At 49.8% G+C, this 143,076-nt stretch overlaps 3 protein-coding genes across 4 annotated transcripts in view; 2 read left to right on the plus strand and 1 right to left on the minus strand.

The window, feature by feature from the left end:
* Nucleotides 1-484: 484 nt before the first annotated feature.
* On the plus strand, nt 485-6,781 carry PBDC1 (polysaccharide biosynthesis domain containing 1). Of its 2 annotated transcripts, XM_075910828.1 has the most exons (7): nt 493-572; nt 1,746-1,811; nt 2,964-2,987; nt 3,062-3,121; nt 4,796-4,936; nt 5,311-5,422; nt 6,383-6,781. In XM_075910828.1, exons 1-7 carry the CDS (start codon nt 540-542, stop codon nt 6,502-6,504), a joined length of 558 nt encoding a protein of 185 aa, XP_075766943.1. In that variant the 5' UTR covers nt 493-539; the 3' UTR covers nt 6,505-6,781. The 2 variants fall into 2 exon arrangements, with proteins under 2 accessions (XP_075766944.1, XP_075766943.1); XM_075910829.1 differs by lacking the exon at nt 2,964-2,987 and having other exon boundaries at nt 485-572.
* A 643-nt stretch (nt 6,782-7,424) lies between these two features.
* XPO7 (exportin 7) lies at nt 7,425-93,884 on the minus strand. Its single transcript, XM_014579740.3, has 28 exons — nt 93,685-93,884; nt 52,436-52,582; nt 49,087-49,180; nt 46,129-46,295; nt 43,478-43,570; nt 41,228-41,332; nt 38,624-38,789; nt 37,642-37,715; nt 33,685-33,804; nt 32,142-32,288; nt 30,541-30,713; nt 29,524-29,717; nt 27,935-28,040; nt 26,504-26,639; nt 25,090-25,163; nt 23,958-24,038; nt 22,731-22,794; nt 21,436-21,544; nt 20,875-20,981; nt 20,310-20,398; nt 18,932-19,039; nt 17,418-17,500; nt 16,419-16,633; nt 14,374-14,512; nt 12,823-12,983; nt 10,875-10,973; nt 10,449-10,576; nt 7,425-8,954 (listed from the first exon to the last, which is right to left on the minus strand). The coding sequence occupies exons 1-28, from the start codon at nt 93,808-93,810 to the stop codon at nt 8,861-8,863; spliced, it is 3,399 nt and encodes a 1,132-aa protein (XP_014435226.1). The 5' UTR covers nt 93,811-93,884; the 3' UTR covers nt 7,425-8,860.
* Nucleotides 93,885-124,535: 30,651 nt separating this feature from the next.
* DOK2 (docking protein 2) overlaps nt 124,536-143,076 on the plus strand; it is a 21,693-nt gene continuing 3,152 nt past the window's right edge. The window contains exons 1-4 of the mRNA XM_075910677.1: nt 124,536-124,779; nt 134,085-134,381; nt 135,259-135,355; nt 141,648-141,829. Coding sequence (XP_075766792.1) covers nt 124,717-124,779; nt 134,085-134,381; nt 135,259-135,355; nt 141,648-141,829 — 639 coding nt within the window. The 5' untranslated portion in view covers nt 124,536-124,716. The remainder of the gene's footprint in view (nt 124,780-134,084; nt 134,382-135,258; nt 135,356-141,647; nt 141,830-143,076) is intronic.

A 143,076-nucleotide genomic window follows, 5' to 3' on the forward strand; every position in this document is an offset into this window, starting at 1 on the left:
CAAAGCTGTAGGCTCGGAAGTGTTGGAATAGGTTGCAGGGCAGGTCTGAAGAGGTGCTGTGGCTAGTGCACTGGCTTGGGGCCTGAGAATCTCTGCTGCTGGGTAACTTTGGGCAAGTCAAGTCTCGGTCCTTTGCCTCAGTTTCCCCACCTGTAAAATGGGGTTCACGGGACAGGCCTCCTGTGGCAAGTGCTCTGAGTGCTGCCCAATGCTCCCTGCCAGCTGGGCGTGAGTGCCAGGGAGCTGGGACTTTGGGGGGGAGGGGGAGGCTCCCTGGGATGGGGGAGGGGGGACTGGCAGCTTGGTGTCCCGGGGCAGAGAGAGAGCAGCTCCCAGGCTGTGATGCGCTGGAGCTGCCGCCAGAGGGCGCCTCCGTACGGCGCAGGTGCCTGCCCGGAGGGGCGCACAGCCGGGACCGCCCCTGCTGCGCATGCGTCACCCCTCGGAGGGAGGCTCTGCGCATGCTCAGTGACCACAGCGGCAGCTTCCGGTGTGGGCGGAAGGGAAAGGATGGAGGGGGGTCAGAGGTCACAGGCAGCATGGCCGCTGCAGGAGGCGGTTTGGGGGCCCTGGTAAGGAAAAGGGGGAAGGTTCGAGATCGGAGGAGGGGCCATGGGGGGGGGTTCGAGCTCCGGGGGGAGGGTTCGAACTCGGGGGTGGGAGGGGCCGAGGGGGGGGTTCGAACTCGGGAGGGGCCGGGGGGGTTCGAGCTCGGGGGGGGAGGGGCCGGGGGGGTTCGAGCTCGGGAGGGGAGGGGCCGGGGGGGGTTCGAGCTCGGGGGGGGGGAGGGGCCGGGGGGGTTCGAACTCGGGGGAGAGGGGCCGGGGGGGGGAGGGGCCGGGAGGGGTTCGAGCTCGGGGGGGGGAGGGGCCGGGAGGGGGGAGGGGGGAGGTCCCGGGGGTGGCTGAGCCCCAGGTGGGGCTGGAGGAAGTTTAACGTATGCGGCAGGGTAGCTGATGTGCAGGGGGGTGATTAGGGGCCCTGGAGAGGGGGGGGGGCTCAGCCCCCCCTTGGGGGGTACGTGGGGCCGACCTGCAGAGCCCTTGGAAGTTAGGATCCTGGGGGAACAAACCCCTTGGGGGGGGCTAGAACTGTGGAAGCGCAGAACGGGGGGGGCTTTGATGCCTCACGGGAGCACCCTCTGGGGACTCCTCTCCTAGGACGCCGTCCGTCCGTATGGCCCATCCCTGTTCTCTGCCCCCCAAAGGCACGTGCTCTGCGTGTGACTTTTTACTGGGTTGAGCTCCATTGTCTTGTAACCCCTCTGGCACTATAAAGGGGAGAATAGTGAGTATCCTCACCTGCTCCCCCCAACCCATGATATCACCCAGGCACGTGTGTGTGGGTCTAGGGGGCTGCTCTTGGCAGTGAGGAGTAAAAAGGGTCTCTGCACTCCTAGGGGTGCATGCCCTGTACAACTGCGCTCTGATTTTACATTGCGACCTTTGACCCCTCCTTTGTGAATGAAAAACACTTCAGAGCAAAAAACAAAAGACAGGACTATGCAGCACTTTAAAGACTAACAAGATGGATTATTAGGTGATGAGCTTTTGTGGGCCAGACTTCAGAGCAAGGATTTGGTACGGGGCACGCACCCTGCTGGTGCTCGTTTGACTCCTTTGGGATTTGCCATTTGGTTGTGCTGATTGGTTTCAATACAACTTAAACCCGTTCCAGGTTCTCTCTCTCTCTGTGGTTCCATTTGTGGTGCTAATAGCAGCCACCTCTCTCTGTTTCATGTGCAGGGAGCCAGTGAAGCTGTGGCAGCAGCCCAGGCATTGTCCCTGCCGGCTGAAGCTTACGGCAATGATGTGAGTATTCCCACAAAGGGACTGTCTGCCAGGCCCAAGAAGGGTATTGAACAGCGGCAGCACTTAGTTTTACATTCCCTGATGAGGAGTCGTTACTCCATGAAACAGGCCTCAGGGATATTGGATCTCAGAGTTGTTCTAAGCTGTGTTTTCCAGCTTTTTTAAAACTTTCCAGCCCTTAAGTTTGATGCCATCTTAAATGAAACCAAAGATTCACCTGTGGCAGTAGGATTGGTGGATGGACATGGGAATGCTTGCCTTGTTGATGCCCGTATACATACACAATAGGGATGTTAATGGGTAATTGGTTAACCATAGGGCCCTGCTGGCAGGATCCCTGGCGGCCCGACTGACAGGATCCCGGCAGCTGCGGGCAGCAGACCTTAAACAACCCCTTCCTCTGTGGCCAGGCCACGCAGGGCCAGGTCAGATCAGCCCCCTGGGCGGGGTGGGGCCAGAGCAGTTCATGGCCAGCAGATAACCAGTTAAACATTTTGTTAACTTTTTTGGGCAGTTTTTAAATCTCTAGTACCCAGAGTATTTCAGCCTCTGTTGCTGGCAAATGGGCACTGCTCATCAGTGCTGCATTCACATCAGACCTCATCCTGTTGATTAATTTACTGTCTGGTTTAAATTCTAACTACAGTCTGCTTCCACTATGAATTTAACCAGGTTGGATCTGGTTACAAAACATGGAAGTGGCTAAAACCTGGTATCAAGTAGCTTATTCTTGCCTGGGTGGATAAGAAAAAAATACTACCCATGTTAGGGAGGAACAACACATTTAGACACGATTTGGACAGAAACCTATAAACATTCCATTTTTGTAATATAGTCGGGGCTTAGGTTTCTCCTTTGGTTTCATTTGTCTTTGTTCTTTTCCACTTCCTGTCTGTCAGTATGTATCACAGCGTCCATGTTCCACCCCAAGGTGACTGAATTTTATTGGTCGTGAAAGTGTCATTTATGCATAGTTTGAAATGCACCTTAAATTGATAAAGCACATTACATGAAGGCAGCCCTAGAATGATGAAATTGTATCTCCTCCAGCTGATACTACTCTTGCAGCCTTCCCCCCTTTGAGACAGGATGTGGGAAAGAACATGAACAGATGAAATCGTAGGGGAAACCTAAGCTCTGTCTGTGTTACAGAAACTGTCATCTGCCAACGCTAAGGTAACGGAAGGCGATGGACACAGAATGAGGTCAGCCTGTCTGTTGATGTCACGGCTTTTTCTCTTTGTCTGCAGCCCAACATTGAAATGATCTGGGCCATGAAAGCGTACCAGCACGCTGAAGTCTATTTTAACGTAAGTCCATGGGAATAGCAGAAACAGATGTAGCAGTATCAGAGGGGTAGCCATGTTCGTCTGAATCGGCGAGAACAACGAGAAGTCCTATGGCACCTTATAGACTAACAGATTTATTGGAGCATAAGCTTTCGTGGGCAAAGACACATATGACGAAGTGGGTCTTTGTCCACGAAAGCTTATGCTCCAATAAAGATGTAGCAATGGGGCTGAGATGCAGGCATTTCAGGCTTTTTATTTTAATAGTGGGTTATTTTCTGATATTCTCCTTGGAATAAGCCACTACCTGACGGGCATATTTCACAGAGCCTCGGACTGAAATAGCAGAAGGGGGCTGAAAATCAGGATTGAGGGGAACCCGGAGCTGGAGTAAGGAGTGCTGTAGACACTGAAAGCCAGTTTTTCTAGTCCTCGAGTTGTTCTTTCCGTGGGCACTGGCAGCGAAGACTGAGATGTGGTAACTTCAGGAAAGTGACTGTCAGTGAGGGAAAGGGATTGTATATTGGGTTGTAAGATTTTCCTTTAGCAATGGCTTGATCTAATGGGGTTTGTGTGTGGAGAAAGCAACACAACATGTAGAGATAAGCAACCTCCTACCAAATGTGGAGTTGGGGAATGACAGGATAGCGGCTCGTTTCAGACTCCTGTCTGAACCTGCCAGACTGCCTGGGTAGCGCTGAGCCCTGAGGAAGGCAGGGCTCTTGCTGGTCTAATGATGGGACAAGATTAAAGCCCAAAGCAGGGGCAGGGATCAGTGAGCTCTGCCATGGACAGGTCCAGGTCTCGTGAAGGTTGGGCTTTCCCCAGCTCCTAGGAACGGCAGCCCTCAGGCATAGGCCAAACGTGCACAGAGATGGCTGACTCTTTAAAAGTCACGTCAGCCATTTGCAGCCCTATTTGCTTTAAACTCCCAGGACTACCCTAGTGTGGCTTGAAGCAGGCGGCGTGACTACTGGGCATTGCTGCTATTGCTCCTGGAAGGAACAGAATGGCAGGGCCTGGACCTCAGACAGGCCTGCTGGGGTCATCATGGTTGACTGCCGGGGGACTGCAGCCCAATCTGAGAACGTGGACCCTCGAGAGAAGGGACAACATGGGGCAGAGCCTGGAGGAGGTGCAGTCAGTGGTAACTGAACGACACTTGGGAAAAGTGCTCAGTACAAAGAACATTGCAGAAGAGCTCCAGGTGTTGGGTGAAGGGCCTCTCTGAAAATCTGACTAAGACTAGAGATGATCTGCATTGAAGTGGGTGTCACTGGGGGCATGTCTAGACTACTTGCCTCTGCTGACAGCGGCATGTAAATTAGAGATACTGACAGTCAATGAAGCGGGAATTTAAATATCTCCGCTTCATTAGAATAAAAATGGCCTCCATGTTGTGCTGGCTCAACAGCTGAGCTGGCACAATGCGGTGGCCATTTTTATTCTAATGAAGTGGGGATATTTAAATTCCTGCTTCATTGACTATGTCGGTATGTCTAATTTACATGCCTGTCAGCAGAGGCATGTAGTCTAGACATACCCTGGCTGTGGTTCACTGAGATTTGGGGGGGAGGGGAGAAGAGAGTGAGTTACCACCATATTTGAAAGCCTTCCCATTCAGCCAAAATGCTCTGGTGATCCATCCCTCTGCTGCTTGCCTTGTTCAGTCTGATTCTCAGGTTTCCCTTCCAGCTTATTTCCTCTGTTGACCCCAAGTTCCTGAAACTTACAAAAGTCGATGACCAGATCTATGCTGAGTTCAGGAAAAGCTTTGGGGACCTCAAGATCGACGTGCTTGACCCAGAGGAGCTCAAATCGGAGCCCGCCAAAGCGGTCAGTGCACTATGTACAAGTAGCATGGTCCTTTGATTCTAGCGGGCCCAGGAGATAGCAGTGAGCTTCTGGAGCTGAGGGGAGGAGAAGTCCCCCTCTGTGGAGAGCATTTGTCTGGCCAGAGGGGGACTGGATGGTGGTATCCCCTTCTTTAGCTCAGGAGTAAAACACGAGCAATGGTGCTTTCACATCCAGTCTCTTGTCAGGCATTGGATGCTGTGAAAGGGAGAACGGAGATCAGAGAAATAAACTCTGGCTGCTGTGTAGTGCAAGCAGCCTACCTGCTAGCCTCTTGCACCCGTGCTTCCTGCTAGAGGCCACAGGTAAACGGGGCCCCCAGAAAGAAGGCTGAAAGCGATCTGTGCTTGCTCTAGAAATGGCGCCCCTTCTGTATGCAGTTTGATGGGGTAGTTGAAGACTTCAACTATGGCACCCTGCTTCGCCTGGACTGCAGTAAGGACTACACAGAGGAGAACACGATATTTGGTGAGTAGGCGCCTGTGGACCCCTCCTCTTCCGAAACTGCTCTAGGAGTGGCAGGCTCCCTGGCACAAAGCACTGGGCTGGATCAGGGTCTCTGGACGCTGGAGAGCTGGGAAATCCTAGCTCCAGGATTGATTATGCAGCCCCAGGCTGGATATAACAGGGCTCCCAAACTCTGGGTGTAGAAATCCCGTCCCAGGCTCCCAGCTCTGCAGCAGGAACCAGGGAAACAGAGCCCCAGAAAGGCAGGAATGTCACTTTCACATTGTGTGGCTAGGACCCTTTATTTGGGCGTTTCCCGAATGACATTTTTAGGCATCTCTGGATTGGAGAGAAATGCTGACTGAAGAGAAACACACAGAGCTTTCAAACATGGTGGTAATGAAGTTACCAGTCCCTCCACATCTCACACTGGTTTGGTTCCAAACTGGTCCTGAACCAAGCCCCCTGAGATTAGATCCAATAATGTACTTTATTGTGGCGATAGGGATGTGAATCTAACCAGTAAGCCTCACTCTTAATAGGTGAGGCTTACTAGTTACAGTTAACAGGTGGGGGCTGCTCCAGTGGGGAGAGCTCCCCCCCACCTTGCCCTGTTTAATGGGTTAACTGGTTAACTAATTAAATGAGATTTTACATCCCTAATGGGAAACAGTTGTTTGAGAATCAGCTCTTGCACATTGCTGCTACAGGCCTGTGTAATAGCTGAATTGATCCTACTTCCTCTCAGGGGAGCGTTGTTCTCTGCTGTGACTGTCCTATCAGGGGCTGAGCTGTAGTTGGGAAACCTACTACTGGCTCTGCCAGAGTGCTCACTGCCCAGTCTTGCCGTAGTGGCTTGAATAGAGTTATGTTCAATTACATCTCTGCTCCTTTGTGGCTGCTGGGGTGTGTCGGGGCAGCCTAGCATCAGACAGTGCAGAGAAGGGGGAATCTGCTCTAAACATGCTTTTTTCCCGTCAGTCACCAGGATCCAGTTCTTTGCTATTGAAACTGCTCGCAACCGAGAGGGCTATAACAACGCTGTTTACAGCCGTGCCATGGACACACAGTCTGCTGCTGCAGAGACAGGAGGATCTGCATGAGGCTGGGATAGAATTTGTCACTCTACTAGCCAGCCAGCCACGGGCAGGAAGATTCCTTGCTGCCCTGAGGATTCATAGAAACTGCCATAATTAAATGGACTCTTGCATAGGGGAGGGAGAGGCACATGCATTCATGGTGGAGGGATAAAGAGAACAAAGCAAGACTCAGAACACTTTGGGCTTGGACAACTTGGTTTCACTGCATTACAGTGCTCTTATGGCAGCATTTCTGCCATGTTAATGACCAAACAGCCTGTAAATAAATGTCAGTATGCTGCCCTAGCTTAATTCCTGCAACAAGGGGAGTGGGAAGGGGTTTGCGGAGCTACATCGCTGTCAGAGGGCAGAGTTCTACATGAGTTCATGACAGCAGCAGCGTTACTGTAGGAAAAACTCAGCCCTGAATGATCCTGGTTCCTCTGGGGAGAGGCTATAAGGCCTAGATGGACCTGCTAACTACTCTATAGGATTACATCTGACAGGTTTTGGACTGCGATTCTGCATCAAATGAATGAGCTCTTGCCTTAATCTTGGTGCTGTTAACAGCCAGGAGCCAGCATGAGTTCAGGGCATGTTTCATACTTTGAGTAGGTACTGGCCAGCGGGTGACTTGGTGTGGAACATGCGTTTCCTGGGAGATAGGGGCAGCAGGAAGTACAACAGAAGGTCATGTATTGTACAGCTACTGGTCCTACCTTGGCTACAGCAGCTCTGGGGTTAAATCCTTCAATCTAACATACAGGTCCAGGCAGCAGTACGAAGTGAAACTAACAGTTGCTGCATCTGACCTGCAAGACTTCAAACAAAACTAAGCTAGTGGAGGACGAGCTGTTAAGACTTCCAGCCCTGCTGGAGGGTCCTTCCTAATAGGAACCCTAATAGGGGGGAGTGGAGGTGATCAAGATGGAAAAAGGCACAGCTCAGTAGAAACCATTGAAGTTTATTTGCAGTCACAATGCTTACACTGTATGCAGCAAACACCCTTACAAGTCAACCAGCAATCTGCTCACACAAAAAAAGGACCCAACACACAATCGCCAGAGGAAAGGAAAAAAAAATGGAGTTGGTGATGTTGGGGATATCGAAATAAAACCTAAGGACAGTGTCTGTGAGTTAGAACTGAGCTAGAGATGCACACAACTAGCAGCAACAATAGTGGAAAAGTACAAGGCCAACGGGTTTTCCCCTCCCCCCATAACTTTCTTCAGTAAGTAAATTTTATATCCAAAACATTTAATATGGTGATTTAGAAAAATGGATTTGGTTTAAGGGGGGGGTCCTGGGTACTTCATGCTATGCAGACCTTGTTATTAAGAACCCTCCATGGTGGTAGCGTCAACAGAAATCCTATGGTCTTGGCTGTGTCATACATTCAGGAGTGCACAGTGTATCGACACCGGCACTACCAAGGGAAGACGATGCAGTTCTTCTGCTCACTGGGAGCACCAGTGCTAGGACAAGCCCTGCTGTTAGACAGCTGCTGATCCACCTGCACTTCCAGCTTTCCAGAATGGGCAAGAAAGGGACATTTTACAGTGAAAAGGAAAAAAGGGGGGGAGGGGCTGTGGAGGGGAGAACGTGCGGCATGCACCAGTCCAGCGATTCCCCACATGGTGAGAGGCAAAGGCCTGAAGGCGACTGACAACAGGACAGCATTTACTGTTACACAGGGCGGAGGGGAGACACCCATGAGCTAGCACAGCTGGATGGCTTAGAGTTCCTAATAACAAGGGGCAAACGGTAACAGGAAGTTGTCATTTAAAGGGGCTTATAAGAAAAAATATACATTTGGAATTTTACATTTTTTTTTGCTTCTCTCTACACTTGTCACTAAATATATCTCTGCACTTTCACACCCCCTTGCCTAGGAAAGCTTCAGGCCAGCATGAGACACACCTTCCTCACTCACATACACAACCCTCACTTCAGCATTGGTGCACTAGACTCTGTAAAAATTTCAATCATACTTTTTTTTTTTTTTTTAACTGAGTCAATATAAACCTTGTTCAAAATGTTATGAAAAAATGTACATGTTTATACAAGGCAGGCTGCAGCAGAGTGCTAGGGTTCCACCCAGACATTCGGGTCGTAGGGAGCTGCTGGATTCTCACCCCCGGCCTATGCCCTTCCACCCCCTCCCAAGGAAACACAAGCACCCTGCCCTGGTGAGCTTTAACATCCCTCCTGTTCCCTCCTCCCTTGGACGTGGAGTACAGCCCCCAACTGAGCACCGCAGCCCAACGCTAGGGAAGAGCAGGGATCAGAAACGCCCTCTTATCTTTCCATCGGAAACGTTAACCCCTCTGGTCCAGGCCAAAGAGATGCTGCTCTGTACAGGTGGAGTCGGGGGAAGGTGTCAGCTCATCATGTCGTTGCTGTTCACGCCGTAGGTGGAGTTTTTCATAGAGTCGTTCACTTCTCGCCGGAACGCAGACAGGTTCTGAGTGAACCTACAGAGCACAGGGGTGTGAGAGCAGGGCGCTGGGGGCCGCTTGCCAGCACTTCGAGGGTTAGACCACACTTCTCCCCTTTATAACTTAGCTGTAGCCAGGAGGTTCCCACACCCAGCCCATCACACTAATTCTGGGACAGCTGGAGCTGTGGTTGCTGCTCTAGCATTAAGCGAACAGGCTACTGCCGAAGGCCTGGGGCTCCCTGACTGCATTTGGCCGCTCAGCCGTGTCAGGCTCAGCATTGCCACTGACAGGTGGGAGGGACCTCGTGCCAGGGACTGCTGGCCCTGCAGGATCCAGGGAGCAGAGAGAAGGTAGCGGAGGAGCAGGGAACACGTCTGCCAGTGTGACAATGGAGCTGGCAAGCGCCCAGCCATTCCCTCTACACCAGGGTACAACACGTGCGTGTCTGCTGCGCACACACAGGGGCCTGGGTTTTGCCACCGGTGGGGACCAGGGACAGCAGAAGCCGTAGAGGGCACTTAGCCCTGCTCCCACCCCACAGAGCAGATGGCACGGTAGGACCCTGCAGCCCTGCTTTCTGCGTGGGAGATGCAGGGGGAACTCAGACTGTCATGCCTGAGTGCAAGGGGGGAGCCAGGGATCTGGGCTGTGTCTGCACCTCAGCACTGGGAAGCCTGTTTGCCTTTGAGCTGCTGCTTTTAAAAGAATTGTAACAGAGGCAGGGGTTCGGCCCTTAGCTCCATAGGGCTCCTGGGTAGGTGCTCAGGCTTCTAAACCCCGGGAGCTGGCGTTACACCAAGGAATTGAAGAGTTTACTCGGGGGACGGGGAACATGCCCCTCACTGACCTGACTCCTGATTCGGGATGTGCACGGGTAACTGATTACCCAGCAAGAATCACCCGTGGCAGGTGACAGGTCACTGTGGGCAGAGGGCTGCTCGGCCCCAACGGGTCTCTGTGTAGAGCTGCTGGCTCTCAGCGCACATGGGGCTGCTAGTGTGATTTGCCACTTCTGGCCCCATGCAAGGCCAGCAGGTCCCTCCTCCCCCGAGCAGGATGGCCGCCAGCCCTTCCTTTGATCAGTTAACTGGTTAAACACTATGTTTAACCAGGGAACCAATTAAACATCCCTGCTCCCAACAAGTAAAGGAACTCCAAATACCTTCGCTGGCCTGGCACAGGCTCCAGCCCCGAGGGAGGCTGGGGGATGCCGAGACTAACTGCAGGCTGGATCCAAGTAAGCCGGGGGCCAGATCTAGCTTGTGGGCCGGAGGTTCCCCACTTCACTCCCATGTTGGCCATGTAGCACTTGGCCCCCAAATGGCAAGAAATGCTCAAGGCATGGCCACCCACCACACTGTGCACCAACGTGCCCAGGCCAAAGGGGCCCTCTTCCATGGTGGGTGGGGGGCCCTGCCACGTGGCGCAGGTTCACTGCCCATATAGTGGCCCCCTTGCTGGGGAGCGGTCGGCCGTGCTGCTGGGTTGCAAATATGGTTCTTTGGCCAAGGGATTTTCCATACTGACCTGTCTCTGTTCTTGGTTAGCAGGTTGCGTTCAATGCCTTCCATGAGGTTCTCGAAGCAGAGGTGCATCGCCTGCTGCTTTTCGGGGGGCTGGCTGTTCACTATGCTGTTCCGCAAGTCGGAGAAATACTGGCAGGAGACAAGCGAAGGGAGAGGAGAGGGCTGAACATGTGCTGAGTGTTCCGGATGGGTTCTTAGACTTGGCACGGCTCTTCCCCCGCCAGACATCATCTTAAGCATGATGCCGGCAAGTGCCATGCAAGCTTCCCTGTTCAATGCACTGCCCTCAGCCACTCCAGGCCTGGCGTCCACCCCCCAGCTCAGCTCCGGTACCCCTTGTTCATTGCTAGGCTGCCAGGCTGGGCTCCAGTCCTTGGGTCATGCCTGATTAAAGCCAGCTTAACCCAGCAAGAGGGGCTGGGCCTACCTTTTCATTGAGTAATATCAAGCCCAGCAGAGGTCGAGACATGGACCACTGATTCCTGCAGTCCTCAAAAATGATGATATTCAGCACCGTTGACAGCATCTGGAGAGAGAGGGGGAGATCAAGAGGCTGTTTCCTCCAACCCACCTTTTGCCCTGGCAGAATGGGCCAGTATTTATCATCCCATCCCGCTCCCACTCCATCAGAATGGACTGTGTGAGCACAGCATGCTCTTCTCAGGGGGTTCTGTCCTCACCAGCCCTGGGTGGGCACTCTCCTTACTGTACCCGGAGGTCAGATCTCGAGGCTAGAGAGATTACTCCCGGTCCGCGCAACACTTCCTGGGCCTGCCTCCTATCTGTGCTCTCACATGGGGGCGGGGAGCAGTAGCAGCTCCCAGGAGATCACAGCTAAGTCGGATGCAGGAATGTGTACAGCAGCTAAATGCCATGCGGGGCTCCATGGCAGGAAGCCCCTCTTGTCCCCAAGCAGAAGGGATCCCTGGCTAGGAACCCCCTGAAACTAGATGCCTACAAGAGCTGAAACGGGGAGAGCAGGCCCTTCAATCCATTGAAAGCCTCGTCTCTGCCGCACGCCCCGTCTTCCCCTCCGTAGTCTGCGAGGCCACGTCAGAACCAGACTCCAAAGTAAGCCCAAGATCTTAACCCCCGGGAGTCACACAAGCAGTTTCCAGTCTCTGCTTGCAGCAGACCAAGGCTCTGGTTTGTGCCACAGCAACTCCCTCGAACCAAACACAAAGCCCGATTCTTTTTCTGGCCAGCTCTGCTAAGAGGGGGCAGCCTGAGCAGTCCTTGAAGTCGAGCTCTTGTCTCACTTGAGGGGCTGGGTGGCCACATGGGATCGCAGCGTGCTGCTGGCAGGGTGGCAATTTGGAAGCAAGCATGTGTTGGCGGGGGAAGGGACGCACTGGGGACAAGCGTTTCACCAAAAGGGGTGGGCGAACAGATCCCCAGCAGACGCACAGCACGGCACCTGGCAGATGAACAGACACAGAATGGGAGAAGCCTGACAGCAAGTGGCGAAGTCCGTCTACACGTGAGCGGAGCTGTGATTGAAAAGCACTAGCAGACTAGTGTTACAGCTCGCACTACAGATCTTACACGTCATAGTCACGGCCAGCAAAGAGGGAACTGGCCCGTTTGGTGTTCACCTTGGGCAATGGGAAGAGCGGTGAGAGGCAGATGACAGAGGTGCTAACAGGAACAAAACCAGATTATTAAATCCATCCTGCAGAGGTGATTATGAACTCCAGGCCTACGGGCACTCAGGCAACATTTGCTAAGGTAACAGACACAGCTGGAGTAGAAAAAGCAAAAGGCTCAAGGCAGGGGGAAATCCTGGCCATTGCCTCATTAAGCAGCAGGGCTGTGTTGTTTCTGGTCTCTTGCAAACACTTATCCAGCCTCCTGAAGCTTTCTAGCCTCTTTTGAATTGGCTGGTGTGTTAAAATAGCGCAAGCTCGCGGCAGGCAGATATAGCTGAAGCCAGAAAAGTACTTGGTACCAGTACGTCGCACAACACAGGTTCTACCTGTTGGGGTATTTTAAAATTATGCTTAAAAGGTTTTGGCTCTCTCTTTCAAACTGAAGTTTAAAACCAGTGCATACTGTACACGCCACCCTCTGGCCTAGAGTCGCCCGCCCCGAAGCACAGTTCTCAGTTCTGGGAGATCAGCTATGCAGCATGCGAGAGGTGTTGTCTGAACGCAGGGTGGGAAGGCCCAATCTACTGATGGCTAAGACTGCACCAATCCCGCCGGCTTCAGGCATGTCCCTAGCCCCTCTGGGCTTCAGCTATGAGGCAGGGGTAGCGGGGCTGAGGATGGAAAAGAGACCCACAGAATAGTTCGGGCGACCCCTTGTTTGGCCACCAGATGGAGCCAGCGCCCTGCAACCAGCCCACCTCCCTCTCGCCGGTCCCTCCCCTCTACCTGTTGAATCATCTCGGGGTGCTGCTGCATGATGTGCAGGAACCGGTCGCTCTCCTGGCTCAGGGGAGTGGTCCTCTTCTTGGTGCTGCGAGACAGCTGCTTGAAGAGATACGTCACAATGTGGTCCAAGCAGGAGCAGCAGCCTGTGCAAACCATAGTGTCTGAGGAGGACAACAAGGGAACACAGTGGGACACGAGCATTTCCCTCCATGCCGCCCTTCCCTGACGGGCCCCCTCTCCGCCTGGCCAGCCCTTCTCCCTCCGAGACCTACCCAGAGAGCACTAATCCTCAACCCGCCAGCTGACGCACTAACTATTCTCCTACGGCCAAGCCCACTGTGACTGAGGAGGCGAAGCAAAACGGTGCCCTTGTGAGCTCTCCGTGCCCTAGTCACGTGGGCAGGACACAGGAAGGCACGTGTTCACCTGTGTTTGCACCTGGCGAGGGGCTCCCAACATGGCTCCCTTGTTTCTCATGTAACAGGCCGGGGTTGAGCACTTGATGCTCTCAGCCGCCTGCTCTTACAATCTGGGTTGTGGAAGATTAAGCTGCACATTCAACCCCCACACCCTGTTGTACACAAGCAGCTCTTCCTCTTTAACAGACTCATCTGGAAGGAGCAGACACCATGCTGAGGGCCCTCAACGTTTAAGAGGATGCTACAAAGATTAATTCTGGTGCCAAGGGATCCGTGTGGGTATGGGCACCATTAGCAGCGGCTTTACAAACATAAAACCAGACATTCCAAGACATGCAGATAACTTCCCAAAGTAACAGTGACCTTACTGACACCCTCCCTACCCCTTCTGTCCACCATGTGTCACGTTAAGGCTGAGCACAGAATCAAGTAATGGGAGATTCGCTGCAGTCAACAGTGCTCCCGTCCGGATGTGTAGGCCGGGTAGGAGCCTGAGGTTCTAAGTTGTTTGGGACTATCTTGTGTGCAGAGCACCATGAATACTCACTGAGCTAAACTAACGCTCAGCCTGCCCATCTACAGATCTCTACTTTTCAGAGCTAGATTTTCTATTACCTGTTACCCACTGCTCTGTGCACATTTAAAGGATTCAACAGAATTCCCCTTCCATCCTGGGTATGAATTAGGGAGGACTGCCAGCACAGGAAGGTTCATAGATGTCCTCATGTTCTCCTCCGTGGACTCATTTCAATCATCTTTACAGACCACGTGCCTCTATTTTCATCCTGGGTTAAGGCACTGCTCTGGGTTCTCCCATCCCAGCTCTACCTCCTTGGATAAGTCACTTAAACCTCTCTGTGCCTCAGTTCTCCAGCTCTAAAATGGGACAAAAACTCTCATCTCTTGTCTATTTAAATCGAGAGTTCCTCGGGGCAGTGTGAGCAATGCCATGCTGGGGACAGCCGTCTCTGGTGGCCTTATTCAATCATTCTGTGCCAAGGAAATTAAAGCCTCCTTAATCTGCATCATAAATAGTTCTTAAAATTAGTATAAACGTAAACTAGAGTTTACTAAAATCCTCCATTCCCCAGAGAGCCCATTTTATGTACCCCAAAAGCACATTGCTGGTTACCTAGTGCAGTGAGACCTTCTGAAATGGAAGAAAGAATATACATGATTACGTGGGGCTCTAGACTGGCTATAAAGTTCATGTGGTCCTGGGTGAGAACTTCCAGTAAGGAATAATAGGACTGGCTGAGTTTGGGGTAATCCTGCGGAGAGAAAGAGAGGGAAGAGATTTTAGGGTCTAACGGTTAATTCAGAATCAAGCACAAGACTTCCTCAGAGCAAAGCAAGTTGAATCACATCCCTTTCAACCCACTTTTCAACCAATTGGATGTTGCTCATGGAGAGAGTCTACTTCACTTAGTGTTTATGCAGACATTCCCCATGGACAGCGTATGTGCTCTACATTTACATTTTTAGGTCATCACCATTATGTGCTCTCAGCATCACACACGTGGATCCAGCCACGTTTCTTTCATTAGTGTAATGCTGGAATCTCTTTTTTCCATCCAGTTTTTGGCTTGGTGGATTAGTCGGCTGGACATTCGGCCTTCTGCTCTGGTGGGTCAGTGGCAACGTACCAGTCAGAAAACCCCATGTGAGCCCTTGGGGTCTGTTGTAGGAACTGGCTGTTGTAGGAAGTTTAGTGAGTGCCCGGGCCTGAGTAACAATGCAAACTCTCACCAACCCCGCAGACGCTGTGGTCAGACACATCAGCACAGGCAGGGGTCTTTTACAAGCCCTGCAGTAAGCAGGGAATACTGTACTCTAGAGTACTTGCACGGGGCTGGCCTTTAACAAGACTGTTCGGATTGCTGATGTGCTGAGTTCTGCCCACGGCCTCACTGGGAAGGGAAAGTCTCCGTCTGCATGAAGTGTTCTTCAGAGAAGGGATTATTTGGGTCACTGCTCTACAGAGACTTGCCAACGCCCAATGCCAGGAGGGAAGAGAAGCTGCAGGGTAACACAAGCCCCCTAGGGAAATGGGGCTGGTGAGGAGGAATGGGGCTGTTTCCATACAGGGCTCTGGGCATGCAGCAGATTGTGGTAAATATTCAGTAGTTCCAGCTCATTCAGAATCTTTGGTAAACACAAGCCTGGGGGAAAGGCAGGAGCTCGCTCATTTGTATGGTTCAGATAGTCCTTCAAAAGCCACCAGTTCAATTCCCCAGGCTGCACCCGTCACCCTTTTAATCCACCTTTCCCTCCAGGCAGATCTTACTGCAGTCTGGAGTCGGAGCCCCCCTGCTGAAGAACACAGGGATGCTATACAATGGATACCAGCAGCCCTGGCCCTTGTCCCAGCTTCAACAAGTCTGCACGGTCTGCTTTTCAAGAGCAGAGGGAGATCGTGGTGTGTAAGGGGACCTGGCAGGGGCTGGGGCAGCTGGGAGGGACCCTAGACACATTTGGAAAAGGGAAAGACAGCCTAGAAGGTTGTCGCTTCCCTGTTGTCAAATTAACTCCTTCAAGCTCAGCAGCTCAGCATTGGTGCTGATGGCACTTGTCATTAGGACATCCCTACGACAAACACCCAAACTCCAGCGTCTCCCTCGCTACAGTGCAGCTGGGTTTTCGCTTTGGCATCTGACTACATCATGGCAGCTTATGGGGAGAGGATAGAACAAGTAGAGCTCCTGTTTGTCAGAGTGAGGAGCAGCCGTCTCAGGAGCAAGACACCGAGGACAGGTCTACACTGGGCCTGGAAAGTCGGCTTGAGCTACGCAGCTCCAGCAAACGCTCCCGTCTGCTTTCCTTGCTCCTCACCAAAGGAGGAGGACTGGACGCTGGTGGGAGCTGCCCTCTGCGTTCCATTTATGGGTCTATACTAGACCCACTAAATCGAACGCTAGAAGAACAACCTCTGGAGTGTCGGTCTTCCAGCAAGCACAGACGTGCCCTGAACAATCATTTCATAGGGACGCACACTCATGGAATTGTCATTAGCCAATTGTGGGGGCCGTTGGGCAGAGACAGAAAAGCGGCTGTTCCAGCAGAAAACAGCGTCTCCACTGCGGAGCTAAGTCGGCACACAGGGAACGGGCTCTGCCATTGGCACATCGCTTGGGATTAGACGAGGTCTGGAGGTTAATCACAGGCGGGCTGGCTTACCAGAAGATCGCTGTGCGGGATGGAGAGCAGGAGCTTAATGAAGGTTTGCAAGGCGTTGTCGAGCGCATCGTCCCCGTACAGACGGAAGACACCAAAGTTGACGTAGCTGCCGCTTAGCGCGGCTTTCAGCATAGAGAAGCAGATGGAAATCCCCTTGAGCTTCAAGGCATAGACTTGATCCTTTGGGACCTCCCCTAGTGTTAGGATACGATTCCCTGCGCAAGCACAGAAGGAGACTTAGTATCCCAGCCCTGCTTCCAGCCCCCATCTCAGGGTGTTACTGCCCTGGGGAAGGCCGGGGGGGCAGCAAAGTTGTGAGTGACCATGGAGAAAGAAAATGGACACTTGGTGCTGAAACTCCGGGCCAGTTTTGTGAGCAAAGCTTAGAGGGGCCATGTGCCCTGTTCTATGATGCGGTGTGTCCCAACAGGAACTGGTTAGCAGCATGGCTCTTCACCCCCTTATGCTCACACCACGCCGTTGGGAACTGGACGGGATGACTGAGTTGGGGCTGGTCCTCCTTTGGGCAGGGGGCTGGACTCGATGACTCCTGCGGTCTCTGCCCGCCCTGGGATTCTATGACTTGGTCTGCCTGGCTGAATGCGAGTGGCTTTGCAGGGTGGAACAGGGCAGTGTTAATGGCTCCCCTTAGTGGTAGGATCCAGTCCCCAAGGAACCCCCAACTCCACACAGAAAGGCCTTTGCTCATGTGCAGCTCAGCCCAGCTACTGCTTGGGCCTCCACCCGAAGACCTGTGTGCTGTCCTCTCCCTTTCTCCATGCCAGGCAAGATCCCGGAGCCCTCACCCCTGCTTGTCTAGCATCACGCCTTAGAGAGAATCCTCCTGTATCTCAGTAAGAACCTTTCCAGTTACCTCACCCTGCATCCCACCCCAGTCTCCTCCTCAAGTCCCCAGGCAGCAGTGACAAGGGCACCAGCCTCCGCTCCCCGAGTGACCAGCGGCGAGGAGCTACGTCAGGGCAGAAGCCGGGGACTCACCATATGTAGTTATCATTTTACTCGTTTCCCGGAAGAGCAGGATGCCGTTTGGCGAGGACACATCGAACTGCAGCCTTTGGGACCTAGAAGGGGGAACAGAGCCAAGTCAACTCACCGCTGCTCACACAGAAGCGCAAAGGGACAAGGCGTGTCAGCCTGCTCTGCTGATCTATGCGGTGGCACCCTTGTGTTAAGGGCCACTTGCGGGAGCTCAGATGGTTGCCCCAGGCAGGGGTAACGGTGGCACTAGGCCATACAGGACAGAACATTGTCACAGAGCTGCTGACTCCAAAGAAAAGGCCTGTACGTCACAAATCTTAAGACTAGTACGATTCATACGTGCCAGAAAACCTGGCTCAGCAATAACTGCTGTGACTGTGCACACCATGTATGCCGACACACAAGGAGCATCTTGGAAGCCAGCCTTCTAGCAAGGTCTCGCAGTGCTGGGACCAATGCCTGTCCATCACATGATGTAGGCACTTGGCAATTCTATAGGCTGCTTCCCTCCATGTGAAGATGTTTTCAAATGGAAACACAGGAAGGGAATCTTTTCGTCTAGCTCTCACCTCATAAGGGGAGATTCAATAACTGCGGGGACTTTAAGTCTTGGCTCGACAAAGCCCTGGTTGGTCGATTTAGTTGGGATTGGTCCTGCCTTGGGCAGGGGGCTGGACTCGATGACTCCTGAGGTCTCTTCCAGCCCTAGGATTCTACTTCAGTAACTGAGCCAGAGGTTATGGGGCGAGGTGAGGTCTGCAGTCTATAGCGTGCAGGAGGTCACTGGACGATCATGGCGATCCCTTCTGATGTCAAAGTCTGAGGATTTGTCCTTTCACAAATCTCTTGTCTACGGTAAACAGCAGCACAATATGGATCCTTGAGAATATTAAAGCCACTGTGTGTCTGTTCAAGTCTAGTTTCCTTCTTGGATGGCTACAACACCGCTTAGCAGTGCTCTTGCATAGAGAGCTCTGATCACTTGGCAGTACCCCAGAGCCAAAGTCTGGCGATCTTTCACTCTCTCATTAGGCAGCTTCCAACCTTTCTGAACAGTGGCAGAGAGAAATCAATCTGCTTGCAAAAAGAACCATTGTCATCTGACCACCACATGGCGCAGAACTTATTTTCACTGCATGTTTTTAAATTAACGTAAATTTCTCGGATGTTATGGTGATGGGTTCCAGAAAGAGGTACTCCAATAAACAAACAAGCAGCTTCTGAGCTTGTCCCTTTACACATTCTCTTCCGCTCAGAGCTTACGGAGGACAGCTCTTTGATTCAACCACTCATAATGCATAAGTCACGTGTAAACGATTATATTTGCCTCCTTGCTAAAAGAGTTGCTGCTTTTTTTTTTAAGTTTTTTTTAAGGGCAACTTGCAAGGCATAAACAGAGGGAAATGGAAGAGACATAACAGGGCTGCAAAGAATATTTTCAAGCCCCAAACTAAAGGGTGAGACAGTGAAGAGACAGGAATTCCCATTTGCTTTTGGATGTTGGAGTCTCATACCTGTTATGCACCAACTCTGCCATCAGTTTGAGCACAGGTGTAGTGCAGGCTGGGTCATGGTACCACAATTCAATCGCCCGCTGTAGAATTGGCATGTAGGATGGATAGCTGCAATTCAGAAGCTAAGGAGCTTTCTTGTTTTAGTTGGGAAGAAAAGGTCAACAGTTTAAAAACTCTTGCCCTAGCTCCAGGCTTTGGAGAGAAGCTCTCTTGCTACTGACCTCTGTCTGGGCCTATGGTCTTACTTTCCAGGAGAACAGTCATTTGTTTCCATTTAACCGATTATTTGGCTGGCAACATTCATTTAGTTAGTACAAAAACATCGCTGAAAAAGTCTTGGGGGAAATAACAGGATTGCTTGCATCCGCTGTTGCCAAAGCTAGCTGTGATCACGTTGCATACACTTTTTCCAAGCCACCTGCCCCATGATAAAGGCATGTGGCCTCCACCAGGAAGAACACAACAGACACTTGGGCTATGTCTACACTGCACAGTTATTTTGGAATAAGCTATTCCGGACTAGTTATTCTGAAATAGCGTATTTCGAAATAGCACGTCTACACTGCAGGGGAGACTCAAAATGAGTCCGAGGCCGGCTTCCCTAATGTAGACGTGCTCTCTCCATTTAGAGCCCCAGGAGGAATAAATTAGCCCTGGGGAGGGGCTATTTCGAAATAGCAGCAGTGGAGCGTCTACACACGCCTTATTTCGAAATAGGCATTATTCTCCACAGAATGAGATTTACAGAAGATGGAGTAAGTCGTCCATTATTTCGAAATAACGGAAGTGCTGTGCAGACGCTCGCATAACTTTGCTGTGTAGACATACCCTTGGAGGCCATGTGTTACTCCATTTGGAGGTCCCCGAGGTGAACAGGTTACTTCCCAACTCCTGCCAGCTCTAGAGAGCAAGAGGTGTAGGGTGGCATTTTCACAGCCGCCTAAAGGAGCTAGGTGTCCAACTGCCATTATAAGCCAGGGGAATTTGGGTGCCTAGTGCCTTTAGGCCCATGTAGAATTCAACCCTAAGCCTTAGAACTGATTTCTAGTCTCCTTTGTGGAAGGATGCAACACACGAAGCCACAAACAGGGTTCCCAAAGGAGTTTCTCTCAAAGCTTGAGAGAAATGCAACAGGAGCTGCCAATTTTCTTGCCTATAAAGAGAACTACAAATCAAGAGTTAACTGAATGCAGAATGAACCAGGTGCTCCACAGGTTCAAACCCCGCATCTTGGCAGGCAGCTCGATTAGACAGCCCGGTGGTCCTAGGATTCTGGGAGCAGCAGCCCCGAACCACTTATCCCTCCGTTCTACTGTACGGGTGGCTAAAGCCTTTAGTCCTCTGTTGTGGCCAGGGGGATTGTTTAGGGTGAGGATACATCCACTCAAACAGCATCATAAAGCTGGTCTTGGCATTGAAGGCAAAGGCTATTCCCCTCAGGTCTCTCACAAGGCCGACCAAGGTCCTCTAAATTGTGAAGGGAGAGATACAGTACATGTTAAGTGACACTCTGACACTTCCCACCCCCTCCCCGCCTCCACTAGCCCATCACCCTTCCAACCAAGAGGCACGGAGCGTTTCTTTGGTGGCCTCTGGTCTCAAAAATTGGACATTCCTTTTCCCTACGCAACAGGAATGCACCCAAGTTAAGCCAAGGCAAGGAGGGTACTGAGAAGCGTCACTGGTTAAAGCCGCGCAGCTATTCTGGGTGCAGGAGACCCTTCCCCAAATGTCTGGATCTCTTCTAGTGATCATTTTCCCTCTCCAAGAGATCAGGGTCTCCCCAACCGTGGCTACCACCTCCCAAACACTGGGAATTATTCAAACTTCCTTTTTAGCGCTTTAAGGTCATGGGTGACAAGGCCCCTGTTGGAAAAGGAGTGCCGATAGAGTCCCAAGGCACTGATTAACCCAAGATTTTGTCTCACTCAATTCGGACTTACTTTTGCCTCTTGTTCATTGAAAGTGTTTGTGCTGAACATCTGTGCCACGGCCTCGAATGCAGCGGTGAGGGGCAGCATGAACTGTTCATACTGATCCTCATCTTCCCCTGAAAGAGAAGAGGGAAATTGGCAACTTCCACCCAGGTGCCACATGTCACAGCACAGTGCTGGGAAGTGAAAGAAAGGCACTAATTTGAGGGAGCCCCCGTTTCCCTGGCTAAAGATGGTACTTTTATCAACCCCTGCCAGGGACAAAAGACTGGGGGTGCAGAGAGAACTTTGCAGAATCAAGACTGCACGTGGATTTGTCTGTAAGAGTCAGCTCGTGAAGGAAAATTTGGCCCTATTAGTGGCCTGCCTCTCTCTCTTACGAGTACAGACTATCACTGCAATCCCTCCCCCTCAAGACTCCTCTCCCTTCCTGGCGGGGCGAGTGCCGTTTTACTGGCGAAGCCACCACCTTCCACAGGGAAAGTAAGCAGAACATTTAAGAGCCCTGTGAACAAGCTGGCAACCCAACTTCCCCGCTCCTCTCAGGTCTGTAAGAATGGGGTGCAGTACCTAAGTCCACCATGAGGAGGCGCCCAAGTGCAGTGTAGAAAGTAGTCCGACATCGCATGTCAGTCAGGTTGGACTGATTGTTAATACCCAGGAATGAAAAGTGCTCACTCTGTCAATGAAAAAGCAAAGTTAACAGTGAGTGGCTGGGTGACAAGGCTCATTGGTTAGAGGCCCACGGGCACTGAGGGGCCTGGATTGCTTGGACTCGTACTCTGTTCTTTCAAGAGCCTTGGCAGGACTGAGCCACTGTTTGCTTTGCTAAGCACTTTACTGCTGCAGCTAACCTAAAAAAATAAAGCCACGAGAGGGCCACTCTCCCTGGTATTACAGAGATACGGTTAACAGGCATCCTTTGCTTTTTGTCTGAGGATTCTGACGTGCTTTATAATCACTTAAGTCTTGCTTTGCCTCCAAAGAGAGATGAATTTCCCCATATGTAAAATGGGGATGGTAAAAGGCCACACAGAGAGTGTGTGTAAAAGGAGCCCCAATTTTCAGGCCATTGCTCTAACCATTAGATCTGCCTCTCACTCAGGGATTTCTAGGTGTCATCATATCCAGCCACCTTTCCTCCCAGTGGAAGCCAGGATTACACTTTAATGCAATATTATTGATTAATTTCCAGTAAAGGACCAGATCCAGGGCCCTCCAGAGAGAACCCTTGAGTGCTGTTATAACTAGTGTTGATTCTGAAAATTATCTTTGAGTTAATACCCCAGAACTGCATGAGAACACACTGCATTGCTGGAGGACCACCCGTATGGGCAGACCTGCAAGTCTGAGTCCTGGTCCCTGTGGCAGCTAAACACCCCTTGGACCTTTTCCCTAAAGGTAGTCTATTAGATAGGAATGTGACCAGGGTGTTAGAATGTTATTACATGCCATCTCCCTGAAATTCCCAAAGCAGGGCCTCACAGCTCCACACATTCTTAGCCAGAATTAGTTGTATTTTGGTGAGGGGTGTGACAGAGTGTCTTTGAGACACAGAAAAAAAAAAAAGAGAGAGACTGATTCCTGTATTATGTTTGTACAGAAGCAGGAATCATTTGGCTGAGAGGGACTATATAATTCTGACATCCTGGATTTAAAGTAGAGGCTTAAGAAAGAGGCAGAGAATGGAGATCATAATCGTAACAGTCTCTTGTGAAGCAAGTATTCAGGAAACCTGCAGTTACACTTCAGAAGAGCGCCTGCATGTGAGAACATAAAGGACTGGTTCTTGCTTTAGCCTGCCTACAGGCACCTTCATGTAAGAGTTTGTTACAAGAGAGGCTGGAAGGGAATGAAAGACTTACCGTGTGATTGTTCAGCATGAACTGTACTGCGCTCAGTTTCACCAGTTTCCTAACACTACTGTATGTAGAAAGGGTGTTAAGGAAACAGCAAGCAGAACCAGCCAGTCCCTGGATGGTTCCAAGTGCCTGCAAAGCGCATACAAGGGAATGCTTCCTGGAGTACGTACACGTTTTACAAAATGCTTTCAGGCCCTGTGAAGTTTCTCAGCCACCGTTTTTTCTCTAACCAGCTCCTATTACCAAGGACTCGTCTATACCAACAGTTGGTGCACAGCAAGCTGGAGTGTCTATCTATAATAGCCTTCCATGCTGTAAGTGTCTGTGTGGATCCTGCTATCATGCATTACGAGTTCTGGAGTGCACTGGATCTATTCTGCTTCGAAAGAGGAAGATGCACATTTCACCCCACTGCAGAATCCCACTTCATTTTCAACTTGTTTTGGAAGGAAGAGGTAACCCCAACCTGTACTATGGTCTTCAATGCCTCGGCAGCACACAAATGAAGGCTGTGGGCTATAAGATACGAAGCAGCCATAATCCTTAGTTATAAAGTTGACAATGTAACAGCCCTCTACTGGGATTCTTTGCAACCAGGTGAAAAGGTCTGTGCTCTCTTGGCTACTCAAAAGTACTTTTTCATGTAATGCACAATCAACCTGTGGAACTCCTTGCCAGAGGATGTTGTGATGGCCAGGACTTGAACAGTTTTCAAAAAAACATCTAAATTCATGGAAGTAGGTCCTTCATCAATGGCTATTAGCCGCGATGGGTAGAAATGGTGTCCCTAGCCTCTGTTCTGTTCATTCCCTCTGGGGCCATCTAGCCTTGGCCACTGTCAGCAGACAGGATACTGGGCTAGATGAACCTTTGGTCTGACCCAGTGCAGTCACTTATGTATGAAGGTGTTTCGGGGTTACGTGGAAAAATGGAAATCTGGGGGTTTGTTTTTTAAAATAAGCCAAGTTCACATGGAATCACAGCACAAACCTGGGAGAGTGGAAACGACAGTCACGCCCAGTATTATGTGGCTGGAATTTTTGTCTGGAGATGCCGCTCTCCAGCTCTAGGAAGTTGCCGGCGAATTGACAGACCTACTGGAAGATTAGCTCGGTGGACGGCAATAACTAATGAACTTATGCAAAATGATCCCATTTCATCTGAACACACTGGTGTGGCGTCCCCCAAATTCCACTGTGACACGCCCAGGCTCTTTACAGAAAAGGATATCCAATGGAGAGATCGTTGAGAAGCTGCAGTGTCTTGGAGGTGATTGGTTCGCATCGACCCCAATACTTCAAGTTGGTGATGCTACAGGAAAGGAGAAGAACAACAGGTCAGAGGGACGGTTTGACTCTCCTTTCTTGCAAGGTAGAACTGTCCATCAAACGTCACCCAATTCCATCTCCACCCTCCAAAAAAGTCACAGACATCACAAGCCACAAAATATTGGTATAAAATTACTGTACTTACATTTGGTTGACTAGAAAATTATCCTTCAGATAATCTTCACTACTTGGGTCCCAAGCTACACTGGCCCATACCCAGGCCCTTGGAATTCTGTGGCACTCCAGGGCTGATTTCTGCAGCAAGGGTAAGAGAATTCTGCGGCAGTGACAACATGCAGACTATGCAACTCTGCACCTGCACCATCCACTGTCAGCTGCAGAATTCTAGTAGCCCTTGCTTCTTCCAGGAGAGCCATGTAACCCCCTGTGGATGGGCAAGAGTGGACAGGCACCTCGTACACCAAGGCAAAAAAGGAATGCAGGAGGAGTGCAGGAAGCCGATGGCCATGTGCATCCAGGCGCACGGCACTGGGCTTCAGCCTTGGAGGTATGGAAGGGGTTCAGAGTCTAACGGGGACGGCCAGAAAGACAGGAGAAAACCCCGCTGACGTGTTCAATCCAGAGGAAGCTCCTAAGCAACAGGCCACGAGGGGGCAGTCTAGTGAAGTGGAAGAGGTTTAAGATCGGTACTGGCGCTATTTTGAACTGCCTACTGCTATTTGTAGTCCCCTCCCCACTGTGGTCTCTAGGCTCGTGATTAGCAATAACGACGTGGCGATGTACGATAACGGAGATTGCCCCTTGTAACGATGATGGCAGAAGCCCAATTAAGGGGGCACTGAAAAGAGGATCCATTATCCTGGTGTAGCTGCAGGGGATTCCATTTGTGTGTCTCCATGACGCAGTAAAATACATAAATCCTGGATGCTGTACAGGACCTAAACCTCTGGCCACGGCCTATAATGCCCTCCAATAGCCAGAGGCTCCCCTCTCAGTCTGAACAACACTCTCTTATAGTGAGGTTGTCCCAGTTACTCCTGGCATCCCTGATGCCTGCAAGCAGAACTACTTACATTTTCCCTATGAAGACGCTCAGGACCATGGTCTCGTCACTCAATCCCAGGACCTCGGAGAGACGGCGGTACAGCTGGAGGGGAAAGAGCAACACAAAAGTTAACAAGAAGTCAATGGAATTAGTGGCATTTTTGCTGGAAGAAGGTAGGACTCTACTGGGGACGCAGCCTGAATTTAAAAATAGCTAATTCGTTTCCCCGAACACTAGGGTCTCCAAGCAGTTAAGCAGGGAGAACGTTTGATCCCCAGCCTACTTTTATGAAATGGCCTGATAGCTCTTCATTTTCTTCCCTGCTGCACTTAGCCAGAGAAGGTTCCTGCCCTGAGGCACTCGCATTCTTACTCAGACCCCTACTCTACATGGGGTAACAGGTTAACAAAAGCAGAACATGTTGTTGACCTGTAAGATTTTCATCCTCTTTTTCATTCCAGACAAGTTCATCCCCAGCTGGGCTCTCAGCAGCTAGAGATGCTATATACAAAATCGGGGCATTCGTTTTCTCTCTGAAGACGCAGCCCCATAGCTCTGACACTAACACAGCTATGAGCAGAGTGCAACAAACGCCCCACCTCATATCCCTGGGATCTGACATGCTCCCAAGCCCCCTGCAGCTCCAGAAGCAAGAGTGTCTCACTGGGGCTTTAACCCACGTCCCTGGCCAATTGGGAATTATGGGTTATCAGAATGACAGAAAATTTTTAGAAAGAAGATGGGACAGTTTCTCTCAACTCTCTTTAAGAACCAAGTACCCCAATGTTAACATCCAGTGTACGCTGAGAGGGGGGACATAGCAGGAAAACTGAGAGGGGCCCTTTTTCATTAACCCTCCCTTGTCTTCAAAAACTGCCCTCTTTGGCAGCCAACACGTCACATTTCACCTCAGTGCCAAGTCTAGAGGATCTTCAGAATGTCTAGGAAACAATCCAGTAAGTTTTAACTAAACGTCAGAACCACACCCCAGCCCTAACACCTCTGAGGTACTGATATAGCTCCCATTCTCCTAAGCACTGTGAGGCACTCAGCTCCTAATGCATTTTTCCCCTTTGACACTCCTGTGAACTAGGGCAAGGCTATTATCTACCATTATTTAGATGGGAAACTGAGGCATGGCAAAGTTAAGTGACTTGCCCAAGGTCACACCGGAAGCCTGTGATGGAACAGAGATATGAACCCAGGTCCTCCAAGACCTAGAGTAGTGCCCTAATCAGACATCTTAATGAAAAGCAGTGCCAAAGTGTACTGCTGAAGCTGTAAGTGTAAAACGGGGTATGTGGAAAGCAGGAGGGATGGGAGCTTCTGATAAGCTCTTATAACACAAGAGCAAATTAAGATCTAGCAGCTCATATGCCAAAAGAAGTGAAGGCATTACCGGAGCCAGCAATGCCTCAAGGCTGCAGGGGAGAAGGAATTACCTTGGAGGATTTCTGCACCTGATCTCCAATATAGATCTTTCGGAACTGCTCAAAGAAGCTCAGCATGGCAAGCTCCAGTTTCTCGTTCCCAGCCTGTGCCAGGCGAGAGTCTGTCAGGTTCATCAACTGCAATACCCTGAAAGGAGGGAAAGAAGAAGAAGTGACAGATCTATCAACAGCTCCAGGAGGACAAGAAATACCAGCCTGGCTGAACACTGAGAAGGGAGCGCAGAAGAGTGGTATCAGGCAGGTGGTATAATTTCCAAGCTGCGTATGGCTGAGAATAGGGATGTAAGCGGCTAGTCAACTACCCAGTAAGCCTAGGCTTATCAGGTAGTTGAGTCACTGCTCCACTAGTCGCTCCGCCCCACCCCCCCCCGCTGCCTCTGTATCAGAGGAAGCGGGGGGGGGGGGGGGGGGCGGGAGGGAGAGCTGGCTTAAAAGTTGGTTCCCCCTAGAATCATCTCCCCAGGGGGGCAGGGGAGGTAGAGGCACAGTGGGGAACCTGGGGCGAGCGGGGACCCAACCGGTTCCTGCTTGCTCCCGTTCCAACTGCCATGCTTCTGCGTTTGACGTGTAGCAGCAGTCGGAACCGGGGCGAGCAGGGACTGCTTGAGTCCCTACTTGCCCCGGGTTCCCCACTACTCTTCTGCCTTTTTAAATGCAGTAAGAGCTGTGGGCGGCACTTGCTACATTTAAAAGGCAGAGGTGCAGCAAGGATGGCAAGTCCCCCACCTCACCCCTTATCGACTATTTGATTAGCTGATTAATCGAAATTTAACATCCCTAGTTTACATGACCAACTTTGATAAAGTCTCAGATTAATTAAGTCCTCTTTCTCCTGCTTGATCCCAGAGAAGCAGTATTAGGCTTATGTTCTACATGGCATTTTGCTTATCTTAGGATTGTTTAAGAGCCATGCACTGCATATTAATTACCCATACCACACAAATCAGCAATTATGATTACAGTTCTGGCTACAAAAAATGTACAAGTGCCTCCCTGTGTAAGAATTCCATCTGCTGTAGGAAACTGGGGTATTCACAAGATATGTACTATCAAAGCCATTTTGGTTCGTATAAAAAAACCTCTCATCCCCAAAAAGAACCAAGACACACCGGGTTCTACTCTGCAGCGGATGTTTAAACAAGTAGGAAAAATTCCACTCTCACATACTCTCCCCTTTGATTATTTAGATCCCTTGCCAAACAGATAGAGACATTCAGGTTTAAACAGATCCCAACAGACATTTGCTCAGTGAGTCTAGCCGGTGCTATCAATGTCTTTGTGCACGAGGGCCGATTCCATCCAGTTATTTATAGTGAGAGTAAGAAAAGAGGGATGGGAGAACATCCTCTAGAGAATTACTACCCCACAGCCACAAGAACGGGACAGTGCTTAGTGTAGCTAGAAAGCATCCAGCATGCCTACCGACAAACCAGCTCGCCGTCCATGGCATCCTGCTCATCTGTGCTGGCGAACGAAACCCTGCCACCGATCACTGACCCGATGATATAGACAAGCCACGTCAGACGCCCTGAAGCCAACAGATGACATCAGAAACAAACACTTGACAGGCAACATGGTAGTGAGAGAAAGGGATTCTTTGGGTTTTTCTCCAGCAAAGCCAAGGCTCATGAAGAAAGCTTAAAAGAGCTTATTTTATTCTACCGATCAAGAAGCTACAGTTACGTCAGTACCAGCTGAACCTCTCTAGTCCAGCACTCTCTGGTTTGGCAACATCCATGGTCTGGCATGATTTTAGTTAGCTGGGTGTCCACTTATCATGGGTGTGGCTGAGTTTCCTGTAGTCCCATAAAGTTTGTCTACAGCCACCAGGCCTGCTCTCAGTGTTCTGTGCTGTTATTTAGCTCTAATTTACCCCGAAATGTCTTCTAAGAGCCCAGTAAGTAGTAGAAGTGTTGGTGATGTTGCTAGACAACATCCATTTTCCGTGGTTCAGAAAATTCTTTGGCTCGGCACTGGTCAGGTGTTGGGAGGTGAAGAACTAGTCGACTATCCGATAAGCAAATGGACAGTCTTCTAGTCACTTCCCCTCCCTTGCTTCCTCTATTAAATAGAGGCAGCAAGGGTGGGGGAAGAACAGGAGGGTATGTCAAAGCAGCAGCGCCACATGGAGTCCTGGGTCAGCTGCTCCTTGCGGCGCTGCCACTTTGAATGCCACGGGGAGCCCGGTGTCAGGCTCCTCGAAGCATTTCAAAGCAGCAGCACCTCGTGGAGCCCGGAATCAGCTGAGTCCCTAGCTGACCCCAGGCGCCGCACAGGGATGCTGCTTTAAAATGCTGCGAGGAGCCGGATGCTGGGAGCACTACACTTGAAAGGCAGAGGCACTCTATTGACTAATCGAATAGTCAATACAAAAATGTATCGACTATTCGATTAGTCAATTACCCTCTATTTAACATCCTTAGTCAGGTGCCAAAGGTGCTGGACTAGAGAGGTTCAACCTGTATTACTTGATTCTCCATTTAGTGGAAGATAGGCCACAGTTCTGATCCTGGAAATTGTACCTATTTGCTTCAGAGCATCGTTTCTAGCTGCAGTGTGCTGTCCTCATAAGATCACCCTCACCCCATGACATTCCTTTAATACAAGACCATGTTCTGTAGGCTTCTGGAAACATTGCATATGTGCAAAGAGGAGTACTCATCCTCTGAAAGCACACAAGGCTGGTATGACAGACACACTCAAGTCCTCACCATCTGAAGTTTCACAGGTTGAACCTCCGTGGTCCAGGACTCTCTGGTCCAGCAACATCAGAGGTCCATCAGGGAAAAGGAGTTAAAGTAAAAACCTGGCCCTCTAACTGAAACCATAACACCCCTATAAAACAGGCTGAATATGTCCAAGCCCCTTGCTCATTTTCACAAGAGAATAACTGTAGGAGTGGGTCTCTCTGGACAGGATTCGATGGGGGAAGCAGGTTTCTGGAACTGTAGTTTTTTGAAAGGGGCAAATTGACCAGGGCTCCCTGGCCACTGCTCTTGGACTGCACTCACCTTCCTGCACGGCGATGTCCATGGGGCTGGCAGTGGCGCTCTGTAGCAGCTCCTGGTAAGTCTGGGCTGACTGGTCAAAGAGCTGCACCAGGAGAGCACAGGTCTTTTCGTACTCACACCGGCCAATGGTGGACAGCTGATCTAACTGCTGTTGCACAAGGCCGGTGTCGTCTAGTGGATCTTCCAAACCATCTCTGCGTGGGCAGAAAACAGCATTATAAATGAAGCTTAGTATTCGTGCTAGCCTGACCCTCAACAAGCTTATTTCCCCCATGGAAGACACTTCTCCTAGGCACACGGCTATTTTAAAACCTGATCATCTGAATCTTTGCCTCTGGTAGCTCTCATGATGGAGCACTGCACAGACTGATGGAATACAACCGAGTGTTCATCACTAGTGTCCTCTTGTTTTATGGGCACAGGACTAATAGAGCTGAAAGGGCCATCACAGGTTTATGACAATATTTGCCCAGGGTTTTAAACAAAGCACTTTACGTGTTTAAGAAATACCAAGTATTATGGCATCTGGTTGTCGTCGTGCTTTAGTGTTTCCCATCTTTCATATTTTGGTTTTCTTCCATCCAATAAATTAACTCTAATTAAAATACACTGCAAATATAAAAGGATGACACATCCCTCCTGAGACATTTCACTGACAAAGCAAAACATCCTAAGACTGGACTCAATACTACGCATCTAATTCCAAAAACTAGGGATGTGAAAGGTTACTGGTTCCAGTTAACCAGTGGGGACTGGAGCAGCTCCTCGCCATGCTGTGGGCAGGGGGTTGCTCCAGCCCCACAGGGCCAGCTGTGGACAGGGGCGTTTTAGCCCAGCCAGGCTGGAGCAGCCCCCTGCCTGCCTCCCCTTAATCAGTGAGCCGGTTAAACGCTACATTTAATTGCTTAATCAATTAAATAGGATTTGACATCCCGACCAAAGACCCTTGCAAGATTTTCCCTTATGTGCTGTAGGCACTGAAGTAGAAATGCTTGTGCCTTTTCAGGCTTCCCTTACCTCAGTATGATGTGCACAGACTCCAGCCTGGAAGTGATGTATGCTTTCGTGACTTCTGGAGTGTATGTTTCTAGCATATGCGGCTCTGTGGCTTTAACATATGGCACAGATGCTGCCAGCCGCTGCCACAGGCTTAGGAGATAATGTACGCTGTTTGGTGCAAACTCCCAGTGCTGCAGGTACCAAGACAGAGAAAGCAAAGGAAGCCAGTGAGTTTAGGATCTTGCAGAATGTTACGTTTGTCTTGAACCGTCTGCCAGTAGGAGAGCATCTTAGATTGTCAGGGGCTTATCCAGGATGCTTTAATGCTCCGTTTTCCTCGGCAGCGCTGAATTTAAATCAGCCCCTGAATTCCAAGAGTGCCTAAAGGAAGAAAATTGTTCAGCAAAGGAGCCAGGGATAGGCCAAAATAAGCTTGCATGAGATGGAGCTGAGCTGAAGCCTTCAGGCCCCAGTGCAGGTCTGAAAATACCTGCTTGTAGGGTTGGCCCTCCCTCAACCCGAACAGCCTTGCTTCTTTCTCTCCTCATTCTTCTGAGCATGGTAGTGCAGCGAGGAAACCATGCCCTAGTACTGTGACAACACAGGCAGAGCAAAAGTCAGCCCCTGCTGAGCTCCATCTCTCTTAGGGCTTGCTATGCACGGGCTCTCTAGAGCTGTCCCTTCAGTGCTCTTCACATGCCACAGCTCAGGGGAAGTCCCAAGAGAAGGGCTGTCAAACTCTGCCGCACTAGACTTTCAATGCTGGAGACCTGGCGTAAAACGGGGTTTCTTTTTTTAAACCATTTGGGCAGCCTGGTCCAACCCTGCTGCTGGGCTCCTGCATGAGAACACGAGACCCTCCATCTGTCCTGAAGGGAAGTGACACAGCGGCACAGCAACATGCAGAATTACTGACATTTACATTACAAACGGCAATATTGCAACACACTTCTGGTTTGATGAAGCACCCATAATGCAATTTAGTCCCTCACCTGGGGCCAGGCATACACAGCTTGCCTGCTTTTTAATATCTTAAACTGTTTTATTCAGTTCTCTTGGAACTATCAAACACACCCAATCCTCACTCAAGCTGTAAAATTCAACTGCTCCTATTTGCCTCCACTAAACCCCTTCATTTACAAGCCATCTCAACAACATTGCATATTGCTAAAAGCTACATACACTCCAATGGTCTACAAATCAAAGCTGCCAGTGTGCAGTAGTTTCCATGGAAGAATTTTTAAAATGTCATTTTATTGTGTACAGAGATGTAGTTGTATGCTGCACAACAGCGGAAAGGACTGCACGATACTGATTGAATCACCCTCTACACTACATTTTAATGAAGGGTTGATGCACTACGCTAAAAGAGCCATGAATCAGCCACTGCTACTGACGGAACAAGGAAAAACTCCAGGGCTGTAATTACAACCCTCCCCTCAAGTACTTTGCAGCCAAGGTTCATAGTATGATCAATACTGACTCTGCCATTACAAAGCCTGAGTGGATGCCGCAGCCTCGTTGCTACTGGGCCTGACAAATGGGCATAGCTCCTGCAAAGAAGGGGGACTCCTCCATTGTGAGAGGTTCCAATAAGGCCAAATGTCAGGAATTCCCACCTGCAGACTGGTCACGGTGAAGTTGGCAATGAGTCGGATGACCTCAGGGTAGTTTTCCACCTTCACCAGCTCTCCCAGTTGATAGTTGCTTTTCAATCGTGCCAGCAATCTGCAGAACTCATGGTAATTGTTCGGGTCTGACAGACTCTGGGGAGGAAGAGAACCAACAGTATGTCAAATAGTAAGCCAGGTAGCACTGTCTAGTGGTCTATCAGCACACAGAGATGGGAGTTAGGAGACCTGGGTTTTATTCCCAACTCTGCCAGGCCATGTCTACACTAGGAAATTATTTCAAATTTACTAAATGTGACTTCTGGTCTCCTGATTTAACAAATTCGAACTTGCACATCCTCACCACAGGGAAGCATCGAAATGAGTCTGAGGCATCGCGTCTACCTTAACAGAACCTACTTCGAACTCAGAGCCCCACAAAGCACTCTGGGGAGCTGCAGGAGGCCTCCTGGAGGCCAATTAGTTTGTATTAGTAGCACCGGAGTGTTATTTCGGACTTACGAGTTCTAAATTAGTGTTATTCTTCATGAAAAGCAGGAGAACAGAGTTCAAATTCCGCAGCCCCTCATTTTGGAATAATGGGTTTGGTAGTGTGGACGCACCACTTACAAATTCGAATGGGGGGGGGGGCAGAGGGGTTATTTTAGATTAAGGTCCTAGTGTGGACCAGGCCCTACTGATTTGCTTCATGATTTGGCAAATTATTTCATCATTCCATGCCTCAGATCCCCATTTCTAAAACAAGGGGTAGTGCTTGCCCACCTCTACTTCCTTGGATATCCTTACATGGACTGTGTTGTGTAAGTGTAAAGTATGATCCCTCAAAGCCACACAGTATAGATGACCCAGCTGAAATGCACCCTATCATTGGCAGGTCTTGGAACGTACCTAAAACATTAGTCTGGACCATATATAATTCACAGTGGCAAACTACACAAGGTGTAAACAACTAGGCTCAAGTATCACTCTTGAAAATCTCCTTTCAACACAGATAATCAGTGATATTTAAGAACTTTTGATTGGGAGTGCAAGACTGAAGAACAGTAGGTAAAGATGACAGACATCATCTTAGTCTTTCTTTCTTGCTCAGTGCAAGATTGTTTCTGTAAACACATTTTCAGCATTTTTGTCCAATTAAACTCTTACTTCTCTATTCAATAGTGGGGTAAACTCCAACACCATTAGTCTCCCAAGCCTTAATGGGAGTCAGAGCTGTTCCATATATTTCATTCCACTTTGATACATATCACACTAAACAATTCGCTTCCATCTCTGGGGTTTACACTTTTTAAACCTTCACCTCTGACTGTTTATTCTCTCCTTTACCTTTTAGTTTCCCACTTAAATGAACTATACACATTGAGTTCATTAAACATTTTAGTTCTTCTCTGATGTTTTGTCACCTTCCTCTACATTTACCTCGTCATGAAGGGCCCAGGACAGAAGAGTAGTGTAGGGAAGCAAATGTAGCAAATGCAATAAATTGTAGAAATAATACTGTTAAGAAATACCTGGCTTGCCCTATGCTCACCTGTGGGTTTTCCAGTATCCGTTTAACACCATCAACGAGATGAGACAGGAACTTTGCTCTCTCTGCATTATTAAAAAGGGATCTGCGGACAGACGCTATCTGGACTAAACAGGACAAGACCTAAAAGGAAGCAAAAGGAACAAAATGGAAAGGGCTTCATTCCAACTGAAGGGAATGGTCTGAGTTGTTTGCCCTTTCCAGAGGTAGTAGTTCATTTAAGTATTCTCTTTACTCCTTAGCAATCAAACTCAGCTGCTATAGTTCAAAGTGTGGTTTACAACCTGAAAAACCACCTCTAAATGTTCTCCCCATGAAAAGAGAAAACCAGGAGAAATCCAGTGGAAACAAGCAGCAGGGAGTAAGACACTAGCAGCATGGGGATCGCCTCTCCAGCTTCATGGCTTAATGAATAACCAGTTTAGGAAGGCCCTTCAAGCCTTAAACTCCATGACTATATTACAGTCTCCACGCCTTGGCCATGTGGTGACAGAAATAAAGGATTTCCCCAAACGGTGAAAGCAAAAGTGCAGGTTGTGCTCTCACCTCACTACGGTCATCTGTCGTTGTGCACAACAAAGGAGGACTTGACCAATACGGGTGGTGGGAGGAAACCCTGCCAGCCTCTCCACAGAAGAGAGTTTAATAGGTCTAGGGCAGGCATGTCAAACAGGCCTCTGGCGGCCGCATGGATGAACGTTTTGTGTGGCCCGCCACTACCTTTTTATTAAAGAATAAAGTGCGGCCCGCTGGCCGCTCGGAGCACGTGGCTGAGTGCAGATCGCAGCCGGCCAATTGGCCGTTCTGCGCACGGCACCACAGTGACTGCTCCCAGCTGGCCAGGCTGCTCTGCGCTCCAGCACATGCTCATGGCCGGCCGGCCGCTCTGCACAGGCATCAAGCGCCTGCTCACAGCTGGCCGCTGTGCTCACGCTGCCCCAGCGCCTGAGGAAGAAATGTGTGGGTCGGCGGTGGCTTCGGGACCCAGGCATTAGGTTGAGGGGCGGAGGGGGGAGAGCTGGGAGTGCCTGACTCTGGGGGGGGGGGGAGAGACACTAGGTGTGGGGGATCTGGGGGATGCCTGGCTCTGGGGGAGGGTGGAGGCATTAGGTTGGGGGGCCTGGCTCTGGGGGGAGGCATTGGGTTAGAGGGGTGTGTGTGCCTAGCTCTGGGGGAGGGATGAGGCATTCGGTTAGAGCGGTGGGGGGGCGGCTCTGGGGGAGCGGAGGGGGATTGGGTTAGAACAGGGGTATGGGAGTGCCTGGCTCTGGGGGAGAGGACGGGGATATTTTGTTAACATTTTATTTATTCCCAAATAAAAATCACAAAATGTATATTAATTTTATATCAATAAATACATATTTTTTTGCAATTGCACGAATATTATGTTTATGCAAAATCTCAAACTTACAAAGCATCTGAAATTTTCACAGAAGCCTGTTCTATTTGATTAACCACGGTCTATACTTGTTTTGATTTCAACAAAACAAGTTATGTATCATCTAAAAAAAATTAAAAAGTACTTTCAATTTACATTTAAATTAAAAATTATTTTATATGGGCAAACAACAATTTTACACATCAAATTATTGTATTGTATTAAAACAAGACCTGGAAAATTATAAAATATATTTAAAACATAATCTATAATAATAAATAATTACGACTTTCCAATAGAAGTACATTTTCTTTGGTGGCCCTGAAAGCTATCAGCTTTCGTTTGTGCAGCCCTCAGTAGGTTTCAAGTTTGACATGCCTGGTCCAGGGTCAGAGAAGGAAGAATGGCAAGGTGCACATTTGTTTACATTAGAGTGCTCCCGTCTCAACCACTATTACGTTTAAGCCGAAGGTAGATTCCAAAGATGGAGTTATGCAAGTGAATCCATTGCCACACTGCTGAATGGGATTATGAACACTGCAAGCAAATTAATTATAGACTCTCCGCACTAAGAGAAGCCCCGGTTTGCCAACCTGTCATAGAACTACCTGTTCTGCTGTTAACGCTCCTCTGGTTCTTGCTACCTCGCACTTAATGATCAAAGCTCAGAGCAATTACTTGTGTAAGGGTACATCTACACAGCAATGTTATTTCAAAATAACTTAGCCTGCGTCTACACAGCAGGCAGTTATTTTAAAATAAAGTCAAGATACTGTCAAGCTGGAGGACTTCTTACTCTGGCTCCTGTACCTCTCATTGTATGAGGAGCATGGGAAGTCGGAGGAAGAGTGCTCTATTGCCAAATAAGTGCTGTGTAAATGCTCCCAATTTCAAAATAAGCTATGCAATTGACATACCTCGAAATAAGCCACACAAATTGAGATAAGCCCAGATGAGTAGATGCTTAACAGTGTGATTTTTTTAAAACTCTCTCGAATTTCAGAGAGGCTTGAATCTCAAACTTGGCTAGCACTAGATAATGAAGTGACCAGCTCTGTCCTACCTCTCCTAGAAATTTATTTTTGAAGGAAGATTCTCCCTTCTCCAGCCAGAGTTAAGAAATGTTTCCATTGCAGCATATGTCTACATTAACTAGGAAAAATATTTAGACACTTAAATACTGTGAGATACATAAGCAACTAGCCCAGTTGTACCAATTCTGAAATATTTAGTGCTGTTAAGGGAAACTATCTACCAACAGAGAACTATGTAAGTTGCTCCCCTCCCTCTCTTTGCCTGTAATGACCAACATTGTTAATAACCAATTTTTAAGATTTAATGATTTGCTGGGCTTCTCCCGGAGCAGCACCTGAAAGGTATTTACAGAATCTGCTTTCTACCATGCCACATTCACACACAGATCAGAACAACTTCCAAGGGAGAATCATCTTACCATGGGACTCTTGCTGACTGAGTCAGGATTTGGATTTGAATGCTTTATACACATTGGCTGTGTCTACACTGGCCACTTATTCTGGAAAATCAGCCGCTTTTCTGGAATAACTTGCCAGCTGTCTACACTGGCCCCTTGAATTTCTGGAAAAGCACTGACGATCTACTGTAAGAAATCAGCTGCTTTTCCGGAAATACTATGCTGCTCCCGTTCGGGCAAAAGTCCTTTTTCTGGAAAACTGTTATGGAAAAGGGCCAGTGTAGACAGCACAGTAGTGTTTTCCGCAAAAAAGCCCCGATCGCGAAAATGACACTTGGGGCTTTTTTGCGGAAAAGCGCGTCTAGATTGGCCACGGACGCTTTTCCGGAAAAGCATCCTGCCAATGTAGACACGCTTTTTCCAGAAATACTTATAACGGAAAACTGTTCCGTTTTAAGCATTTCCAGAAAAGGGTGCCAGTGTAGACGTAGCCATTGAGTCTGGCTGCAGAGTGAGCAGCTCTACGCACCAACTCAATTATTGGATCAGATCACCCGGTTGCTGGTTGGCAATAATATTTTAACAGAAAACATCCAGTCACGTGAATTCTTTATTTGGGTTGATGCTACTGGCCCTTTCTTGTCTAGTGGATAGAAAATGGGACTCAGGGGTCAGTCTCTTGGGTTCTGCTCCCAAATGTGGCACCAACTTGCCGTGTGATTTTGGGCAAGTCATTTCAACTCTTGTTGCTTTCCCTCCTATAAAATGGCAATGCCATCCCTTGGCTCTCTCCTAGGCAGTGAGGACGGTACATTCGCTGAGAGCACTTGGATAGTCTCTAACAGGCCTGGCAAGAGAAGGGCAGCACAATATTTCCAACCAATGGGGACTGCTTCTTAATCCACTCGAACCACTGGAGATACCAAAACTACCAGCACTAAAGAACTGGGCACAGCCTCCCTTTTGGTCTTTAGGGCATAATACTATACTATCAAAATAAGCATCTGTTCTGAAGCATCCTACATCATTTTACATCAAAAGGCCAGTATCTCAGGCCCATATGTCAATGATGTCCCTAGTTATGGCTCTCCCGGTGCTGTAAATGCTTTCTAGTATTAGGTTTCATAAGAACCATGAACTCTGAACTCACCAGCGGTGAAAACGATGGAGGGATGGAATGATACAGGTCAAAAAACAACTGTAGGGTCGAGGAATCCAAGAATGCTGAAACAGACAGAAAGGAGCACCTTACTATGGACATCTGCATGATTGCATCCTATGGAGTACTTTGCTTCCTTTAAATGCCCTGCTATATTTCTCTAACGTAATACGTGTATTTCTGTAAGAGACAGCTCTAGAGCACAGCACTAGAATTCTCTAACTGTATCATTCTTTCTAGCGTAAAGAGGGTGCAGACAAGCATAAAATGGTCTTTGTAAGCAATCTGTGACTGCAGAGTGACTGCTAAGGAATATGACGATGTCAAGGATGTGCTACACAAAGCTAGAAAAAGAGAAGTGTCTCCAGGTGTCCCTAAGCCCCTGACTACCAGCAGCTAGGACTGGATGAAAGGGCAGAAATCACTCAAAGTTGCCCTGTTTTTTCTTTCCTTCTGGCACTGTCCACTAGGCTAGACAGACCACTGGTCTGACAGTACAACTGCTATGTCCTTAAGTGACAAGAGCAGAAGCTCTGCCAAAGAGCACAACATTTTCTTCACAATTGCCTAGTCAGGGAATCTCATTTTTAAAGGGAGTGGTATGAAAGCAGCTTTAGATTTCAGAACGGACAGGGCTCCATTCTGGCTTATTTACTTCTCTTTTATGAGAAGTGTAATGGAAACCTCCCCACTCCCCCCAAGCTTGCCACAAGACAAATTTGTAATTTCTGAAATCTACAAGAGCCTAGGATTGACTGGGCAGAAGGAACGGTATTTGTGTGGTTTTGGACCAGCCTATACTAGCAACACGAATCACGTCTGTAATTGGGTTAGGGGACAATTGGTTTGCACACTTGGTTCTCTGACACAAAGATCAATTTATCTATTGTAGACAAAGCCTTGGCCAGCCACAAGAGTCTCATTTGGCACCTTGAAGATTAGCCTGTTTCCCTTCCCCCATCAGGAGCATTACCTGATCTCCAACTAGTTGGGATCTGTACCGTGCAGAGATCATCTGAGGACTCATCTGTTGATGTGCCAATGAAATCAAAGTTCAGGCAGTTGTGTGTGAGCTTGAGTAGCTGCATGAGCAGGCCGTGTTGGCTTTCATCATTCAAGTTCAGGTTCTTCCCTGAAGCCTGCAGAGCACATTGGATAAAAACGAACAACGTGGTGCCTGAACCGGGAGCATAATTTCATTTGAACAGGATGTAACATTCGTAAGTATCATGTGCCACCTTCATTTTCTAGGTTGTGAGGCCACCTCCGACCCCCGAAATATCCCTGGGGCCCCACGCTTTACAAGGAATCTGAACTTGAGTTTTTAGACCTTAGATAGAGGATGGATAGTGTTTTCCTGTGTTCCTAATCTGATGAGTCTTCCAGAATAATTACAGTCTGGCAAGCATGGCTGCTTTTCTACTGCACAAGGAGGACTGAGTGAAAAGGAAGCACTATCTGCTTGATATGCATTTAGCAGCAGAGGATACTGTTACTTCACCAGACCCTCTGGTAGGGAAATAAGCGCATTCCCTTTGTTGCAAAAATGATCTAAATCAACCCTACTCCAGGTTCAAAACTCAGGGACTAGACAAGGTTGCATCTGACAAAGTGGGTCTTTGCCCATGAAAGCTTCTGCTCCAACACTTTGGTTAGTCTATAAGGTGCCACAGGACTCCTTGCCGCTTTTGAAGGATTCTGAAGCAACACAAGATGTTTAGTGGGTTTGTGATGCTAGATCAGCTCATAGTTGTTGTATAGCAGCACGAGACACAAACCAGCAGTTGCTCTATGCTTTTCATAGAGAAATTGAGCTACTTCTACCCTAACTCTGCCACAAAGCAATCTGAGCAGTTGCAATGGGGCTCAATGCAGTTTCACTGATTGCTGAAACTGTCTGTCACCCCCAGTCCAGAATGTCTCCCAGTTTATGACCGTGATGTAGACAATCATTAGCTCTTAGCATCCCAATCCTTTGCCCCCTCCAAAGGAAAACAACTAGAGTCACTGGAGGGTCACCTTGGAAACATCTGGTGTTTTACATAGAAGCTTGTGCAAGCAGCCAAACAGAGAAAGGAATAACTGGGGTAATGGGCATTAGTCACAGGAAAATAAGGGCATTAAATGGGACAACAGAAATCATCACAATTTGTCCTTAGAATTGGGACATTGTGGAAGACAAAAGCAGGATGATTGAGAGGTAAAGACATATAAAACTGGAGGCTGTATCCCCAATGAGTCATGTCATTCAAGCCTCCAAGTTTCATTTCCCCTTGAGGGACAAATCACAAATAAATCATGCAGGCACGTGGCACACACAAGTGAATTCTAGGTAACGTTTTACATTTCGTTATGAACCCGTGGTAACATTAAAAGGGAAAAAGTCAAGCTAGACAGACCTCGTTAAAACCCAAACTCTTTACGTGTAAGACTAGCAGAACCAGAACCAGGAATTGTTCAGTGTGAAAGATTTTTCCAGATACAACCTGTTTTTTTCCTATTTATGAAATTTGTTTACTTTGATACTTCAGTCAGTTTGAAGACTCGGGGGGGGGGGGGGGGGAGGGGGGAGCTGAAAAAACAATCACTCCACTTCTTTAGATGAGTAAAACTGATGAATTTCCCACTGTTTCTAGTCAGTGTCATTGCCCCATTTTCACACACTGGCACAACACTAGTTGTGTTGATGTTCCAACAGGATTTCGCCACCGAGTGGATCTTGGGACCCTGTAGATCCTTTTCTTGTTTGGTACAGAAATCAGATGTGGAGTCAGGATTTAAAAACAGTGTAATTGCTTTTCATACAGCAGTGTTATGTTCCTGAATAGAGGTGGTAACAAACTGTGCAAGGCAACTCTCCCTGGCAGAAAAACCCTTGCTAAGGCACTGATTCCCTATCCCAAGAAGCACTTGCCTCAGGCTTATGCCTGTAGGACTCTCACCAAACTGTACATGCCTGTGCATCTTTTCCTTCTTCACTTTACCCCTAGGAAACCACTAGTCCAAGGCTCCCTTGGAACTACCTGGTTGAGGAAAGGTGGTAGGGCCATTAACCTTTCTTTTGTGCAGCTACTCAGCAGCACAAAGGAATTTTGGCAGGACCTAACAACCAAGACAAGGGCCTTGTCCACACTAGAATGTCATATCTGCTTTAATTACAATTCCCTTAGGGGACCCAATTATATCACTATAATAGGGTTTTATACCAGTTCCTGTACGGAATGGGGAAATAAGCTGTCCAAAGTGTTTTCATTTGAAAATTTAAAAAAAGATCATAAAATTTCTATCTTCGGTATATATTAAAGTGAACACACAAAACCTAAATCAGAACCTGAATTCCTGACAGGAAAATCAGACTGTCCTATAACCTTTCCTATGAATGAACAGCTTCTCGACTTCTGTAGTAGAGACACGCTAAGAAGTGAAAGGTAGGAATCTAGTCTAATAGTTTCCCCAAAGGCAGGAGTGAAAAAAAACTGCCAAATATTGAAATGACGAGTTCCAATGGAGTTACAGCAGGAAGGAGTTTACCCCTACATTTGATGCAGCATTTTGACAAGAACTGCAGTATCTCTACCTGTTTCAGTAAATTGCAGGAAAGCGTGAAGATATCAAATAAGGATGAATCTCGAAACGAAGAAGCTATTTTCCTGTGCTTGGTCAGGGGGTGAGTGGTGTCCGCCTGGGTAGAGAGACAAGTAACTTTTAGAACCAATTTACAGGAAGGAAACAAAGCAAATATAATTCACAGGAACACTGTGAATAAAACATGACTGGCACACCGAGGCATTCCTCCCCTATAATTGCATTGCCTCGGTTGATTAAACCAAAGGGACGTTCTCCAATTGTATTACATTCTATTAACATAAAATAATGGTTTCTGTACTACCATTAGCTCTTATTGAACTGTTGATAAAACTAGATTACCCGTCTAGGGTACTAAGTTAGAACAATGTTCCTAAACTGTTTAACCACACAGTTCTGCCTCAAGCAAAACCAAGTTTACTTGAGCTAGTTTTAAAGCAGGATTATGGGTAGCATTTTCAACAGCATCTAAGTGATTTAGGAGCCTGAAGCCCATTTCCAAGAACTTAAGCTGCTAATGTTTAAATAACTTTTGAAAATGGAATGTAGGTAACATTTTCAGAAGTACCCGATATCTAGTGTGGGTAACAACATCCAAGGCTGATGAAAACAATCAGCCTTAGGGTTTCAGTAACTTTGTTGCCTGAGTAACCAATGAAGCCAAATCCCAAGAAGTGATGTAAGTTTAAACCAAACACAATGGGTGGAAATAGATTCTGTTCAGAGCAGACCTTGCAGGCTCCTAAACAAAACGTGTCCTGATTTTCAGAGAAGCTGAACTTCACTGACTTCAGTGCGAGAAGTGGGTGCTTTGCACAATTTTAGACACCAAAATGGGAAAGTTCTGGCCTATATTTCCTGTATCTAATAGACTACAAACAATCATTTTTAATTAAGTTGTTCAATGCCATGGTAGAATTTCTCAGTTTGGAAGCCAGGATTATTTTCAAGTGTTTGCACATATATTAGCAAAAGCAAAGTTAGTTTCCCTATTAACGAGAACTTAAAAGGCTAAAACAAAAGTAATTAATATTGGCCCTTTCAGCAAAAGTCTAGATTATTTATCTTCTAAACAAAGGGCCCTGGGGAAAACTGCTCTTTAGTCCCAAACAAAAGAGTTCGCCGAAACAGACAAGGTCAGGCCTCCGGGTTCTCCTCGGCCCAACCAGCGCACTGCACCTAGCCTGCCTACTAGGCTCTGCTGCCAAGTCTGGGGCTTCCCATTCCCGGGCTAGCTGTGGGGCTCCACTGCTGGGCATGGCTCCTGTGGCCAGCAGGACTTGGCTGCCGGCTGGGCTTCACTCGCGGCCACCAGCCCCACACGCTGCCCGCCACCAGACCTGCTGTGCTCTCAGCCTGCAACCTCCGTGGTCCTAGAATGTTGTTAGACCAGAGGTTCAACCTGTAGTAAAATCTGAGTCATGACTAGAAAATAAATTGGGCTTTAAGAGCTTATGACACTTTCGTTCATGCTTAGATGTGACCAATTAATGTCTCTAGCCCCAGCTTTTCAAATAAATACCAAAGCAGCAAGATCTAGCAGAAACCTAACCGTGGGACTGAAAGACAAACTCCAGAGTCCTAGTCCTGTTTATGCCACTGATTCAAATGTAAGCTTGGTCAAGTTACTTAACTCATGTTTCCCTTCTTGCCCTGCCAGCCTCTCCCTCAAAAGTGTTTGAAATATGAATATTATATAATTACCTTCCCACAAATGCTGGCAGGTTCAGTCAGTATTTGTAAGGAGCACTGAACGTGTAACGTGCTATGTATTCAGAAAGGAAACTTACAAAATTTGCCAAATGTATTATGTTGATATCCTATATTTACAGCCCCATGAAGGAGTTATTGGAATGACAGACAAGGCAAAGAAGGATTATTAATTTTAAAAAAAACGAGAATGCACAAAGTTAAAAGAATGCATAGGAATGGAGGACAAAAGATGCTAATGATGCTTTGCTAATTCATGCGGTGGGGCTTTATCCTCACAGACAGGAGATAGTACTGGGCACAAACCCATTTGCTATTTTACTGCTGCTTCATTTTTATTATGGAGCATTACATCCAGGCACTGGAGAAGATGAGAGATGCTAAAAGAACAGGAGATGGCAAAGAAATCCTTAGATCAGAGGAAATATAATATCTTACCGCAAAAGCATAGGATTGCATAAAAAAATTAAAATCGGCACACAACACACACACACACAGAAGAACAATACAAATGAGAAAATTGGACACTTACTTCACTGAAGAAGGCTGTAGCACTTACTTGATTAATTTCATTCGTTAGCTGAGACAGGATTGTCACTCCTATGATGCAGTGTTCTACGCTATCCTGATGAGAGAATGAAAGGGAAAAGGAGGAGGAGGAGGAGGAGGAAGAATTAGCATTAACCTGGTCTCACCAGATTTCATTATAACTCTGAAATCCTTCTGCCATGTAGAAGGACGTACTAGATCATATGTCTGGCTAGATGTGCTATGTCTTCAGAGCACAGTGACTGGAAAATATTCAAGCACAACTTTTTAAAAATACCCAGGAGTTCTATATTTAGATGCATTTTTTAAAAACTATTCATATCATGTACAATTTGATATATGTGTCAGGCTCTCAGCAGCTAACAATGCCTATGGAGCGCTCAAACAACAACATATAGCTGTTATTGAATAGCTTATCTATCTACTCTCAATCACATTTTTGGTGCCTATTTACTGCTGATTCTTCAAAGACGGAATTACATTGATGGAATCAATGGCAAAGGTAAGTGCATGATTGCAAAGGTAAGTTCACTCCTGTGGCAGGAGTCAAGCATGCTGCAGTCTTGGTGGGGAAAAGGCTGTGATCACAGGCCTTTGTCTCAAGCATCAACATGATACTATGCAGCAGTAGCCAGGAATCTGCACTGAACCCATGACCCTGAACCAAATACAGCCTTCATTTCACCACACTTTGGGGGAGAGAGTTGAGGACTGAGTGATAAGGATGTTAAATTTAGATCAATAGGCTAATTGAATAATCGATGCAAATTGCATTGACTATTCAATTAGTCAATAAGGGCACCTCCCCCTTTGAAGTGCAGCAATAGCCCCAGGGCTGTTGCTACACTTTAAAGATGAAAGCGCTACGGGGAGCACGGAGCCAGGAGGGGACTCAAACAGTCCCCGTTGGCCCCGTGTTTCCTGCGGCGTTTCAAAGCGGCAGCGTTGCATAGAGCCTGGCAGCACTGCTGCTTTGAAACACCGTGTGGAGCCTGATGCCGGGCTCCACAGCTGGCCCCGGGCTGCACGCGGTGTTTCAAAGGGGCAGTGCAGCATGGAGACCAGGGTCTGGCCCCAGGCTCCACGCGGCACTGCCGCTTTGAAGCACTCCCTCTTGTCCCCCTCCTGCCCTCGTTGCCTCTTTCTGATAGAGGTGGAGGGAGTAACTAGTCGTTCACATCCCTACTGAGCGAAAATCAACAGGATTGTCTCAAAACCCCAGAAACCATGTGAGCAGAGAGTTTTGGGAAAGTTGCAATCCTTCAGTACTGTAATATTTTCTGGATAGCATTTCTTCAATTTTACTTTTCAGGAACAGTTTGTAAGTGCTGAGATCCCGTTCTTGTCACACCATTCAAATACCTATCCAAAATCAAACACTCTCACCACCCCCATATAAAAGTACCATTCAAGTTCCTTTCCTTTTCGATCACTGCAGCTAGGGACTCTGGGGTTATTTACTACTACTCTGCCATCTTCCTCTAACTTGTGGATGTTTTACTGTCAAAAAGTTATATTGGAAAAAAAGCCAGTGTGATTTTATTCCTTGCTAACCTTCCCAGGAAGAGAGTCTCAGATTGGGACCAACTGCTGAAAAAGTTCACTCTTCTGCCTGTAAAGCTAAACTCACGTGGGCCGGGTCTGTCTTATGACAAGGTCTTATGTCCACCCAATGGGTCCAACTGTAATTCTAACAGCACCCTGAGATCTCAGTGTAAATATTTGCTAATAACCATGTTTATGAGAAGGGTTGTTTCTACAGATATGTCTAGTTAATGTCCCAGATAAAATTCGTGAAGATCTTCTATAACCAACCCCCTTCCTCCCTCACACGTCACACACATACTCTTAAAACCTTCCTTTGTCACACCGCCAACTCATATCTTGCACTCTGCAGCCAATGAGTTGTAGCCAGTCCTCTTCACTGAAGCTATCTTGGCCAGGCAGAGCAATGAGAGGTTCCTGGAAAGTTCGCCTCTTTTCTTAGTAGTACTACTCTGATGGCTGTCCAGGGAATCCCAGGCAGAGCATGAAAAGACTCACCCACCCATCAGCACAGCGGCTTAAAGGACTGAGGTTGGTATAGCCAAAATTCATGACCTAAAAAAACCACTCACCCAAATTGAAGGCCCTGATGGTCCTGGGTTAGTACTAAAAGAACAGTACTTCAAGAAACCAACCAATCTGTCAAGCGCAGTAACACAGCTGCAAGTGAGATGATATGCCCTCACTTGAATGGGAACCCATCGTGTTTTTCATTTTGGATGGATCATTTGGATTCGGGGTTTAAAGAGGAATTACATACCAAGTTCTGCCACAGTATTAAATACTTATAGCACACCAGGAGTGCCAGGCACTGAACAGAAATCAAAATGACAGTCCCCTACCCTGAACTTATAATCACACATGGGACAGTTGTCAAGACAGGTCAATTTCTAGATTTATCATCTCTGACAGGCCATAAATACCAGAACTCTTGAGTAACAACAGCTAATGCAGTGGAAATGGAAGACTAGCTGTACACTTGCCCTGGTTCTCAGGGCATTTTATGGAAACTCAAGCATAACAAAAATACTCCAATCACACCAGGCTTTTGGCTCTCCCCCCACCTTGTTTTTCAAAAATGCCCCTGACCTGTAAAAACCTTGTGACATCTGTGATCACATTTCTGAAGACATATTCATCCTTCTGACAGTCAAACCAGCCCAACTTTGTGATCCTGGCATATAACTGAATTAGTGCTTGCGTTACAAAAGTTGCCAACTTTGGCCTGGTGGCAAGGTAGTTAAGCACGTAGTTCCCTGCAAGACAAAAAATAAAAATAAGGAAATTCCTAGAGAAAGAGACCATTAAGTTGGACATAAGCTTGTGAATTTACATTAAGGAAAATATCTTTAAGAAGCTACACCAAAACACAGGAACCCATCACCATGTTGGAAAGTATGGAAGTGCAAGTATAGTATCCAGACAGCTGTAAAGGACATATATTTTTGACAGAGTAGTCATACAACAATATGCCAAGAATTTGGAGGCTCTAGCTATATGAAACTGTGGATAGAACAATTTTTTCCCCATACACACAAGTGTGTTATTTTTGTATTAAGAGTTCAGTGCTGTGTGAGAACACACGTCTGGTGAGAACTGCTGAAAGGTTTCAGAACCGTTCCTCAGACATCAGAGCATTCCATTGTCCAGTGAGAAAGGAGAAGCTGGCTAACTCCGGCTGGTTAAAGGAGCACTGACACGCTGTCTCAGGGACCTCAGACAGCAAGTCATTTTGCTATCCCCCTCCAGCATCCAGTGTGACAATCTGGGGGGCAACAATAGCTGGTTGTCACACCTTCAGCCTCTCAATCCCAGGGCTCTGCCAGCCCTCACTCAGGTTTGCAGGTTAACAACTCCCTGAGTTAGAAAGATTACCCGTGGTTTCTTTCCTGGTGTGCTGGCTCCAAGAGGTCTCCCCACACAAGTTTATTTTTCATCCCCTTTCCGCCTGTATTTCCTTTTGATTCTCACATGTAAACAGGACCTCCTTTTATTTATGTGTCAAACATTGTAAAGCCCAGCACAAAGGAGATAGGTGAGTCCACTTTAGAATTCCAACAAGCCTGCCCAGGACACACATTCTACAACATTTTTAGTACATACATACAACTTCTCAAATACCATCCGTCCATACATCACACAACTATAATAAGGACCTATCTGATGTAAGCTTCCATTTAACACCTCCCATCCCCTTTTTGGGCAAACACCATGAAAGCAGCATGTTTGGAGCAGAGAGTTTGTCAGGCTGGTGAGGGTTGCTATTACTGAACAGTGAATCCTTTGCCTGCTGGTACGAAGAGGTTCTTTTGGGTCAGAACCACACAAAGCAGATACCACAGTTACTCCCGCAACAAGAGACACTAATCAGAGACACTTCTGCTCCATCCCATGAAATTGACCCCAGCAGGAATGACTGCAAATGACAAGTGGAGTCCCACAAAGCAGTGGTCCCCACACGGTGCTCATGGGTGCCATGGCACCTGCCGGGGCATTTATGTGCACCCGCGGAATAATTTGGGCTGGTCCCACCCCCGGGCGCTGGGCAGCCCCGAAAGGTTGGGGACCACTGCCACAAAGCATTCTCAACTCAAACTTAATCTGTTCTTCTCTGCCTGGTGGGTCTTGAGCATATGCTCGGGGTCCAACTGTCATATTTGGGGTTGGGAAGGAATTTTCCCATAGGTCAGATTGGTAGAGAGGTTTTGCACTTTTTGCCTTGTTTTTCAGCATGGGGCGAGAGTGATTGACAGGTTTATGCTAATGTAAATGGTGAATTCTAACTTGAAGTCTTGAAACCATGATCTGAGGATTTCAGTAGCTCGGCCAGAGGTGATAGGTCTGTTTCAGGAATGGGTGGGTGAGGTTCTGTGACCTGCAATGTGCAGGAGGGTAGTCCCTTCTGATCTTAAAGTTTATGAATCTATATTCTTGAAAGAGACTGCCCATGTATCCTATTCATTCTCCTTTCCTAAAAGGAATGCATCAGTGCAACCAGATCTGCTCTTATTTGCTCATGCAAATCACTATTCCTAAAACAGAACATTCAGAAATCTGCCGTCATAATTGGGGTTTAATTTCAGTCCTGAATGACTAGAATCCTGGATTTTCCAAATAGCTTTCCACCTTGGCCCACTCTTTAGAGCTGGCCAAGACTAGAGTTGTGGCTGAGCTCTTTTGTCCCTTTGACAGTAGCAGAGCTGTGAAACTCAGTTCAAGGCAATTTCACAATCAAACATGGAAGTTATCCCCACTCTGGGTCACAGGCAAAAACTAAACTTTAGCTGGTATCTGTCTTCAATACTTGTCCTGGGAGATAATGAACAGAAAGTACCCTACTACACATGCACACAAAGAAAACCAGCACAGGAGAACAAAGACGGGCAAATACAAAATAGACATCTTTCTAATAATTGGATTCAATCAAGTAACAAGTAGTGGAGACAAAAGAACTAGGAGATCAACAGTGAAATTCATGAAGAACGGAGATAGAAATGTAGCCGTGTTAGTCTGGTGTAGCTGAAACAAAAAACAGGACTATGTAGCACTTTAAAGACTAACAAGATGGTTTATTAAGTGATGAGCTTTCGTGGACCAGACCCACTTCCACAGATCAAATAGTGGAAGAAGTGACAATTTTCTTCCACGATTTGATCTGAGGAAGTGGGTCTGGCCCACGAAAGCTCATCACCTAATAAACCATCTTGTAGGCTTTAAAGTGCTACATAGTCCTGTGTTTTGTTTCATGAAGAACTGAATTATCTTAAAACTTGTTCATCCATAAGGCCACAAATTTGTGATTACTTAGACAGATATTATCCAGGTCCAATCTGGCAATCAAATCCAGTAGACTCTGGGCTAAGAAAAGACCTTGTTTGACAGCAAAGCTGTCTTTTCACTCTACATTTTAGGACAATATGTTCAAAAATCCTAGTAGCTCCTAGAAAGACTTCCTGTCACATTGCAGTACTATGAATTAGTCGCTATCCACACTATTTGCCTGCTATGCTAGTGGCTTGGCCACAGAAAAGAAAAGCTTCTACTTACGAATATCTATTCGCTGTTCCAATGGCAGAGGGTTGTTTGTGCGTGACACAAGTTTTGTAAGGCATGTAGCTGCCAGTAATTGGGAGTAGGATGACTGTAAAGAAAAAACACAACAAGCAGTCGTTTAATGCAAGTTTTACTACAAAAGAGGCCTAAGTAGAAGATAGGATGGCTGTGCTACATTTACTCAATAGTTTTCAGCTCTGGAAACTTGGGTTTTATTATTAGCTTAGTTCACAAGTCGAAATGCTCTGGACTATCTTAGCTCCTTGCTTCCGTATACACCAAGTTTATCTACAATATTTTAAAGAGAGAGAATATAGAAGGAAAAAGATAACAGGGTGATAGCTGCAGCAGCGTAACACCTACACACTCCCACGCAGGGGTGGAGAGGGTTATGACAAGCTCGAAGGAACAAGTGCCAACAATATGGTACTATGGCTCTAAGTCAAAGGAAAGCAAGTGGGCTATTGTGATGGGATCACAGAGTGATGGGGCAGGACAGTACTCACACAAAGACTATTTGTCCTAAGAGGTCACATTTGGGAAGGGAGGAAGCTTAGTTATAAAGATGCAAATTCAGATTCACAGCATCAATGATTTCTCCATTAGCACAGCAGCCAGTTCACCCCAGTTCTGGGGACTGGGCATGTTAACTAGCATCACATTAGCTTGAAAGCAGAGTTTTCCTTTTCATAATTTCTCTCTGAGCCATGGGAAAGTGTTAATACATGCTCAATCCTAGATTTTAAACAAACACTTGTCTCTAATGTTGTATAATACAGAACAGCACTTGGACCAATGGACATTACTAACTAACTTAATCCAGGGAATAGGATACAGATAATGTGAGTGAACCATCAGAAATCCTAGGCTGTATGAGAGTCTACAAACTGCAAGCATTTCTTGTGTTAAATAATACCCTGTACTACACAAAGGTTTTGCCTCTATAACCTATTCCAAGAATGGAAGAGACCAGAAACACATTTACAGTAATATGCCCAAAGAGAGTTTAATGTGAGTCAGATCATCCAATTTGTGCATCAGCTTTACAAAATAGCAAATTGCCACAGATTACAGATACATAATGGGTTATAATCAAAGTAATAAAAACTGGGCATCACAGATTTTCCATTAAAACTGATCCCTTCTTCTTTCCTTGTGCTAGTCGCTGGTTCCTCCATGGAAGAGAGAAGTGCAATTTGAAACCCAAAGGTTAATTTATTTTCAATTCCAAAGACATTAAAAAGCCTCCACCCAAAAACCTCACAATGTAAAGAGAGAGAAAAATTCAGCTTGTGTATGTTTACCGGGACTACGCTGCACCATCCCCCATCTCTTTCAGGATCCTTTGAGACAGGATGGCTAATGGTTCCTGATTTTTGTGAATTGATCTAATAGACTCAAAGGGCTGGATGCACATTGGGCCAGAAGTCAAACCTCAAAAGGCTCTGTGACCAAGCAATTTTAAGCATGATTTATCCTGCCACAAAGTGAATGAAGCGATCACATACAAGGAAAAAGAAGGTATTGTGAAAATAAAATTTAGATGGGGATGAAAAACACATTGACAATAAATCCTAACATAAGATTAATTCTGAAGTTCATGTTCTTGTTTCCTATGCTTGAAATTGTTGCTAGATTGCTTTGAGGACACCATTGGAGAGGCTAGCTTTTGCTTTAAAGAGATTCTTAGTAGTAAGCCAAAATAGCCCAAAGCAGACTCTGCTGTTTTAATCTCCCCTCCCCACCTGAGTCTCAGATCTCATGCAGGGATTTTAACTGTTCATCATTCCTTCCAAGCTGAACTCCGAAAGCAATGGAAACAAGAGAACTTGTCTTTCAGAATTAACACTGTATTCTTAGATCAGGCTGCATAATGGACTGGCCCATAAGATTAATCAAGAACCAACTTATCAAAAGACAGTTTCTTTTCATATGATTGACACTATTGGTGTATATAGATGCATGAACAAAACTGGAACGATTGTGCAATAGTATCTCCTCTGCTGGAAGGAACACGTTAGCCCAAATTCGCACTATTTTCTAGCATGGCGCTAGAGCTACACTTTGTGTTCCCACTCTCAATAACTCCGCCCATGCCTCATCTCCCCCACAACTCTCCCCAAGACTACAACTATGCTAGCTCACATCTGGACCACACTTCTTAACTGTGTTTAAGCATATTTATTTTTGTAGTTTAGATAGGGCTTTAGGATCAAAGAGAATTCCTCAAAAGGGAAACCTTAGCAGGGGTCTCCAACCTTTCTATGCTTGAGATCACTTTTTGAATGTAAGTGCAATCCAAGATCTACCTGAAACCCAAATACCCTTGCTCTGCGTCCTTTGTGCCCTTTCTCCGAGACCCCGCCCCTGCTCACTCCACCCTTCCTTCCACTAGGTTGGGGCAGAGGGTTGGGATGCAGGCTCTGGCCTTGGATTAAGGGATTGGGAGTGAGAGGGGTTCTGAGCTGCAAGCAGTTGACGTGTCAGAGGGGGTTCTAGGAGCAGGCTCTTGGAGAGCATTTAGATGCAGGGGTGCTTGGCTCTAGGGCAGGGGCATGGGGTGTAGGAGGGGGTTTATGACTGGGGTAGGGTTTCAGGATGTGGGCTCCAGCTGGGCCCTGTTTAGGTGGCTCCTGGGTGGTGGTGCAGTAGGGCTAAGGCAGGCTCACTCCTGCCCTGGCCCTGTACCGCTCCCAAAAGCAGCCAGCAATCTCTGCTCTGTGGAGATAGGATATAAAGTGGGAGAGTAGGCACCCTGACATCAGCACCCTTCCTCTGCCTTCTGTGCAGGGCCGGGCAAGCAGGAGGCTTGCAGGGGAAGGAACAGCTCCAAGGCAAAGTGCAGGAGATGGGCAGCTGAAGAGCCAGCACTTGATACTGACTGGTTTGGCCATGAGGCTATCACCTGTCAAAGGCTCCAAGACTGACCAGTAGATCCTGATCTATTGGTTGGTGATCACTGCCTTAGCGGATACATTCCCATTTTTTCTAAACCCGGGGTGTCCAACCAATTCTGAAGCAGTAGCCACGATAGTGGCAACTTCTATAGTGAACTAGCCACATTATTCTGAAAATGTAAATAATTGTGTCAGCCAACTAGCCACACTCAACTGGCCAAATAGCCACATGTGGCTAGTGCATTGGACACCATGATTCTAAACTAAGTGAAGAAATGCAGTCATATAACTGATTAATTCTGGTTTGTAAATAGTATGTTCTAGTTTACTGGGCATGCAGTGCCTATAGTGCCCCGGTGCGTCCCTGTTTCATTCAGTGCGTTGACCCAAAATGCCCAGTTCGAATGCCAGCGGTCTCGATCTGACAATTATTTTTTTCTACATACACTTCCTCTTTCAAGGAGGAGCTGGCACTTGCTCAAGCAGTCCGGGCTGTTGGTGAACTCGACCAAGGCTTTTTCTGCCTGCAGCCGTGTCGTGGTGTCTGTAGTTTCATATAGCTGCTTGCACAGGTTCTCTAGCTGGGCTAGGCTCTGGAACGGAACAAACACAGGAAAAACAATCTGTTAAAACAGCGCCCTTTCAGGTAGCGACTCAGCCATTTTTAAGGAATGGGTATGTTGAACTTAAACCTGGCTTTTCAGCCTATGCTACTTTTTTAGATGTTTCATGGTCATCTTCACCTGAATGAGGCACCAAACAATTGCTGTGGGATGGGCACAAGAAGTCTCCCCACACCACGACCCTGTCCAAAAGTAACAGATATCCTGCCAGACAGCCTACCTTAGAATGTGTCTTGCATCACCTCTCCACTCCACCCTGGCATATTTCAAGAGAGTTAATTTCAGGGCTCTGCTGCTCACTCCCATGAGTTTAACTTTTAGCCAGATTGTTTTTTTCCTAATTTATTGAGGAAGGTCAGGTGCCCAGGTTCTGTTCCCCTTTCTACCACCTGCTTCTTTTGTGAAATCACAGAACAATTTTGTGTCTCTGGCCCCAATCCTGCAATAAGCTCCAAGCAGCTGGAGTCATATGCCTTCATTGGGACCCCACTGACTTCAATGGGGTCTGCCCACCAAGCAATGACAGGATCAGTTTCCTCACCTGCAAAATAGGGATGCAAACTTACCTGTGATGCAGGCTTACCAAGATGCTAAAGCCTTTAGGTTGTAAGTCACAGACCTTTTTATAGAAGTTACGCAATCACCATGCACATCTATTAGGACATGGATGTGATGGGGAAGAGAATGGCAATCTTGAAAAGTAAAGCAGCCTGTACCACCACGGGACCCCAGTTGTTGTTCTGTGGCCAACATTGCTTCTCTATCCACTCCTAAGCCTCCCCACATTCTTCAGTTATTAATGCTCCCATCACATCGGCCTTTCAAGAAATAAATTACAGAGCTACCTCCAGGAGCATCATTAACAAAGTTCCAAATACCAGCTATCGCAGGGGCATTTTCACAATCGTTTTTGCTGATGTTTCTGCTTTCAGAGCGCATGTGTGCATTCCCCCCCCCCAAGCTAGATACATTCATGGAGGTTAGGTCCATAAAAGGCTATTAGCCAGGGGATAAAATGGTGTCCCTGGCCTCTGTTTGTCAAAGGCTGGAGAAGGATGGAAGGAGACAAATTGCTTGATCATTGTCTTCAGTCCACCCCCTCTGGGGCACCTAGCACTAGCCACTGTCGGCAGACAGGCTACTGGGCTAGATGGACCTTTGGTCTGACCCGGTATGGCCGTTCTGATGTAAGCTTTCCATTACACCCAATCCAACACTGGCCAGGTATCAGGAGTAACTAGGTGTCTTGTTGAACAGGTGGCTGTCTAATAGCATCACGTATTGCTGCTAAAACAGCTTGCCCGCCTGAACATATCTCTGAATGTATCTTCTGAGTCGGTGACCTTCCGACCCCGCTACTATTTATTGTCATTCTTCCCACTAAACTTTTGTCTTCACTTTCTGAACAAAGTACTCAGAACAAACTTCTCTATCAGAACACACTAAAACCTCTCTACTAAGAAGGTCCTTGAAATTATGCTGAAATTACTTAAAAGTACAGTTTGTAGTAGCACAGCTTTCCCTTCACCATACATGTCCTCCTCTTCCACGGTAGGACTGGAAGCATTCTGTGCTTCATAAACATTTTTAATTTGTTTGCTACCAAAGGATTTCTAATATTAAATTTTCAACTTCTTTTCTTCTCATGTTCCAAGTGTTTGTGCCTGGGGCCGAAGGATCAGAAACAGAGAACACGGCATTACAGAGATGTTTTATCAGGGGAGGAACTCAGTAGGGGCATGTCTACACTACAGAGTTTTGTCGGAAAAACAGCCGTTTTTCCAACAAAACCTGAGTTATGTGCACACTGCAATCACGTTCTTCTGAAAGTAAATCGAAAGAACAGAGGGGTTTTTCCAGCATTGGTAACCTTCTTTCTACGAGAAAGAAGCCTTTTTCCAAAAGAGCTCTTTCAGGAAAAGGCGTGTGTGGACGGGGAAGAAGGAGTTCTTTCGAAAGAAGAGGAAAGAGGAAAAAGCACAAGTGCCCTGGTGGCCACTCCGTCCATAGTAATCACAGCTTAAATGCGAGATAGCATCCATTCAGTGTGGATGCTATCTTTCAAAAAAGCAGATCGCTTTTCCGATGTGCTTGTGTGTGTGGATGCTCTTTCAGAAGAAGTTTTTTCAGAAGATCTCTTCTGAAAAAAGGTTCTTCCAAAGGAAACCTGCAGTCTAGACATAGCCCAGGTCAGGGGACAACAGAAAGAGCTTCTTGACGGATGAGAAATGGGATTAGTAAAAAAGACTGAATGCTTGAGAATGAAAACCCAACATGTTATTCCAAATACATTTATAAAGCCTTTGGCAGTATGTCTCCTAACCCTCCCCCTCATCCCAGATAGCTCCTTTAAGCAATAAATCTGAGCTGCAGGTTTAGTTTAAGGTTTTGGGTTTGATCTATGACAGCCCTATAAGGCTTGAGTCCTGCTTGCTGGATAAACCCTCTCTTCACATTCAATACTGACACACTGTGGTCAGCAGAGGCACTCCAATTGGAGTAACACCACCTCCAGTAAAGAAAGACTTGCCAGCAGGACATTCTCTATGAAAGGCTCTCAAATTTCCTCCTGCCTCCATCCCATAATCCAAAACCGACAATATCTGTGCAAGTCCCATCTACTTACTCAGACTTTGTCTGCACTTACATGTTTAAAGTGCATTTGCTGCAGCGCTTTAAACTCTTAAGTGTGGCCACAGCATCAGTGTTGGGAAGAGAAGTCCACAAGGAGAGTGGCTCCCAGTGCTGTAGCCTGGTTTATACGGACACTGTACAGATCCGTAACTTGCTGTGCTCAGGGAGGGGGGAAGAGAAGGGTGTCAAGTGTTTTTTCATACCCATGGGCCCGAAAGTTATAGCACTGCAAAGTGCCAGTATAGACTTAGGTCATGTGGATTGACACTGCGGAGATCGACCTTCTGGCGTTCTATCTAGTAGGTCTAATAAAGATCCACTAGATCAAACACTGAGGATGCCCACGTCAGTGCGTACTTCTACTCCTCGCAAGGAGTAAGGGAGGCCAACGGGAGTATTTCTCCTGCTAACCTCTCGAGGTGGGGATGTCGCTAAAATTTAAACTAAAGGTACATCAACTCCAGCTATGTAATTAACATAGCAGGAGTTGCGTATCTTTATTTGAATTTACCCCTAGCATAGGCCTAACCTCAGCCTCAGGTTCCTGCAGAAGGAAAGGCACAACAACAAATGAAGCGTTTGAATTTTATCTCCTCTCTCTCTGGTTCTAGAAGATTTTTTTAAAATCAATTCTGTGACTTTCTATTTGAAATAAAAGCAACCTAGAACTCATATGGGTTATATATTTCAATACAGTTTCCCTGCAAAAGTGGCCTCTGACTGGTCTACTTTAGAAAAGTGGCACTGGTGTGAATAAATTAATAGTAAAAAACCACCAATGCATACTCCTAGCATACAAGTACTTAAACTGCTTTAAAACTCACTTTAATGGATTTAGCTTAATTCACTACATTCACCAATTTACACTGATTTATCTTAAGGAAGACTTAAAGTGGTTTAAGTACATCTATGGAGGTTTGTACTGGTGGAACTGATTTAATTTTAAATCAATTTAATACTGCTAGTGCAACTTTTCTAATACACATTAGCCCTACCCACAATGACTTCAGTTTGTATTTGTCAATGGTGAGCTTTTGTTTTTAAAAATATCTCTATGTGTTTATTACCTGTAGTTGAGCAAAAAACTGTTGGTTCTTTTAACAGTCTAAGTTTAGTTTCCTTGAAACAAAAGTTGTCCCTGTGCTCTCAAGCACATGGACATGTGCAATGCTGTGTCTGCTGTAAAAATTGCTTGCTTCACCTGCACATCTCAGATCAAGATTAAGACTAAGCTTTGAGGTAGCTCTAATCTGGTAGGAGAACAACACTGGCTCCCTTCACAGGCAAATGCTCTAACAGCCTCAGAGATCTGTTTTGCAGCTTCTCAAATAATCAAGAGGAAATTTCCACGAATTAAATCCTAGAAGTATTGTGAATCTTGTAAAAGCTACTTCGTTTCTAAGTTTTAAGTGGCTCTTCTTTACCTCATACCCAAAACTAACAGCCAAGAAATGGTCTGGTAGCACTTTATGGACTAACAAAACATGTAGATGGTATCATAAGCTTTCGTGGGCACAGCCCACTTAAGAAATAGGCTGTGCCCAAGAACGCTCATGATACCACCTACATATTTTGTTAGTCTATAAAGTGCTACCAGACCATTTGTTGTTTTTTAAGTTTAGCCAAAACTAACAATTCAAGAGGTTTAATTCCAGAGACACAGTTCTGCCTAAGGCTCTACGGAACAAGAGAATCACACAAATCCCAAGCACCTTACCAAATGAGAAATCTAGGATATATTGGCATAGAGTTTAAAATTAGGACTAATGTGTTCAGTAAGAACACATTGCAGTAAGAGATAAGGTAAGCAGCAATGAGGACAGCTTTATTACAGTACAATCCAACTGGTATATCCCAATGGGGAAAAAAAGGAACATACCAATTAAGCAATCAAAGGCTCAATGGGAATGTGTTATTGTGGAAGATGTTCACTTATTTCCACGAATTGCGTTATAAGTAATGTTCACAGCATACAACAAGACTAGCTTACTGCGTGATACCAGTCAGGTCACTAATATCGCTGATGTTCAAACCAAAGGCGGCTAGCAACAACCACTACCTTAAAGCACATTACACTGGATTAACACAAGCCCTCCTTCCCACTTCGGAAACCTGGGTACAGGCTGTGGCGCAAGGCGCAAGTATAAAGAGTTAGGTCATTCCACAGTGCACTCTGAAACAATGCAGAAGAATCATTCATTTTGGCTCAAGAGAAATAAAGCAACGGAGTAGCAGCGAATGCATTTGAGTGCTTCACTAGAGGTATATGGGGAGAGCTTGCCAAGCTCCTGTTCATATTATGCCTTACCTCAGAGCACTCTCACTGTGCTGTTTTCACAAGCACCACGATAGTTAAGAGTTCAAGACTAGAAGGAGGCATCATACCTAGTCTGACCTCCCATGTAGGACAGGTCACCAGCACCACCCAGCCACCTCCACCCCACTAAACCAAACCACTCAAATTAGACCAAAATATTACAGCCCTCAGGAGACTAAATTATCCGTGCCATAGGCAGAGAACAGGAGAAATGGAGCTGTACCAATTCTTGAGGCCCCTGCAACGGCAAGTTCCAAATATGATTTAATTTACTTGTAAGTCACAGTAACATTGTTCAGGGGTCTATCACAATGTACAAAAACACTACTGGTAAGTGACAGGTCTTGCTTAAATGATCTTGCCAAGGATTTAAAAATCTGGATGAAATTCTAGCCCCATTAACATCAATGAGACTTTTGCTAGTGACTTCCATGGAGACAGAATTACATAAATCCTTGGTGAGTACTTTTTTTTTGATTCTTTATGATTAATGAGGTAGATCTGAAAGTTACACATTTTTAAAAGTTAAAAGCATTAGGACTGCATAATCTGGCCTTTCCTAGTTTTGTTGGAGGCCCAGTGGGAGTAAGAAAAAAGGTTTATTTTTGTATTAACATCTTCATTTTAGGGGTACAGATGTTCAGTTTTTAAACACAGGCTTCCTTTATTTCATGTGTTAATAAGTCAATTAAGTTAAAATAGGTGTTACCATTTTTACTCCAAAGAGTTTTAATCTCCTCATTACATATCATTTCCCTCTTGCCTTTTGTGAGAGCTTTGCGCTTATTCTGCAAATATCACAGACTTCCAGTCTAGACAGGACAAGTGTTTTTAAGACACTAAACAAAAAAACTTAAGAATGAGGGAGGTGGTTCTGTTACTTGATAAGAATCCCTTATGCACTTCAGTTTACCTCTGATATCTGCCTGTCTTTCTGCAGGCTTCTAAGTCAAGGGAGGCAGTAAGGGGGAACCACGCAGGAACCTAAACAATGAGGTAAGATACTAGTTATTTATCATTGGTAAGACAACAAGTAAATGGAAAGATGCTATTTTCCAGATGATAGGCAGAGCTGGACTGTCAATGGTGAAAGCCTAGAGATAGAAAGAGTTTATAGACAGTAAAGGATGGGGATACTGATACCTCGAGACAGGGTGCTAACAGAGAAACTGCACCAAACACACTTCAATCTCAGCTAGAGATGGAGGTAACAGGTGAGTAAAGCTTACTAAAGCATGCAAGAGAAGATTACGGCTTAGATAAGAGGAAATACATGGACAAGTCTTTGCTTTAACCCATCTCTACGACTACCCTGTATCTTTGGGCTAATAAATACACAGCTTCTTCAAAGCGGAGTCACTGAGTTGCTAGTCACAGGCTCCCAGAGAGGGAAAGGGCTTACATGTGACAAACACAGCTGAGCCTGTTGTAAACTTGGTAAACAGGGGACTGCAGCTCAGAGACAGGCTAGGAGTGGGAAGACTACACGGTTCCACTCAGACAGGTACGAAGAGAGTGAAAACTGTCAAAGGGTGCATGGAAAGAGATCTCAAAGCACAGCTTGCTTCATGTCTGGACTGCCCCCAAATCTTGCATCCTTACAAATTTTAATGAGATGGCCTTCTGGTCTATTTTACAGTCAACTTTTTCATACTTTATAGCTTGCCTGTAACTTACTCTAGTACCAGGGTATGTTGGCAGGATCGCTCATTAGATACAATACCTTAATGCAGGGCTACTCAACATGTGGCCCGCAGGCTGCATGCAGCCCACAGCCTGTTTGTTTGCGGCCCATGGTGCAGTTTGGGTTTATGCGGGCTCGCGACACGGCCCGCAGGTGGGATCTTTTGAACACGGCCTCCACTGGGAACACACTCCACAATGGTGAGGCCTCTCTCAGGCAGGGTGAGCAATGAAAGATGCAAGCAGACGGGCTGGCTGGAACAGATGGGTACAGGGTGTCGGTGTTTCTAGCCCCCAGGGAGGAGGTGCGGGGAGCGCCAGGGCATGGGTGAAAGAAGCTATTTGCATATATATTTGCATGTACATGCAACCACACTTAAGTTGTGGCCCTCAGCATGTGCTGTGAGTATCATAGTGGCCCCCGGGGTTTCCAAAGTTGAGTAGTCCTGCCTTAATGGGCACCAAAATAACCAATGCAGAACAGGGCAAGTGAAGGATAGAGGGGATGCTTTTACTTGGCAAATCCTTGCATTTGTTAGAATCAATGCTAGAATAGTAGTTTTATTGTTAAAAAGCTCAGATACCCAGAAAACATCCACCGATGGCAGTACTCCAATCAGATCATATTCTCTGATGAAAATCTTACAGGCTCTAATTTTAGAAGAGTTTCACTAATGCTCTCACAGTGGTATAGTAATTACATGAATAAATGGACTCTCAACAGCCCCTGCTGCATTCTAGGTTTGCAGCGGTGAATCTTAAGCGAACCTTATTCTTTGTGCCTTACTTTCCTCATTTGTAAAATGAACACCGTATTACAGGCAGTCCCCGACTTACGCGGATCTGACTTATGTCGGATCCACACTTACGAACGGGGCTCTCTCGCCCTGGAGCTCGCAGGCAGCGGGACCGCCCAGAGCACAGCGGTCCCACCACTTCGACCTCCGGGGCGAGAAAAGCTGCTCCGGGTGTCCCTGGTCTGCTAGAGACGGTCCCCAGCAGACCAGAGGCACCGGGAGCAAAGCCGGGGAGGCGGAGGGGTCCCGCGCCTCTGAGGCTTTGCTCTGGAAAAGCCTCAGAGGCACGGGACTCTGCCGCCGCTGCTGCTTTGCTCCCGGTGCCTCTGGTCTGCTGGGGACCGTCTCCAGCAGACCAGGGACACCCGGAGCAAAGCCGCAGCGGTGGCGGGGTCCCGCGCCTCTGAGGCTTTGCCAGAGCAAAGTCTCAGAGGCGCAGCACCCTGCTGCCGCTGCGGCTTTGCTCCCCGTGTCCCTGGTCTGCTGGCGGGGGGGGGGGGGGGGGCGCAGCTAGTGCCCCCCTCCCCCAGCAGACCAGGCTTTTGTTGTGGACCCTGGGGTAGAGCAGCTGGGGTGCTGCCAGGTTGGTCCTGCAGTGACCTATCTGGCAGCCCAGCTGTTCTGTCCCAGGCTCAAGATTCAGCCGCTGTTGAAACTGATCAGTGGCTGATTCCAGAAAGCTGGGGGCAGAGCAATTCTGCCTCCAGCTTCCTGTAGTCAGCCCCTGGTCAGTTTCAGCAGCAGCGGCTGAATCTGGAGCCAGTTCCGACTTACATACAAATTCAACTTAAGAACAAACCTATAGTCCCTATCTTGTACGTAACCCGGGGACTGCCTGTATTCAGCTAACTTGTTTGGGAGAAAATAGACTGTAATGAAAAATTAATGTTAGCCAAATGATTGCTGAGACACACAACTAGTTCAGCCATTACAACAGAGTACAGGTGAATATGTTCGCTAGCACAAATAAAGCACTTCCACACAAAAGTCAGAATAGAAATTTTAGATGCTCTGTTGTTGAAATGCTTGACTAAGAAGTTAGCAGGATGTCACTAGCCGTAACAAAGAGGGAGGACCTTCGTGCAGGTTGTTCCTTCCTGTCCCACATTGTGGTTTCTGGAACTTTTTGCTGTACTGAAAATGTTGTCGTCTCAATTCAGTTTCTTTAGAAACTGATATAATAATCACAGCATAAAGAAACTTTAGGCAAGAGCAAGATGACTTCTAAACAAGGCCCTAGTATTTTATACTAATTTCAAAGGAGCAGGAACATGGAAGTTGCTGAAAAGGACTGAGCTGGCGTACACCTATATCATAGAAAGGTGCACTTTGCTACACAAAATGCAAAATAAATCGGTTAAGGCCCGCCTACTACTACCACACTCAGTTATCAAATATCCGCATGCCAGGAGATAGAATGGTGTCTAATAGGAGAATGCCCTCTGAATTCTAAGTATATATTACACGTGTTCTCTGCAACACAAGGACTCACCTGTCAAACCGGCTCTTGTACCTTGTTTTGGAAAGCTAGAGTCTAACAGATATGTTTCCATCATAAATACTAGTGGCTCAGCAACTGTAATTCAGGCAAATTGCGTAGAGAGCAGGACAAGTACACATAATGCTAGGGCTGAGAGCTGTGAAGTTCTGCCCAGAACTCTGAATCCAGAGATCTTACTCTAGGTCGAGTAGCATATTAGATCACTAGTGAGTTTTAGACAGACAACTACCCATAAACTTTTGCCGACTAATACGTTATACAGAAGACTGCTTTATCAGTCCAGGATACATTGAGAATAATGAAACAAATCGGAAAACTCAAAGGCTTGAGCTCCTCAAACAAGGCTCAAGTTAGAATTGAAAGTTAGCATTTACATTTCAGCTTCATAAGCAAATAGTTTTTAATCCCTCAGATTTGAGGAACTGCTGTGCTGAGATCACATTTTCCTCTCTTACTAAGTCTGAAAGCAGAACAGATTAAAGATGTAATTAAATTAAAAACAGGGAAATCTGAGGACATTTAACAATGGATTCCTCTTTGGCCTAAAATGCAAGCGTGATGTCGAGTCGGGTACCCCCCGATCCTGCACCCCATCTGCAGCAAGAACAGACTCCACCTGCCAGTAGAATCGAGGGTTTATTGCTTCTCCAGGATACATCACGGCACAGACGTGATGTGGTTACAGGAGCCAGGGCCAGGATGCCTCAGACCCCTTGGTTTGGGGTTCATCACCCCTAGCTCCTCAGCCCTCCACTCATCAGGCTGTTCCCTTCATGTTTCCCAACCAGCAACTGCCCCTTCTCCTGAACACTCACTTCCTTAGTTCTCTCGCTGACCAGTCTGACCAGCTGGGTCTTTGTCTACATGACTTAGGCAGCCCACCTGCTGGGCAGTACTCAGAGGCAGAGGCCAGTAGGGGTCATCCAGAGCCCAAGCACAGCAACCAGCAAGGTACGGACACTACATCACCACATGTGGGTGAGTCAATGGGAATCACACCTCACAGTGCAGGGAGGCACCGGGTTACAGAGCCGACAGCCCCCTCACTACGCCATAGCAAGACTGCCTTCTCTCAATCCAGTGTCAGAAAGCAGCACCAACAAAACATTCTAAAGGGACAAATTCCTAAAACCACCAAGCTACTTAAGGTGCAGCACGTTATCTGCACAGCTTTCCTTAATGCTTGATCTATCAGTTCCACTATTTTTTCAGGTGAAATTCTCTGCTTATGTTTATTCCAGTAACACGGATCACACCACCCTGCCATTAAGAGTCTCATTTTTTACTACAAGTCTATTTCACTCACTTAATTGGCCTGGCAAAACTGACTTCCTACAGAAGTCTGGTCATGTAAGTTCTCAGTCCAGAAGCTAATACTCTTTAAAAATGATTAAGTGGATTGTAAAATTGCAAGATGTGCTAAGAAGTGGTAGTTCTAGTCTGCTCCCGAAGAGCATATCCGTTCAAGAAAGCTGTAAAAGTAAGGAAATCCACAACAATTCTGCCTTCCACTCCCCTGAGCACCATAGCCCATTAGAAATGCCAATCCTGGAGCTGAAGGTACACAAGAATAAAAAAGTCTGTAATCCTTTCCTAAGCAACTGACCCACTTCCAGGACAATTTAGAACAGTCTTCTGAACATCCAGAAAGCATCTTTCATTGTCCTGTTTTAAAAACCTGAACAGATGGGGATTCTACAATCTCCCTTGAAAAACTATTCCAGATCTTCAACTCTGCAGCGTAAGTCCATTACTCCTTCAGCAGAGCAAGGACAACTGATCTCAGTCCTCTTTATAGACAGTCCTTAACATATCTGAATACGGGTATCAGGTCCCTCCTCAGTCTTAATGTCTCAGGACTAAACATGTCTCCCTCCCCTTTTTAAAAAAAACCTTTCCTCCTAGGTCAGGTTTTCTAAACCTATCAGTTTTCTTGTTCTCTTTTAGGCTCTGATTTGTCCACAGCTTTCCTGAAATGCAGTGCCTAGAACTGCATACATCAGCCCTGCTGAGCTCTCTCCCTGCAGAGTACAGGGACAATTACTTCTTGCATCTTACACTCAACTCTTCCCTTAATAAATCCAAGAATTCTATTTTTGTTTTTTGCGGCTGCATCACATTGTTGACTCCTGTTCAATTTGGGACCCACTATAAACCCCATTTATTTTTCAGTAGTACTAGCACATAACCAGTTATCCCCCAGTTTGTAGCTGTGTCTTTCATTTTTCCTTCCCAAGTGAAGTACTTTGCACTTAGCTATTTAAGTTCATCTTTGTGATTTCAAATCAATTCTCCAGTTTCTGTAAATTGTTTTGAATTTTAATCCTATCCTCCAGCATGCATGCTTGCAGCCCCTTTCATCTTGGTGTCATCTATCCATTACCTGAGCCATTAATGAAAATATGACTAGCACTGGATCCAGAATTGATCCTGCAACACATCGTCCCAGTGAATCACAGAACCATAGAACACTAGAACTGGAAGGGACTTCGATAGGTCATCGAGTCCAGTTCCCTGTCCTCACGGCAGGACCAAGCACCATCTAGACCAGTGTTTCTCAACAAGTGGTACAAGTATTCTTAGGGGTACTCGAGAGAAGTCTGGGGAGGGGGGAGGGTACATCAACACAACTGAAAATTGGAGAAAACTGCATTTTTTTTTAAGTTTTACAGTGTTTTATTATTTTTGTACTTTTTACACCCCAAAATTTCATTACCCACTACAATTAAGTAGTTTAAACAAACGTGTTGCAATGGTAGAAAATTTGTGTCTCTGAAAACTGTAGGTACTGGGGGTACTTATTGTTAAAGGGGGATACTTTATTTTAAAAGGTTGAGAAACACTAGTCTAGATTATCCCTGATAGATATTTAACGCTCTTAAATATCTACAGAGATGGAGATTCCACAACCTCTCTAGGCAATTTATTCCAGCATTTAGCCACCCTGACAGGTAGGAAGTTTTTCTTAATTTCCAACCTAAACCTCCCTTGCTGCAGTTTAAGCCCACTGCTTCTTGTTCTATCCTCTAAAGAACTAAAGAGAACGAAGAGAACAATATTTCTCCCACCTCCTTGTAACACTCTTTTAGGTACTTGAAAACCACTATCATGTCGCCTCTCAGTCTTTTCTAAACTAAACTAGCCCAATTCTTTCAGTCTTCCCTCACTGTATCATTGATAGCAACTTGGAATATGGTTGTTCAAAAAGTTCTGTACGCATCTTATTACAATTTCATCTAGATCACATTTCCCTAATTTGCTTATGATACCGTCAGGTGGGACTGTACCAAAAGCCTTACTAAAAATCAAGAGGTGATATCTCTGTCAAAGAAGAAAATTAGGTTGGTTTGGCATGATATATTCTTGACAAAGACATGATAACTATTCCTTTTACGGTAACTCCATTATCTGCCAGGTGCTTACAACTTTAATAATTCTTTCCTGTATTTTTCCAGGTATCCAAATTAGACTGATTGGTCTTTAATTCCAAGTCACTCTCTGTTCCCCTTAAAGTTAGGTAGTATGTTTACCATTCTTAAGTATCTGGAACTTCAACCCTCCTCCAGGAATTCTCAAAGGCCACTGCATTTCATCAGACCCTGCAGATTTGAATACATCTAACGTAAGTATTCTTTAACCAGTTCTTTCCCTATTTTGGCTTGCATTCCTTCCCCCGGGTTGTTAATATTAGATGGTGTGCTGTAATACCACTGATCCCACCAGCTGAGCTAGCTAGATATTTCTTTAACCAGTTCTTTCCCTATTTTGGCTTGCATTCCTTCCCCCGCGTAGTTAATATTAGATGATGCGCTACTACCTACCTGCCCTTAAATGCTTGATGTGGTTAATCATTATTAATATTTTTAGTGAGGAGCAAAATGGGCATTAAACACCTCAACCTTCTTTGTATCATCAGTTATTAGGTCTTCTTTTCTGCTAATTAGAGGACCTTCAAATTCCTTCATCTTTGTCTTGCACCTAATGTATTTCTTACTGCTTTTTATGTTCCTAGCTAGATGTAACTCATTTGTGTCATAGCTTTTCTCCAAGATCTTAGTAAAATGACAATTATTTCCATAACAATGGTCCAGATTCTCTGCTGCTGTCAGTATAGCCCCACTGACTTTAATAGCACTACAACAATATACACGGTCCTTCAGATTTGTGTACGTGTGAACTATTAAACACTGATCTAACATTGTACATGTAAAGTTCAAACCAAAAAGATATACTTAAAAAACATGAGCCAACTATATATAAGCGACGAGGAGTCCTGTGGCACCTTATAGACTAACTGAAGTGTAGGAGCATAAGCTTTCGTGGGCAAAGACCCACTTCGTCAGATGCATGCATCTGACGAAGTGGGTCTTTGCCCACGAAAGCTTATGCTCCTACACTTCAGTTAGTCTATAAGGTGCCACAGGACTCCTCGTCGCTTTTGCAGATTCAGACTAACACGGCTACCCCTCTGAAACTATATATAGTTTCACACTACTGTCTGTTCTCTAATATTTTGTTAGAGTCCTGGATGCTTCCCTTCCTGCTTAATGAATGGCCTCTCTGCCTGCTGGCAAACACTGATTCTTCTCCTCTAATATTCTGAACTTGGTTGAAATAAACAATAGCTCCTTTTGTTTAATACCATGACAAATTATCATTGTTTGTACATAAAACATGAACAGTGTCAGCCCAACACTCAGACAAAGGTTTGTTAGCGAACTGCCTCAGAACCAGAAACAAACATAGGAGTGGTTGAGAAAAATCCTAGTTATTCCACCTGCTTTCAATCTTAAAAAGTTTCTCAAAAATGAAACAGAAAACAAAAAGCTATGGAATCAGGTGCTCCACAATCAAACTTTTGGGGTAAGTTTCATGCTGGGCTGCTGATGTACTGTTAATTAAAAGATATGCTAGCCCGTCACTGTGATAGTGCATTTCATATTATTTCTGGAAATATGTTAATGAATATGCACAACTTGATTAGGGTTCATGCAAAATTATTCTTGTAAGATATCATGGGAAAGCTTGTAATCTGCTGAATATGTATGTGTTATTTGTGTGTAGGGATGTAAAAGGTTAACCGATTAACTGGTTACCTCTAAGCATTAGTCTTACTGGCAAGCTTTAACAGGAAGGCCCGACCCACAGTATGGCAGGGCTGAAACAGCACTCCCCCACCCATGGTGGGTTGGCCATCAAGACCCCTGCTGCTGGGGGGCTAGCAGCTATCTGATGGTTAAGCAGTTAAAATTATATTGTTTAACCAGTTAACTTTTTTACCAGGTATTTATTTCTCTATTTGTGTTCATGTATCATTCCTGCATTGGAAGTTAGGAATATGAAGTATAAATCAAATTACCAATCTAGATGTGCTAAGTGAGGGCCTTTAGTAGTACTCAAGGATCTTAATGACCCAGTACTCAAGACAATGATCTACGAATAGTCTTGTTCTTCCTGAAAGTCAAGGCTATGGTTTGTCCTGCCAAGACATGGGGCCAGGTCATCTGATGCTGGAACCCATTTTGGATGTTGTACTTGTCCGCCAGGTGTATGAAAAGTTTTAAACTGAACACAAAGGGTTCCCACCTTTGGCAACAGAGATATAAAGATGGGAAACCAAACAACAGGGGTACCAGATGCCATGACACCTTGGTTTACCATCTAAGATGTTCGCTGCAACCACTTGGAATTGAATATTCAGAAGGATCAGGCCTAATTTGGGAGGTTTCCCCCGCTTGTGAGAAAAGATTATTACAGTTACTATCAGAATAAGGAACTGCATGTAACAAGTTTCTTAGATTATGATGCTTAGCTGGGGTATTTTGTTTTATTTTGCTTAGTAACTTACTTTGATCTGTCTGCTCTTACTTGCAACCACTTAAATGTTATTTTTTGTAACTAATACAAATCCCTTGTATTTATTAATAAACCCACTGTAAATAATTGTTACCTGGGGTCAGGGGACAACAGCTGTGCCTCTCTTTTCACTGATAAAGAGAGCAAACAACTTATGAGCTTGATCTGTATACATTTTTTATGCAGTCAGATGGATTTATCTGGGGTTCTGGACCCCTGGGGATGTGAATCTGGGTGCTAGGTCAAGTTCTTCGACTGTGCCGGTGCTAGGTCAAGTTCTTTGACTGTGCCATTGCTGAAGGAGACTGGAGAGTATAGCACAGCAGGACAGGAGAGTGGGGCACTCCAGAGAGCAGGTAGGTGCGCTCAGTGGTATTACAGTACATCAAGCGACAATCCCAAGGGGAATCTCTGTGCCTGAACCCATCCCAACCACAACCGCCTGACTAGAACCAATATTGCAGGTGGCAGTATCATAGCTATAATAAATAGATGTCTACCTGCTAAGGAATGAACGATGTAGGCTGGCTGGAGCCGAGAGGGAAAAGATTGTGTGTGAGTCTGCAATGAAGATGGAAGCCATGAGTTCCAGGGAACACACCTGCATTTGCTCTAATCCTGAGAGTGCACTAAAAACAGAATTGTTATTGCAGTGGTGCAAGGGTTAGCTGCCTCAGAATGATTCCATCTGAGAACCTAGGACTGTGTTCAGGTTGGTTCCACTTCTATGATCAGTGTGCTAGCTCTGATCACATTCCTGAGAGTAGGTCTACTTGAACTGGAAATTACACCTGCCAGCATTAGTGGAGATATGCCCATAATCACTCTACACCTCCTAACCCGATGTTGTGATGTGTAACAAATGTACAAGCAGAGGTTTACAGAGCAAAGAAAAATAAAGATTTGATTGACTTAAAACTAGAACAATAGGCAGAAATATTATCACTAGCCAACCGCCGAAGAGTGAGCAAACACTGTTCTCTTTGGAGATGAAAGTTAACACACTATGATGCCATTTACCCCACAAGCCTTCCTTTCCATTCTGGAAGCCTAAGTTCGAACTGAGCCTAGGTACTTTTAGCCTCTGAAGGACAATAGGTCCATACCCAGAAATTCATAGTGTAATTTGGAACAAAGAGGAATTAGAAATCCTTCTTTTCAGAGTAGTTAAGCACCGAAATAAATTGCCTAGGGAGTAGAGATGTAAATACCCAGTAAAAAGTTAATCTGTTAAATGATATAATTTTAATCATTTCACCGGTTAACTATGGAGAGCTGGTAGGCTCTAGCAGCAGGGGTCCTGCCGGCCCTGCTACAGGTGGCTGCTTTGGTTCCGTCGGTCTGCTGTGGGTGGGCGGGCTTGCTCCTGCTGGCTGGGCCCTCCAGTTACCAAGTAAGCATGCCCATAAGGCTCTGGGTAGCTAGTTAACCATTTAACCTTTTACCTCCTAGTAGGGAGGTTACAGAATCTCCATCACTGGAGATTAAGAGCAGTTTAGATGAACCCCATTGGGGATGATCTATGGTGCTTAGTCCTCACATGACTGCAGGGGACTGGACATGTTGACCTCTGGAAGTTCATTCCAGTTCTAAGACTATGATATTCAGGAGAAACAGGAGGTGTATGAGAAAGCGTGCATAGCCTTGGTAAAATAACCTGATGCTTCCTTAGCTTGCCCAAAGTATCTACTATGTCCCACCTGCACCTGCTGGGGGAATCCTTTACAGCCCATATACAGAAATACCAAAGCACGACAGGGCAACTGAAGGATGGAGTGGATGGCTGAACTTGGAATGTCCTTATATTTGTCAGATTTTAGTCTGTGAATGGTAATATTGTTTTTTAATTGAATGTGCTCAAACAGCCAGAAAACATTCACAGTATACTAATCCAATCAAATGACTTTCTCTGATGAAAATCTTTTAGGTATTAATTTAGGGAGATCCTCACTGATGGATATTTCTCCTCACATTTTAACTAGACCACATATTACATTAATAAACAGAACATTTTCGCTGTCCCAATGCTGTATTCGAAATCTGCAATATCACCATATTCTTCAGTGATGGAATACTCACATTTCTTCTCCCTCCTTCAGCAGAGACCAAGAGAAATCAGACTAACTAGCTTTCCTCTAGCAGCAAGTAACTAATTTTCTGACTGCCACATGATCTGGTGTTAGAGGTAACAAATGGGTGGGGACTTTTAAACTTCAGATATTAGGCAAAATCTACTGTTTTTACCAAGATAAAAATACCGTGTAGCACAGCGATTATGCAGAGAAGGGACCCTGTATATATTAGATAAGGGCTAAAAGCATGAGACAGCAAAGTATTTAAATGCTAAAATGATAGTCGAGCTCTACAATTTAAACACAAACAATACTAAAATGAGTGGGAAGGTGCCTAAGTAGAAGGGAATCTACAGGACAGAGGATGTAAAAAAAAGTTACAAAACCACATTTATGTCCATTACACCTTTCATCCAAGAAATTCTCTTTATAAACACTGAACCTCACAGCACGCTTGAGATTGGAATCTATTCATTTAACAGGCAGAGTAGTTAACTGACAGTGTCAAATGGAAGAGAATCCAAGAATCCTCCTTGCTCGTGTTCTTCTGATCTAGCCTGGAGATGACACTTGTATGTAGCCAGAAACTACTTTGCAAAAAAGTCAGAACAACTTAGGTTGCCAATTTGGACACAAAAAGAGAGAAACCGAGTCACTGAAAGTAGTAAGGAGGTCATCAACTCTCTCTTGCAAATGCAGAATTGTTCCCGCAAGTTTATCTGCATTCCCAGGATGTAAAATTCAAAATCCTAATACTTGGAGTAGTGTAAACTACTCTGTTGTATACACACTACTTAGAGACCTACATATCCTGTGTCAGGATGGGGAACCTCCAGACCATGGGCTACATGCACTTCATCAAGGTTAGCTGCTAGCAGGCTGCAAGATGGATTGCTTACTGAATGCCCTGCAGCTCCCAGTTGAAGTGGTTCAACATTCCTGGCCAATGGGAGCTATGGGAAGCGGTGGCCTCAAATGCAGGTTCCCTACCCTGTCCTATGTAGGAAGGGCAAAATGTCAAATCTTTTATATTTCACACTGTTAAGTAAGGCCATAAGACAGCCTGACACTTCAGTCATTTCTTAGACAAAGTACTTGTTATAACTTCATGTTTAAAAGTCTCTGATCTAGAGGTGAATTTTTTATATGGCCACACCTCATGACAACACAGGACACAAGATGAAAAAGCAAACCACACTCACATACACACTTGCTAACAATTCTGCATAGTTTTTCTGATTAAGTACTTAAGTCATTAAGCTTTTCCATTTTACAGTAAATTAAGTTTTCCCCCCTTAGTCTTCCCAGTTATCTGTGTCACACACAAATGATCAGAATTACAATTCATTTGTAAACATGCATTTTATTGCATATACTGAAGAATTTTCATGTTACACAGGGTATTATCTAAATCTGGGGGTGAAACTGATTCTTCTAAGATTCATAAGTGAAATGTAATAGTGTATTGAGCTAGTAGCTATTCACACTCCTCAGTCCTGGCTAGGGATGAGAATGGTTAACCGGTTAGCGTCAACATTCACTGGTAGCGATGCTTACAAGTTACAGTTATCTGGCGGGGGAGGGGGGAAGCAGCAACACACGGGGGGATTGGAGGGGAAGGGTAGGCTGCTACAACCTTGCCAGAGCAGGCTCTGGCTGCACAGGTGGGTGTGCTCCAGCTGGGCTGATTAAACAAGATTTTACATCCCTAGTCCTGACTTACTTCTAAAGCATACAGTCTGAGTAGAACTAGCTGTAAAGAAAGTGACTACAGCTCTTTCCCCACTTTGACTGTGTCTATTCTTTATTAACTCATCACCCTGATATAAAAGAGAAGACACATGGGATTCTGTAGGAGTTACACAATTTTAACAAGTTTGTTTGTACCTTACAAATATGCTGAGATAAACAATTTTTTTGCTCTGCTCACCCATATTCCCATTAAACTTCATAACATTTAAACGGTGAGTTTTAACTGACAGAGTCCCCATCAGTGCCCTGAGATCCTCTAATGCAACGGTTCTCAAACTTTTTGGGCTTCGGATCCCTTTACATATGTAAAAATGTATGCGGCGCCCCAGCGGTCCACTGATTTTATGTGTTGTACCTATCGATGTTTTCAGTTTGTCAACCTTGCGGAGCCCCTGGAGATGAGGCAGAGCACAGTTTGAGAAACACTGCTCTAATGAAAGATATTGTACAAGTGGAAATTTCATTAGAAAAGCAATAATCTGCTGAATGTGTATATTCCATTTGTGTGCACGTATTATTCCTGTATTTGAAGTTAGAAACAAAGTATAAACCTGTTTACTAATCTAGATGCGTTAAGTGAAGGCCATTAGTATTACTAAAGGAACATAATAGCCCGGTACCTGGGACAATGATTTCTGAATAATCTTACTCTTCCTGCAAGGTTTGTACTGCTAAGATATGGGGAAAGGTCTGGAACCCATTTTGGATGCTGTACTTGTCCACCGAGTGTGTGAAAAGTTTAAACTGAACACCGAAGAGTTCCCGCTTCTGGCAAAAGAGGTATAAGGATGGGAAAGCAAACAATAGGGGTGGCTGCCAGATGCCAGGACATGTCTGCTAAACACCCCAGATGACTATGGGAAACAGTGAAGACTGAACTGGGGAAGGATCAGGCTGCAAGGCTTCCCAGCTTGTGAGAAAAGAGGACTAGCAGGGTTCCCTGTAAGGTGCATGCCCAAGAATTTCAGTCCCACCTACGTCCTCAGCAGAACCAAGCAGCTGCAACCCCAACTGCTCCCAAGGGCAAGACCAGAGGACTAAAAATAGCACCACGACCCCAGCTCAAGTCACAGCACATTGTGTGTGCTTCCCCGTGTTCCAGGACTAGAGCCTGGGCCGCAGTGCTATTTTTAGTACCATGGATCCGGCCCCAGCAGCCGCCATACAGCCACGGCCCAAACTGCTCTTGGGGGTTGGGCCATGTGACAGGCAGGTGCCCCGTGTGCTAGGACTAGAGCCAGGCCACGGTGCAACTACTCCTGGGCCAAAGCTGCGGTACTAAAATTAGCACTGTGGCCCTGGCTTCAGCCCCAGCACACAGGGCAGCTGCTTGCCATGCTGTCCCTCCCGGCAGATGCAGGTGTAAGGATGGCAGAAGAGAAGGGAAGGGAAGGGAAGGGAAGGGAAGGGAAGGGAAGGGAAGGGAAGGGAAGGGAAGGGAAGGGAAGGGAAGGGAAGGGAAGGGAAGGGGCAGGCAGAGAACTAAGGGGAAGATGGGGGCAAAGAGAGGAGGGGGCTTGTGCTGAGGGAAAAGAAGGGGGCAAAGACAGGAGAAGAAAGGGGGTGGCATCAAGGGGCAGAGTGGAGGAGAGACAAATGCCAGGGGGTCAAGAAGAGACAATTACGGGACAGGGGGGGGGGAAGGTGTCAGTGGGGCTAGGAGAGGGAAGGAGACAGGGTCATGCTGGGAGAGGAGAGGGAAGAGACAATGGGGGCAAGAGAAAGGAAGAGGAGAGAGGAGGAGTGGGTGTTGGGAAAAGAGGGATTGAAATGGGATGTGGACATGAGGAAGGTGGGGAATGGAGCAAGTCATGTGTGAGGGTGGAGAAGGTGGTGAGGGGAACTGGGGCAAAGGGTGGTGAGGGGATGGGCACCTGGAAGAGGGCAAGGGGGACAGGTGTTGGGAAGGCAGGGGCAGTGAGGGAAGGGGAAGCACCAGGAGTGTGGAGGTGCCAGGGTGACTGTGGGGGTGAAGCATTTGGTGACCCCCCTAGTTCTGATGTTATGGGTACAAGTAAATAATTTTTCCGTATTCACTTTCTCCATACCTGTCATGATTTTATAGAGCTCTATCATATCCCCCCTTAGTCTCCTCTAATGGATCATCCATTTCTAAAGAGTATGGTGGTATCTGTCTTTTTTTTAAATGGAATTGTTGACAAAGATTCAGTGAGAATTGCCTCAGTACTGATGAAAAGCCAAACATTTTGGGCCTTGATATTCTTTTTAAATCCACTACTCAGGGATCTAAAGATAGGTGCCCAAGTGTGAGCTTCAAAAAATCTGGCTGTCCAGCAATCTGTTGAATTCAGCAGAAGCTGCTGGTTCTCAGCACGTTTGAAATATCAACCACTGAATTGGACACCTGACTCTGGTACCCATTATTTTAAATCTTGGCCGCCATGCTTTCCTAGTGGAGCTCACAGAGTGATAAAGCATAAACAAAGTTGAGAGAAAGCACAGAAGTAAAAGCATTCCCATTTTCCATACAGCAAATATAAATAGCATGTGATCATCTTCAAATGAGAAATGCCCCCAAGAAAACAGCTACCGAAAAGGAGAAATAGCTGTGGAATTGATCCTATATTACATGGTTGCTTAAGCAACACTCTTTGCATACAAGGGCTGCGATAAGCTTTAAGCAGGTTTACTTCAATGGAGTCTGATTTAACCGTGCTGACAGGACCCATTTCAGATAACTGAGGAAACGTATGCTACGTTTGGCACCAAGATGGCAGAGCCAGAAAGCACGCAGAAGTGCATGCAACCTAATGATTTTAGGAGAACCTGACTTAGACACCTAAAATGGACTGATTGGTACATCTCAAGGTCAACACAAATCCCTCCTAATGTCTTTCAGGCTCCCCTTCAGATATTTGCACTGCAGTAGTCAGAGATGGTAAACTGTTTGAGACATACATTGATTTCAAGGCACCTCCCTCCTCCAGCCTAACAAATACAAAATCTCTGGCTCAAGAATCTAACATGTTTAGTGATGTTATTTTTGTCCAAAGTCTTCCAATAGATGTTAACATCCATTCTCAGATTTCCATGTGTGTTGTAATCTAGGTCACATTTTGCAAACAGAGAGTACAGTGTGTGCAATGGGATTTTCTTTATACGTGTGCTATCAATCCCTATGATCAGACAACATGCCTTAGAAGTATTAATGCCAAGGCAGGAGGTGAGGAAAAAATGGAGCTGAGTAATAAATTGTGTGTAGAAAATTAGTCACTACTAGGGATGTTAGGAAGCATGTAATTTGGTAATCATGTCGCTGACAATTTTTGTTGGTTACACAATTAACCGATATGTGGCTCTGCATTGAAAGGAGCTTGAGAGCTGGTGGGCAAGCATGCTTGTTCAGTCCTGGCTCATGCCAGGTCTTTAAATTCAGAGCTCCAGCAGGGGCAGCTGCCGGACCCGGCCAGAGCTGGGACCGAGCCAGCATGCCTGCCTACTGGCTCCCAAAATACTTTAAATGGAGATCTGCGGCATGGGGTTGTGGTGTGTGTGTAGCCGGTAGCATTAACCGATAAGCATCTGCTTATTGGTTAATCGTTTAATCGGCTACACTATAACATCCCTTGTCACTACACTACCAGTTTTATATAAATCAGAGCTAGGGATGTGAAAGTGTAATTGTGTACACAGTTAACCAATGAGCTGTTACCTTCAGTTATACGCAGGTTCCTGATACACAGGGGGAGCCAGCTTAAAAGCTGACTCCCTATGCACATCAACTCTTGGGAGCTGATTAATACCCCGTCCCCATGTGCATCCACTGAATTTTTTCAGCAGTCACACGATTACTTAGTTAAATGCATTTTAACATCTCTAGTCAGAGTCCACACAAGAGAAAGTATAGCTGGCATTTCCAAGTAAGGAGGACAAGGACTCTCCCATATAGGAGTTTGCATTTGCAGGGAAAGCAATGTCACCATTTCAGCAAATGAACACTGTACATTTTTATCTGAGACGGGGACACATTTATTACTCATGGAAGTAACACTAGCTTTGCAGCTTCAAGTGCATGTAAGACTCGGGAGAAATGAAAAACAGGCTATCCCGTTCTTGATACATTTCAACAGACCTCACCAGGACAGAACCTAGGTATCATGAAAAAGTTTGTGCTCACTGGGACAGTTAGGATAACAGAGATCCTCTTGAGACCGTCACCTGATGTGCTGATCACATGACTGAGTCTGCCTACCTGCCCTCTGGGACACCCCATCACCCTGCCCTGCTGGGCCACAAGCTCTGGTCTCCCCAGGCAAAGGCACAGAGTTGGAATAACTGCCACCCTGCAGAGTAACACAGACACTGACAAGGGCTCATCTCTGGGAGGGGTCAGTTACAGGGACTTAATAGCATCCAGGAGCCCAGCCCCCCAAAAGACCAAACTCCCAAATAAATGGACTTACTCTCATAAAGACAATCCCTGCTATGAGGAGTTTACAGTCTAAAGAACAAGAATGTGAGAGTTTAAGTACAGGCAGTCCCCGGGTTACATACAAGATAGGGACTGTAGGTTTGTTCTTAAGTTGAATTTGTATGCAAGTCGGAACTGGTACATATTGTAGGGGAAACTCTAGCCAAACATTTCTCCAAAGCTCAGTCTTATTCTCCCACACCTCACTTCCCCTCAGTCCTTTATTCTCAAGCTGAGGTGTCTGCTGAGAAAAGCCGCTCTGCATCTCCCTGGTCTGCTGGGGGGGGACGCTAGCTTCGCGTCTCCCTGGTCTGCTGGGGGGGAAGCAGCTAGTGCGTGGTTGCCTCACCCCATTTGTAAGTAGGGATCCGATGTAAGTCGGATCCATGTAACCCAGGGACTGCCTGTAGTAGTTGAAACTGCTGGCATGCAACAGTAGAAAGCATTCAATAAACTAGTCAGATGCAAACAAACATTGCAGCATAATTTCACTGAGGCTCAGCTATGTTTTTCCAATAAAGGACAACAGTTTGTTACAGGGTAGTCAAAGGAGGAAAGATAACCATAGGCCTAGTTTAGTAACATAAAGGCATGCCTTCAGTGAGGCTATGTCTACACTCGCGGCTCCTTGCACGAGTAATATGCAAATGAGGCTAAGCATGGAATATCGCCAAGCCTCATTTGCATACCTAATGAGCCATTTTTTTCAAAAGAGACTTTTGTGCAAGAAGGAGCATCTACACTGCCCCTTTCTTGTGCAAGAAAAACCCTCTTGCACAATGCCTTCTTCCTGAAAAGTAATAGGTGTAACGGCGTTGCGCAAGAGGGTTTTTCTTGCGCAAGAGCTTCTTCTGAAAAAAATGGTGGCTCGGCGATATTCCACACTTGCCTCATTCGCATATTACTCACCCAAGAAGCCGCGAGTGTAGACATAGCCTGAGTGTGTGATGCTTATGGTAGTGGCACTTACCTACTCAAATTGCTTTTCAATTTGCAAGTGCAAACAATAATGAATAAAAAAGAGGGATGGCAAAGGCCCATTTAGCCCCACAAAATGAAATGGATAAAGATAAACCCGCCTAGGAAGGAGCAGATCAACTGATTTCCAAAATTCTGTTGGACCCGAGACAACATACATTTCAGCCTGTTGTGTGTTTCCAGTTTTGTGCAATACTCAGAAATAGAAAGATCCAAATATACAGAGACTCTGCAAGCCTGACTCAAATCACAGTCCTTTTAATGCAGCAGTAACCTGAACCACTGCATAACCTTCCCACCTGCAAATCTGCGGATATCTGCATCACAGATGCGTGGACCATGTTTGTACATCATGGACCGGATGTAAATACACATTTTGTATCCATACAACAGTCTGTGTGTAAGTACCCCAAGAATTATGAGAGGAAAAGGACCCCTTCCAATTTACCCTCTATTTTAGAAGCTTATGAAGCAAGAGAACTACCATGTGGAATGTGAATGTTTCTTAGTTGCACTTATATAGCCTAAGAACTTTAATCGGGCTAAAAGTTTTACATGAAGAGAGTCTGACAGTCCTGGCTCTTGCAGACTAATTTTTAGATTATCAATACAAATAATTTAGAACAAAATTAAAAATACACCTCATTGCAAGGCACAAAGATGTACAGATAGTAGTAAGCACCTTCAGAAGAACAATGTTTGTCCAAGGTCTATGGTTATAATACCCACTTCAAACTTTTTGATGCTGCTTGTTATGTGAAAGAGAGAGACTTCCAGAGGCAAACCAGATATAAATCACGTTTTCTTTGAACAGTGACTCTGATAGATACGACTTCGTTTTACAAAGGGAAGTCTGAGTGTAAACGACTATCCATTTGACCAATAAGCGGATGCTTATCGGTTAACAGTGTCTGTTTCGCTCCGCGAAGCAGCCTTCGCAAGGGCTGCCGGCTCTGCTCCCGGAGAGGTGGATTTGCTGTGGCAGCGAAGCCTGCTCCCCACTCCGCTCTTAGGGAGGAGGCTCCGCTGCAGCTCCCCAGGAGCCAGGGCCGGTAGGGGATGGCAATCCAACTGAGGGCTCTGCAGCACGAAGCTAAGCTTTACACCAGGGCTACTCAACACGTGACCCGTGGGCCGTTTGTTTGCAGCCCATGATGTGGTTTGGGTTTACACAGGGCTCAACACAGCCCACAGGTGGGAGCCAAAACAAAAATGTCGCCAATATCATGCTCTTCTGTTGATATGCGTTTTAGTAGTTAAATGTCTGGACTATCATTGCTCATTAAAAGTGCTGTCATATGGTTGGAAATAGGGAAAATATTGCATTTTATTAACATCAATAGATCTGACTTAAATCAGGCCTGTGTGTTGCACAGTCTTGTCTTAATCTTGTATTCATGCCCATCAGTGTGAAATAAGCTATTTGCATATATCTGCATGTATATGCAGCCACACTTAAGCTGTGGCCCTCAGCATGTGCTGCGAGTATCACTGTGGCCCCCGAGGCTTCCAAAGTTCAGTAGCCCTGCTTTGCACTGCAGAGCCTGCAGCACAGGTAACCATGTAACTGCTAAGATTTTCAGCGATTACAGTTACCCTATTGCACTATTTTTACATGGCTTCTGAGACCAACAAAATGATTTGGAGACATCTTTACACCACTGTGGCCACTGAACTAGGAGGAGGAAAGTCAAATTGTTATTTTCCTTTGCTTTTTTGATGTGTGGTTAATAGACAACCTTACTCAATAAAACTGATTTTAACCAATTCATTCCTGTAGGAATTAGGAGTTTGCGCTTCTTCCATATTTCTGCCCATTACAACGGATTAAGATCAACTATCATTTCCAACTGCACTGTCTCAAGGCAAGAGATACAGCCATTGTGAGCATCACTTGAAACCAAAGATACCATCAATCTGTAGAAGTCAAGCTCTGTTTTGCTTGTTAATAACCACGTTTTACTGCCCAAAATGTGTAAAGTGGTTGGAAATAGGGATGTTAAAAGTTGGTTAAACAGGTAACCGTGTAAGTGCTGGAAATCTCAGCAGTTACACATTGCGGGCTCTATAGTACAAAGCTTAAATAAGCTTTCTACTGAAGAGCCTGCAGCGAGGCCTCCCTGGGAGCAGAGCCGGCAACCCTTTGTTGCCCTACTGCAATGAAGCCACCTCCCCAGGAGCCAGCTGAGTGTAACCAACTCCATTAACCGATAAGCATCAGTTTGCTGGTTAAACCGTTAGTTGGTTACACTCTAACAACCCTAGTTGGAAACATTTTTAGATTTTCCTATTAAAAAGAAACTTGTTCCTGAGACATCTAACCATTAAAAGCCTTTTAGAGAATAGGTTTGATTTTTAGAAAAATCCAGATACATATTGCTTTCTAGACACCTGATGTGGCGGGGCTGGAAGAAGATGTGCAACTATTGTTTCCAGAACTCAAAATTGGACAAATACTGCACGAATCACTTCATGTGGTCTCTTAACCATAGACTTGACACATCAGAGCCTGGGATAGAATCACCGTTAACAAGCACAAAGAGCAGCTATGAAACAACAGTTTATCTTGACTGACAGATGTAAACTATATTCATATAAAATGCCCTAACAAATCAGGAGTGAGATAAGGTTATATTCTGAATGGTAAAAAGGCAAAACAATCGCTGGGATGCTTCATCTGAGAATACCATAGTTCCAAAAATCCTACTCTTCAGTTAGGTTTTAACCAAATCAGGTTTTTTTTTTGTAAACTCAGCCAGAAGTCTTGTAGGGGTGAACTGCTTCTCAAATTACAGGTCTATTTTCCCCATCAGCCTCTCTTTTTGCCATAAAAAAGGAAAAAGTTAAAAAAACAAAACTTTTCAGCATCACTGTGCTGGGAACAGAGACAGGAATGGAAGGAAGAATTTCAATCGTCTTTGTAAATGGTAAAAGGAGAGGAGTCAGCTACAGTACAAGCTGAACCTCGCTCGTCCATCATGCTCTGGACCAGACCAGTTCCAAAGGAGAGTTTTCCAAATCACGGAAGGTCAGTGTTTTCTGCAGCATTGCCTACACTTCCACTGCTTACTGTGCTTTTAGAGGACATTTAGGGGTAAATTAGAGGTAAATTAGAGCTAAACAGCAGCAGAGACACGGAGAGCCAGGACTAGCGGCTGTAAACAAACTTTATGGGACCGCGGGAAACTTGGTCACACCCATGAAAGGTAGACATCCGGTAACTAAAATCATTCTGGATAATGGATGATTCTGCATAAGAGTTCTGGACAAGAGAGGTTCAACCTGTACTAGTAAAGCTTGCTACCATGAAGAAACAAGCTGGCTTTCAACTTCCTGCTATACATTTCACAGCCATTGATACACAGTTCACATTGATGACTGGCAGTATGCCTCAGACATTCAAGACTTTACAGAAGTAGTATTTATTTAAATAGGAACACATTCCCAATAAGCAAAGTAGTAAATCAAGCACTCTGCACTGACAAACCCGCACCATACACTATGCAGATTCCTTAGGCATGCAAAGCTGCTCTCATATCCCTGTTTAACTCCCTGCTTCCACCCCAAAAAGCCACCCCTCCGAGATGTAGGGATGTTAAATATCAGTTAGATGAATAGTCGATTAACCTCATGAATTCTTTAAATGCAGGGAGGCAGCGGGAGTAGGTCCTGGACCCGGAGCAAGCCAGGTCTGAGCCAGGCTGCTGGCCAGCCTGCTAAAAAAATTTACTGGCAGGGGGCAGGAGGGGAAGAATGCCTGTAGTCTATAGCATTAACCTCTAAACTTTTGCTTCACTGTTAAGCCACTACACCATTACATCTTTACTGAGATGCGTACTGAGTTCCCAGTGAACCCTCTGTAGGTACCTCAGTGTAAAGCCTCCATGGAACTTGCTATCTCTTCATCCGCAAAACTTCAGAAACTCAGCAAAGCCTGAAAACTTTATCTTTAACTCACTGATTTAACTAGAAAAACAACAATGAGCAGTCCTGTGACACCTTAGAGCAGTGTTTCCCAATTGGTGCTCCGCAGAACCCTGGGGTTCTGCAAAACGAAAATAAGGGTTCAGTGAAAACTTGGCATTCCCCGGCCCCCTCTTAAAGAGACAGAGCCTTTTTGCAGCAGGGTCTTTTTTATTTTTGCTTGACAAATTGTGCAGTGGGTCTTTTTTTTCGGGGGGGGGGGGGAGAGGGGGGTCGTCAAATTTTACCCTAGCAACCCTAGGGGTTCCTTGAAATTCTTTCAAGATGAAAAGGGTTCCGTGGCCAAATAAAATTGGGAAACACTGCCTTAGAGACTAACAAATACGTATGTCATGAGCTTTTGTGGAACTGGAGTGGGAATTACAGAATCCAGAGTATATAGGCACTTCAGAACATTATCCTTCTCTGATTTCATCTTTCCCAGTGTTCTCAATTACAATGTCTTTTTACTATAACTCCTGCAATCACCAAGTGCACAAACATATTCAGCTAATGATATAAGAGCCCAGAGCTTCCAAATAGGAAATTAAGCCAAAACACTTGGATTATAGAGAAATAACACTTTACTTCTCCCTAATGTGAATATAGAAAACAACCACCACTACCCCTATTTCAAAGGGATAGGTTATTGGACAGATCAGTAAAGAGAGAACCATCCATTAAGTGCAAAAAGTGCCACTGCAGGAGAGAAATAAAACCTTTACAGATACAAAAGCATAGTGTAGAAGGTAACTGGATGAAGAGCTCATTTTATTGCAACAGATGAAAAGGAAGAAGGGATTAAGAAATGGCTCTGAAGTGTGCAGCATTTCACTAACTGGAAAATGGTGGCTACTGTTTTTATAGTGATCTTACCAACATAAAAGTGTACTGTCCACTGATAACTGCAATAAGATAAACTTATAAAAACATATCCAAGAATATAAGGGTTTTTTAAATCAACTTAAGTCACTTATTGGATGGATTTGTTGGACACTGTGGTAGTTACACTATGCATAAAGAGCGTTAGCAGGTTTGGCAATTTCCCAGGAAAAACTAGTTTAGGACAAGGCACTGGTAAATACCTTTTTAAACAGGAAAAACTGGTAAAAAAATCAATCCCATTAGTGTCCAGAAAGCACAGAATGGAGCTTTTCACACTGATATAGCAGGGCCTCTTCCTCAGTTTTGAATTTAAATATCCAAAGTTGGTCTTTACAGAATGCAGCATGACCAAATGGATCTGGACCGGTAGCCTCCAATTCTGTATGATGATTGCTTAGTGCTTCAGAGTCTCCAACTCTGTATTATCTCATTTTCATTTAATTAAAAGTTTGACATGTCAATATAATATTGAAAAAATAAATGAGTCCTAACACACATTAACTTCCGTGAGAAAATACTGAATGACAAGTGCGTTGTGCCCACAAAAGCTCATGATACCATCTACATTTTTTGTTAGTCTCTAGGACTCTAAGGACTATTCACTGTTATTTTAAGTTTTTTTTCAAAACAAACAAACTTTTTGATGTTCAGTGTTAGAGCTACATAGAATCATAGAATCATAGAATAATAGGACTGGAAGGGACCTCGAGAGGTCATCGAGTCCAGCCCCCCGCCCTCAAGGCAGGACCAAGCTCCGTCTACACCATCCCTGACAGATGTCTATCTAACATCTGAGGGTAACATCCACACAGTTTTTATTTATACATTAATCTACAAATCTATAGCCATATATAACCACAATCTGAACTTAGTAACTAAAGTTAAATATAATGTGAAGTGTATTAAGAAATGTTTAAAATAGGGGACTAATTAATTTTTCCTGGGGTGGCAAAAAAAACCCATTATTTTACCTGGTAAAAATCATGTCAAGTAAATCCCATCTCATCCCATCCCTGGGCTTTGGAAAAGAGCTACATAAAGTGTAGAAAAATACATGGGTTCCTTTCTGCAGAGGTAATACTGTATTTTAAGAGGCAACCTAGAAATCTGAAGAATGCACTTTGTTATCTTACTCTATTTCTCCTCATCCAGGGAAAATTATTTTGCTGAGACACTCAAAAACATAAAGCAGTGGTTCCCAACCTTTTCGAGCATGCGGACCCCTTTTCAATCTGTTACAATTTTACGGACCCCCCCCTAAGGGGAGCGGTGGGAAGCAGCAGCTAGCACATCCCTTGGCCCACGCTGCTTCCTCAGCTCTTGTTCCCATCTGTCCCCTGCCCATCCACGGAGGATACGGTGAGGGGGCTCTCGTGGCCAAAGGCAGCTTCTGCCCTGGCACTCTGCCCCTGGCCGGGCATGGAGCCCTGGGGGAGAGAAAAAAAGAAAAGGAAAAGTAAGGATTGGGCCCACCATGGGACTGAGGGGGAGGAGGGGGAAGGGAGAGGGTTGGAACATAAATGACACTGCAGCTGGCAGCAGGAGGACAAATGGTATCAAGATCCCATCCCAATGGCAGGAGGCAGCATGCGAGCAGTCAGTCACAAATGGTGACCCTGGGTGAGACTCAACTGGCAGAAAGTCCCAGGCTCATGGTAGGCCCAATCCTTACTTTTCTTTTCCTTTCCTAAACTTTCTATGGACCATGGATCACAGGTTGGGAACCACTGGTATATGGGAATATGGTATCAATGTAACGGATTAAAACTCTAATAGCATTAACAGTTACAAAGACAATGTACATTTTCTAGCATTTGTGAATTGAGACATTTCATGTCAGTGAAAAATCATAGAAATGAACTATTCTTAAAATATTTCAAGAGCTTTATATTTTTGCATACATTTTCACGACTAACACAGAATTGCACAGAAAGCTTTGACTGCAAACGCCTTCCAGTCCAGTCACTACAGATTATTCAGATTGCTTAAAAAAAAAAAAAAGGCACATGGCTGTCAAGTGGCCTAAAGTTTCAATTTATAAAGCAACCTAGCACCTTTGTGTGTGCCACAGGCCAGAGAATTAAACCCAAGGCTGTACAAGTGATTACTGAAACATCTTAACCAGAACAGTCTCAGTATATGTATATGTGACTTCAAAAGGGAATGGGGCTCAAAAGACTCTGGAGAGGGATTGGAGCTCCTTGTTTTCATCCTAGATTTTACGCCAAATCATTGGGTAGTCTTGAACTAGTACGTTGGCCACTCTCAGTTTTGTGTCTTCTGTAAGATGGGGAGTGTAACCGTTCCCTGCCTCTTTGTAAAGCACTTTAAATATGTGCAGCTCTTAGTGCATGAAGTTTTATAAGGAGAAGAGACAAGGGAGTAGAATAATTCCATGACAAGGCGTGGAGAGGGGAGCAAGAAGATTTTCAATCTAAGAAAAAGCTTTTTTAAAAAGACTTTGGGTAAGAGGAGTGGCTTTATAAAGTGCATGATTCTTCCATATATCTGAGAAAAACGCATTAATAGAGATTTGCACTTGGGCAGTTGAAGCATGAAATGGAGTTGGGAACAGTGTAATTATTACTGGCCATGTTGTCATTATCTGCCTGTTGGTCTGTCTAAATACATGCATAGTATCTTACACCTATGCCCCTCGGCTGACAAAAATGGGATTTTCAAAGGCACCCAACTCTCATTTGAAAAGTCTTTCATTACACAGGTCTCAGAAGTAGCCATGTTAGTCTGTTTCAGTAAAAATGTCAAGTTGGCACCTTAAAGACTAACAATTTTATTATGGCATAAGCGTTCATGAGTTGCAACTCACTTTATTAGATGCATGAAGGGAAAAAACATGTAGCAGGGAGTGTTTCAAGTGTTATAAATAGACACAAATCAGATATCAAGAAAGATAACATACAAAAACCAGTGGGAGAACACTAACTTCCCTTCAGTTGGAGATGGTGAAAATAGGCTTCCAGGTCACTGCAGAATTGTATCATGTGTATGGGGGATGATGGGGCAATCTCCCCAATATAGGACAGACTCTTTTGCCAAGCTAAGTATGTGGTTGGACAGATTAACAATGTTAGGTGAGTTGAGGGTACCATAACTGTAGTTCTCTTTAGCGTGTAGGAGTTTAGATAATTTATTGTCCTTTCTCTTCTGCAGGGAAGTAAAGTGAGTGATGTGGATAAATGAACACAAATCAGGCACCAGGAATGGCGAAACACAAAACATAAGAATAAGTGTAAAATAATGTACATTAGAAAACATAATCCCAACTATATACACACACAATATGATTGGCACTAATTTGGCTAAAACTACTCAAGAGAGACCTTGGAGTCATTGTGGATTATTCTCTGAAAACACCCACTAAGTGTGCAGCGGCCATCAAAAAAGAAAACAGAATGTTAGGAGTAATTAAAAAAGGAATAGAGAATAAGACAGAAAATATCTTCTTGACTCTATATAAAACCATGGTACGCCCACTTCCTGAATACTGCATATAGATGTGGTCGCCTCATCTCAAAAAAGATATATTGGCATTGGAAAAGTAACAAAAGGGCAACAAAAATTATTAGGGGTTTGGAACGGGTCCCATATGAAAAGAGATTAAAAAGACTTGTACTTTTCAGCTTTGAAAAGAGGAGACTAAGGGGGATATGATAGAGGTCTATAAAATCATGACTGTGTGGAAAAAGTGAATAAGGAAAAGTTATTAACTTATTCCCACAATATAAGAACTAGGAGTCACCAAATGAAATTAATAGGCAGCGGGTTTAAAACCAACAAAAGGAAGTTTTTCTTTACTCAGCGCATAGTCAACCTGTGGAACTCCTTGCCAAAGGATGAGGTGAAGGCTAGAACTTTAACAGGGTTAAAAAAAAGATAACACATTCATAGGGTGCATCTAGACTGGCAAGATTTTGCTTTTGCGCAAAAACTTGCCAGCTGTCTACACTGGCCGCTTGAATTTGCGCAAGAGCACTGACATTCTAATGTAAGAATTCAGTGCTTCTTGCGCAAATACTTTAATGCTCCTGCTCAGGAATAAGTCCTCTTGCGCAAGAGGGCCAGTGTGGACAGGCACCTTAATTTTTTTGCGCAAGAAAGCCCGATGGCTAAAATGGCCACCAGAGCTTTCTTGTGCAAAAGCTTTTCCATTAAAAGTATTTCCGCAAAATCATGCCAGTCTAGACGTAGCCATAGAGGTTAGGTCCATCAACGGCTATTAGCCAGGATGGGAAGGAATGGTGTCCCTAGCCTCTGTTTCTCTGGAAGTGGGTGACAGGGGAGGGATCACGGGAGGGATCACGTGAGGATTACTTGTTGTGATCCCTCCCTCTGGGACATCTGGTACTGGCCACTGTTGGAAGACAGGATACTGGGTTAGATGGACCTTTGGTCTGACCCAATATGGCTGTTCTTATGTTCTTACTTCTGTCTGTCCTTCTATACAACTTTGTTTGATTTATGTTGTTCCTGTGTTTTAATACAATATATAAATTTTAAATCATCTTTAGCAACAGGGGCAGGGAGAGAAGGGGAGTGTGTCTCAAATTTTAAGACCTCCTGATCTGGAGTACACAATCTTTACCTTTTCCTCTTTTTAACTATTTTTAATTCAAGTGGTCTACACATGAGCAGTCCAAATCACCTACGAAACTAGGTGGAAGGAAGGGCGTTCACAGCTGAACTTCATCTGTTAACAGAAAGTTGCATTTCAATGCTGTAATGGCTTGTATTACTAAGGACACCTCATTGTTTGAGCAGGCTATGGGTTTAGGTGTATGCCACATACAAGGCAATTTGGCAGTTTTTTTGAACTCTGCAGCCAGTGTATTAGGCACAAACCTCACAAACACTATAACACTCACACAAAGCTATGATGTAAAACAAAGTGCTGCTTTCCTGATACAAAAAGTGATGTGAAGCAGTACATTTCATTCCATGACCAGCTGTGGCTAACCAAGTTTGCAGCTGATGTGAGACAACCCAGACCAGTGACAGGTAACAAGATACCATGTTTGATACAGAGCGTATGTCTACACTGCAATGAAAAAAGTTGACCCAGATCAGCTGATCCAGGTTCCCAGGACTCAGGCTGCTTGGCTATAAAACTAGTGTAGATGCTCTGGCTATCTGATTAGAGCTCTGGAGCCTTCCCTTCTTATGTTTCAGCATCTGGCCTCTATGGGCACTCTGCTAATCAGCTGGGCAGATTTAACTCTCCTCTGAGTGGCAGCACAAGCACACAGCTTATAGGGAACACTGCCTGTGACATGACCTCATTTTTCTAGAGCCTAGTAAGTGAATAAAAAGCGGTAAGTAACTGAATGGGTACATTCACTATACCCACTGTATGTATGTCATCACAGAAGTGTTAAGGGTCTGAATGCCTTAAACAGCATGTACAGCACCTGCCTTATTTCTCAAAATGCTTTTGGCTTTCAAAATCTACCACAAAGGAAAAAAGCTGGTTGGGCCCAATCCTGAAAGGCAATAACTGCCTCCAGCATACTGCTGAGCACCTTCAGTTTCCATTGAGAACAATGGGACTGGAGGATGCTCAATATCACCCAAAATCAAGTCCACTGTCAATGGGAAAGATTCATGTTTTCAAACTGACTATATAAAAAAACGCACAGCACCACAGTATCTCACAAAGTTACATTAGTTATAGGGAGCAGGGAACAGACTTCAGATGTCTGCTTCCATATCAAGATAAAGCAAGATGTCAAACTGCAGCCTTGACTTGAGCAGAGATGCTCTGCAAGTGGGGTGGTACTAACTACCTTCCCCCAAAGTGTTATTAATCTGTACCATCGCTTGTAGGAAGTAGTCTGCGCTTAGGTTAAGGGGGAAAAAATAACCAGAATCCTGATCTGTCACCTACCTTCTAGCAAAGCTGTGGATCTTTCATCATATGCACTCAGAATAATGCAAGCCAACAGACACTACAGGTTGAGTTGTTATCCTTGTACTATACTTCAACTTATGTCAAAATAGCGTACGTAATATTTTCTCCACAACAAGCTTGCTTAATCTCGGTAGGCAAATCAAGAACTTGGTGATCAATAGCAAACAAATGTAACCAGAAAGCATCGTTAGTTGCACAATAAATATCTATTTAACTAGGGATGTTAAAGAGCGATTAATGAGGTAACCATGTCATTGTTAAAAATCTTAGCAGTTACATGGTTACCGGCTGTGGGCTCTGCAGTACAAAGCTTATACCGCAGAGCCTTCAGCGCAGCTGGCTCCCTGGGAGTGGGGCCATCAGCCAGTGTGCATTGGGAGCTGGCTTCTGGCTGTCAGCCCCACTCCTAAGAGCCAGCTGCACTGTGGACACTCCAATATATGCTTTATATGAGGGGTGGCCAACCTGAGGCTCACGAGCCACATGCGGCTCTTCAAAGGAAAAATTGCAGCTCCTGCACCCGCGGCTCTTCTCATGGTCCCCAGCTCTGACCCTTTTCCCCCTTGCCGGGCAGTGCGCCGCTTGGCGCAGCGAGAGCTGACAGTGCGGCCGATAGAAGCCTGCTTGGGCTACACGCAGCTCTTAAAGGGGCAGCAGGTTTTTTTTTGGTTCAACTTTTTTCCATCGGTTCTTTGCGTTGTATCCACCACTATTTTGGGTTGGCCACACCTGCTTTATACAGAGGAGCCTGCAGTGCAGGGTGGCAGCCAGCTCCCAGCACACAACAGGTCCCGGCCCCAATCCCAGCACACAACCGTTACGGTAGCTGATAAATTCATGCTTATCAGTTAGCCACTTGAACAGTTATACTGTTACATCCCTGTATTTAACACAACCAAACCTGAGAATACAGAGTATCATAGGCATTTACGTGGCACCCACCATTACAGTACATGGGTTTGCTTTGTAGGATTCAGCGAAGATCAGTACAGTGATCATATACTTATGGTTACGTAGTAAAGCCACATTTTCTGGATTCACTTAGTTTTATGGATGTGAACATGTAACAGGTTAACAGAATAATGCATACTGGGTACTGGTAACCGGTACCCAGGAGCAGCCCCCTGCTCAAAGCCTGCTGTGGGAGGAGAGCTGCCCCAGGGGGGTGGGAGCTGGTGGCAACTCAGCCCCAGATAGTCAGTTAACCAGTTAAATGTTGAGTTAACTGGTTAAATATTAGTAGGGATGTAAAATCCCTATTAATCAGTTAACCTAAGTACTTCACGAAATGGCCCTGCGAGGCTGCAACTCTTCTACAAATCTTATTCAAGTCCAATTTGGGTCACAATTATGCAATTTCTCAGGAATCATTTCCCTCAAAACACAACCCTCCCACTTAATTTAGACACAAAAAAAAAAAAAAAAAAAAAAAAAAAACACACCACACCCCATACCACAACAACCCCATCCTGAAAGTACCACAATTAGATGGCATTGGAAAATGCAGAGAGCCTGTTAGGGGTCAAGTTTGAGGTACAATGAGAACTTTATAGAAACTATATATTTTAAACTTGTACTAGCCGAGCTGTGTTGGGAGGACTGCACAGCCCCTGTCCACAGCATACATGGCTAAATTCAGAGCTCTAAGGTTAAGTATCCCCTTCAATTGACTTGAAAATGGAAATTCAAGAGACTAAGTCACACACACAAAAATCACAGATGATTTACAAGTGTCTCCTTGACTCACACAGCTGACTCAAAACAGCACACTACATTTTGCCTTTTAAATCTGCCAGCAACACAGTACTTTTTTGTACTTTGCTATAAGAAGTCTGAGCATTAGACTCATAAAAACCAACTGCAGTACATCATGACACGCTGCCCAAAACCAAGGACAACAGGATGATATGAACAGGAAATAAAATGATTTGCTGTGTTAGAGGGCTCAGTGTGCTCTTAATACTCCCCTAATAGAGTTAGTGTTGGATATTAGAGAGAACACAGTCTGTTAAAACAGAGGGCTGGGAGTTCAGACTCCCGAGTTCTAGTCTCTTCTCTGACACTCACTTGTTGCAGGGTCTCATTATTTCATTACACTGGGTTTTTTGTCATCTGTAACATAGGTCTCAATCACAGAGGGGAGGCAAGACCTAATTCTGAAGAGTGCGTTGAAATCTTTTGATAAATTATAGAAGCTTTTCCTACCTAGAAATGGAAGGCAAGATTCTGAACCCATTGAAATAAATGGTGAAGCTTCCCACTGATAATGATGGGGACAGGATTTCACCAAATTCTTCTTCTCAACAGGTTACTAATGAGCATGAAAAATGCCAACAACTGTCTAATGACACAGTTGTCAGAACAGATGATAGAGGGAGCATGTGCCTTCAAATATGGTGCCTCTGAGATCAGCTGTCTCTTACAAGAGGTGTTTTACCTGCTTTCTAGGAGTAGCACATTCCACAAGACGAGCCATCAGAGCAGGCTAAGAGGCAGGGATATGGTCCCCCAAGTGGAGAAGGAGCGGGTGCTTGAGCTTCCCCGTTTACTTTCAGACTTAACGCTGCAATAACTATATTAGTAGCATCAAAAAGTTACATATCTGAATCCATGAACTCTTGGGTTCCATTTACAATGCCACAGCCATCCACTTGCCGTAAAGATAGCCAGTAATTCTGTTGCTCAGTGGCTTAAGAGTAAAATAAAAATTGAATTTGTGAAAGGAAAGCTGACACTGTTATTTTAAGTTGTACTGTGTATTTTTCTCCTGGTTCCTGAGCAGATCTCAAACTATTCTGGGACAAATTCTTCACAAAAGCTGACACACAGTCCAATGACATGCTTAAGGTAAAAGCATGGACTAAAAAAAACAAACCAAACCAAAAAACATCCCAATCTGTTGTTAGACAGTGGGCTAAATTGTGATTATTTTACCAAGAAAGCATGAGGTTATAAAAAATATCAAATAGGAAATACACCTCTAATCATCAAGGTTTCTTTTGGGGCAAAATACCTTGCATCTTTTCGAAGCCACATTAAATTGTGTTTGACCCAAGACTGTCCTTTTGGAATTCAGAAATATACGAACAAAATTCAGGAGCTATTACAGGCAGTCCCCGAGTTACGTAGATCCGACGTAAGTCGGATCCCTACATACAAACGGGGCTTTTCTCGCTGCGGAGGACGCGGGCGGCTGGACCACTCAGACGTGCCGCGGTCCCGCCGCCCGCGTCCTCCACGGCGAGAAAAGCTGCTCCGCGTCTCCCTGGTCTGCTGGAGGGCCCCCCCTCAGCAGACCAGGGAGATGCGGAGCAAAGCCGCAGAGGACGCAGGCAGCGGGACCGCGGCGCGTCTCGGCGGTCCTGCCGCCCGCGTCTCCCTGGTCTGCTGGTGGGGGGCGCACAGCTAGTGCGCCGCCCCCCCCCCCCCCCCCCCAGCAGACCAGGCTTTTCTCGCCGACGCCTGGGGTAGAGCAGCTGGGGCGCTGCCGGGTTGGTCCCGCAGCGCTGCTCCTTGGCGCTACTGGACCAACCAGGCAGCACTCCCGCTGCTCTGCCCCAGGCGTCCCCAAGTCAGCCGCTGCTGAAACTGACCAGGGAAAGATTGTTTGGTTATTTCATTTGCCAAAGGTAATTGAAGCAGATATTTATGAAGTCATTGGAAGGTAAAAGCTATCTCCAATTCAACAGATTAGTCATTAATATTGGGAGGATTTCCTTGCCATGCTGTATTAGTAGGAGAACATCTCCAGACAGACATTTACATTGTTTTATTTAACTAAAACAACATTCTGTATTCTGGATATTTTTCTTCAACAACAAACATAATATTTTTTTAAAAAAATCTATATGCTTGTTTTGTTAACTAAAACAGAGACTCTGTGTACACAAATTTGCAGAAGAACAATAGGGCTGAGGTCTGTTATTTCTCACCTCTATATATTATTTATTTTAAAACATTTTTGCTGTTAACAAGCATGTTATCTCTGGATATACAAATCCATAGTTTGAGAACTGCAAAACTAAGTATTTCTGATGGTATCTTCTAGACTGAGCACTGACTCCCATTGGGTAGACAGAAAGATTAACCTAAATAATCTATACATAAGCCTCTGGAACCCCATAAAATTGGGTCCCTAATACATGAACTATTGGAAGTAATTTACAAAACTTTTCTTAAACATTACATGAATACATTGTTTCAAATTTATAATCCCTATTCCATGATGAGATATCTTTGAGCTATACCGTATCTGAATCGAAACTATGTTTAGATTGTTTGAGGAAAAAACCTTTATCAAAAAAATCTGATTTAAATCAAAAATCCAATTTTTTACACAAAATCATTGATTTTTATCCACCCTCCCTACATTCCATATTTTATGGGATAGAGTTATTTTTATTGATTTTGGTTCTCTCAACTCTGTTCCTCCATTCATTCAAAGGACAGATGTTATCAGAATGTCTCCAATCACATTTTCCAACAGTTTCCAATACAACTTTGAGATGCGAGGGCTATAGCTCATAATCAAAGACAATATTTCAACCTCCCTGTGATGGGCCGCCCACGGCCCGCACGCTGGACAGCCAGTACCGCCAGGAGATGAGCGGGGCCACTGGCAGAACACCCCTGCGCCCCGGGGCTGCCGGAGAATGGCGGCGGGGCTGGAACCTGCCATCACGCCTGCGCTGTAGGGAGGCCGCAGGCCCCTCCCATGGGGTGGCGCAAGGAGGGGCCGGCGCCATGAGTGGCAGCTGGGACGTGGCTGGGAAAGCCGCTGGGTCACTGGGGGGGGAGGGCGGGACCTCCGGCCCGCGTAGGAACCGGCGGGCTCTTTCAAAAGGGCCCGCCGGCATAGAGCAGGGGGACAACCTCCTCCATGGCAGGTAGAGGAGGACCGGGGCAAAGGACGGACCGGGTGCACACCCAAGACTGGCAGGCGGCCCGGCCCTGGCCCTGGCGCCCCTGGGACGGCCCCCGCAGCTGGCGGGCGGCCAGCCCAGGGTCTTAGGTCGGGCAGGACAACCCTCGCTGTCCCCGGGGGGGGGCGACCTGGCAGGGACAAGACGAGGGAACGGATCTCCAGGAGAAGCATCGCGGAGCACCCCGAGCAACGAACAGCAGACTCTCGGTAGGCACAGGGGGCCAGCAGGCGGGCTCCGGAGGAAGCAGCCGGGGGGGGGGTCCTTGTGGCACCCGTGGGCAGACGTATTACGGGAGTGATTCCCCCCCCACCGTCTGCCGTGCAGGGGCGATGGTGAACCCCTGCACTTAGGGCCCCAGACTGGGCCCCGGAGAGAGGGTGGGCCCGGGTCTCCTTCCCACTACCCCTTTACCTCACAACCCCCTCCATCTCAGAATGCATGCAAATGTGCGGTTGCACCGGCCAGACGCCCGGGAGAGGGTTGGCCAGGTTAGCCTCTCGGAGAGGCCAAACTCGGGGTGCAGAGGGCCCCCCCTCCGCTAAGCTGGGGCACAGATGGCGGGTCTGCTGAATCCCACTCCCCCCCCCGTGCTCCGCAGAGAGGGGGGGTGATCGCACCCCACCTACCGGGCCTGGAACTGGGAACGAAGGGGTTTGCTGAGCCCCCCTACTTGACCGGTAGGGGGTGATCGCACCCTGCGACTCGTCCACACTCCCTCAACATTTGCTTCTCACCAATGAGCTTCAAGGGTCTGGCTCCACATATGAATTCATCTTAAGGCACAAATGCAGGTTTCTTCTGAGTCAGGAAGTTTGCCAATTTCAATTTATTGAAGCCAGTTTAATTAGAAGTTACTATCAGACGGTTAACGTCCCTTTACTGTTGTCCGTATCACTTAAAAATAGGTCTTTTCATATGCAAGAGTTCAGTTAAATTCTATCAAGTGACAAGTCACTATGAAGATACCCTTACAGCACCCAACCTGTTACATTTCAAGGACAAAATATCTTGCACTATAAACATACAGGTCACCCATTATAGGTTATAACAGCAAATTCTAGAGAAAAAAAATACAGCCAATCTGTTCCCCTGGGAGAAAAAAAACAACTCTTACCACTATTTTCCCCACAAAGCTAATTCTAATGATCTCTTCATCTCCTGTTTCCATCACATATATTGGAGATGGGATGACACTCAGACTGAAAAGAGCAGGTAGAAACATTAACCCCGTGTTCAACAACCTGTCGATCGCGATCGACAGGTCAATTGGCAAGCCCGGACCAGTCAATAGTGAAGTGTTCGGGGGACCCACATACACATCCTCCCACCCCAAAGAAGCCCCACTACCTACCTCCAGCAATGAGGGAGGTAGTGCCAGATTCTTGCAGGATGGACGGAAGTCCAGCAGCTGTGCACTACTTCTGGGGTTTGAGGAAGTACACAAGCTGCTCCCCCTCCCCCAAACAGCTGACGCCATACCACAAAGCAGGTCTGTGGGGCGCCAGGGACATTCTGCTCTCGGGGGAGGTAGGAGTCCCCAGAGGAAGTGCAGGTCGGGGCTTCCCTTCTTCATGCGGGGGGGAAGGGGGGATGAAGGGGTGTTAGAAGTCCCGAGAAGAGGCACGCAACCCGGACTTCCCTCCTCTGCGAGGGAGGAGTCCCCAGAGGAGGCGTGGGCTGGGGACTCCCTGTCCCCTGCAGCAGAACACACTGGCATCCTGTCCTCTGACCCTCTGTCCCCTGCCACAGAACCCACAGGCACCCTGTCCCTACTACCATGTCCTCTGCTCCACCACCACAGTTGGGGCCACAGTGAGGGGGGTGTGTATGGAGCAACCAGCTGAAATCTACTCGCCAGGGGCGAGTAGATTCAGTGGTTTGTCGAGCCCTGATTATAACACTTCTGAATGCTCCCCCCCCCCCCGACCCTAGATCTGAACCTATCATAAACTGGAACCCCCTGTCCTGAGCCTCTCACATCCCCAAATTCCTGCAGCCCCTCATCTTCAGTCTTCTACCACAACACTCCTGCACCATCCACACACCTTCAAATCTGCACCATCCATACACTGCCCATCTTACTCCCAATCTCCCTGCCCTGAGCCCCTCACATACTCCAACTCAAACTCCTGCACCCTCACATTCACATGCATGTGGGTTGCTCAGTACCCCAACCCCAACCCTCCCCATCCTGGAGCCCTCTCCCTGAGCCAGCATCCCCTTCTCCACCTCTTCCTGCATCCAAATTCCCTCCCTGACCCTGCACCTCTCACCCCTTCCCACACCCAAATCCCTCATTCCCACCCCAGAGCCCACACATCCTGCCTCAACCCAGTGAAGGTATGGCTACACTGCAGGAGATTTTCCGGTATTCCAGAGGTATCCCGGAAAAACTCTTCTGTGTCCAGAGATGCATTTGTTCTTCCGCTTTTTTTTAGCGGAACAGCAAACATGACATTTTGGTAACCCCTGTATTCCTCGTTCCATGAGGAATAAGGGGGCATCCAAAAGAAGGTTTTTTTCTGACATTTGGCCCAATCTAGACAGAATCGGAAAAAAAAGCAGCAGTGTACCAGTACCCTGAGAGTGTATAAGGGCTGGGGATAGCAAGTGATGGAGAGGAGAACAGAAGGCGGGGCTTCAAGGAGGGGGTGGGGTTTTGGGGGGAGATGGATGGGGCGGTTGATCTTGGCTTGTTCTGACATTTAAGAGTGACCTTGGACGTAAAAAGGCTGGAGACCACTGCATTAACCCAACCAAAGGCAGGAAGGGAAGAGTATCTGTGCCAGTATTCTAGATCACACAACTTTCTACAGTCACACACAAGGATACAGAATTCTTTGCTACTGTATTATTATTGTTACAGTTCTTTTCATTCTGCTAGTTTTTAAGGTGCCTCAGAACTCTTCACTTTTTCACAGATCCAGACTAACAAGACTACCCCCCTCTGAGACTTGAGACCCTGTACAGTAATTCTGAAGACCTGTCCAACAGAAAACTATCCCAACTGGCGTTGACTGTGTGAACTGCTGACAGAAAAGTAGGATTTTCTACATTCACAAAGTTCCATTAAAAACACACACACACCCACACCCACCCACCATTACAAAACATGATGCTACAATCCTTCAGCTGTGGTCTCAAATACCTCAACTCTGCTCCCATTTTCATCAATTTGCATCCTACTGTAAACTTAATAGCTCTAGTATTAGTTATAAATAAATCTACACTTATTAACATGCAAGTTTAAATGACTAACTCTGGAGAGTCAATATTTAATAACTGGACTGAAAGTTTGACAAAATATGGCCATGCTGCTGCTAGTCTTGTATACTAAATCCTGTATTACCCAGTTAAGAGTTATCCGAAACTCCCTATTATCCAAAACAGAAAGAAGTCTTAAGTTATATAGTACAAGGAAAATGCGCTCACTCACCCAAACTTATAGTCAACATCTCTGAGACATCTGGATTATCAAGTGTGCTCCACAGCCTTCAGTAATCATAGTTTATAACACTGTCCAACCCGGCCTACCCTCAAAATACCAATCAAATGGATCAACATTAGAAGTAAAGTGTTGGTTTAATTTTTTTAAAAAGCACTACAAGAAAACAGGTACAGAATCCACTTGTCTCATCAGTGATTTTCCCCTAGCCATAAAAAACTGGCGCTCCTGAGGCAGCTAAAGGAAGCTGGAAGAGCCTCTTCAGAGATGGTGCTTTACTTTTTTGTCCCAAAAGAAAATCAGAAGACAAAAATAAAATGAAAAAACAAAACAAAACAAATAAAATCATCTAGTTATAGCTATAGAACTTGTCCATTAGTGCTAGTTAAGAGTTGCACTTACGCCTTCTGATAAATCTCCTGTAGCTTGGTGACAGGTTAACAGTACTTGCAAGTGAAATCTTCATTGGAGTGGAACATCTTGAAGCCTCTTATGTTAAACTTTAACTAGAGAACCTAAAGCTAGCAATATTATGTTCTTATGGCCCCAAATTCCATTTGCTTTACCCAATATTTAAAGAAGAAAAAGCCTGTTTTTAAATGACAAGCACAGAAGACACACCAGATCCTCTGGTCTATCCATATAGCAGAGTCACAGGTTAAGTTGCAAAGCTGATGTGTCACTAATAACAAACCAAAGAATACAGCTGTTCTCTAGTGTCTTTATCACACGTCAATTGTTTAGCAACACAGCAATCCCCAATAGATCATCTAGGTTGCATTTGATAAGATTATTTCAACACCACCAGACAACCTGAGAATTACACAGGCTATATTCCGAGTTAATAAACTACTCACCCTTGTGGTTTGTAGAGGTACCAGACACAGAATACATGTAACAGTTTTTTTTGGTAATATATATATAACATTTTTACTCTGATATCATGCATTTATCTTGATGAAAAAAAACACATTACTTCCTCCAGTGTACTTATTTCTACCATTCACACTACAATATTTCTAATTCCAGAATGAGTTCTTTACAATGTTCTTCACGAAACTGTGGCTGTATAAATTGTTAACAGGGGCACTGTCAGCTTATATTTGGTTCAAAGTTTAAATTCTGTAAAAATTCTAAATTTATCAACACATGGTTTTATTTTGAATCCAACTGAAACCATTTTAAAATAAACATTTCCCACTCAGTATTTGAAATGTAAACATTACAAAAGAAAGACCCTGAAAAAGAAACTGGATAGTACACAAAAATGAAAGTGACTACACTGATTTTGTGTGTCCCAGCAAAGAAGTCAGAAGCTAAAGAACACGTCACCCACGTGAACTGGAATTCTGATGCTTCAATTTTGAATAACTTATGGTCCTTTCAGACACTTTCTCAGAGCAAAGCACCCAGCTACAGGAGCTCTTGGGCTGTTGCTGCTGTCCCTTGCTGGTACCTAAGAGCTATAGTGGAGCAGAGGCTGCATACCAGTAACAGGGTGCAACCCACACACTCACCAGCTGCTACCTAGAGTGAAGTCTGTGCTCATACACGTATGATTTTTAATTTGAGGATGCCTTCTAATTAAATGTTTAAAATGAGCCACTTTAAAGCTTGCTTTGAAACCTTCAAAAAAACAAACAAACAAACCACCAATACCATCTAGTTAAAAAAAACAACACACCCTTGGTCTGTTAGTTAACACTACCACTTCCCACCACTGCTATGTTCTTCAAATATATCACTGAAGTTCAAGATGGAAAGTTAACTATCAGGTGAGCTGCTCCAAATCCTGGCCACTGTTTCTCATTGCTGACACATCTCAGGGACTCATCCAATCTGTAGAACATACATTCATGTGTATTTCCACAGCTTCCCTTGTGAGACGAGGCCACAGCATGGCATCTGTCAAAGTCAGAAAGTTTCTTCCCGACAGTCAAGCTACATTTTCCCTTTCTCGATTTCATCCCATGGCTTCTGTCAATTAAGCCCAGAATCCAACTGTAGGATGTATTTATCACCTCATTCTCAAAACTGTATGAACTTCATATCAGCAGACATTTCATTTACCTGGTTATGGGTGACAAATAGTCCAGGCCATGGTGTCAGACCCAAAACCACGACTTCTGCCATGTCAATACAGAAGCTCCCTCAGCTCTTCTCACTTTGGGGTTGGCAGCCCCTTACTACTTTTAACCAGAAAGGGAGTGTACACCAGAAGGGCTTAGAGTACAGCCAAAAGTTTCCAGTCTTCTCTGCCTACAAAATAACCCAGGAAGCCCTTCAAAGCTACGCTCTAGGTAATCCTGACTCCAGTGTCCTTTCGGGCACTATTCCCCGGAGCAAAGCACCCAGCTGCAGGAGCTGATGGCAGACTGCGGGACGGGGGAAAAGGAGGCTCCAACCCTGGATGACTCCCCCCGAAACGCCCCACCTCGTGAACAGCTTTGCCGGGATAGAGTCCTTGGGAGGCTGCTGCCCACCAGGGCCCTGCTAACCAGCTGCGGCTCCTGGGCGGCGGCTGCTGGTCCCCAGGAGCTGAAGGGGAGCAGAAGCTGCGGGCAGGTAACTTGTGGTGCAGCCTCCACCCTCAGCAGCTGCTGCTGCCTTGGGCAGCTCCCCCCCCAATTCGGCTCGCTCCCCCCACACTCGGGGCTGTCCCCCCCCCCCAGGTTCGGCTCACCCCTCCCGCCAGGATCGGAGCTGCCCCCCCCAAGTTTGCCCCCCCAGGCTCAAGGCTGCCCCCCCCAAGCTTGGCTCACCCCTCCCTCCAGGATCGGGGCTGCCCCCCCCCAAGTTTGCCCCCCCAGGCTCAAGGCTGCCCCCCCCCAAGCTTGGCTCACCCCTCCCTCCAGGATCGGAGCTGCCCCCCCCAAGTTTGCCCCCCCAGGCTCAAGGCTGCCCCCCCCAAGCTTGGCTCACCCCTCCCTCCAGGATCGGGGCTGCCCCCCCCCAAGTTTGCCCCCCCAGGCTCAAGGCTGCCCCCCCCAAGCTGGGCTCACCCCTCCCTCCAGGTTCAGGGTTGCCCCCCCCCCGGTCTCTCTCCTGCCTCCCAGCCTCTACCACGGGGGTATTTCGGGGGGGGGGGGGGCATTAATGCTGAAGCCCCGCCCACTGGGGGTATTCATGCCCCCAAATGCCCCGCCCCCCCCCACCGACGCCGCCTGCAGCTGGGGGAGGCCTCAGGCCGCGATGGACCCCCCCTCCGGGAGGGCCCCCCCCGCCCCGCACGGGCCCCTCAGCCCCGGCAGCGGCCCCCGCGCGCGCCCCCCCCCCGGGCCCGGCCGCCCCCTCCCCCGCGCGCCTCACCTGCACATGATCCGCCATTTTGCTCCATTCATGCTCCTCTCTCCTGCCCCCCCCGCCCCGGCCGGGCCGCCGCGCCTGCGCGCTGAGCCTCCCCGCGCACGCACTTTGCGTAAGCGGCGCCGCGGCCGGCCCTGGGCGGCGGGGCTTCGAGAATGGCGCGGGCCGCTGCGGCGGCGTAAGCGACGCGGCAACGTCGGCGGCGGAGCGGAGAGGGGAGGGGGCCGCGGCCGGGGCTTTGTTGACATGGCTCTTAAAGGGGCCGCGCGCCGCACGGCCAGCGCCGGAGCAACAGGCCGGCCCGTGTCCGGGGCACGGCCATTCCCCTGCATCCGACCGTGCACTGCACCCCCAGCCCGCCCCGAGCCAGGGACACGGCCCTTCCCCTGCATCCCACCGTGCACTGCACCCCCAGCCCGCCCCGAGCCAGGGACACGGCCCTTGCACTGCATCCGACCGTGCACTGCACCCCCAGCCCGCCCCGAGCCAGGGACACGGCCCTTCCCCTGCATCCGACCGTGCACTGCTCCCCCAGCCCGCCCCGAGCCAGGGACACGGCCCTTGCACTGCATCCGACCGTGCACTGCACCCCCAGCCCGCCCCGAGCCAGGGACACGGCCCTTGCACTGCATCCGACCGTGCACTGCACCCCCAGCCCGCCCCGAGCCAGGGACACGGCCCTTGCACTGCATCCGACCGTGCACTGCACCCCCAGCCAGCCCCGAGCCAGGGACACGGCCCTTCCTCTGCATCCGACCGTGCACTGCACCCCCAGCCAGCCCCGAGCCAGGGACACGGCCCTTGCACTGCATCCGACCGTGCACTGCACCCCCAGCCAGCCCCGAGCCAGGGACACGGCCCTTCCTCTGCATCCGACCGTGCACTGCACCCCCAGCGAGCCCCGAGCCAGGGACACGGCCCTTGCACTGCATCCGACCGTGCACTCCACCCCCAGCCAGCCCCGAGCCAGGGACACGGCCCTGGCACTGCATCCGACCGTGCACTGCCCCCCCAGCCAGCCCCGTGCCAGGGACACGGCCCTTGCACTGCATCCGACCGTGCACTGCACCCCCAGCCAGCCCCGAGCCAGGGACACGGCCCTTGCACTGCATCCGACCGTGCACTGCACCCCCAGCCAGCCCCGAGCCAGGGACACGGCCCTTCCTCTGCATCCGACCGTGCACTGCACCCCCAGCCCGCCCCGAGCCAGGGACACGGCCCTGGCACTGCATCCGACCGTGCACTGCACCCCCAGCCAGCCCCGAGCCAGGGGCACGGCCCTTGCACTGCATCCGACCGTGCACTGCACCCCCAGCCCGCCCCGAGCCAGGGACACGGCCCTTCCTCTGCATCCGACCGTGCACTGCTCCCCCAGCCCGCCCCGAGCCAGGGACACGGCCCTTGCACTGCATCCGACCGTGCACTGCACCCCCAGCTCGCCCTGAGCCAGGGACACGGCCCTTCCCCTGCATCCGACCGTGCACTGCACCCCCAGCCCGGGCCAGGGACACGGCCCTTGCACTGCATCCGACCGTGCACTGCACCCCCAGCCCGCCCCGAGCCAGGGACACGGCCCTTGCACTGCATCCGACCGTGCACTGCACCCCCAGCCCGCCCCGAGCCAGGGGCACGGCCCTTGCACTGCATCCGACCGTGCACTGCACCCCCAGCCCGCCCCGAGCCAGGGTCACGGCCCTGGCACTGCATCCGACCGTGCACTGCACCCCCAGCCCGCCCCGAGCCAGGGACACGGCCCTTGCACTGCATCCGACCGTGCACTGCACCCCCAGCCCGCCCCGAGCCAGGGACACGGCCCTTGCACTGCATCCGACCGTGCACTGCACCCCCAGCCAGCCCCGAGCCAGGGACACGGCCCTTCCTCTGCATCCGACCGTGCACTGCACCCCCAGCCAGCCCCGAGCCAGGGACACGGCCCTGTCACTGCATCCGACCGTGCACTGCACCCCCAGCCCGCCCCGAGCCAGGGACACGGCCCTTGCACTGCATCCGACCGTGCACTGCACCCCCAGCCCGCCCCGAGCCAGGGACACGGCCCTTGCACTGCATCCGACCGTGCACTGCACCCCCAGCCAGGCCCGAGCCAGGGACACGGCCCTTCCTCTGCATCCGACCGTGCACTGCACCCCCAGCCAGCCCCGAGCCAGGGACACGGCCCTTGCACTGCATCCGACCGTGCACTGCACCCCCAGCCAGCCCCGAGCCAGGGACACGGCCCTTCCTCTGCATCCGACCGTGCACTGCACCCCCAGCCAGCCCCGAGCCAGGGACACGGCCCTTGCACTGCATCCGACCATGCACTACACCCCCAGCCAGCCCCGAGCCAGGGACACGGCCCTTCCTCTGCATCCGACCGTGCACTACACCCCCAGCCAGCACCGAGCCAGGGACACGGCCCTTGCACTGCATCCGACCGTGCACTGCACCCCCAGCCAGCCCCGAGCCAGGGACACGGCCCTTGCACTGCATCCGACCGTGCACTGCACCCCCAGCCCGCCCCGAGCCAGGGACACGGCCCTTGCACTGCATCCGACCGTGCACTGCACCCCCAGCCAGCCCCGAGCCAGGGGCACGGCCCTTGCACTGCATCCGACCGTGCACTGCACCCCCAGCCAGCCCCGAGCCACGGACACGGCCCTGGCACTGCATCCGACCGTGCACTGCCCCCCCAGCCAGCCCCGTGCCAGGGACACGGCCCTTGCACTGCATCCGACCGTGCACTGCACCCCCAGCCAGCCCCGAGCCAGGGACACGGCCCTTCCTCTGCATCCGACCGTGCACTGCACCCCCAGCCAGCCCCGAGCCAGGGACACGGCCCTTCCTCTGCATCCGACCGTGCACTGCACCCCCAGCCCGCCCCAAGCCAGGGACACGGCCCTGGCACTGCATCCGACCGTGCACTGCACCCCCAGCCAGCCCCGAGCCAGGGACACGGCCCTTGCACTGCATCCGACCGTGCACTGCACCCCCAGCCAGCCCCGTGCCAGGGACACGGCCCTTGCACTGCATCCGACCGTGCACTGCACCCCCAGCCAGCCCCGAGCCAGGGACACGGCCCTTGCACTGCATCCGACCGTGCACTGCACCCCCAGCAGCCCCGAGCCAGGGACACGGCCCTTGCACTGCATCCGACCGTGCACTGCACCCCCAGCCCGCCCCGAGCCAGGGACACGGCCCTTGCACTGCATCCGACCATGCACTACACCCCCAGCCAGCCCCGAGCCAGGGACACGGCCCTGGCACTGCATCCGACCATGCACTGCACCCCCAGCCAGCCCCGAGCCAGGGACACGGCCCTTGCACTGCATCCGACCGTGCACTGCACCCCCAGCCAGCCCCGAGCCAGGGACACGGCCCTTCCTCTGCATCCGACCGTGCACTGCACCCCCAGCCCGCCCCGAGCCAGGGACACGGCCCTTCCTCTGCATCCGACCGTGCACTGCACCCCCAGCCCGCCCCGTGCCAGGGACACGGCCCTTCCTCTGCATCCGACCGTGCACTGCACCCCCAGCCCGCCCCGAGCCAGGGACACGGCCCTTGCACTGCATCCGACCGTGCACTGCACCCCCAGCCAGCCCCGAGCCAGGGACACGGCCCTTGCACTGCATCCGACCGTGCACTGCACCCCCAGCCAGCCCCGTGCCAGGGACACGGCCCTTGCACTGCATCCGACCGTGCACTGCACCCCCAGCCAGCCCCGAGCCAGGGACACGGCCCTTGCACTGCATCCGACCGTGCACTGCACCCCCAGCCAGCCCCGAGCCAGGGACACGGCCCTTCCTCTGCATCCGACTGTGCACTGCACCCCCAGCCCGCCCCGAGCCAGGGACACGGCCCTTGCACTGCATCCGACCGTGCACTGCACCCCCAGCCAGCCCCGTGCCAGGGACACGGCCCTTGCACTGCATCCGACCGTGCACTGCACCCCCAACCAGCCCCGAGCCAGGGACACGGCCCTTGCACTGCATCCGACCGTGCACTGCACCCCCAGCCAGCCCCGAGCCAGGGACACGGCCCTTCCTCTGCATCTGACCGTGCACTGCACCCCCAGCCAGCCCCGAGCCAGGGACACGGCCCTTGCACTGCATCCGACCGTGCACTGCACCCCCAGCCCGCCCCGAGCCAGGGACACGGCCCTTCCTCTGCATCCGACCGTGCACTGCACCCCCAGCCCGCCCCGAGCCAGGGACACGGCCCTGGCACTGCATCCGACCGTGCACTGCACCCCCAGCCAGCCCCGAGCCAGGGACACGGCCCTTGCACTGCATCCGACCGTGCACTGCACCCCCAGCCAGCCCCGAGCCAGGGACACGGCCCTTCCTCTGCATCCGACTGTGCACTGCACCCCCAGCCCGCCCCGAGCCAGGGACACGGCCCTTACACTGCATCCGACCGTGCACTGCACCCCCAGCCAGCCCCGTGCCAGGGACACGGCCCTTGCACTGCACCCGACCGTGCACTGCACCCCCAACCAGCCCCGAGCCAGGGACACGGCCCTTGCACTGCATCCGACCGTGCACTGCACCCCCAGCCAGCCCCGAGCCAGGGACATGGCCCTTCCTCTGCATCTGACCGTGCACTGCACCCCCAGCCAGCCCCGAGCCAGGGACACTGCCCTTGCACTGCATCCGACCGTGCACTGCACCCCCAGCCCGCCCCGAGCCAGGGACACGGCCCTTCCTCTGCATCCGACCGTGCACTGCACCCCCAGCCCGCCCCGAGCCAGGGACACGGCCCTGGCACTGCATCCGACCGTGCACTGCACCCCCAGCCAGCCCCGAGCCAGGGACACGGCCCTTGCACTGCATCCGACCGTGCACTGCACCCCCAGCCCGCCCCGAGCCAGGGACACGGCCCTTGCACTGCATCCGACCGTGCACTGCACCCCCAGCTCGCCCCGAGCCAGGGACACGGCCCTGGCACTGCATCCGACCGTGCACTGCACCCCCAGCCAGCCCCGAGCCAGGGACACGGCCCTTGCACTGCATCCGACCGTGCACTGCACCCCCAGCCAGCCCCGAGCCAGGGACACGGCCCTTCCTCTGCATCCAACCGTGCACTGCACCCCCAGCCAGCCCCGTGCCAGGGACACGGCCCTTGCACTGCATCCGACCGTGCACTGCACCCCCAGCCAGCCCCGTGCCAGGGACATGGCCCTTGCACTGCATCCGACCGTGCACTGCACCCCCAGCCAGCCCCGAGCCAGGGACACGGCCCTTCCTCTGCATCCGACCGTGCACTGCACCCCCAGCCAGCCCTGAGCCAGGGACACGGCCCTTGCGCTGTATCCGACCGTGCACTGCACCCCCAGCCCGCCCCGAGCCAGGGACACGGCCCTTCCTCTGCATCCGACCGTGCACTGCACCCCCAGCCCGCCCCGAGCCAGGGACACGGCCCTGGCACTGCATCCGACCATGCACTCACCCCCAGCCTGCCCCGAGCCAGGGACACGGCCCTTGCACTGCATCCGACCGTGCACTGCACCCCCAGCCCGCCCCGAGCCAGGGACACGGCCCTTGCACTGCATCCGACCGTTCACTGCACCCCCAGCTCGCCCCGATCCAGGGACACGGCCCTTCCCCTGCATCCGACCGTGCACTGCACCCCCAGCTCGCCCCGTGCCAGGGACACGGCCCTTCCCCTGCATCCGACCGTGCACTGCATCCCCAGCTCGCCTCGAGCCAGGGACACGGCCCTTGCACTGCATCCGATCGTGCACTGCACCCCCAGCCAGCCCCGAGCCAGGGACATGACCCTTGCACTGCATCCGACCGTGCACTGCACCCCCAGCCAGTCCCGAGCCAGGGACACGACCCTTGCACTGCATCCGACCGTGCACTGCACTCCCAGCTCGCCCCGAGCCAGGGACACAGCCCTTCCTCTGCATCGGACCGTGCACTGCACCCCCAGCTAGCCCCGTGCCATGCTACTGCCTTTCCCCTGCATCCGACCGTACACTGCACCCCCAGCCCGCCCCGAGCCAGGGACACGGCCCTGGCACTGCATCCAACCGTGCACTGCCCCCCCCAGCCAGCCCCGTGCCAGGGACACGGCCCTTGCACTGCATCCGACCGTGCACTGCACCCCCAGCCAGCCCCGTGCCAGGGACACGGCCCTTCCCCTGCATCTAACCGTGCACTGCTCCCCCAGCCCGCCCCGAGCCAGGGACACGGCCCTTGCACTGCATCCGACCGTGCACTGCTCCCCCAGCCAGCCCCGTGCCAGGGACATGGCCCTTCCCCTGCATCCGACCGTGCACTGCTCCCCCAGCCAGCCCCGTGCCAGGGACATGGCCCTTCCCCTGCATCCGACCGTGCACTGCACCCCCAGCCAGCCCCGAGCCAGGGACACATCCCTTGCACTGCATCGGACCGTGCACTGCACCCCCAGCTAGCCCTGTGCCAGGGACACGGCCCTTCCTCTGCATCGGACTGTGCACTGCTCCCCCAGCTAGCCCCGTGCCAGGGACATGGCCCTTCCTCTGCATCTGACCGTGCACTGCTCCCCCAGCTAGCCCTGTGCCAGGGACACGGCCCTTCCTCTGCATCGGACTGTGCACTGCTCCCCCAGCTAGCCCCATGCCAGGGACATGGCCCTTGCACTGCATCTGACAGTGCACTGCTCTCCCAGCTAGCCCTGTGCCAGGGACATGAACCTTCCACTGCATCTGACCATGCACTGCTCCTCCAGCTAGCTCGATACCGAGGACACTGCCTTGCTACAATATCTGGCCCTGCCCTGAATCCCCCTGTCTGCCTCATGCTGGGGCACTGCTCTGTCATTGCAGCTGATCCTGCCTACCCATCTGCCTCATTCCAGGGGCACTGTCTTTCCACTGCATCTTACCGTACACTTCACCTCCAGCTAGCCCTGTGCCAGGGGCTCTGCCTTGCTACTGCATCTCCTTCTGTCCTGCACTCTATATACAGGTGTGTGGCTGAGACACTGACCTTACACTGTATCTGACCGTGCACTGCACCGCCCACTTCAGCCCCAAGCTGAGACACCCCCTCTCAACACAGATCTTGTAAGGTATCTTAGTCCTCACCTATATGCTATCCTATAGGCTCCTCACTCAACAACATCAAAGAGTATGCATCCTGATCTGTACCTCTCCTCCCTCAACTTCCACTTCTGCCTACCCCAGGTTGTTTAATGTACTTTACCATGCCCTACAGAGAGTACACCTGGAGTATTGTGTCCAGTTCTGGGCCCCCCACTATAGAAAGGATGAGGACACATTGGAGAGGGTCCAGCGGAGGGTGACCAAAACGATTAGGGGGCTGGAGCATATGACCTATGAGGAGAGGCTGAGGGATTTGGTTTTGTTTAGTCTGCAGAAGAGAAGAGCGAGGGGGGATTTGAGAGCAGCCTTCAACTTCCTGAAGGGAGGTTCCAAAGAGGATGGAGAGAGGCTGTTCTCAGTGGGGGCCGATGGCAGAACGAGGAGCAATCGTCTCAAGCTGCAGTGGGGGAGGTCTCGGTGGGATATTAGGAAAAACTCTTTCCCTAGGCGGGTGGGGAAGCCCTGGGCTGGGTTCCCTAGGGAGGGGGTGGATTCTCCATCCCTGGAGGTTTTTAAGTCCTGGCTTGACAAAGCCCTGGCTGGGTTGATTGAGTTGGGGTTGGCCCTGCTTTGGGCCTTGATGACTCCTGAGGTCTCTTCCAGCTGTAGGATTCTATGATTCCTCCCCTTGCTATCCAGTGCTACACTGCTCCTCTAGGCTGATTTTCAGGACCCAACCTATTTTCCAGTCCTGGGGCCCTACCAAACTCTAAGACAGCCTAAGGCTACGTCCACACTGCGGCAGTTTTTCGGAAGAGGAAATGCAAATCTCACGCTCATTTGCATATCTTGCACTCTCATTTGCATACTTCCTTCCGATCCCTTTTGGCGGAAGAGGTTTTTGCAATAAAAAGCCTTGTGTAGATGGGGCCATTGGGCGGGACAACCCCGTTTTGCGCAAGATCCCCTTTTCCGCAAAAAATAGGTTTACAGGATCTAGTGCAAAACGGGATTGTCCCGACATATGGCCCCGTATACACGGGGACTTATCGCAAAAACCTCTTTCGCCAAAAGGATCGGAACAGAATATGCAAATGAGAGCACGAGATTTATAAATGAGTGCGAGATTTGCATTTCCTCTTCCGAAAAGCTGCCGGAGTGTAGACATAGCCTAACTGTGCCTCGCAACTTCCAGTCCAAACTGTTTATATGGAAAAGTCTCTTAGTGTTGTTTATTTGTATAGGAACATACATCTACTCCCTCTCCGAGCCATTCCTCTGCCTAAAGTCAACTGTGATCAGCTTTATGTAGCTTATGAAGTCACTAGCAGATGTACCTGGTGTTGCTCGGATCCTTAACTATAGTAATGTTTTTTGGGGGGTGGTGGGTGGGGATTAAAAGGAATATGTACATGCTTTATTTTAATGAAGGGGCTCAGGACAGGGGTGGGGGTGCATGAGGTGGGGCAGGAGGTTGTGTGGGGGTGCTTAGAGCAGGGAGTGTAGGGCAGTGTTTCTTGAACTTTTTAAGCCCGAGGAACACCAAACAATTTTTTTTATGAGGAACACCCAGGGGAAAAGTTATTGAGCAAAAAAAAAAAAAGTTGCCTGCCCCTTTAAGAACGACTCCGTTGTTCTCCACAGCACGCCTCCGACTGCTTAAGAAACACTGGTGTCGGGTGTTGCAAGTGTTGGAGTCAGAGCAGGGGGTGGGGGGCTCACAACTTGGGACAGGGTGCAGGAGCGAGGGCAGAGGGCTGGGAGATGCAGGACTCTGGGCAGGGGGCTGGGAGTCTGTGGGGAGGGACTTACTGGGGCCATTCATAGCGGCTCTGCTCTGGCAGTGGCTCCCCCCGGGGGAGGGCTGGAGCTGCACTCTCCAGCTGGTGGCTTCTCCCGGGGTCACAGGGATGCGAGGGCCAGCCATGGCCTCTAGCTGCCTCCCCTAGCCACCAGCCTGTCTGCGGGGGGGAGGGGAGGCAGGGCTCCACAGGCTGGCCCTGGCCTCCAATTGCCCCTACCCCCTGCCCTACAGCTGATCCAGGAGAGTGGGGCTCTGGGGGCCGACCCCAGCCTCCACCAGCCCCCGCCTTCAGCCTGGGGAGGGGCTTCCAGGGGCTGGACCTGGCCTGCAGCTGCTTGGCAGGGGGGGCAGCCACAGCAGGGAAGCTGGGGTGGGGACCCACAATCTGGCACTGTTTGGGGCAGGGGGCCACTTACCTGGTCCAGTGGCTGGCCAAATGAGGCCCTGTCCCCAGCTGGCCACTCCTCTGTGGGTCTGGCTGTCCCCAGTGGTCACTCTGCATATAGCTCTCCCTCCGATCAGCTCCCTCCCTTTCCATGTTATGGAACACAGTCCCATTCCAGGCATGTCCTGTTTTCCTGGCACAACCAACCGCATACCTTGCTGAACGTTAGAAGAGGAAGCTGCCTACCGAATTCGGTGGGCCTCGCGCTTACTGTTTAGGAGGCGCCCTGGAACAAATGGACTCACAGACAGACAGTTGCACTCTAAAATATAGCGAGAGATTATAAATCCGAGAAGCGTTATCAACTGGTTCGGGGCCTAGGCTGGCACTCTCTCTTACGTCGATTCGGTTACATACGTGGTATCGCCATGCCAAGCATTTCATATCCCTATCAGCAACAAAGAACATGCCTAGAAAGAAAAGGGATTTTTACTCTTTGATCTGCCCTATTCTCTTCTTTCCCTCCCCTTCCCCAACACACACATTGGCGCCTTTCAACCAAATCATGACTCCACAGACAGGGAAGATGCAAACTTTGGTGCCCTCTCATGGTTCCAGATTGAATATCGGCTCCTAGGCAAGATGCTTGTATCACTCTGTCAACAGTCTCAGCTGGGGAAGGAACAGATGACAGCCCAGCTGCGCTGGCTCATGCAGTGATGGAGATGCACCAGTAGATAGAGGTTTCATATAGCTCCTGATAAAAGAATAAACGTCGGGCATTTCTATGTGCAAAAGGGCAGTAGCTCATGATGTCAGCGTAGGACTCCCTGGGGAAAAAGCTCAGGAATGATGTTCAGAAGTGGCTGCTTGCAGCCAAAATTTCACACGCTGCTTGTCATTTTCGGTGTCTCTGTCTGGATGCCTGATCAGAGACATCTTGTGCCTGGGCATTTGCAACCGACAATCTCCTGCATCGGAGCTGTGGGTGCTCACCAGCACTGGAAGTCCAGCACTGAGGAATCTCAGATGGGGCCCTCCAAAGCGGAGGCCACGCCTGAAAATGTCGGCTCTACCCTAAGCAGAGGCTTTGTCGCCCCCCACGCTGAGCTGCTTGTAGCTTTCCCTAAGTCTCACTGTTGTAAAGCAAAAGGCAACCGATTATCCAGCTCTCTCTCTAGGCCCCAGTGCGCTATCCAGATGCCATAAACACAACCCAGAGGTGCAGCTGAAAATCAGGCTTTCACTCCTCCCATGCCTTATGCCACTTTCTAAAGTGCATCTCCTCCCTTTCTCATTTCCCTTCCTCTCTAATGAGTTTAGAGTCAGTCCTTTGGTTGCTGGGTCTTGGCAGGATTTTGCTGTATAGCCATGTCCTTTATGTCTCTGGCTGGTTTTTTACATTGAAAATGCTCTGTCTTTGCTCTTCATTGCATGGCATTTATAAGCACATTGGGGCAGGCACCCTGCAAATAGTGGGAACGGCATCTCTATTTTCACTCCTTTCTTGGCCTCCCTTTTCTGCCTCATGTCAGGTTTGCAGGGCACGCCGGGCCGAACTGGCACTTGGAAGCAGTGAGCAGAGGTATATTATTGATGTGGGCGAAGGCGAGACGGAGGCTTTGATCTTCAGAGCTTGTACAACTCACCTACGGTCTGTGGTAGCCCCCACAAGAAGCTCTGACCTTTTGCATTCTTGGCGGCCCCAGAAATCTTCTTAGCTCTGGAGATAGCCTGCTAGCAATGCAAACCCTCCACGCTTTGAACGTCTGTACTACCCCGCCGGCCTGTGCCTACAACTCACGCCTCCACTGACACAGATGAGTAGTTCCTTCCCGCCGGTTTCTGATCTCCTTTCCTTACTCTTTCTTCTGGGAAAGTTCTCCAAAGAACTGCACAGCCCCGCATCCAGCTGCCTTCCCTCCTCCTCCGAGCGCTAGGATCACTCCAACTGCCCCGAATGACCTTGATCCGGGGGCCTGCAGGAACTTGGAAAGTCAAAACAAAGTGAAGGGCCAGCCAACTCCTCCTTTGTTCTGAGCAGCTTGGCAGGAAGGAGGCTGGCCTCAATTATCAAGTCCCTTTCTAATCAAAAGCTGGACTGGAGGCCAGGGGCTTAACCCACCAGGCAGCGTCAGGGAAAAGAAGAGCAGCTGTTTGCCCAGGTCTGCCAGGCCTGCTGTCACGGCCACACCTGCTCTCGCCGAGGGTCCCACCTGCACATCTCATCCACCGCAGAGATAAATACAAGCAGCGGGAGGGGGTTTTGTGCCTTCCCTGCAGCAATTGTGCCGGGAGCTGAGCAGCTGGAGCGCTCCGGGGCTGCATCCAGCCGTGAGCTTCACATCAAGTGTGCAAAGACGGCTGGGGCAGATTTCGGCAAAGTGCGGACAGAGGCAAAAGGGCAGCATCATGAGGACGGCAGGTTGGAGAAAGAAAGGAACCAGGCTGCCAATGCATGCAGGGACTAAAACCTCGTGCCAGGAGTAGCGCGCGAGGGAAGTGCTAGTCAGTGCGGACATGAATCACAGGCAGGACCACAGCGAGGGTGAGGGAGAAGGAAGGGGCCAGGAGGAAAGATAAAGGGAGGAGACAGAGAAAATCCCATCGCTTCTTTAAAGCGCTCCAGTGTCCAGTTCCCTGACACTCAGACAAGTGCCGGGCCTGCTTCCGATTCCCCTTTCACCAGCGTAACTCCCTCTGTGCCAGGGGTATTGTTCCGGAGGGACACCAGAATCAGCCAGGCAGCGGGCGTGTGGGGTTGGGGCATTACAGGAGAACGTAGCAAAGCTTTGGGGGTCTGGCGACCTGTGGAGCTGGGGGTGATTCCCAGCTCAAGGAGATACCCCTGCATGAGCGCTCGTCCAACAAGAAGACTCCAAATTGAAAACTGCCACAGCAGCATGGGCAGCCGGGTGGATTAGATGCCCGGGTACATCCCCAGCCCAGCCCATGGGTATGTATGTTGGGCAGCTAGCCCCTCCTGCCACTCATGTTAGCTCCCCTGTGAACTAGGCCCCCTCCTTCCCATGGGCCTTAAAAGCCAGAGGCAGATTGTGGCAGCGCGTTGGGGTTTTCCCATCTCCTGCACCCCTGTAATGGCACGGACAGACTCCGCCAGCCAGTAGAATAGAGGGAGTTTATTGCTTCTCCAGGATATAGCACAGCACAGGTGTAATCTGGTTCCAGGGCAGGCCTAGGATGCCTCAGCCCCCCTTGAGATGCGGGAGACTGGGCCCCTAAATTCCAGCCCCTTTCTCTAGGCTGTCTCCTCCATGCTCCCAGACAGAAACTAACTCACTCTCTTCCAGCCCTGCCCCCCAGCCAGAGGCGGCATTCCCCCTTCCTTTGTTTCTCTCCCTAGGGGGTAGCTGGTCGGACAGGTTGAGAGACCCTTGCCTAGTGACTCAGCCCTGTCCTGCTGGGCTGTGCTGCAGCCAGCAGCCAGTGGGGGTCACCCACAGCCCACCGCCCAGCATAGCAACCAGCAAGGTACCAACACTACATCACACAGATTCCTTCAGGTGCTGGGGTACCATGAAAAGAGTTTGGGAAGAGAGAATACATTGAACAGAGCTATTCGCATCCCGTCCATAGGCGGCCTATGATTCGTGTATGTACCGTGGGGGCGTGCCCTGCATACGTTCCCTATGTATTGTTTGTATGCATGTACTATATGCAAGTACCAGATGGATATATGTACCCAGTGTGTCATGAACCGTATCACTGCATATATGCATGTAACAGAGATATTGTGTTGGTATTATCTGTATGTACCATAATTATATCTACTCCAGGTTGGACTTTCCTGGTCCAGCACCCTCGGGACCTGATCGGGAATGAGGGATTTTGCTGGATCAGGGGAGGTCTTTTCTGGCCCCCTGCTTAACCACCCTTCCCTCAGCTCATATGGAAACAGAAGAATGGCCACACTGAGTCAGAACAAAGGTCCATCCAGCCCAGTGTCCTGTCTGCCGACAGTGGCCAATGCCAGATACCCCAAAGGGAGTGAACAGAACATCAAGTGATTCCTCCCCTGTCGCCCATTCCCAGCCTCTGACAAACAGAGGCTAAAGACACCATTCCTACCTCTCCTGGCTAATAGCCATTGATGGACCTATACTCCTTGAATTTATCTAGTTTTTTTTGAACCCTGTTGAAGTGCTGGCCTTCACAACATCCTCTGGCAAGGAGTTTCACAGGTTGACTGTGCACTGAGTGAAGAAAAAAGCGCACAGTTTGCTGCATTCCTTACTCTGGCTGGGGAGTGCAGGGGGCAGACAAACCTGGACCTGCCCCAGCTGAGGCACATGTACCCCTCCCCCAGTTGTGCCTGCAGGAGCTACAGCAGCCATGGAGAGGTGCTTCTCACCTGGCTTCAAGCTGCTGAGGTGAGAGGAGGCTGAAGCCTAGCCCCACCCTGGAGCATTGATTGAAATGAAGTATGGACATTTCCATTGTATTTTCCAAAAACTCCAAATGAATTGCGTGAAGGACCTGAGCCACAGAGGGTAAATCTTCTTGGAACATGTCCATGTTTCGTACATAGGGTCAGATCCGAGCTGAGCAAAGTCAATGGAGTGGTGCTGGCTTGCCACAGTTGGGGATCTGGTACTTTTAAATGTCGTTACGTAGGCACTGGGGAGACCAGAGTTCCTCAACTGTGGGGTCCTGACCCCAAAGGGAGTTGCAGGGAGAACTCAAGGTTGTTTCAGGAGGGTCACGGGATTTCCACCCTGACTTCTGCGCTGCCTTCAGAGCGGTAGCTGTAATGCCAGCCGAGTGCCCAGCACTGAATGCAGCGCTTGGCCAGCAGCAGTGCCGACGTCAGGGTGGCAATACCATGCCCATGTCACCCTGACCTCTGTGCTGCTGCTTCCCGCACTGGGTGGCCAGACAGTGGCGGCTGCTGCAGAAGTCAGGGTGATACCACCATACCATCTCACTTCTGCGCTGCTGCTGGCAGCTGCTCTGCCTCCAGAGCTGGGCTCTCTGGCCAGCAGCCGCCACTCTCCAGCAGCCCAGCTCTGAAGGCAGCGTAGAAGTAAGGGTACCAGAGCCGCAGCCCCCCTACACTGGCCTTGTGACCTCCCCAATTCCTTTTCGGGTCAGGGCCCCGACAATGACAACACTGAGACATTTCAGATTTAAACAGCTGAAATCGGGAAATTTACCATTTTAAAAATCTTCTGACCGTGAAATTGACCAACCTGGAGTGTGAATGTGGAAGGGCAAGAAACTCCCAAGCTGACTCTGCTGCCCTTGGCTTGCCTGAGGAAGGAGGGTTAGGACGGGCCCATATCCAGCATGCCCTACCCCCATGCCTTTCATTTAGTGCCATTCCCAGGGACCACTCTCCGCTCAGTGCTATGGAAGCAGCCAAATGGCCATGGACTGCTTCCGAACACTGCAGGAACACAGCTGTCCTCCGGCACACTCCAGCCTCACCCTCACCCTCACCATGTGCTGCTCTCTCGGGCGCTCCCACTCTTAGACCCGCCGCAGAGGGGGCAGAATTTCACCCTGTGTAGAGAGGCCAACACAGACCCGGGCATCTCTTCAGTTCCATGTAGTTCCTGCCGTGCAAAGGGCCAGGGTCAGCGCCGGATTTATGCACGAGCTAAGTAAGCTGCAATGTAGGGCCTCAGATTAGGAGGGGGCCTCTAAATCCCCCCCCAAATGACTAGTTTTTGGTGGCATCCTCGCCTATGCTATGCGAATATAAAACTTTATTCGTTCTGTTTTCACTGTCCTTTCGGTTAGAATAATTCACATGTTTTTAGTAATGCTGCGGGGCCTCAAACTGGACGTGGTGCAGGGCCTCAGCAGGTCTTCAACCCGCCTGGCCAGCCTGCGGGCTGTGCTTAAAAGAAGGGCAGGCTGCCTCTCCTTCTCTGTGCAGGGGAATGTCACTCACCGCCTGCATTTTAGTGCTCCCCATTCTGCCAGGGGACAGAGGCCTCTGCTGAGGTGACCAGTGTGGAGACGCTCCAGGGTTGGGTTCTAGGGGAAAGAGAATTGGTGTGCATGTAGGGGTGGGGAGTACAGGACCGGCCAGATTTCCCACTAACTTAGCCTGGGGGAGATGGAGGAGACGCTCAGAGCTGGATGGATGCATTTCAGGGTTCCCAGGTTCTCTGTGTCCCCCTGCAGAGCACTAGAAGCAGGACAGTCCTAGCCAGTGGCTGCAGGGTCCCAGACCCACCTCTTGTTGGAGGGTGGGAGCGAGAGTGAGGGAGCAGAGCAGGCCAGCAAGAGGAGCACCTAGCTGAAAGGAGGCTGTGTCTGGTTTGCAAGCACTCAAGGAAAGAAATGGACAAGCGGTGAAAGATGCGTCCTGTGAGACCTGTAAGTGTTTATATCCTATCTGCAGCATGCATACAAATTCCAGCCAGTTTCCGGGAAGAGAAGAGCCTCGCTCTCATGTATATTTTAAATGATTCCAAAGACCTTTGTTCCTCGCTATGTCCAGCTGGTGAGGGAATGGGATCACCTGCAGCGGTAACATTTTGCCTGGCTCTGGGGCCTTCCAGCAGAGCCCACTGCAAACATTAGGGCTGTGTCTACACTGCACCCCTTTTCCGGAAAAGGGATGTAGATTAGACCCTTCGGAATAGCAAAATCCGGGGGGGATTTAAATATCCCCCGCGGGATTTGCATTTACATGGCTGCCGCTTTTTTCCGGCTTGGGGATAAGCCGGAGAAAAGCGCCAGTCTAGACGTGATTCTCTGGAAAATAAGCCCTTTTCCGGAGGATCTCTTATTCCTACTTTCAAAGGAATAAGAGATCCTCTGGAAAAGGGCTTATTTTCCGGAGAATCACGTCTAGACTGGCGCTTTTCTCCGGCTTATCCCCAAGCCGGAAAAAAGCGGCAGCCATGTAAATGCAAATCCCGCGGGGGATATTTAAATCCCCCGCGGAATTTGCAATTGCGATGTGCTACATTAGCATCCCTTTTACGGAAGGGATGCCAGTGTAGACACAGCCTAGCTGATTCAGCCTCACAGGAGCATAGCATTATCGCCATTTTACAGATGGGGAAACTGAGTCACTGGGCAGGCAAATGACTTGCCCAAGGTCATGCCGTCATGAGCAGAGACACAATAGGCCCTCTCGATATGGGCCAGGTTCCTTGGTCAGCAAACTTTGCCCTTTCCTTAGGTGCCTAAATCAAGGCTGAAGCTCTTCTGAAAACGTGGATCTGGCTGAATATTCTGGTATCTGTCTCCAGGGTAACCACATCTGGAATATCATGTTCAGTTCTGGGCACCACACTCCCAGACGTGCGTCGAGGGACTGGAAGGAGTTCAGAGACGACTGACAAGGAGCTGAAGAAAGATTAAAGGAACTAAAGCCATTCAAGGCAAGGGCTGAAAGGGGGCCTGGTAGCAGGATGACAATATTGGAGGGTTGTGAATTCCCAGAATGTGTGTGTGGGTGGGTGTTTACTAGGATGCAAAGAATTAACTAGGAGGGATGGTGTGAGGCAGATGGGGAGAAGACGCCACCGAGTGCAGTGTGAGGGCGCCCATCTGATGTCTGGCGCGCTCATAAATTCTCTGCTTTTGCTCCCTTGCCTGTGTCTAACACTTCACCCACAGTTCTATGCCTGATTGGCCTTCCCTCCAAAGTTAGTAACCCGCTCTTAATTCATGGGGCAGGGTGGCCCAATGGCAAGAGGCCAGAACTCACCCCTATTTCTGGGGTAGTGTTCCCCAATGGCTACAGTCTGTGACTCACCCCTAGGTGCAGCAGTGCAGGTCCAGGGTCAGAATCAAAACTCATCCCTCCTCGCGGGGTGGTGCAGTCCCCTCTCAAGAGACAAGAGATAGGGAAGGGTTTACAGCACCCCAATGGGGAGGCGGTCCAGGCTCTCCTACTCCTCTGGACCCCAGCCCAGGACCTGTTAGTGACTTTCTCTAGCCACTGAGTCAGCAGGGAAAAGCTCCAACCGAAACTCGCTAACTCCCCAGCGTTGGCTCACCCACCAGGTAGCCGTCGCCTTCCCTGGGCTGCTTTCTGTATCAACTCCATCATGAATCGCCATCTTCCCTCCTTTGTCTGAGATCTGGCTGCTGCTGCTCAGCTTCTGGATCCCGCGCGGTCTCCAGGAGCGTCTGGCCTCTAGCCTGTGTGGCAGCACCTCAGCATTCAGGCAGTCACTGCGGTTTGCCTGGTGCTGGCAAGGCACGTCCTCTCCCTCCAGCCGCCAGCCCCAACTGAGCTGAGCTGCTCCCTTTTATAGTTGTGCCACTCGAGCGTGCCCAGTAAGGCAAAGGGGGTGTGGCTTTCTCAGCCCTCGGAGCTGTGTTAACCCCCTCCTGCCCAGTGTGGGGAGCGTGCACCCCGTCACAAACGGGATTACAGTTATGACTTGTACTGCGGTAGCCCGAGAGCCGGCCGTCCCGTTGTGTTAGGCGCAGATGAAATATACAGCAAAGAGACAGTCCGTGCTGCATAGAGACGCAAGAACTAGGAAAGGGGAAATCGGGACAGGGTGAGCTCCATCAGGAGGGCTGGGAGCCCAATCAGTGGGGATTAAACTAGGGAAGAATCCTGCCGCGGCAGGGAAAGGGATTGGATAATGTAATTAGGTCTCTTCTGCCGCGTTCCATTCCCTGCGCTAATGGAGAGCATGTGGATCCCCACTTGGCAATGTCCTTGCAGTGAATCCCCAGTATATTAAGACCAGCACCAGGTTCTCCCACACTTCTTGGGCCATCATGGCTCTGGGGCGGGTTGGGTTACAGAGATCCCCCTTGAGACTGTCTCTTGATGGGCTGATCATACCACTGAGCCTGCCTGCCCTCCGGGGCGCCCCACCACCCTGCGCTGCTGAGCTAGAAGTTCTGATCCCCCCCCCAGCAAAGGCCCGGAGGTGGGGGTTACAGCCCCCCAGCAGAGGAACACAGACACTCATAACAGCCCAGGTCTGGGAGGGTTTGGTCACGGGGACCTGACGCAGCCCCCTGGCGCACAACTCCAAGAGGATCAACCCCCCAGATAAATCCATCTTACTCTGCGTAGAAGTTTTACACATAGCAAACTTATGCATCTCCCCTTCATCAATGAAAGAACATAAGAACAGCCACACTGGGTCAGAGCAGCAGTCCATCCACCCCAGTATCCTTTTGCTGAAAGTGGCCAATACTAGATGCCCCAGAGGGAGGGATCGCAACAGGTAATCCTCATATGATCCCTTCCCTGTCACCCACCTTCACTCAAACCGAGGCAAAGGACACCATTCCTACCCATCCTGGCTAATAGCCATTGATGGACCTAACCTCCAGGAATCTATCTAGCTCTTTTTTGAACCCTGTTAAAGTCCTAGCCGTCACACCGTCCTCTGGCAAGGAGTTCCACAGATTGACTGTGCGCTGAGTGAAGAAAAACTTCCTTCCATTTGTTTTAAACCTGCTGCCTATTAGTTTCATTTGGTGACTCCTAGTTGTTATATTGTGGGAACAAGTAAATAACTTTTCCTCATTCACTTTTTCCACACCAGTCATGATTTTATAGACCTCTATCCTATCCTCCCTTAGTCTCCTCTTTCCTAAACTGAAAAGTCCCAGTCTTTTTAATCTCTCTTCATACAGGACCTGTTTCAAACCTCTAATCATTTTTGTTGCCCTTTTCTGAATCTTTTCCAATGCCAATATATCTTTTTTGAGATGAGGCGACTGCGTCTGCATGCAGTATTCAAGATGTGGGTGTCCCATGGTTTTATACAGCGGCAATAAAATATTTTGTTTTCTATCCCTTTTTAAATGACTCCTAACGTTCTGTTTGCTTTTTTGATGGCCGCTGCCCCCTGCGTGGATGTTATCAGAGAACTATCCACAATGACTCCAAGATCTCTCTCTGGAGTAGTTGTTTCAGAGATCTGCAGGTAGGGGCTAGGGGTTATGGCTCACCATTGAACACATCTCAACAGAAGATTTTTAGGTTCTTGTCCCAGTTCAGGTTACAAGGGAGAGAGAAAGCCCAGAGAGCAGTCTCAGAAGGGGAGCCTCGGGGCACGTGACAAGGGCACTCAAACTGAGAACAATACCAATTCATTCACATCTTTATTAAAACCAATGAGAGTAACCAGCATCAGCGAGCATAAAGTTATCAGCACAGACTACAATCTTAGGACTCCCTGGGGGTATGTCTACACTACCCCGCTAGTTCGAACTAGGAGGGTAATGTAGGCATACCGCACTTGCAAATGAAGCCCGGGATTTGAATTTCCCGGGCTTCATTTGCATAAACTGGGCGCCGCCATTTTTAAATCCCTGCTCGTTCGAACCCCGTGCCGCACGGCTACACGCGGCACGAACTAGGTAGTTCGGAATAGGCGTCCTAGTCCAAACTACCGTTACTCCTCGTGGAATGAGGAGGTAGACATACCCTGGGTGTGTCTAGACTACATGGCTCCATCGACGGAGCCATGTAAATTAGTTTATTCGGCATAGTCAAAGAAGCAGAGATTTAAATAATCCCCGCTTCATTAAAATAAACATGGCCGCCGCACTGTGCCAATGATCAGCTGATCTGGCACAGCATGGCAGTCTAGACGCGGCACGGTTGACAAAGGAAGCCTTTGTCGACCGCGCCGGTACACCTCGTTTCATAAGGCATTACTCTCTAGGGGAATGTCTACATTGCATTCCCCTTTTGAGAGAGGAATGCAAATGCAGCCGAGCAAAATTGCAAATGCAAATGAAGTGCGAATTTACAAATATTTGCATAATCATTTACTTCATTTGCATAATGGCTTCCGGGCGCTTTTTTGAAATATCCTATTTCGAAACCCCTCCCCACCATCTATACGGGGTTGTTTAGAAAAAAAACCCCTTCTTTCGAAATAACCCTTACTCCTCAAAAAATGAGGTTTAAGGGTTATTTCGAAAGAAGGTTGTTTTTAAATAACCCCATGTAGGCGGTGTTTTTTTTTCAAAATAGGGTATTTCCTGTAGCTCTCCCACCCGCTGCCTGAGAGATTCCACCAGCAGGCACCTTTCACAACGGTTGTTTCCCCCAGCCTGGAGATCACTCAGTGGGAATTGCAAGCCACAAATACAGCAAGACCACACCAGGACCTGGGTAGAGGCATCCATGCTCAGGTTCTCTGTCTGGATACAGGCACAGGTGGAGGAGACAGGGCCCATTGTAAGCTCAGGGCTCAGGGTCGGGGGTCTCAGTGGACCCCCTTGATTTTCATGCACACCTGCTCCTGGGTGGCCAGCCTGGCAGCTCTCCTGCCCTAGCTGGCCACTTTCCTGTGCCTAGTGCGGAGATCGTGGATGAGGTCCACGATGTCCGCACTAGCCCAGGCGGGTGCCCGCCTCTTGCGGTCCCGGGCAAGCTCCCGGGAGCCGCCAGCCTGGTCCCGGGAAGAGGGGGAGGGCTGGGGGGCATCGGGTGGGTGGCTCGATCCGTGCCAGGTGCAGGGTCTGCTGGCTGGGTGCTGGCAGGCTTGCACCTGGCATGGGCACCGTAGCCAGCCCGTGCCCCTTTAAGGGGTCCGGGGCCGGGAGCGGGGCAGACGAGTTTCCCTGGTGTTGGCCAGAGTGGCCACCAGGGAAACCTGGGAAGGGCTAGCCTCCCACTAGTTCGAATTAAGGGGCTACACAGCCCTTAATTCGAACTAGTAAGTTCGAACTAGGCTTAATCCTCGTAAAATGAGGTTTACCTAGTTCGAACTAAGCGCTCCGTTAGTTCGAATTAAGTTCGAACTAACGGAGCGCTAGTGTAGCGCCTATGAAAGTTAGTTCGAACTAACGTCCGTTAGTTCGAACTAACTTTGTAGTGCAGACATACCCTTAGAGTCTGTTTGTTCCTCAGGGTTTTTCATGTATCTTCTCGAGGTGGGGAGCAGCCTGTGAATCCAGCTGAAGATCATTGTTGTTTGTGTCCCATCCCTTCAGTGGAATTTCCCCAGGGTGGGAAGCCTTTGTTTAATTCTCCCCACCCCACCTCTATGGAAAAGTACAAAATTCAAGATGGATTCCAGTACCAGGTGGCGTAGTCACATGTCTCTGTAGGACCAATCACAACCTAGGCTACCAGGAAAAACAAGACTCTCAGATCATTGCCTTGAGCACCGGGCCATTAAATTCCCTAAGAACTGCTAATGGCCTTCATTAGCATATCTAGATATATAGCTGGCTGTATACTTCATAACTCTAACTTTGCAAGCACTCAGTGTCAAAGGACACTTCCATGTTCTCAGGAAGGGGGTGTTTTGGAAGAAGTTACAGTCTGGTAGCCCCCTGAAGAGCTCTGGTTGTAGATCCCGGCTCTTGTGTGACCTGCAGCTGGGCTTAAAGGGACAGTGCCCTGGGATGACCACTTTTTTCCCCCTTCCCTGATTGCTCCCGAGGATCCTTATTCCAAACACCTACAGCAGGAGGAGCTCACACTGCCTTCACATGCCAGTGCCCTATGCCAGCAGGGATTATAGTTTTCTGTAGGGGCGGACAGCCCCGAGCACAGCGTGGTCTCTACCATCCCGCACGAACGCTCCCAATTATTATCAGAAAGAAAGTGACAAAATAATAATAAAAAAAGTTCCCGTCTGTTTGATTTCCTTGCGCCTGACGCGAATGGGGACCAAACAGCTGCCCGAGAGCCAAACCCAGGGCTGGCTCGAGCCATTCCTGCACCCAGGGCAGTGGGCATGCAATGCATGCGTGGCCCCGCCCCCAGCGGGCTGCACACCTTACAGCTGCCATCAGGCGCCCCCCATAAGTTGGTGCCCTGGACAGCTGCCCGGCTAGCCCCCCCCCTTAATCCGGCCCTAGCCAAACCTGTGAGTCTGGCTCTGCTATGGGCCACATGGGGACATGGGATTCAAGCGTCCCCACCTTTTCGGAAGGCTCAGGTTCGGGAGCCGAGCTTGGGGGTTCAGGCCTAGTGGGGAGGACTCTCCTCTGCAGTTAAAATGAAATGCACCAAAGATTCATGAGGTCTGCAGTGCAAGTCCTCCCCTCCCCCCCCCCCCCCCCTGCAGATAGCAAAGTGGAACCTTCCGTATTCAGGCTGCCTGATTGGCTGAAAGCAGCTACATGCCTTATCATAGTTGTCACAAGGGCCGGGGGGAGGAGGGGTACAGGGAGCTGCCCAGATGGCTGTAATGCTCCTCCTCCAGCATCCCTTCCCTTGGCTCGCATTGGGACAGGCTGCTGGGCTTAAATTCACGCAAGCAGGAACCCCAGCAGCTTGGCATCCACCTGCCCATGGAGGGGACTAATCCCATCAGAATGCCCCGTGTCCCACTGAAGGCAGCCGTTATTCCTGGGACTTACCCACATGGTGAAGCGATTCTGGTCTCATAGTTGATCCATCTGGGTGGTGAGCAATGTTCCCTCTCATTTTTTCCGTCCATGTGCAGAATAAGTTTTGTTCTGTGCACCCTGGCATGTGCAGAGGTGCACCACCAGTAGAAACACAGGCTGCTGGGTGTGGGCGCTGTAGGCGCTCTGCCAATCAGCTGGGTGGCACTGGGATTTCTCCTGGGTGGCTGCCCGAGCGCTCAGCTTACAAGGGAACACAGGTGTTGAGGGAACGTGGACCACACATCTCCAAAATTCCCATGCTTGGAGATCCCATGCATGTGCAGAATAAATTTTGTTGTGTGCACCGAGGCATGTGCAGATGTGCACCACCCGAGAAACACAATGGTTGGCTGAGGGTGTTCTGCTAATCAGCTGGGTGGCACCTAAATCTCCCCTGGGCAGCCGCCCAAGCGCTTCGCTTACAGGGAACCCTGCTACCGACCTGGGAGGATGGGGCTGTGGCAAGCGAGCGTGGCGTTCAGCTACAACGGAAGCAGAGCGTGCCACAGAATATCAATGCCCAATCCTGAGCGACTGTCGGAGGGAGCGTAGAACCCATCCTGCCTTGGGGCGTTGCCCGAGCCCGGCCTGTGGGAACGGATTTCTAGGCGCAGTCAGACTCGAATCCGAGCGATATGATTGTTATTAAACAGCGAGCAGTCCAGTCGCAAATGTAGAAAAAAACATCTGGTACCGTGAGCAGTCGTGGGTGAAACCCCCTTCCTCCAATGAGGGTTCTCATTGTCAGTGGGACGGAGAACCAGGGGAGGGTGAATTGGCCACTAGAGGGTGCTCCGGCAGACGCAGACCGACACCTTCGGGGGAACCGGTGCTTAGTTCATGCAAAGTGCCTACCACTGGCTTCCGCTTGCCCCCTGCCCTCCTTTCTCCATGGGCCCCCGTGGGCCAGCAGGGAATCCCACGCCGGGAGCCCATGTGTGCCCTTGCTCCCCTTGGGTCTCTCTCGTAACTGTCGCCTGAGGCCGGGTGGGTCCTTAAAGCACCACCCACGGCACCCAGTTCAATCAAGTCCCACTGCATCAAACGTCCATGCCCCGTTGCCACTGTCCGCGACAGGCTACGCTGCAGCAGGTGGGAGAACTCGGCCTGCTCCTGCCGGCCTGGCCCTGCTCTGGCTGGGTCTCCGGCCTCCAGGAAGTGAAGCCGGTGGCCCCCAGGCCGGGACATTTGCTTTCTCCTGCTTTGCATGACATCTGCTGCCCCTTTTCCATGGAACCCCCTCGTTAACCTGCTCTGACGTGCTGGCAGCAGGGACGAAGGGGCTGTTGCTTTAAAGCTCATAAGGAAAGGGTGAGGCCGGTGCTGAGCGTCGATGCAAGCAACACAAAGAGAGCACAGAGTAAGAGGGAGAGCAGTGACCATGGCCACCCCCTCTCCTGGGAGCTCACAGCCCTGGGCTTTGAGGCTCTTTGCAATCTGAACACAGCTGGGCAGCTGATCTCTGCCGTCCTAATGGATCAAACAAACCTTCTGCCCCTGAAGGAGCCCCTCTCTAATCCAGATGGACCTGTGGATGCCAGGCAATGTTCCCTCTAAACTTTCCCATGCATGTGCAGACTTGTTCCAGCCGTGTGCGGAATAATTTTTCCATGCGCACCAAGGCATGTGCAAATGTGCACCCCCACTAGAAACACAAGCCTAGCTCTGGGCACTCTGCTGATCAGCTGGGCGGCATTGGAATTCCTCCCGAACGGCCGCCCAAGCGCTCAGCTTTCAGGGAGCACTGAGCTCAGGGCACCTTGGGGTATCATACAGAAACATGGGCACCCAGAGACCATCCAGGAAGACTGGGGCAGAGTGGGAGAAGCGGATGCTGACCCAGCCTGCTGCCTGGGCCTTTTCAGATAATGAAATAAAGCCAAAGCCGTATAAGCGGTGTGCATGGGGTGTGGGTTGGAATTGGGTGGTATTCCTTTAAATAGGCCAAGAGCTTTCCAGCAGTGCACACTGTACTCTGCCTTTTAGAAGATGCCAGACATCAGCTAGTGCCCCGGTGCTATTGTAACCCAGACTGTGTTGTTAGGCCTGGCATGTTTGTGCCCAGGTAGTAAATACAGCTCTTTGGGATCAAGCTGGGCCCCCTGTGGTGCCATCAGACTGTTCTTGTGGTGTAGCGAGTGTCTGTGTGTCAGTGTGTACAGTCTGTGCATGTGTAGCCTGTGGATCAAGGAGTACAATTGGTGGAGGGTGTGTGTGTGTCTCGGTGTGTCTGTGCATATAGCTTGGGTGTGTGACTGTGCCTGTCTGTGTGGTAGTGCATACAGCTTCAGTGTGTGTGTGTGTTAGTGCACACAACCTCAGTGTATCAGTGTGCCTCTCGGTGTGTCAGTGATGTACACTCTGTGACTGTGTAGACTGTGGGTGAAGGAGTACAATCGGTGTGGGGGGTGTCTCGGTGTGTCTGTGCATATGGCTTGGGTGTGTGACTGTGCCTGCCTGTATGGTAGTGCACACAGCCTCAGTGTATCAGTGTGCTTCTCGGTGTGTCAGTGGTGTACAATCTGTGACTATATGGGTGAAGGAGTGCAATCGGTGTGCATGTGTGTCTCGGTGTGTCAGCGCTTACAGCTTGGGTATGTGACTGTGCCTTTGGGTGTGTCGGTCTACAATGTGTACATGTGTAGCCTGTGGGTCAGAGAGCACAATGGCTGTGTGTCCGGTCTCGGTGTGTCTTGGTGTGTACAGTCTGTGCGTACAGCCTGAATGTATGCCAGTGTTCCTGTGCAGTCTGTCTGTGGACAGCAGCTACGCCTGTAGCTGCACTTTTTAGTAAGATCACAACACAGGAAGCTGAAGTGAGACATGTACATGTTTAGGAAAAAAACCCAACCCGACCGCACGTCACAGGGTTGTGAAGTGAGATCGGGAGCACGCCCAGCCCTGAAGGCAGAAGCAGGCAGGCGTGGGGGGGGGGGGGGGAAGAGTTAACCCGGAGGGTGGAGAGCCAGGGCCCGTGGAGGGAGAGGTGATGAGCATGGGTGAGAGGTGGGAGGTGTGAAAGATCGAGCCGGATTGCAGGCCTGGGAGGGACAGGAAAGTCTGCGCGGCAGAGGGGCTGAGAGAGGATGCTAGAAGATGGACGAGGTGGCTGTGAAGCAGGGTTTGCTGTACCTCCAGCAGCAGCAGACCTTCGGGAAGGTAAGGACCCACGCTGGCGGCTGGGCCGGTTGGAGGCTGGTTGCTGAAGCTCTTCCCTGGGAACTCCCACGCGCTGCCGGGGGCCCCGGCTGCCTCCGTTCTGCACGGCACCTGTCACGGCTTCGCCATTTTGCCTTGCTGCAAAGCGGGACAGTTCGCAGTGCAGTGCTGGGTCCAGGCTGGGAGCGGCAGGAGCTCCATGCAGCCAGGGGGGTTTCTGCGGGGTTTCCCCGCCTCTCCTGGGAGACGAACCCCCACTTTGTCCTCGGTGCCCGCTACCAGCCCTCGGGGTGGTCGGGATGCCCTGGAGTCCTCACTGATCCAACTGCACCGGCCTCCCCTCTCCGCTGCCCCCACGGCTCAGCGGGGCACAGGCTGCGACTTGCAGCGTTTCCCCCCCTTGTCCTGCCCGAGACCCCAGGAGTGACACCTCCCCCCAGACAGCAGCCCCGGGGCAGGCTGGTCTCCGGCCCTTTCCATTTCTCCAGACCTGGCAAATGGGACTCCAGTCTCGCAGTACAGAGACAGGGACGGTCTGTGCTTGCTGAGGGGGTCGGGGTGCTTGGGGGGGGATTTGTCCCAGTGGCATCGATCCGGGGGCCTGATTGTGATTGGCACACACATGGGCTGGGCTTTACACAACAGCAGTTCTGGCCGGAGTCCCCCCGCCACGCCCCCGGCCTGACACATTGTGCTCCCCGCTTGCTCCTGCCTTCCAGGAGCCAGCTGCTTCTTTGGCTCAGCTCTGCCTTGCTGTGTCATGGCACCTCCCCTCCTGCGCCCCCCCCCCCCCCGTCCCCACCGCCCGCCCTCCTGCAGAGTGCCCCCCAGTTCCCCTCCCCCCGGGCTCTGTTCCGCTGCTGCTTTGCAGCATTTTAGGAGCTTTCCTACTTCCTGCCGAGTCTCTGAGCAGGTCTCAAGATGGCCTGGTTGCAGGATCCCGGCCGGGCTGGGGCTGCAAAGAACTCCCCAAAAGCAGAAGTCGGCACAGCTGGCTGACCCTGCCTTGCTGCCTTCTTAGTTCATGGAAAGGCTGCTCTGGAAATGCAGCGGTCAGGCCGAACCAGGGATGCAGGCCCCAGAGAACCGCCTGCCCTGTGGGGGAGAGGGGGGGAGTGGAGCTGTCAGGGGAGACGGGAGCACATCCGTGGAGAGACAGAACCGCAGAATCCGAGGGTGGGAACAAACCTCAAGAGGCATCAAGTCCAGCCCCCTGCCCAAGGCAGGACCAACCCACCTCAATCATCCCAGCCAGGGCTTGGTCAAGCCGAGACTTCAAAACCTCCAGGGATGGAGATTCCACCCCCTCCCTAGGGAACCCATCCCAGCGCTTCCCCACCCTCCTAGGGAAAGAGTTTTTCCTAATTTCCAACCTAGACCTTCCCCACTGCAACTTGAGCCCATTGCTCCTCGTTCTGCCATCTGCCACCCCTGAGAACAGCCTCTCTCCATCCTCTTTGGAACCCCCCTTCAGGAAGTTGCAGGCTGCTGTCAAATCCCCCCGCACTCTTCTCTTCTGTAGATAAGACACCCCAACGGTGGGTCTACACGGCTGTAAAACCCCTCACGGCACTGGGTCGCTGAACTGGGCTCAGCTGAGTTGGGCCGGCGAGGCTAATAACAGCAATGTACTCATTCGGGCTCGGTCTGGAGCCAGGTGGGGTGGGGAGGGGGGTTCTGAGGCCTCCCCCCCGTAGGTCAAGTGGGAACCTCAACACTGAAATTTTGAAGCTCTGCAGCCAGAGCCCGGCAGCCCAATCAGCTGGCCCGTGCCAGCCGGGGCCTAGTCTTTTGCGGCAGGGTGGATGTATCCTGAGACATCTGGGCGTGAGCCGGGTGACACACGAGGTGCACGGTTAACAGAGTTGAGTCCTGACTGGGCTGCTGGGTCCAACCTCCTCATGGACTCTGGGAAGTTTCGAACTGGGGGATGGAGCTGGCTGCTGGGTCCAGGTCTAGCTTCCGAAGAGAGTCAGGGGGCCAGATCCCCCATGGGTGTGAACTGGCGTCAGCGCCCTTTGGAAAGGACCCTGTGCAGCAGAGTCAGGAACATCAGATTCCCCTTTCTCTGGCTCTCCTGTGCCTGCGGCGTCTCTCCGCATTGACCGCAGTGTGAAAGCAATCAGGCCCCTGTGATGCAGCCGGAGACTGGGGGACTCAAGCTGTTATTAACAGAGGCGGTTCTTTCTCTTGTCCGTCCGTTGACCCGTTGACGCATTGTACAGGTGAGATCTCCCTGGTCCGGCAACCTTGGGACCTGAGTGGTCCAGAGCAAGAGAGTTTGCCGGACCAGGGGAGGTCAGGCTCCAGGGCTCCCCTCCTGGCCTGCCAGATCCACCCAGCGCTGCTGCCCCTGGGCTGCCTGCTAGGGTCCGCTGCCCCCAGCATGGTGGGGCTCTGACCCTGCCCGCCAGCCTTGGGGCTGCCTATCCTCTGCGGGGGCTCTGCTCCAGCTGCCAGCCCTCCGGCCGGGCCCCGCTCATGGCTGCTGGCCCTGTGGGCTGCTGCGGGGGCTCTACTACTGGCTGCTGGCTGCTGGATGGGGTTCCCTGTCCCTGGTGGAGCTCCACGCCGGGCTGCCGGCTTGCTAGACCCACTGCACCCAGCTGCTGGCAGCCTCTCTAGCTTGGGCTCTCTAGTTCCTGCTGGCATGACAGAGGGAGGATTTCCCGATCCCGATCCCTGCCTTCAAGAGTCTGCTGAGTCCCACAAAACAAGCATGGTGCCTGAAGGGGGGCTGGTGTTCCTCTGCTATTTCCAAGTGGCTGCCTCCAGGATAGACAAGGGCACCCTTAGGGTAGGAAACTGGTTGTACTAGGAAACTGGTGCCTCGTGCTCGATGGCAGCCGGGGTGGCGGTGAGGACACGGGGACAGTTTTTTAGAGAAGTGATTTTATAATCTTCAGCAACACACTCATGAAAATATTTTAAAGGGGATTTTAAATTAAGGCCCCGTTGACTGACGCAGTAAATTCTGAAACTGACCGTATTGACCTGGGGTTGGCGCATGCCTGTTCAGTGACTACTCTGCCACTTGAATGGCTCTTTCATAGGTTCAGCGTCTGCTAATAGCACTGGCCGGCTTTGTCACTGTTAAGTTCTCTAGCTCCTCTGCAGAGGAGGCGGAGGCACAGACCAGGGACAGGAAGAGGCAGGCGGGCGGACATTAAGACCCAGCGGTGCCCCAAATTTTTGGGTGCCCTATGCTGCTGCATATTCTGTGTATGGGGAAGGACAGTTCTGAGGCTACGGCTATGCCCACACTACCAGGTTTTTGCGCAAAAACTGGCGGAGTGTCCACACCTCAAACGCATTTTTGCACACACAAAAAAAGAGAGTAAATCGACAGGACAGAGGGATGTTGCCGGTAAAGTTATTCTACTCCCCATGAAGAATACAGCCTCTCCCCGAGTTCTGAATGAGTTATGGACCAAACACTTGGCCGTAACTTGATCTGTTCATAACTTGGACCCTGTTGAGTTACATAGCGATCGCGCTGTTCGTAAGCGCGGGTCGTGTTCGTAACTCGGGGACCGCCTTTATGATTGCTCCATGGGAGCGTTGGTCATAAATGCGAACGGTCGTAATTCGACCATTTGCAACTTGGGGACCGGCTGTAACTCCTTTTTGCGCTACAGCTCTTGCCCAAAAAGGCCGGTGCGGACGCTCCGGAGGGGTTTCTTGCGCCAAAAGAGCCTATCCGAAAAAGCACAGGTGCTCTGATGGCCGTTCTGTTAATGACAATCAGAAGTTTCTTGCGCAAGAGAGTCCATGCAGTGTGGACGCTCTCTTGCACAAAAGCGCTTTTGAGGTGTGGACGCATTTTTGCACAAGAAATTTTTGCGGGAGATCGCTTCTTTCGCAAAAACCCTGCAGTGTAGACAGCCTGAGGCTGCTAACCCTCCAGGACTGTCTAAGAGGTGACGCTTGGCAATCGCGACCATAATATCATTTAATTTAACAACCCCATGGAAGGAAAAATACCACTGCAGCCCAACACTGCGGCATTTAATTTCAGAAAGGGGAACTACACACAAATGAGGCGGTTAGCTAAACAGAAATGAAAAGGTACAGGGCCAACAGTGAAATCCCTGAAGGCTGCATGGGCATTTCTTAAAAACACTATAACAGAGGCTCCACTGATGTCCCTAATTAAAACTCACACAAATAAAATCTAAAAAGCGCCACCCTGGCGAAACAACAACATAAAAGAAGCTTGGAGAGGCAAAAAGGCAGGAGGGGAAGTTAAACCCTAATGAGGGAAATAGAAAGGAGCATAAACTCTGGCAAATGAACTGTAAAAACATGATGAGGAAGGCCAAAAAAGAATGTGAAGAACAGCTAGCTCCAAACTGAAAAAGCAAGAGTAACATTTTATGCTAAGTCCGTTAAGAAGCAGGGAATTGACGTGCCTTTACCTGTGGTTCCGGTGGTGCCCACGTTTTTGGGTGCCCTACGCAGCCGTGTTATTTGTCTCTGCGTAGGAATGGCCCTGGAAGGGAGGAAGATCCCCATCCCTCCACCATCCTTTTTAGGTGACAAATCTGTGGGCCTGCCCTAGATTGAGGATGTTTTGGAACAAACTGAGAAATTCAACAGGAATAAATCACCAGGGCCAGATAACATTCACCCAAGCGTTCGGAAGGAACTCAAATACAAACTGACGGAACTACTAACAGGGGTCTGTAACCTACTGTTTAAATCTGCTTCTGTACCAAGTGACTGGAAGATCGTTAATGTGATGCTGATTTTTAAAAAGGGCTCCATAGGAGAGCCATGCAATTGCAGGTTTCTTACCAGGGAAATTGGTTGAAACTATGATGAAGAATAATATTGGCGGACACCTAGATGATCATAATCTGTTGGGGAAGAGTCAATATAGTTTCTGTAAAGGGAAAGCTTCCTAACCAATCTACTAGAATTCTTTGAGGGGGTCAACAAGCATGTGGACAAAGGGGGATCCAGTGAAACTTCAACTTCTGACCACCTGAGTTACAACATTTTTGTATCAGAGGGGTCGCCGTGTTAGTCTGAATCTGCAAAAGCGGCGAGGAGTCCTGTGGCACCTTGGGGTGTCCAGACTCAGGGGTTTTTTCGAAAAAAAGTAGCCTTTTTTCGAAAAAACTTCACCTGCGTCTAGACTGCAGCCGTGTCCTTTCGAAATTAAATCGAAAGAACGCGGCTTTTCTTTCGACGGTGGTAAACCTCATTTCACAAGGAAGAACGCCTTCTTTCGAAAGTGCTCTTTCGAAAGAAGGCGTTCTTGAATGTAACTAGGGCTTCTTCGAAAGAGAGCATCCAGACTCACTGGGTGCTTTCTTTCGAAAAAGCGGCTTGCTTTTTCGAAAGTTCCGCGTGCAGTCTAGACGCTCTCTTTCGAAAGAGGCTTGCAGTCTAGACATAGCCTAACTGAAGTGTAGGAGCATAAGCTTTCGTGGGCAAAGACCCACTTCGTCAGATGCATGTAGTGGAAATTTCCAGAGGCAGGAATAAATATGCAGGCCAGGATCAGGCTGGAGATGACGAGGTGGATCCAATCAAGAAGGATGAGGCCCACTTCTAGCAGCTGATCTGGAGGTGTGAATTCCAAGAGAGCAGAAGCTGTTTTTGTAGTTAGCGAGCCATTCACAGTCTTTGTTTAATCCAGAGTTGATTGTGTCAAACTTAAAGATGAACTGTAGCTCAGCAGTTTCTCTTTGAAGTCTGGTCCTGAAGTTTTTTTTGCTGCAGGATGGCTACTTTTAGATCTGCAATTGTGTGTCCAGGGAGATTGAAGTGTTCCCCTACAGGTTTTTGTATGTTGCCATTCCTAATATCAGATTTGTGTCCATTGATTCTTTTACGTAGGGACTGTCCTGTTTGGCCGATGTATATAGCAGTGGGGCATTGTTGGCACATGATGGCATATATTACGTTGGTAGATGTGCAGGAGAATGTACCAGTGACAGTATGGCTGATCTGGTTAGGTCCTGTGATGGTGTAGATATGTGGGCAGAGTTGGCACCGAGGTTTGTTGCAAGGATTGGTTCCTGAGTTTGAGTTATTATGGTGCGGGGTGTAGTTGCTGGTGAGAATATGCTTCAGGTTGGCGGGTTGTCTGTGGGCAAGGACCAGCCTACCTCCCAAGGCCTGTGAAAGCGAGGGATCATTGTCCAGGATAGGTTGTAGATCACTAATGATGCGTTGGAGAGGTTTTAGCTGGGGACTGTAGGTGATGGCCAGTGGTGTTCTATTGGTTTCTTTCTTGGGCTTGTCCCGTAGCAGGAGGCTTCTGGGTACACGTCTGGCTCTGTTGATCTGTCTCCTCACTTCCTCGTGTGGGTATCGCAGTTTACAGAATGCTTGTTGAAGATCTTGTAGGTGTAGGTCTCTGTCTGAGGGGTTGGAGCATATGCGGTTGTACCTCAGTGCTTGGCTGTAAACAATGGATCGTGTGGTGTGTCCGGGATGGAAACTGGAGGCATGCAGGTAAGTATAGTGGTCGGTAGGTTTTCGGTATAGGGTGGTATTGATATGACCGTCACTTATTTGTATCGTGGTGTCCAGGAAATTTTTGTAAGTGCAGAAGGGGCCCTGACATACGTCCTCGGCCTGCATTTACAATGGCGCACGGTGCCTATCGTAAATGAGGGTTCAAGTTATGATGCCCCCAACTTGCGACACTTCCCCAGGAACCAACCACATCGTACACTGGGGGCCGCCTGTACTTAGATTTCCAGAAAGCCCCTCCATAAAGGGATTTCACTCTTGGCCTTGTACCTTGTAATTTCTGTGTAACTAACTGCCCCATTTGTGTGTAGTTCCCCTTTCTGAAATTTCCAGACAAGGCCCCTCACCAAAGACTCTTAAGCAAAGTATGTTGTCATGGATACGAGGGAAGGGCTCTCACGGACTGGTTACTGGTTAAAAGACAGGAAACAAAGGGTAGGAAGAAATGGTCAGTTTTCAGACTAGAGAGCGGTAAAATGTGAGGTTCCTCAGGGTTTGTTCTGGGACCAATCCTATTCAACATATTCATAAATGATCTGGGAAAAGGGGTAAACGGTGAGGTGGCAAAATTTTCAGATGATACAAAAGTGCTCAAGATAGTCCAGCGCCAGGCAGACTGCGAAGAGCTACACCAGGATCTCTCAGAGCTGGGTGACTGGCCAACAAAACAGCAGATGAAATGAAATGTTGATCAACGCAAAGCAATGCACATTGGAAAACATAATCCCAACGATACATAATCCCACGCTGTTACCACTCAAGAAAGAAATCTTGGAGTTGTTTTCTGAAAACAGCCACTCATTGTGTAGTGGCAGTCCAAAAAGCAAACAGAACGTTGCACTTCCTCCGTAAACAGGGGTAGCCCAGCAACTTGGGGACAGTGTGTACCCTCCGCAGCTGTAGGGCCATAATGGTACCGGGGTTTGCAGAGCAACTGCCTGTAATCCAGCGATGGGCCATTCAGCCTAGTGCGTGGGCTGCAGGAGTGGCCCTCCTCCGTCTCAGTGGGCTGCAAGGTCGTGACCAAGATGGCCTTCCGGGATAGGGCAGCTTTGCTCACTGCTCTGGTGTTTCTATAACTCGTGGGGGGAGCCGACGGAGCCGGAGCAGCGCTGGGATTGGCTGCAGAGGGAGCGGGCGGCTCTCACAGTGCGTGTGCAATCCGAACGCCCCTTGTGTCACGTGTCCTGGCTTTACGTGCGATCACTTTTGCAATGTTGGTAGGAAAAAACCCCCACGTGGACAGAAACCAGCCGAATCCGGCACCCGTGCATGTCGGCAACGGTAAACAAAATGTCTCATGGGCCAGCCATAGAATCCTGATAGGCCACGTGCTATCTGTCTGTCTGCCCAGCTGTCTGTCCCCACACTCTATCTAGCTATGGATTTTACCCTGCTGCCCAGTGCCTTCTGCATACAATCACTAGTAAAGTCTCTCATAGAGATGTAGCCGTGTTAGTCTGGTCTTGCTGAAACAAAAGACAGGGCTATGCAGCACTTTAAAGACCAGCAAGATGGTTTATGAGGGGATGAGCTTTCGTGGGCCAGACCCGCTTCCACGGATCAAATTGTGGAAGACAATTGGCACGACCATAGATACCAAAGGGATACAATAAAAAAACCGTGAACACATATAAAATAGACAAATCAGATTTTAGAATGGGGGTGCGTGTGTGAGGGGGAGGTTAGTGTCTATGAGATAATGATATTAGGGGTGATAATTGGGGAAGTTGCAGACTTTGTCGAGTCTCTGAGCCTTCAGGTTAACTTGACCTGCACCAACCTAACAGAAAGTCTGAATGAAAAGCGCCATTGGTATTTCTTGCCCAGCATGTGTGTTCAGAGCAGTCTGTGGAGGGGACGTACACACAGCAGCAGCCACCCCCAGAAGTGAGCCCACAAGCAAGGGGGCAAGAGATTTAGGCATGCTGGGTTTGGGCGAAAGTGCTAAGAATAGCCGTGTTGACAGGAGACAGGGCTTTGGCGCCGCTGCTTGGTCTGGTGCTTTGGCGCTGATGCTTCGGCTACCGACCTCTGTGCAGGTTTTTTAGCCTAGCCGTGCGAGCTGCCAACCAAGTCTCGGAGGCTCTCTGGCCGAGACTCAGCGTCCTTGTGGGTTGCCCAGGATGTCTGCAAGAGCCAGTGAAAAGGTGACGCTAAAGGGGAAAATTTCAGAAGCCACGAAGGCCCAGCCGTGTCTAAATGCCTCGGGGGATCCGGAGCCAAGTGACTCTGGAATCCAAACCCCATTGATTGACAGTGCAATTTGGAATCTTAACTCACAGCTGGTTCTGAACTTGTGATCCTCGGGGCTCTTTTAAAAACGACCCTCCAGGCTGGTGGCGTGGACCACGCTTTCCCGGCCAAAAGAGGCGTGTTTGCGCAGTAGCTAGCGGGCGGTAAGCCCCAGCGGACTGAAGGCGCTGCAGATGTGCCGGTGATTTAGCTAGTGAGCATCAACGCAGGTGTGTTGCTCTACGGTTAAACTTCACTAGTTCCCCCCCGGTTAAAACCTGCCTGTGATTGTCTCCCTCGAGGGTTTGCTCTGTGCGCACGCCTCGTTTGGCAGCGAGAAAAGCCTGTGGCGCTAGGTGTAAAAACACAACTTTTTTGTTTTTTGCCGTGGAGTTGTAGGCAAAGATTTCGTTTTCCAGTGAAAACAAACTGGTTGCCCTGGAGAGGCCGTTTGCAGCCCAGGCCTTGCAGCCGTGGGCTGCTGCCTGGACGCCAGGGAGTGAAACCGCCTAGGAACCCACAGGCAGAGCTGACTAACCCCCCGCATGTGTCTGTTCCTTTTGCCTCCCTCCCCCGGTCAGAAATGGAGGAAGTTCTGGGCCGTGCTGTACCGGGAGACCCCCTGCTCCTGCGCCTACCTGGAGCTCTACGAGGGCTCCGGGCCCCCCGCCCCCGAGAAGCCCAAGAAAGCAGAGAGCGGCAAGAAGCTCATTAAGCTGAGTAACTGCGTGCACGTGTCTGAGGCGAACGGGGACACCAGCAGCCCCAAGGAGACTGTCCCCTTCATCCTGGAGACCACGGACAAGCGCTACCTGCTGGCCACGGACAGCACCGAGGTGGCCCATTGGGTTGGCGCCCTCTGTGAGGTGGCCTTCGCGGTGAGTGTGCTGGTGGGGGGCGAGGACTTAAAGCGACTGGGACTTTTCAGTTTAGAAAAGAGGAGACTGAGGGGGGATAGGATAGAGGTCTATAAAATCATGAGTGGGGTGGAGAGGGAGGATAAAGAAAAGTTATTTATTAGTTCCCTAAATAGAAGAACTAGAGGACACCAAATGAAATTAATGGGTAGCAGGTTTAAAATGAATAAAAGAAAGTTCTTCTTCACACAGCGTGTTGTCAACCTGTGGAACTCCTTGCCAGAGGAGGCTGTGAAGGCTAGGACTAGAACAGAGTTTAAAGAGAAGCTAGATAATTTCATGGAGGTTAGGTCCATAAAAGGCTATTAGCCAGGGGATAAAATGGTGTCCCTGGCCTCTGTTTGTCAGAGGCTGGAGAGGGATGGCAGGAGACAAATCGCTTGATCATTGTCTTCGGTCCACCCTCTCTGGGGCACCTGGTGCTGGCCACTGTTGGCAGACAGGATACTGGGCTAGATGGACCTTTGGTCTGACCCAGTACGGCCGTTCTTATGTTCTTATGTTTTTATGAGGAGGGGCCCTGAGGGGCGAGGGGAGGCCATGGATCTCGGGGGAGGCCTTCAGGGGGGTGGAAGGATGGAGCAGTGACTGTCTAGGGGGTTGCAGGCCCCGGGGAGGTCGGTGCTCCAAGAACCGGGGCTCCCCTGGAGTTGGGCGTGGCAAGATGGCCGCTGAAGTGTCCCCATGGTCCTCTCTCAGGCTGGCTCGGGGGTCCTCTCGTCCCTTCCCAGGGCAACTGGAGCTCAGTGCTGGGGTGGAGACGCTCCATAGGCTCCGATCAGCGTGGCTGGCTCCGGGCTGCCCCGCACTCACCCCCTGCTCTTCCTTGGCGTTCCAGAGGAGCCGGGAGGAGCGGAAGGCGCCCGCGGGGAAGGATGGTCAACTGGGCTCGCTAGCCATGGAGGAGAACTCCCTCTACAGCTCCACGATCAAAGGTAAGGCGGCAACGGGCGCCCCGCGCTCTGATAGACCAGTGGAGGGCACCCTGCCACCCCCGGGCCGCACGCAGCCCCTCAGGGCTCCACTCCGGGCCAGCGAGACATTTTGTTGCCCACGCGCAGGGCAGATTCTGCTGGTTTCCGGCCACGTCGTTTTTTTTCCTACCGGTGTTCTTAAAGTGACAGGCACGTCCAGCCCAGGCAGGTGAAGGGAGGGGTGTGCGGATCACACACAGCACCGACTGTGAGAGCCGGGCGCCCCCTCTGCAGCCAGGCCCAGCGCTGCCACGGTTCAGTTGGCCGGCGCCCTGCACATTCTAGGGACGCCGGCGCTGTGAGCCAAACCCCCCATCTCCAGAGACTGTCTTGATTACCAGGAACTTGCCGGAGGTGTTCCCCACTGCTCCCTTTGACCGAACGCCGTCATTGGGAGCACTGGGAGGCGGTGCTCCCCCAAACCCCGTACCCCCACCCCCTCACACTCCTCCCCACTAAGACCCCAGCCAGCTCTGCGCCCTCCCTCCTGGCCAGACCCCCCTACCCCCCGCTGAGCTGAAGGAGGGCCCCTCCTGCGGCCTGGTTTGCCCATCGCTGAGACAGACCAATGGTCGGCCGTGCACTGAGACGGCCGTGAGGAGGAAGACCTGTGGCCGTAGCCAGACAGGTGATGTGTGGCCAGCCGGACGAGCTGAACAGCCCCCAGGCGGAGGCGAGGCCCAGCCGCGATGCAGCCCCCCGCAGCGCGAGTCAAGTGGTTTGCTTTCTGTCGGAGAGGAAGCGAGGGAGCTGGGTGCCGTGGGGAGGATGGAGTAATAACACCCTGCCCGATGGAACCCGCAACCACGGGCGAGGGTGACGCAGCCGTCACCCCCGAGCTCCAGGGCCTCCAGAGGGGCAGGGCCTCTCTCTAGCTCTTGCTACCGCTGCTAGGAAATGTCAGCTCATGCTTCCCCTTTGCGAAGGGAGAGGCCCAGCTGCTTCCGACGCACGCACACGCGCAGGCGGGAGCGGAAGGTCCCCACGCCCTGGGGGCCGTGCGCTCGAGTCCAGGGACGTCCGGACAAAGCGTCCGGTTGATTCCTCCGCGCGCAGGCTCACGCCTCTAGCCACAAGCACCCGCTTGGCTGCCGCTCGCGCCTTTGCCCCTGGCTCGCTCCTGCATCCAGAGCCGGCCTTAGTGGCAGGCGAGCCGGGCCGCCATTGTCAAGGGGCTGCCGAGAGAGCCAGTGTGAGGGGTGGCCCAACCTCCCGAATCTTCCCCCAGGTTTCCCTGGTTACTCCCCAACTGTTTTTTTTTTTGCTTGACAAATTTTCGTCCGGTATTTTTTTTTAATCCATCCGGCAACCTTACGGGTGAGCAAGGTGGTCGGTTAGGACTGGCCCTGCCTGGATCTAGCTGGACTCGGTTGCATCGTTCCACATTCATCCCTCAGTTGCCAGGTGACTAGCATCCCCTGTGCATTTTGCCTTCCAAAGCCACCCGGTCCCATTTCTAAGTAGCATCCACCACTGACCGGTGCTCAGGGAGTAACCAAGCCAACCCAACGTGGACTAGAACCTAGCCCTAACCCTAGGGTTAGGGTTAGGGTTAGCAGCCTAGCAGTCCAGGGACAAGTGGCCGTCACTTCATTCATCCTGCCAACAACATGCCCCTGCCTCTTAACAAAGCAGCAAATCAACATCACGAGGAATCTTAATATAACACGACTTCCCAAGGGTCATTCCGTAGGACGCGTTTGGGCTCTTGGGCGGCGTTCCCTGCAAGCTGAGCACGTGGGTAGTGGCCCAGGAGAGATTCAGGTGCTGCCCTGCTGATTAGCAAAATGCCCACAGCCGGCAATCTGTGTGTCTCCTGGTGGTGCACATCCACACTTGCCTCAGTGCACGCAACAAAATTTATTCCTCACGTGGATGGAAAAATGGAGAGGGAACACTGCTCATAGGTGCACCCTTATTCATGTGCCTCTCCTACGCTGTTTTTTCCCTCCTACCTCTCCTCCCTGGCACATGAAGCTTTTGCTTGTTACATTCTGGGGTTCATGAATTTGCCAGCCATCAGAAGCCCTTTGGAGAGCTGGGAATGGCTCTGAAACTGTTGCAGGCATCGCTGCAGCACGTCAGGGTCATGTCTACATTGCAAGCCACATCTCCAGAGAATCCAGGGCGCCAGTCTCAGAACACAGGCTGGGGTGCTAGACCAGGTTTTGGAGTGGGGGGGGGGGGTGGTGCCGCATCCCCCTTTCCCCTGTCTGTATCCCTCACCATCCCCTAGAGCTGGCACCAGCCACCAGGATCCTGCATGTGGGGCCCGGAGGGGGAGCCCCTGGGCATGAGACCAGTAGCAGAACCCCCAGTCGGGATCCCAGAGCTGAGCAGAGCATGGGGCTGGTGGCCTCGTGGGGCACTGAGGGCTGGGGGCAGAGCTGAGCGGGGGGGGGGGAGGGCAGTAGCAGAGCCCCCATACGGCAGAGGTACTGGGCCAGTGGCCATGCCAGCCAGCAGGGGCCCAGCTGGAAGGCGGGGCGCCCCCGGAGAGAGCGGGGGATGGCACTCAGGCGGGGCGAACCCACCCGTCGGAGCCAGGAATCTGAGAGCATAGGGACGTTGCCAAGGCTACAACATGACACTGATTTAGCCAAAGGGCGGGGGGGAGGGGTACTAAACGTGGGTGCAAAGCTGAGCCTGGAGAGAGGAACTGCAGCTCCGGGGGGAAGGAGCAATTCCCGGGCGCACGGCCCCGGTCTCGCTGCTGCACGGCACTGTACCCCGATAAGAAGCAATGGGGAACGCAGCGGCCGCCCCGGGCCGCATTCGCTTGGCTATTGCTATTTGTGCATCTGAGTGCCTGGGAGCCCTCGCCACAGACCAGGGTCCCATGGTGCTAAGGGAAAGAACCCCCTGCACCGCTTTCCACCTTGCTGCTAACTTTGAATCTGAGGATGGCCACAGCGGCAGCTCAGCCCTGCTCTCCGCAAGACGTGTCATGGAAAATCAGCTTCAAAAATAGCCCTCGTGTGCTTCCTGCTTTGCGGTTTGGCAGCACCGAGCCTTGCGCTGATAACCGGCCGCTCGCAACTGTCCGGACGCCTTCGAACCCTTATCTGTCTTGCACCGCTTCCCACCAGAGCCGCCCCCCCGGCAGGACACGCTGGCTCCCACGCCCCCCGGGTCCCGGGAACAGCCATGGCTCGGCTCCCCAGCCGGCAGGCCAAGGAGCGCAGCGGGTGGGTGGGGGGAGCTGAGTGAAGTGAGAGGCGCATCGGGTGGGGATGGGGGTGAGGCAGCCAGCAAGCGCATGAAAAGGGAAACGGAGGCACTGGTTACGCCACTGCCTCGCAGGGCAACCTTGGGCCAGTCACTTCTCTATGCCTCATGTTCCTCCTTTGTGCAACGTTAGTGAGTCAGCGCTGCGGTGGGCGTGGGGCTGGCCAGATGGAAGGCGTGTATAGGGAAGGGTTTGAAATGCCGGGGTCAGAAGGGGCATTTCTCCCTCTGCCCCCGTCTAGTGCAGCTGATGCCAGCAAACCCATGAGCCGCCCGCCCAGGGTGTGGCTCAGCTGGCCCAGCCGTGCAGAGACCCTGGCCTGTTGCAAGCGTCCTGCTGCGTAGCCGCATCTCTGGCTCAAAGGCAGCCTTGAGCCCCACGGACCTGGGACCCCTTCTAGGGACGTGGGGAAGAAGCAGAGCCAGATTCTCCCACAGCCCGGCGAGAGCCCAGGGGGGTGCCGATCGCTGCAGCTCACGTTTGCCAATAGGGTTATCCGTGCAGGGCCCTCCGTAGAGCCCTAGAGCATCCCCCCCCCATTCCAGGGCATTGCTCTTGGCTCACCAGCTGAGCTCACCAGAATAGGCCTGCCCAGCACACTTGCGACATGCACACGCGTGTGTGTACACACACATTTGCACACCTCACCCCCTGGGAATATATCCAGGGACTTGCATGTGCAAACGCTTGCACCAATGCACTTGCCTGGGCCCCAGATGTGCAGGCAAACTCACAGGCATGTGCACACATGGGAGCAGGTGCCGCCTTTGTCTCACCCACAGGAAGCCTTTTATCTGCAGGATTCAATAGCAGCCCTGGCAGGGGAGGGAGAGCACAGGGCCAGATCCACGCCGGGTGCCCATCCAGGGGTGAATCCCAGGGTCTGATCCACGGCCCCTCTCCCGTGGCCTCATCTCCACCCGGTGTCTGTCTCCAGCTCCTTCCGCTGGCAGGGCGGCGGCCCCATGGCGAAGGGGCCGGTCTGTGCCCTGCAGCCGGAGGGCGCTGAGGTGCTCTGCTCGTAGCCAGTGACCAGCCAGGCTGCAGGGAGAGTTGGCGGGGCTAGATGATAGCGCTGGGAGACAGGCCTGTCCGGGGATGACCTGCGGGCAAGTGAGGTGCCAGGGGAGTGGGGGTGCTCTCGCTGGATTGGCAGCGCAGGGGGAGCTCTCCACTTGGCTGCCTTTTCATGGGGCTGCCAGGAGCAATGTTCCCGCTCTCCCTGCCCCCATCTGTGCGTGGAATAAATTTTGTGCTATGCACGGAGGCATGTGCAGATGCGCACCACCCACCAGGGCAGAGGCGGGGAATTTTGGGGGTCGGGGGGCACTGACCCAGCGAGAAATCAGTCAGGGGCCGCCCACGAGCGAGAGGCAACAAACCAAAACAAAACAAAACAACAACCAACCCGAAACGCCCTCCCCCTCACTGACACGTGGCCCTGACTAAGAAGGAGAAAGACATTTCCCTCGCACACCAGGGCCTACGGGGCCCAGCCCTGTAGCTTCTGTGTGCTCCACCCCGCGGTGGGGGGTCCGGAGCGCCGGGGGGAGGCCTCAGCCTCGAGGGCTGGCTCCATGCAAGCCGGGGGCCGCATGTGGCCCCTGGGCCAGACGTCCCCCACCCTGCACTAGGGCATAGGGCCCAGAGTGTCCTTTAGTGAGTGACCCGGCCCCTTCCCCCAGCACTGGGGGGCTTTTAGGGCGTCTGCCCCCCCTCGTATCCACGGAGCAAGCCCAGTGTGACTCTAGGGGAGTTGGGTCAGTTTGGATCCCACAGGTGCCGGGGGGCGGGAGGGGGGTGTCTGGAAGGTCTGAGTCAGAGGCCGGCCCCGGACGCAGCCACGTTCTGCCCCCGCAGAGCCGGGGGACACGAGGGCCCCGGGGAGGCCGCAGAGGCGCCGCACACCTGTGCTGAGCCCGAGGGGGAGGCGGCGGGAGCTTCTGCATCTGCCGTGCCCCTCGCATCCCCAGGAGCAGGAAGGATGTGGTGGGCTCATCTCGAGGAAAGCTGTGTCACGCCGGGGGTGGGGCCCCGGGGTGCAGCAGGGGACAGACAGGGGAACTGACACCTGTGGGTGATGGTGAAGGAGCCGCCGGGGGAGGCCGGCAGGCGGCAGCGAGGCGCACGGAGCCGACAGGCCTCCTTCCCCGCCGGGGCCGCGTCCCCTCGCCGGGGCGCTGCCGACCTGTCGGAAAGCCCTTCCCCCCCCGCCTCCTCCGGGTGTGGCAGGGGACGAGGGATCTGATCAGCTGATCTGCCGTGCAAATGCCAGGGGGGTGCTGGGCCGCCAGACGGGCACACGGCCGGCAGCCTGGAAGGCGTGCACGGCTGGTGGGGGGGCCTGCCTCCGCCGGGGCCGCTCGAAATGGGGGAAGTGGGCTAGTGCGCGGGAGAGGCCGTCGGTGCCAGTGGCTGTCTGGGCGCTGGGGGGAAGATCTGGGGGGGGGGGATCCAGGGGCGTCGGGGCTCCCTGCCCACCCAGGGACGTGTGGGGGCCTCTCCTGCTGCACCTCCCAGCCGGGAAGCCGTTGCCTTTTCGGAATGTTTTGCAGACGAGCCAGAGGGAGGAATTGGCCCCGTACCCCACCCCCCAGTGATAGGGCAGCTCTGGGCAGCACCTCACTACCATCTATCGGCCTCTGGCCTGCCACCTGCCACCTCCCAGGGCACGCCAGCTGCCACATCCCAGGACGTCACCCCCCGCTCTACCCATTGTACGATAGTGCCTCTGCCTCACACGGGCTGGATGGGGTCCCTCTCCTCCGGCCTGCCCAGTGGCGCGTTCTGCTCTGGGCTGGTTATGTAGGACGCAGCCAGGTCGGGTGGTAACCGGCCCCCCTCCACTGCCGGCCCTCCTTCTGCGGTTGTCACATCAGCAGATGACAGGACTGCCCGGGGATGTGTAATTGAGTTGCAGGGTCCCGGCGGTAGGGCGGAGAGGGGCTCGTGCATTCGTGCAAAGTGCACGAGGGGCCGTGCGGCACGGCCAGCTGGCTCACGCCTACACCCCTCCCTGTGCAGGGGCGCCCACGAGGGAGTTCCGCGTGGCAGTCCGGACCACGGAGTCCTCTGAGCGCTGCCAGCTGTGGGGCAGCTTCCTCCTGCGGGCTGAGGAGGAGGCGCTGGAGCTGTGGGACCTGCAGACGGGGAGCATGCTGTACGCCTGGCCGTACAGGTTCCTGCGGCGGTTCGGACGGGACAAGGTAACCGCAGGGCCGGCGGGAGGGAGCGCAGGGCGGGGGCCGGGGACCGGCAGATCAGGAAACGAAGCAGGAAATGTGAAAAAGTCAAGCAGCCTCCCGTCAAAATGGCCGGGTTTGGAGCAGCTGTCGGCTGGCTGGCGCTCCCCTGCCGGCGGCTGCTGCGCTTGCTGCCAGTGGGATCTGGGAGACCAGCGCTTCCCACAGCTGGCGCTCCTGCCCGCTCACTCCAGCCTCACCTACTGGGAGCAGGAGGCCTCTGCTTCCCCCCAGCCAGGAGCCTGCTAAACCTGGGGCCGTTTGTGAACTTCTCCAAGATAATACACGAGCACTCTCCCGCTGGGGGACGCTGAGCCTAGAGTAGCTGTGTCCCCTCTCATTTTTTCCCCATCCATGTGTGGAATAAATTTTATCGTGTGCACCGAGGTATGTGCGGGTGTGCACCACCAGTAGAAACACAGGCTGCTGGCTGGGGGCGCTCTGGCAATTATCTGGGCGGCATTGACATCTCTCCTGAGCGGCTGCCCAAGCGATCAGCTTACAGGCACCGCTGGCTGCGATGTCATCGATTCCTAGAACAGGAAGGGACCTCGAGAGTCAAGGCCAGTGCTCTGCCCTCCGGGCAAGACCAAGCATCGTCTAGATCGGGGTGGGCAATAGTTTTTGATGGGGGGCCACTCCAAGAATTTGGAAAGTGGTCGAGGGCCGCACGCTTCCTTGATATTAATGGAGATGCGGGGTTTGGGATGGAGGTTAGCTGCAGAAGGGAGGTTGGGGTAAGGGAGGGGGCTTGGTGAAGGAGGCGGTTGTGACCTGGGGCACTGGACTGGGGTGCCGGGGGTTGGATTTTGACTAAGGGCAGGGAATTGGGGTGCAGGAGGGGGTACAGGGGATTGAGGTGCAGGGGTTTGGGTTGTGAGCTAGGGCAGGAGAGGACTGTGGTCTGGGGCAGGGGGTTTGGGTGCTGGATCTGGGAGGGGATATGGGTGCAAGAGGGGGGCAGAGGAATTGGGTATGTGGAGTAGGAGAGCAGGAGTGGGGGGGGCAGAGGGTTTGCGGAGGGAAGGACTGGGGTGCCAGAGGCAGGCTCTGTCCAGGAAACTTACCAGCCCAGCACTTTCCTGAAGCAGCCTCCCTGTTTGCCCTGACCCTGCACAGGCTGCAGCCATGTGCTCTGTGACTAACTACAAGCCCGGGAAGGGGAGGGGGCGTGGTGCTTCTGGGCTGCCTGTTATTGAAACAGGCGGCTC

Source organism: Pelodiscus sinensis, chromosome 28 (assembly GCF_049634645.1).
Source record: "Pelodiscus sinensis isolate JC-2024 chromosome 28, ASM4963464v1, whole genome shotgun sequence".
Classification (NCBI taxonomy): Eukaryota; Metazoa; Chordata; order Testudines; family Trionychidae; genus Pelodiscus; species Pelodiscus sinensis.

Bases quoted from the DNA above. Each gene is read 5' to 3' on its own strand.
- PBDC1 (XM_075910828.1), top strand. From the start codon at position 540: ATGGCCGCTGCAGGAGGCGGTTTGGGGGCCCTG. The intron at 2,988-3,061 runs GTAACGGAAGGC...CTTTGTCTGCAG, and splicing joins TGTCATCTGCCAACGCTAAG to CCCAACATTGAAATGATCTG. The intron at 5,423-6,382 runs GTGAGTAGGCGC...TTTTCCCGTCAG, and splicing joins AGAGGAGAACACGATATTTG to TCACCAGGATCCAGTTCTTT.
- XPO7 (XM_014579740.3), bottom strand. From the start codon at position 93,810: ATGGCGTCAGCTGTTTGGGGGAGGGGGAGCAGCTTGTGTACTTCCTCA. The intron at 43,571-46,128 runs GTCAGGGGCATT...TTCTCTCATCAG, and splicing joins ATGTCACAAGGTTTTTACAG to GATAGCGTAGAACACTGCAT. The intron at 20,982-21,435 runs GTACTGCACCCC...CTTCTCTTTCAG, and splicing joins CCTCCTCATGGTGGACTTAG to GGGAAGATGAGGATCAGTAT.